Below are 144,179 nucleotides of genomic sequence, written 5' to 3'. Positions count from 1 at the left end.
TTTGCTTTCATTTATGTGAAGTCCTTTAAATGACCCTTGTATGTGAAAATGTGCTATTTAATATATGAAAAAATAAAATTGCCAAAAAGCGTTCTCTGGAGCGATTCCTTAGAACCACATTCAGTTTCCTAAAGAACCTTTTACTGGATGGCTCCTTAAAAATGCATCTTTCAAAAATCATTAAGCAAATATCAAGACCCTTTTTACAGTTTAAAAAAACCTACCCATTTAAAGAACTGTATTCTTTTACTTCTGCTCTTAAGAATGAGGGTTCTTTTACTGTGATGCCTTAGAAGAATCACTTACAGAACCTTTCAACGGACGCTTCTAGAAGAACCATTTTGTTTTAAAGTTTAAAGAACCTCCAAATCATGTAAAAGTTCTTAATTAATCAAAGGTTTTTTTGCCCTAAAACTGTACGTCTGAGCCAAGAACCATTTAGCAATCTTTATTTGTGTACTCATAGATGTGAAGGTGCTAAAAGAGGTTCTTTATGTAATTCTGTAGGAGAACTTCCCTGAAAAACTTTTCAGTGGATGGTTTTTAGAGAATTCTTTTTGGAAATGTGGAAAGTTTAAAAAACTTCCATGTAATGTCAAGTTTCTAAATGATATAGAACCTTTACAACATGTAAAGTCCCTCAAAACCTTTAAAAGATTCTTCACCATCACAAATTTCCTTCCAAATGTGTTTTTTTAAAGAACCAAAAATGGTTCTTCCTTTGCCTTGCTTCATGGACCCTGTGAGGGGGAAAAGTGAAGATTCTCTGATACAACACTGTTAATTAAGTATATTTTCCAGTTACTGTCTCCATCGCAGTTGTAACACATTTGCAAAGCAATTATTACTGATTCATAAATGCAGATTTTGGTGTCAGTATCATGGTGGATGTAGATCTTGACTGACAGGTGAATGGCATTTTCCAGTCAACACAGGACTTAAATATCATTGCTGTTCTGACACACTAAATCAATTGGCATCAGTAATTAATTCAGCCTTAATGCACAGTTTGGCGTGTTCTCTCTGGAACTCACAAAGAAACATAGCCAGCACATTTCTATCCAGCTGTAGTGTAAATATGATTCTGACAAGGCAGGTTTTCATCCTTCCTGAGCAATCTAGAGCACTAAAGGCTTTTGAGGTTATTGCAGAGTGTCAGAATTATATAATAATAATTGAAACATATTAACCTCATCTGATTGTCAGTAAGGGATTTAATTCAGACTTCAATACACTTTCCAAAATACCAAAAAGGGTTCTCTGGAGTGATGACATTGAACAACCATTTAGATAAAGAACCTTTGAATGGGTAATTCCACTGAGAGAATCGTATTTGTAAATAAGATAAGCGTAAAGAACCTCACGTAATGTAAAGGTTATATACTCCAAAACAAAGTGTTTTCTTATAACTGCATGTTCAACTCAAGAACCATTTAGTAACCTTTAGTAACCAATCAAAGATTGGAGTGTGAGTTTTTTGTCTTATGAAAGGTTAATTTAATTACTGACTCACTATAAAACTCATGGCTATAACATATTCTTGGACTTTTGAGAGATGAATCATGTTCAGCTTACCTTCCGTGCCCTTTCGTTGTGTTGCTAGTTTATTGGTAGTGAACCTGAAGGTCATATTGTGTTACTGACTGAGATGAATACACTTTGCTTGCTGAGTGTACTGTATGACTTTGAACATGTTCCACAGTATGTTGTTTATCAGTGGTTAAGGATCAGAGACATAAGATACCTGCAGTCTTGGCACTGAATGTGACAAAGGGGTTCCTTGGAGTGATGCCTTTGCAAAACCAGTATTGGTTTCTTTCAATTGAGCAGTTTCAAATAGATTTTTTTAAAGAACCATTTTTTATGGAACCACTATGGCTGTGTTTCTGAATACTGCTTATGGAGATCAGCTTTATTACAGTTTTCATGTTGTCATAACTTTTTTGTTTGTATGTAGTTTGTATTTTAGTTTTAGTTAGTCTTAAGGACAGGCCCAGATCATTAAGTTAGAGGCCCTTGGACACAAATATTTGGTAGGCCCATACCTGGCTACGTGTTTTGTTGGTCAGTGATTTTTTTTATGATATCACAGCAGGTTATATAAAGACAGAAAAAACAACTTAAAAACCTAAACCGTCAAGTATCATAGTCAAAGCATTCTGCCACAGTGCATGTGGAAATGTTTATATTTCATCCTATATTTGATTACAGTTCACAGATCACTGCCACCAAGGATGATGCAACATTTTTATAACTCGTGTGACATTTTTGGCTTTGGAAATGGACATTCTCTACTTTGTTGAAGTATCAGGTCTCACTTTTACAGACCCCACCAACACATCTTTTGAATGTCTGGAGCTTCAAACTCAAAGGACATTCACAGGAACATTAGCTCACTGCTAAAAAATCCTGAAAGCTTGACCCGAGGAAATGGTGGAACGGTTGTCAATAGCGGATGCATGACATCAAAGCAGTGAATGGAGGAAAAAATTAAGAATACATTTAGGAAAGACATGAAGAGCATCAGGATTATGATTGGCTATAAAACAATGACAAATTAATTTTTTTCTGCTGTTCTGCTAGTAAAGTTCCCACTGCTACTGGCACCAGGAGTGAAAACAGATGTTTAGATTTTCTCATGATTACTTGTTGGAGCCCCTACTGGCAGGGGTCCCAGGACAATTGGCAACAAAGTCTATTGGATGATCAGGGCCCATTTAAGAGTACACTAATAATTTTATTTTTGTTTTTATTAGTTTAAATTTTACTTTGAGTTTTTTGGAGTCCGATGAATGCTTTATTGGTAGGTATTTGATAAGGGTTAAATTTAGTAGACTGAGCTCAGCTCCACTCCAGCTTTCCAAAAAGATGGCCAAACACAGAAGTGATCCCCTTCTAAACTTTCACTCATGCACTGAAAACAATGAAAACTAAAGGTTTTTACTAGGGTTAGTTTTAGTAATAGTTTGAATTAACTACAATAACCCTGGTCGAGACCCACCGCCCTGCACAGTTTAAACTATTCCCTGCCCCAGCACACCTGATCCAGCTCCATAATCAGTTGAAGAGATGGAGCAGGTGTGTTGAATCAAAGAATAGCCAGGAGGAGACTTAAGAAACATTGTTCTATGCCAGCACTCCAAAGATCCCTAAAGAACCCTTCAGTGAATAGTTAAAAAAAATCAGATAAAACCACTTAAATAAAAGGTTCTTCAGTGAACCAAAAATAGTTTTTCTATGATATTACTCCAAAATCCCCAGAGAACATTTCAATGGATGGTTCTTTAAAAAAAGTGAAATCACTGAGTTTCACTTCTCCAAAAAACCATGCATGATAGCTAAGCAGTGATTGGAGGAGAAAATGAAGAGGACATTCATTCCTTCCTAACAAACATTGGTTCTTTTGATGGTTTCTCTAAAATATTATTTGAACTCAATTGAAAAGTTCTTTAGGACATGAAAAGCAGTTCTTCCATGACATAATTCCAAAAAACACAAAATAACATTTTAATGCCTGGTTCTTTAAAAAAAATAAACTGAAATCCATCAAATGAAAGGTTCTTTAGGGAGTAGTTTGCCTATGGTATCACTCCAAAGATGCCTAAAGAACATGTCAACTAAATAAAACTACTCTAATAAAAGGTTATTTAGGGCTCTAAAAGGGTTTCTTAAATCAGGTCCTGGAGGACCACTTCCCTGCACTTTTTAGTGCTTTTCCTGCTCCCAACACACTTAATCCAACTAATTAGCTTAGTAACAACTCATTATTGGGTTAAAGTGGCTGTGTTAAAGCAGGAAAAGCACTGGAATGTGCAGGGCAGTGGGCCTCCAAGACCAGGGTTGAGAAACACTGCTTTAAGGAACCTTCTATGCAGGCCCGGATCATCCCATGGGTTTTATGGGCACTAGGGGTGCCCAAAACAGGTAGCCAGGTAAGGACCCAGCAAACATTTGTGTCCAGTGTCCTATAACTTGTTGATCCAGGCATCACTCCAAAGATCCCTAAAGAACTTTTCAGAGATTGGGTTTTGAAACTAATTAACTGAAACCAATTGACCATTTGAAACCAACCAATTGAAAGCAATCAACTGAAAGGTTCTTTAGGGAACCAAAAATGGTTCTTTCATGGCATCACTATAAAAGATCTCTAACAAACCTTTCAATAGATGGCTCATTGAAAATCTGAAGCACTAACTACTTGTACGTTTTTGTGTTGGCAAATGAATAAAAAGTGAATAATTTGCACCGGATACTTAACCTCTTTGCTAATATTGTGTTCAAAGCTGTTTTTTTAATTAATTAAAGAAATGGTGCAATAATGTTTTAATATCCACACAGTTCTTTCTGGCTAAGATGAAGAGAATATCTTTTTCCCTTTGGATTAAAGGCCTCTAATAAAAGAAATAAGGATATAGGATGAAGATAGCATATCACAATTAACAGAAGGAAAATGACAAATGAATTATACGCCCCATGAAATGCACTAATATTAATAAAACCAGCTCATTAGACAGGACAGGCTGAGACACGACTGATTCCAGTGATAAACAGAAAAAGGATGAAAAGGATATAAGACAAAAGACATAAAAGCAGAAGGAGCCATACAACAGGCTGGGTGCAGGAGTCGTGTTTGGTGCTGGAGCAACAGGCTGAATCACATTTCCCTACCATCTCCCTAACACGAAGGACAATAAGCTTCACAAGCTTCAGCAAGCAGAGACAATGGCCACTTGACGCATGACATGAGTTCATTGTGTGATCTTCATTTGCAGTGGATCAGTGAACAGCAGAACGGGACGGCCTCTGCATCTCTATCTGCACACAAAATGTAAAAGATGTTGATTTGTGGCTTCAAATTCCTGACATGGAAACAACAGGACCCTGAAAGGCGTTTCAGGATAATTCGCCATTGCCATTCAAGTGCTGTCAAAGTGACAAAGCTCAAAATGCTCTACTGAACTATAAAGCAATCCTAGAGATGCTGGCCGCAATCAGAGAGCAGACTGTAAAAATTGCAGGCCCAAAAGTCCAGACGCAGATGATGAAATTCAGCTGAAACTATTTCAGTGTGTGGAACGAAATTAAAAACCAACTATGACAAAAAGATGCTTGGAGAATAATGGGAGGTTTAATCTTAAGTTTGCCAACAGACTTCTTGCTTCCACACATTTTCTACCATTACCAACTGCAGTGTCCATCAAAAGCCTTTTATCTGAGGTTTAGACTGTATCCAAGCTTTCGATATAAAGGCTTTGTTGCAATCTGTAGGAATAATCGTTAAAAAAAAACATTTATATTTAGGTTTAAGGAAAATCTTTGTTGATCTTTATTTCATGATCTGAATTACACTTAGCACTTTAATTGAAGTCTCTCTACATAGGGAATTCATAACAAATGCATAAGGACTGAATAGTGTTTTTTTTTAAACCAAAACCTGAGTATTTATGAAAAGCTTATGCCAGTAATTGCAAAATGATGTTAGATATTTTATGAAGTAAATGACTTTGTATTAACATGAGGACCCTTAAGCTATAGCGATGTACATTTGTTCCATTTGTAACATTGCTATAAAGCGTCATTGCCAAGTGATTGAACGTCTAAGGCCTTATAGAACACCATAAATACCACAGGGTGAAAAGTATGACAAAAGTATTATGACATTTAAATGAACTTAAGGATAAAAATGTATTATTGTATATGGTGTGTTGAACATTCTCATGAGCAATTTTAGTTTACCTCTTAAAATCCCAGACTTATTGCATATTAAGGCTTGTTATTCAGTAACAACAGGGACTTTAGTGCAAACTGGCTGAGCTGTTATTATTAGGTTATAGCAGTGTGTAAGAAAACATTGGGCCAACCTGTGGGCCCCGGCCATTTAAGGGGTTAAGGAGACCTGCGTAGCCATGTACATTAGTTTTAGTTGTGCATGTCTACAGTCACACAGGTCTCTTTAATAGAACAGTACTTTTGTACTTTTTTGTAGAAAAACTGATGTCCATAACTAGGCCCCTGCCTTAATGGTTCCATTAGTTGGGGAAATATTGCATTTTATTGCAGTTATGTTGTTTTTTTTTTTTAAGTTGTATTAACTCCACCCACCCTGTCTGCACTCCAGACTCTTTATTTTACTGTTGTGCTTTAGAGATACAAATTTGTTCCTTTCACCTCAGAAGAATGTATTTAAAGTCCATCATTGTTGTCTTTTTGAGGTTATATTTACATAGTTTGTATCTTGCTGAATGAAAAATGTACCCACACTGTACTTCTTCTTCTGACAGTGTAGGACTGTGTATTGGCATCTTGCAGACAACAATAAAAAGTTTTAATAGTGTTTCCTGCCTCTATCACTCAGAGCTGACGCACCAGTCTCTGACTCAGCACTACAGTGCTGCGGACACAAAGACCAACTAGCTACTCACAAAACACAAGAAGGTTATTATAATTATTATTATTCTTCAGAATGTGCTGTGTATGGTTCTACACACTTAAAAATGATGGTTCTTCAGAGGTTCTTTAGTAAAGAAAATGGTTCTATATAGAAACATGAACATTCAAAGAACCCTTCCCACGATTAAAGGGTTCTTTGCTTTGTGAAAGAGTTCTTTAGATTGATGCAGAATGTGCTGTAGATGGTTCCATGTAGAACCTTTTTGTAATTGGTTCTATATAGCACCAAAAAGGGTATTTCTATCATTACAAGCTTGACATCGTCACAACAGAAGAATTCTTTTTGGTGCTATATGGAACCTTTAAGGTTCTACATAAAACCATATACAGCTCATTCTCCATCAATCTGAAGAGCAATTTCACTCTGCAAAGAGCTATTTAAGCATGAAATGGTTCCATATAGAACTTATGGTTCTAAATAGATTCATTGCTTTTACTAAAAACCCTTGAAGAAACATTTTTTAAAGCGTGTAGTTTCGATTAGCTACAACAGCATAATCCAGGTTGTTTCGTTTTAAACTGGAAACTCAACGTTATGCAGCAGCTATAAACAGGTGTGGGACAGTTTCTCATTAGGCTGAATGGGATTTTTGCCAAGCTTGTTCAACCTCACAACAGAACCACAGGAAAAAAAAAATCTAATAAAACCAAATAACTTTAAAAGCCCCCTTCACCTGAATGCCATGCGTGAATTAAAGGAAAGGTCTGAAATTGGCTGTTTATTGCAGGATTGTTCCGTCCCTGGTCTCACCTCCGGGCAAAGTTCAGATTCAATTTCCAGCACTGCTGACATTTTGCAATAGCGCGGAGCATCTCCTCTCATTTCCTGCCTATTCAGGGCTCCGTGTTATGCTGGGCTCTTAGCAACTGCTCCTGAAAGCACTTCTAATTAATACACATCTAAATGGCCCCTGGACTTGTTTACTTGCAGTTAACTACCAAGAAAAAACATGCTTCAATAAAAGAGTGCCCTGTGGCACCTGTAGATGGAGAGAAGACTCATTTTTTCCCCCTATCTGCTCTTGCTGTGATATTTTTTCCGGTGTTGGTTCAGCATGCATTGTGCATCACTATGAAAAGTGGCATTGTTATACACTTTTTCACATTATGTAAAACAATGTAAACATGTCTTTAATGGCTTAGGGCTCAAGAACATTTCTTCAGACTATACCTCTTCTGTCTTCATTCAGTTAGCTGTGTTCTAGCACTGATGCTGAAAGCAACAGCCGAGTTTTGTTTCTTTATAAGTGCATTAACAAACCATATTAATTAATTCTTATCCCTGTCTTAACCAAAATCTCCATTAATACCCCAACTCTAATCTACTCCATGGTGAGATGGCCTGAAGTTTTGCTTGGATTTTCTGCCTCTTTTTGTTATATATTATAGACACTAATGGTAATTGTCTATTACATTATAGACAGTAATAGAGATCATGAAAGACTTTATATATAAACATTCTTATGAAATTCTTAGTTTTAAATAGAGTGCTAGCAAAACACTTTTCATTGACTGTTTTCAAAATTCTGAGAAAATCTCATCTCCCTATTGCTACCATTCTTGCAACCCTGGTTCTGGAGATGTGTCTTCCTGCAGATCTAGATCCAACCATAATCTGCCTCCCTGCTCCAGCTAATTAGCTTCTGAAAAAGTCCCTGATTGGCTGGATCAGATGCATTTTTGTTAAGTAAGGAAGTGGGCAGCATCTAGGTTGGAACTAAACTCTGCAGGGAAGGTAGATCTCCATTAGACCAATGTGACCAATGCTGTAGAAGAACCACTTTGACTCTCTAAAAAACCTTTTAGAGAACGATTCTTAGATTCTTTAGAGAAACACTTTAGTAAATGAAATGTGTGAACGTGAAGAACTGTTTTAAAGTTTAACCCTCTGGTGTCGACGAATGCACCCATGCATTAAATGATTATTTGTATTATTAAGTGACCCTTAATAGTCCCACAGTGGAGAATTTTCACCACCGGCAATCTAACCCATCCGTGTAGTGAAACACCGCATACACACTAGTGAAGACACACACTAGGGGGTAGTGAGCACACTTGCCCGGAGCGGTGGGCAGCCCTATCCGCAGCGCCTGGGGAGCAGTTGGGGGTTAGGTGCCTTGCTCAAGGGCATTTCAGTCATATGCTGTTGGCTCATGTACTGTTGCCTTCCGGTCGCAAGGCTGTTTCCCTAACCTCCAGCCCATGACTGCCCCCATGACTGGTGTTTCTCTGTCTTTACGATGATAAATATGATTCTAACATTTCCCTAATCTGTAGACTCTGCGTTTTCACCTTGTCACGAGATCGTACGTGACTCACATCCAGAGTTATGAGGCTATGAAGAGGGGCTGAGATACACATCATCTGTCTCTCACCAGGGTAATTAGTGGACTCTGTCTACACTGACCCATCACGGCAGAAGCTCTTCATTCTTTATTCAGTCAACAACTTACACACATGTGAAATGGTGTGCAAAGAGTTTACAGCTGCTGAAGGTGCTGTAGTGTTTTTGGAAAGTACAGATGAAGATAACGGAGCATCTTGATATGAAACATATGGGTATCATATTACATGCAAGTGCCTTTATAAGGGAATTTCAGAAGATATGCAAAAATGCAGAAAGTACCCATAGAAGGTTAAAGAACCTCAATTTAAATGTTACAGAACCTATTATGTGAATGTCCTTTAAGCCTTTGAAAGGTTCTTCACACTCATATAATCTCTTTTTCAAACAAAAATAAAAACAAAACAGAAGTATTTCTTCTATGGCACCATGCAAAGATGCCATAGAAACATTTGGTCACACCTTTTTTTAGAACCTTTGTTTAAACCAGAAAAAAACTATGTATGGCAGTTTCTCCATCATAAAGAAGAGCCATTTAACCATGCATTGAACCAAATTCTAATGGTTCCTTGAGTTGTCATGGTTCTATACATAAACTGTTACCTCTACTAAAGAACCTTGGAAAAACCCTTTTTCAAGGGTGCATATCTCATTTACAAGAGTTGTTCTTTAAAGAACCATCCACTGAAAGATTCTTTAGAGAACCAAAAGTAGTTCTTTAAAGAACCATCCACTCAACGGTTCTTTAGGGAACTCAAAGTGTGGTTATGGCATCGCTCCAAAGAACATATTTTGGATTCTGTTTGGCACCTTTATTTTTAAGAGAGAACTATTAAAGCATTATTCACACAACATAGAGCTGTTATTATTTACAGTGGTTGCTTACAGTGTTATGCATCATTTAAAATGTAATATTATTTCTACGGCTTATTGAATTAGGCCGTTCACGCCATTCTCTCTGCACGCAGTGTACTCTTTGAAACGCTTGAGCATTCAGTTATTGAATAATCTTCTTAATTGATCACCCATTTAATCGCTGCAAAAGACATGTTAAATCAAGTGAATAATTAAATCAATTTGGCAGCCCATTGTAGCCTGCAGGCGGTAATAAGGTTGACCTCCCAAATGATTCCTTCCAATGACTTACACTTTGAAGTCCCGCCCTGCCTCATCCTTTTAACTTTTATGGTAGGACCTCTCTCACACGCCTAACTGTCTCCACACAGAGGGCTACATGAATGTTTTAGCACATTTCATACCTCATACCTTGAACAATAGATTAAAAGATGAATTAAATGGAGCCCATATAAAGGAATGGTTCAGCAAAAAATCTAATTTATACCTTTTTTCCACTTACACAAGAATTAGTCAATTAGCCTAGACATATATAATATCCAAATTTTGCTTCTTTAATTTTGAGCTGGAGCTTTGAAGCTAATTTCGCCAACAAACACATGAGTTAATAGTCACACAAATCTTTTCAGAAAATACATGCTCAAAACTTCTCTCAACCCACTCATACCACATCCAGATCTTCGTTAAGGGTTGTGCAGACTTGTTGGTGTGGTTTAGTTCACAGTATGACTTTTGTGCTGAATTCTGACTCCCTCTCAGAATCCGACTCCCTTTCGTGTGCAGGCATATGGACTCTAGATTACATTTGCAATTTCTGTTGTTTCTGTTCTTAAGCATATATCTTTCATTGGGAAATTCAAGATTAACCGTTATTTTTAAAAAGAAACAATAAAAATCATGAACGCAACCTGTGCAGCCCATGTGCCTGTGTGAGAGGCGTGCACAGAGGCCAGCTATACTGTAAAGTTTTGTTTATTTTTATAGCTCACAGTGACACCATAATGAAGACCTGGATGAGGTTTGATTGGGCTGAGAGAAGTTTTGGGAATGTATTTACTAAAAAGATTTGAATGACTATTGACGTCTTGTGTTTGTTAGCAATGTTAGCCTCATAGCTCCAGTGCTAAACTAAAAAAGCAAACATATTCTGGCTGATCGACTGTTAGTGAAAGTGGATTGTGTAAATGCGATTTTTCAGTAAACCATTCCTTTAACATAGTAGTGTGGACAAATTTTGTGCGAGTTGCTTTTATTTAAATCAGACTTAAAAGAGTCCAAAAACTCAGTAGCAAAGGTTTGTAGCACAGATAAATCCATGAAAAAACAAAGTAAAACAGAACTAAACCAGAAACAAAACCTGCAATCAGTGAAACAGGCAACAGCAACAGGGTATAAAGACAATGCAAGGCAAAGGGACTGAGCAGACAGAGGGGTATAAATACACTGAGGGGAAACAAGAAACACCTGAGACTAATAAGAGGATGGGGCTACAAACTACATGCAGGTGGAACAGGTGACAAGGGGGCAGGACCAGGGAGGAGACAGACCAAAACAACGACAAAGGCACATATCACAAGGAAACAAAGACACATGGCAGACCTAAACAAAAAGACATGGCACTGGGAAACCAAGAAAAAGGCAAAAACAGAGAAAGGTCAGGACACAGAGTGAATGGATGTAACAATAGCTTTCTACCCCTAACAGGAATTAGTGTCTCTGTAGAGGTGGGTTTTTCCATTTTTCCCTTTTTACCAAGTTGTTGACCATGTTTTGACATTCATGGCCCAAAACAAAAGGCTTATCTCATGGTTCACCATAGCAACAGTAGATATGAAAGAGTACGTTAATGAATGGACATGGATAGGTCAAACGTCTCTTAGTAGGAAGACAGACAGTGAGGAAAGGGTATAGAACATAAGGTGAGAATGAACAGACGTGAACTAAAATCTGCTTGCATGGGAGATTAAGGGAGCACAAGCCCCAAATACACGCTGGATATCTCTGGCTAATTCATATGCTCAGCCGCACCCCAAGAAGTTCAAAACCACAAACCGCAGATAAACTGCAGGACCTTGGACAGCTCCTCGAGGGCAGAGGAGACGCACTAGAAGAGGATTGTCGATAGAGCAGCAGGATATGGTGAAAACAGTTGCTCTCTGTTGTCTTCTCAATGCATCTTCTTTTTCAAGAGTGGAATATAAAGCTGTTTATCCTTTTATGCTGCAGAACTGATATCATAATGCTTGTGGTGTTCACAGTAGGCTGTAGGCCTCTAAAGCCAGTCTACTAATTCTGTATGTTTGGAGTATTTCCATTGTAATGTCATTCTGATTTCACACTCTTGTGTGAAAAAAGTTGCTTATTGTCATTGAATACTTTGCAGCATCAGGAGAGGGTTGGAGAGCATTAACATTGGCCTGCTAATGCATTTTTTAATTAGCTGCCTATTGTCACTGGTGAAAGAAAGAACTGGATTCAAGCAAGTCAAAGCTCTGATTTAAATTTAAACAGAACTAAATGCAGGGTGTTTTATGTCTGGTGTGGGAGACTCATGTAGCAGTTGGTGCCATCGAGGTCTGTCATCTACAGGATGAGCACCAGATATATTGCTAAGTAACATCAAATCTGGATGAAATGTATAAGGTTACATTTAGTCAATGTAGCTGAGAACCATTGCTAACTCTAGATATATTCCCAAACAAGGTGGCATGTACTGTTGCTGCAAGAAGGCTGGCAGCTCTCCGTATCATACACAGGCCATTTATAACATTCATGTTTTAAAACAAAGTAAAACCATTATATGTTGTATGAATTTGCAAATCAAACAAAACAATGGACTGGCCACCCCAGAGTCCGGACCTCAACTTCACTGAATGTGTATGAGATTACTTGGAGTTTAACAAGAAGAAAATGCAACCAGTTGCTAAGATTGAACTTTTGAGGTGTGGAAAATATCTCTGCAGATTTCTTTGAAAAACTAAATGCAAGTCTACCGAAAGGAATAGAAGATGTAATAAAAAACAAAGAGTTTTATATTATATTTGATATTGTATTTAGTTTCATATTTATTACACTACTTTTCTGTGAAATATGTTTTCTGCTTTTTTTCCTTTCACTGAAAAATGAATGAATGAATTAATGGCTGTTTTGACTGAAAAAAAAATAATAATAATGCAATTAAAATTGCATCCAGATCTTCATCAAGGTTATGCAGATTTGTTGTTGTGGGCAGCCACTTTAGGCATAAGGTCTATATTCACAAACCACCTCAGGAGTAGGAGTGCTGAATGTGTATTTTTGATAGGATCTGATCCAAAATCGGTCCTGCTTTCTGAATACCAGCCCTGGTGTTGTCTGACGCGGCTGCCCATAGCGGTGAAGTTTTGTTCATTTTTGTATCTCACAGTAAATCATGCTGTGCTCTAAACCACACTGACTGGTCTGTTAATCCTTAATGAACACCTGGGTGTGGTTTGAGCAGGTTAAGAGATGTTTGGGAGATGTATTTTTACAGAAAAGATTTGGGCTGTTTGGGTGACTATTGAGTTCTAGGGTTTGTTAGCAAAATTAGCCATGTAGCTCCAGTTATAAATGAAAGAGGCAAAATTTGGACTTTAAACATGTCCTGGATTGACTACATCTAAGGTAAGTAGAAAACTGGGCAAATTAGATTTTTTCCCAAACTATTCCTTTAATGTTATAAGACTGCATTACAAGTATTTTGGAGCATTTCTATTGGTCCATGAATGAATGAAATGTTAACGTAACATAAAAAGCAGCTGAAATTTTCCAATGGTGTAAAAAACTAAGATCTGGAAGAATAAAGAGCTACAAGCTTTTGATATTATAGCAAGAATATGTTTATATCAATCATTAGCTAGTACACTGTTTCATATTCAAAGCGCGGCCCTGATGTTATTTGAAAACAAAAAAATCAGTTTGGTTCACAGATCGATGGTGGTTTATATGTCTGGGAAATTAATCATAGTGGCCAGTTTTGAAAGAGCAGCCGGTCTCTCTGGGCTCTGCTGGTGTTCTCTGTGACAGAATGAAGAATCAGGTTGTTGTTTATGGCTGTAAAGATGGAGCACCTCTGCTTAGCATAACAAATCCAATGCAAGCTGATAGGCCCTGGTTCATAATTACCCAAGGAGCCAATGCATTGGACACTCTGCTATTCAACAACACAATGCAGCTGGTTGTTTAATTCAGCCCTCAACATGAAGAACACGAGTGGGAGGTTGTAGCCGCCATGAAAATGAAGCAACCAGTATAGACATGCAGTCTTTAACATACTGTACATCAGAGATGAGTTGCCTAAACCTATACTCAAGAAAAAATGTTGTTATTTCAGTGAAATAATGAGTAAAAGTAAAAAAATAAGTACAAAAACAACTTAAGGAACAAAAGCACCAGGTTAAAAACTACTTAACTACTGAGTAACTTATAGAACTGTAACTTCTTAGTACATCTGACATCTATCAGGATAAGATCTAAAGTTTGTTAGCAGTTATTCTTCTCTTTTTGAAGCACTTTTGGCATAAAATAAAATGATAGACCTCAGAAATAAGAGGTGTGACTAATCACAAAGCGGTACAGTTGCTGCCACAGACAAAACATAGCTAAATGAATTTAAACCGGAAAACAAATGTTTATGACTACAGTGTAACTGAGTGAAAAGTAGATACATTTTCAAGGTATTTGAGACAAAGTGAAAGTATTATCATTTGAAGATATAGAAAGTACAAATCAGTCAAAATGTGTCAGATGTAGACACCCCTTCTAATTACTAAATTTATCTACATTAAGTTGCACCTATTGTTGAGACAGGCATTCAATTGCGCAAAACTACTTGTGCAATCTCCACAGAAAAGCACTGCCAACAGAACGGGACACCCTTGAGCTCACCTTGCCCAATTCAAAGTGTTATCTAGAGGGGTACAAAGCTCCCCAACACTGGGCTGTTGAGCAGTGGAATAGTGCTCTACAGAGTCAAGGAGAGCCCAAATATCTTTGGGATAAACTGGAGGAGTTTGTGATCCAGAATTAGTCATCCAACATCAGTACCTGACCTCACTAATCGCTTTTGTGACTGAATGCAATCAAATCCCCACAGCAGTGTTCCAACATCTAATGTAAAGCCTTCCAATATTTAGTGTAAAGAGCAGAGGCTGTTAATGAGTTGGAGTATGCTGTTGTAGGTAACTGAAACTAGGCAGTTTGGAAACAACAATGACAAATGCCACAGTGCTAATTTTAGCTTGATTACATAAAAAGCTAATCCAATCTATTCAAATAGTGAGACCTTTCACATGAATATAAAAAAGTCATTAGAAATGAATAACAGACTCTAGTAGTGTTCAGTAGCGCTCATAGACAAGGATAGAACAGTTGACTGGATAGACGCTGTTCTTTTGTTGTATATTAGAACTAAAGTTAGCAGGTACCTGTAGAGATAGACCTGCCTCTTTGCCCTCAGATGGTACAAGTGCCCTCTTGGTTGGTGTGAATAATAACTGTATTTAAAGTGCCTCTGTCATTCTTCAAGATCCATTTCAGTAAGAGGAGTCTCTGTCTTGCCTGGGGATAGAGTTTGTGGTTTGGCTTGGATTCTATGAGATTCATTGTTCTCGGGCACCTCCTCTGGTGCAGTATTGACCACATGTGGTTCTTCTCTGTAACTCCGTATTACCACAATACTGTCCCACCAAGAAAATGCCAATAATCTCTTTAAGAAAGCATCCCATTCTGTAATTCAAATAACAGTTTTTGTTTTTGTGAAAAACAGGGATTTATAGGCGACTCTGTGGAGCTCTTAAATAGAGTTGGAATTAAATGCTTGGCACGATTAACTATTGTGGTGAATAATGCCATGGCTTTGCATGGTGGCAACTGGGGTACAAATATATCCAAAGAGGCCTGAATGGTGGTAAATTTGCAATCTTAGTTTTGACAAGGCAAACAACATAGTCCTACTTGGTAGCATAGCATTTTAAACTGAAAACTAAATGGTATGTAGTGACACTAATCAAAGTGTGCTACATTTACTTGGGCCAGACAACTGTTATAATACAACCCCATTTCCAAAAAAGTTGGGACACTGTGCAAAATGTAAAGAAAAATGCAACGATGTGCAAATAATTTAAACACTATATATTAAAGACAACAAATCAAATGTTGAAACTGAGAAATTTTATTGTTTTTTTTTTTTAAATATAAGCTCATTTTGAATTTGATGCCAACAACACTTACCAAAAAAGTTGGGACGGGGGCAACAAAAGGCTGGCAAAGTTGTGTAATGCAAAAAAAACACCTGGTGGTTAATTGGCAACAGGTCAATAACATGATTGGGTATAAAAAGATCATTCCAGAGAGGCAGAGTCTTTCAGAAGTAAAGATAGGGAGGAGTTCACCACTCTGTGAAAGACTGCATGAGCAAATAGTGCAACAATTAAAATAAAATACTGCAGCAAGAATAATGTTTCTCAACATAAAATAGCAAATAACTTTTGTTTTTCTTCATCTACAGTACATAATAACATGAAAAGATTCAGAGAATCTGGAGAAATCTCTGCAAGGGACACGGCCAAAAACCAGTATTTGCTGGCCATGATCTTTGGGCCCACATGCAGCACTGCATTCTGTATGTCTATGATCTGACAAATCAACATTTAAAATTCTTTTTGGAAATTATGGACACTGCGTCCTCTGGGATAGAGACCACTCGGCTTGTTATCAGTGCACAGTTCAAAATCCAGTATTCGTGATGGTATAGGGGTGCATTAGTGCACATGACATGGGTTTTCAGTTTCATTTCATTTGTTGTCTTTGTAGTATTTTCCTTAAAAAATATGGTTTACATGATTTGCATATCATTGCATCCTATTTGCAATTACATTCTACACAGCATCCCAACTTTTTTGGAAATGGGGTTGTAGATCAGACGCAGTGTTCTTTTGTTATTTGCATGATGGCAAATTCATGATTTCCAGCATAGGTATTTTGGCTAGGTATACAACATAGGCTTGGTTGGTAGTAAACTGGAATGTAATTGTTATGTTGTGACTTTAAAAGTTAGCCACAGTTAGGTTAAATTAGGTTGAATGGGACATTTTTCATTTTTCTATGAAACTTGTCCAACCTGGCATTTTGTAATTTGAGGTAATATTAGCAGACTGGCAAATTTATCAATGTCTTTTCCACCCTGCTAATTTTTGACTAGGTAAATAAGTCCTGCTCAGTGTAGCATTTTAAACTTGAAACCAAGATATGATGCTAAATACAGTGTGTTACATTTTCTTCTGAAATAGGTTGAATGGGATTTTTGCCAAAGTTCTGCGAAGCTTGTCCAATGTGGCAACAGTTGCTACAAAAAAAGAACACATTGGTGGGCGGACCATGGATAAGTCAATTTACCTTGCTTGGAGAGAAAATTAGATAGCATCTCATTTGCCTCTACTTTGTTGAGGGGAATAATTTGTCTTTGCAAAGGCAATCTCTTTCAGCTTGAGCCTTATTAACAAACAGGTAGAGTAAAGCAGGCAGAGAGATCCATTCTGATCTCCATTTTGGAGCAGGCCAGCAAGGCAGGCCTCTAGGGATGAACCCACACAGATGTGCTCTATGCTCTATCCTGTTGTTTCGCACAGGGTAATTATTTAGACATTATTGGACGTGACAGGCAGAACAAACCACATGGAAGCTCCAGGTATCGAGAGGAGCAGGAAAACAGTCATGGATAAACCACGTGTGCAGAGGAAAAAATATGCTCATGGTGGAGTTTAAAGTCTCATTCTCCACTGAGAGCGACTATCATGCTCCCACGCTCCCAGGATGCTCTTTGACTGACATTTGAAAAGGGCACTGCCTAGTGATGAGACATCTATGTCATTTATTATTTTAGTAGCTGAGTTATTGAGGTTAATGCTGGTGGTAGACACTTGTGCTTTCCTTCCTCTCACCTCCAGTCATTCATCACTTGCGGTGGTTTATTCGTTTATTGGTTTATTTGGATCCCCGTTAGCTGTGACAGTGGTGATGGATGTGTGGTGGACATTCTCAAGCAGTGACACTTGTTTTCTATGATATCGAAACTAAATGGCTGATTATTTAGGGATGTACCGATATGGGGATTGTAGGCCAAATCCAATATCTGATATTTTTCATGTACATATCTGCCCATGCTGATATAGAAACATTTTTTTACATGTAGAAACTGGGACTACATTTACCTGGATTAGCACCACAGAGAAATACAACCCAACCCAAATTTTTGCTTGGTGTACTGTACATGAGTATGACTATTAGGGGCTTCATCCACATTGCTCTTGAATATTCTCCCCCGTTCCTGCTTATCTAGAACGTTCTCTACCTTTCACATTGTTCTAGTATGTTTTAGCTCATTCACATTGTTCAATAAATGGTCTCCCTATTTACACTGTTCTTAAATATTCTGCTCCTTTTATCTGTGCCAGAGTGCTCTTCCTTTTCATTATATTCTATAAAGTTCTCATCCACACCACTCTAGAATATTCTACTCAGTTTAAACCGTTCAAGAGTGTTCTCTCTCATTCACATTACTCTTAATATTAGTATCCATTTAGACAGTTCTAGAATGTTCTCCCCATTCAAGCTGCTCTAGAGTGTTCTCCTCCATTCACACTGCTCTACAATATTCTCTTACATTAAACTGTTCAAGAATGCTCCTCTCATCTACATGGTTCTAGAATGTTCTCCTTCATTCACACTGCTCTAAAATCCTCTGTTACATTAAAACTGTTAAAGAATGCTCCTCTCATTCTCATGGTTCTAGAATGTTCGCCCCACATCGCACTGCTCTAGAATGTTCTCCTCTACTGTAATAAAGTGTCATCCTAATTAATTGTTCTAGAATGATCCCCTCTAAACTCCTGCTCTAGAAATTTCCCCCATTTAACACTGCTCTAGAACATCCGTGTTCTCACTGTTCTACCATGTTCTGCTCTTTTCACACTGTTCTAGAATGTTTCCCCCATTTTTACTGTTCTAGCATGTTCTGCTCCCTTCACACTGTTCTAGAATGTACTCCTTTTTCTCACTGTTCCACCATGTTCTCTGCCTATTTTCATTGATTCATTTAGGTTATCTGTTCTTTTTCTAATCATTCTAAACAAATGTCAGCACTAGAATGTTGGTGTGTATGGGTGCTTGTCAAGTTGGTGTACTCTGGCCCAAAGAACTGAAGACTGTTGGGTTTTGGCCCAAAAGTATGGGGACACATATCCTAACTATTGCCCATGCCCTGTTGAATCACTCACTAAAGAGTTCCAAATTGCCTCTGGAAGCAAATCAGCAAAAGAAAAGGGCATTTGGAGCTTCACAAAATGGGTTTTCATGGCCGAGCAGCTACACATAAGGCTAAGATCAAATGCACAATGCCAATCAGAGGTTGAGTGGTGTAAAGTGCACTGCCACTGGACTCTGGAGCAGTAGAAATGCATTCTCTTGAGTGATGAATTACTTCTCTATCTGGCAGTCTAATGGATGAGTCTGGGTTTGGTGAATGCCAGGAGAACATTACCTGCCTGATTGTATTGTGGTAGCTGTAAAGTTTGGTGGAGGAGGGATAATGCTATGGGTTGTTTTTCAGGGGTTGGCCTAGGACCCTTAGTTCCAGTGAAGGGAAATCTTAATGCTTCAGCAGACCAGGACATTTTGGACAATTGTATGCTTCAATCTTTGTGGGAACAGTTTAGTGAAGGCCCTTTTCTGTTCCAGCATGACTGTGCCCTGGTGCACAAAGCAAGGTTCAGGCCCTCTCATCCAACAAAAGTGTCATGTCATAAAAGCTCCTGTGGGTGTAATGTGAACGTGTCCCATTACTTTTGTCCATATAGTGTATTTGGCTGACCCAGGGTCCTAATTATGGGACCACGTCACTTGTGTTCATATAATTGTATTCAAAACAAAAAGTGGTTGTGGGTCAATATAGATTAGTTTACACTGAGCATGTTTTAGAATAGGCCTTAATTCACAAAGGGGCTGATGTCCTCCAGTGACATATCTACTGCATATCCTTTTGACTCCAGCTCTAAGCTCTCATCATTTCACATTATGTTGGCATAAGTGGAATACCTGATCAATTCTTCTTCAAAGCTGCCTCAGGAAGCTGATACTGCTCTTGATAATGCAACAATTGGCTTATTGCCTCAAGAGTTAGGTTGTCAAGTCTCCTTTACAGATCAATTAAAGAATGCAATTTAATGTCCCACGCAGATTTTCCATGACACCCTTACTCTATTCATTGTGACTGCGTCAGTCAAGACCAGCACTAGGTTGATCAAGCACTTCCCAGCGTTCCTGACCTCCATTACTGATTTCTAATTATAGCCTCCTGATTGGGTAAAGGGGCTGTGCTAATGGAGGGGAGATGGGAGAAGATCACTTCTCCTGTGCTTTTGCACCATGGCAACAGATGCTATTTCTGTCAACATACAGTATTTCGATTTCACCTCAGCGCTTTCAAAAGAGTTGACTTTCAAAGAGTCACTATTCAAGTGAAAAGATAGAGAGTAGTGATATGTTGTCACGCAACAAATGAGCCTAGGCTGAATTTTCAAGGATGACACTGAGCAGGGAGTGCAATGAGTCCTTTTCCAGTCACCTATACACTCCTGAAAAAAGGTTCTTCAAGGGTTCTTTAGTAAAGACAATTCTATGTGGAACCATGAACCCATTTGCATGCTTATAGGGTTTTTTGCATGGTGAAATGGTTCTTCAGATTGATGAAGAATGTGTTATATATGGTTCTATATACCAAAAACAGTTCTGCTATGGTTACAATACTGAGCTTGTAACAATAGAAGAACGCTTTTTGGTGCTATATAGAGCCACTTTTAAAAAGGTACCATAAAGAACCATAAACAACAAGTTCTCCATTAATCTGAAGAATGATTTCACCATACAAGAACCATTTAAGCATGTAAATAGTAGTAAGAGAGTTCATCATTCTACATAGAACCATTGTCTTTACTACAGAACCCTTGAAGAACCATCTTTTTAAGAGTATACAAAACAAAAAGCCTGTTGCTTTAGCATGAATTGCAGAGTCTGTGAACAGTAATGAACCAGTCTTTCAGTTGGAGTAATCATCATGATCTCCTGCACTCTTAAAAATAAAGGGGTCAAATAGGGTTCTTGAGTGATGCCATACAAGAACCTATTTTGGTTCCCCTGTTGAACCTTCCTGTGGATGGTACTTTAAAGCACTGTTATTGCAAATGAGAAAAGAACCTTTTTAAAGTTTAAGCAATCATGAGATTTTAAGGTAACCGCCCTCCAACAATGTATATGTGCTGTGGATAGTAAGTATTGTAAATGTGTTATTTAAAAATAACGGTTCCTGAAGGGTTCTTGGATTGGACATATGGTTCTAGGTAAAAATCTTGGTTGGTGTGTAACCACTGGTATATGAGGAGGTTCTTGCAAATAACTGAGACAGTATAGAGGTTTGAAAACCGTCTGAACAAGGTTTGCAGTATTTTACACTACACACAAATAACTCAAATGAATAAAAGATAAAGGTGAAAAGATAAAGCAGAAAGAGATAAAGATACAAGCGTCTGAACAAATTCATTGGAATATATTGAAGTAGTGTGGATAAATGCTTATTTTGTTAGAAGTTAAAAGAAATAGCAACTTCAGATAACACTCCATTTAGTTTAAAATCCAAGAGTCCTAGTGTTTTTAATATGGCAGGTCTGGCAAACAGAAATGGCCTATTTGGCTACTTTCACAAGCTTAGTAAGCCAACAACTGTTCTTTTCTCATCAGTGCATAGACTGTGTTCACTACACGTGACCATGAGACTGAATTAGGCTCTCTTACAGCTATAAAAAAAAACCAAATATCTCCTTGAAACTTTTCATCAATAAACTAGGACTTCTTACACCATGTTATGTTACATTTAAATCATAATATTGTGTACAAAGCACAAGTTCTATGTAGTAAGATCTTACTGGTGGGCATTCAGTGTAAATAATAAAGGGACTCTACTTTGGAGGTCTTCATTCTTAAGGTGAACTGACCATATCTCATCGGTTTGAAATGTGTAATAAATAAGAGGCAACTTCACTGCATGTTGATTAGGTACTAATAAGCTAATGTGTAAAGTGTAAAACCATTATGAATTCTTCAAGCCTGAACTCCAAGCCAGCCATTATAACACCACCACAAGTTTTAATCTCAGATTATGTTTCATTGGGCAAGTGTCTGGCTGATTTATGACTAAAATTAATAAGGTACATGATCATTTATTTCCCATCTGGAAGCTCATAATTTCAGTTATTATGAGGTTAGGCTACTCCAGAGAACTCAGCTTGGTTCCTGAAGGGCTGGATTCCAGCAGTTTGGTGATTTTCCCGTTCTAACACATCTGATTCTGTTCATCTGATCAATGACTAGGTTTAGTAGAGCTGAAACCATCATACCATACTTCTGCTCTTAATATGTTGACTATATCAAAATGTGAACATGTATAAGTATGCCAGAATAGTACTTCAGAAGGATTACAGTGTCCAAGCCTTATTATTCATCAAACATTCATAAGTCAACTTTGGTGAAGTAAAGAAAATGGTTCTATATAAAACTTTCTTTAGAGAACATTCTTTAGATTAATGGAAAATGTGCTTTAATTGGTTCTAGATAGAACCTTTTTGAAGAGGGTTCAATATAGAACCTAAAAGGGTTCTTCTATTGTTATGATGTCAAGGTTGTAATACTAGAAGAACCCTTTTTGAAAAGGGTTCTATATAAAACCATATTCAACACATTCTTAATTAATCTGAAGAACTGTTTCACCATGCTAAGGACCCTTTAATCACGAAAAGGGCTCATTGAGTGCTCATGGTTCTATACTCTTTGCTAAAGAACTCTTGATCTTTTTTAAGTGTGTAGAAAAAGTCTGTGTGGAAACAAAGGACACTGTTCAATTCCATAACTCCATAGGTACAGAGGAGCTTCTGAGGCAATACTGTAAACTTAACAGGACATATGTGATTATCACAGTTCATGCTGTAATTGGCAACTTTTTAAACTACTCAGCACAAACATTGTGAGCAAGCAAGCTAAAACTAGATTTACCATAGTGTGCCTTTGTTTTATCTTCAAATGCTTCCAGTTCCATAAAGTCCTGCTGTGAGGCCGCTGTTCTTAATACAGGGCCTGCAGTAGGTGGATATGGACATACAAAGGTAGTTAACAGCATTGATGGACTCTTTGTGTTTCAATAGTGACATGAAAATGTGGGACAGCATTTTTAAAATGTTTTTAAATTAAAAATTTAACTCATGAAAGATCAAAATCTTTCAACATTAAAATAAATCAAAAAGATCTTTTACAAAACAACATTGAAAAAAGTGTATTATTTTCTCATAACTATATTATTAAGTATTATTTTCACAAGTAGAAATTTAGGTTAGGGCCTAGTACAGCTTCTTCCCAATAGAAAACACCCAATAAATGATGATTTTACATATACATTTAGTTTACTACTATCTCAATTAATACCTTGGGTTCAAATAGATTATTGTTTTTTGCATTAGTAGTTCATATAGCTAGACAATACATGCTTGCAAATATGCAGTTGCATGTGTGTGAATTTATTTAATTAAAATAACAAAACAATTAAAATGTTTGCTATTTAAGGTTCAAAGTTTAAAGACTGTAGCATGTCTACCTGTGATGTCTGAAACCTCCAAACTCACTTGAATTCTATATTAAATATGCAGGAGAACAGTGAACTACTGTGAATAAATGTGTAGTATTCAATCATTGATTTCAGGCTTAATACTGTTGTGTTAGAGCACAATTTCCAAACTCTGAAGTACAAATGCTGATTCAATTTCTTTCCCACATACTGAAACCCAGAGAGACCAAGAGGTAGTTTTATGGATTGTTATCTTGAGATCACGACTTAATTGTCTTGTGATCTCAAGGCAATTGGTTGTTTTTTCGAGATCACAACTTATCTTTAGATCACAGGACAAATACATTGTGATCTTGAGAAAACAACTTTTGTTATCTTGAGATCACAATTATTAAGTTGTGATCTCAAGATAACAACACAGAAAACTGTAACTACCTCATGGTCTGCCTGGACTAATTCTCTCGTTTTTTACTGTCAGCATATTAGCTTGACATAGACGTAAAATGTGTTCGTGATTTTTTTCACAGTTCGACTCTTTCATAAAAGCTGTCAGGCCGTCATTCCTCTGCCCGGCCCTCCGTCTCTGCATGTCTGTCATTCAGACTCCAATCCGCAGGAAAGCTTCCCACGTTTTACCGAGAGCAGCCGCACAGACACCAAGAGCGCTGAGGCGTTTTATTTTTTTTTCATGCCCGTTTTCCGGAAAACCCCGCCTCCTGCGCTATGATTGGGCATTAGTCCATACACTTTCTTCAACTATATTTATAAATATAAAACAGATGATGTTTAACACGCTTTGAAAATATTTTTCTATGCGTATATAAAATATACCATCGATATTTTTTTTTATGTGTAAATAACTGTGTGTGTGTGTGTGTGTGTGTGTGTGTGTGTGTGTGTGTGTGTGCGTATCTATATGTGCATATACATATATGCAAAACAGACCTCTGACAAACTAAAATTACTAAAATATATTATTGTGTGCAAACAATAATATATCAGAATTTCCATGTGAGGATTTCTGTTGGTCTAAGCAAGGGGTGCCCAACTCCGGTCCTGGAGGGCGGGTGTCTGGCACAGTTTGGTGATTTACCTGCTCAACCACAACTGATTACACTCATCTGTTAATTGTCAGGTTTTGTGGGTGATTTTAAATAGTGTTGGTCCAAAAATATGCCGGCCAAACTTTAGTCATCAAGGATCACGAATGTGTCAATCAGGGGTTTATGTGTTTTTCACATATTAGATAGTGTAAAATCACAAATTACAATATGTATCAAATTCATTACAACATGGTTATAGTTAAAAAAAATAAATTTAATATATTAGAAATCGTTGCCGAAATAGCCATAAAAGTGTATATTGTATGTGCAGCACAGAGTTGATTGAAGCTGAACTAACTAGCCAATCATTGCGCTAGACACGAACACTGCTAGCCAATCCGAGCGCAGGAGAGGCGGGGCTTCTATGAAAACGGGTATGGAATGGAACGAAAACTCAAGTCGTGCTCTGATTGGCTGCTCGCTCCTCGTCATTCCGGGCTGCAGGAGGATGAAGGGGCTGTAGTGTTCAGTGTGGAGGGAGCATATGCAGCCGGAGAGCCGAGAGAATTGATACTGAACAAACACACAAAAAGAGACGGTATGCAGGACAGAAACGCGGCTCTGACGACGCGGACTGTCTGAGGGAGCCGCTCGCTCAGCGCTGTCTCAGCCACGCTGTCTGTGTTGGGACTTGTGAGGGGGGGATGACAAGACGAAGACGAACGAGAGAGGAATTTTAATGACTGCATTCTGGGGGTTTAGTGAATGTGATTTCTTTAATGTTGACGCGGTTTTGGTGCAAGTTTGCGCGCCGCTGCCGGAGCCGGCTGCCTGAACGCTGACGGAGAGAACGGAAGACAGAATGATCTGTTGGCTCTGCTGACTTAATTTTTGTTCTTGGCTCTCTCTCCATCCACTCTGTCGTCCAGCCGCGCGCGCCGCTCCGTCTCTGTGTGTGTGTGGATGTGAGAGAGTGAGAGAATGTGTGAGGGAAGTTGAGGAGAACTCCTCCGTCATGTCTGTTTCTCTCTCTCCAGCCGGATCTGCTCGGCCTGCTGCTGCTGGTGGGCTGTGGGTTCTGGGGGTTGTGGAGCTCTGCGCGCGGCGGCTGCTGCTTCTTTTATGAGCGCCACCTCTGCTGAGATTTGGGCTGCTCGCCGTCTCGAGCCGACCAGTGCTGAAGTCCGTCTGTCTGTCTGTCCGTCCGTCCGCGCTGTTGAAGAAAGATCTGCCAGAGAGGAGCGCATCAGCTGGCGAGGTAAGCGCGAAGACCCCCAGCCCTCTAGCCCCAAGGCACCGAGAGCTTTGCGTGCAGGGAATGACAGTAACATCAGCTATACGTCGGCACAGTTTTGCATCGTTTGCAGCACTTGTTTTTGCACCATTTCTTCTGGCATGAGTGACAGAAACATCATTACACCCCAGTACTTTTTATTATAGCTAATAGTTGACGTTTCTGCACAGTTATGCATCATAAAGCCACAGTAATGTCAGTAGGTCTACACAGCTTTACATCTTTTGCATCACTTGTTTTTGCACACTTTCTGCTTTTTTGCACCATTTTTTGCATCTTTTTTTCATGAGTGACAGAAACACCTCTATTATGCCTAAATTGCTGATTATTTTTATTTGTCTTTGCAGCTTTTAAAGAATTGTAGAAAGATGAGTGATGTTTCTAGTTTTGTTTTTATATAATTTTTATTACTAACATTATGGTTTTATAGCTTTATGTGGAGTGTAGCTGATGTTTCTGCACAGTTTTGCATCAACATCAGCTAAACATCTGCACTGTGGTGCATCACTAATTTACAGAAATGTCAGTATGTCTACACAATTTTGCTTCTTTTACATCACTTATTTCTGCACACTTTCTGCAAATTTTGCACCATTTTGTTTTCAACCTTTTCTCTCATGAGTAGAAAACAAAATAGAAACATCTTTGTGATCCCTAAATACTTTTTTATTGATTTGCAGCTTTTTGTGTAATGTTTGAAATATGAGTGGCATCTGCAGTTTTTTTTTTTGCTGTTATGATTTTGCAGCTTTATGTGGAGTATAGCTAATGTTCCTTCACAGTTTTGCAGAAACAACAGCTATACATCTTTGCACCCTTTGTTTCTGCAGACTTTGTATTGCATCTGTTGCTTCTTTGAAGCTTTTTGTGGAGTGAGTGGCAGAAAACTCACTAATGCCTGCACATTTTTCTGCATTGTTTTTCTTACTTCATTGCTTGTGCTGCTTTTTGTGGAATGATTGAAATGTCAGTCCTGGCTGCACAGGACTTGTGCACCTTTTGCAGGCTTTTACTATTCAAATGATCATTTTGCAGCTTAATGCAGAGAGATGTCTACACAGTTTTGGTCAACGATACTCATAGAAACCAAACACATATTAAAGGCAAAGCATTCCTGTTACAAATATAAAAACTTATGCTTCTACATTCCTATTATAGAAATGAGACCATTTCTTATAGGCTGGATTTGTGCATTATATAGCCTGTCAGGTACTAGAGGACACTTTAAGAAACTTGTGTATTGCAGTTATTAGCTGATTTATAATAATGGATTCTGTCTAAATAAGCAAAGAGAAATACTGTAAATAGGCTCATTATATTACAGAAGTGATTTTTACAGGAAAAATGAATAAAAATATGGCTATGCAGTGGTCCCGTATGACCTAACTCACTGTTGTAGCATACTGTCCTGTATAACATAATGTCCCATAGTACCTGACCTCATGCTGTATTTGAAAGCAATCCTATATTAAATGTACAGCAAAGCATTCAGATGATATAGTCTACAGAACAAATATTCAGTGCCACACACGCTGCTTAAAGAGACAGAGTTAACAAATGATGCAATTACGGAAATTTGCAGTTCATCCTAAACATGTTCATTCATTGTTCAGCAATGTTTAATACAAGACATTCATTCATTGTTGTGTTGCTGCAGTAAATAAGGAAGTGAAAAAATGCAAATGGGTGGTAGAATATGTTTCAGGCAGGCTGTTCGTTTTGTAACGTATCTAGTTCTGCATACAGTGCCGATGCTCTAAAGACAACACAGAAGCACGTGGCGGCTTTAGCCCGAGGGATTTTGTCTTCTCGATTTTGACTAAATCCCTAAAATAACTATTGAACTGGCCAGATTTCAGAAATTGAAAGCCAATCTGATGGCTTTTGAAGGTGGGTCTCTGTGGTTGCTGTGCCACAGTTTACATATTTCAGCCAGACTGTAATGAGCATTGAGAGACAGCTTGCAGTTTCTTTGAAGTTCAAACTCAAACTGATCAGAACAGGGTCAAGTACTTATCATGAAGGGCTATAATTTTTTAATAGACCCTTATGATGCAGTTTAAGGGTGTTTATTCACATGGAAATTCTTTGAATATCATTGGCATGTCAGAACTTTCTTTAAACGCATCGCTGTACTCCTTTCGTTCTGTCTCTGAGAACGGAAACAGAAAGCTGCATGCTCTCTAAGGAGTTTATTTGTAGCTGAAGAATTTAATGAACGTCCTATTTTTCCGTGACCTTATTTCCGTCCTGAGGTTGTCATGTGCCCACTGAGCTATTTTTACATGACCTTTGATGATTGAATGGACTTATGTTTGGCTGTTAAGGTGAGATGTGCTAGCAGTTGTGCTTTTGGAGTAAATTGATGATGGTTTACCATGTTACTGTGGTAACAGCCCCAGGTGGTGGTAAAAACCACCAAATCTACCATTTGTTTCTGGTAGAAAAAAAACTATTTTTTGATTAATTGATTTATTTCATGCAAATAATAGACACTAGTATTCCCACATGAACATAACTGAACTTTTAAACATGTTGAGTGGTATGATGTCTCACATTAGTACCACATTTATTGCACCGAACATAGAAGAGTTTCGTTCTAAAAATGTAGCTGTTGAGCTGCACTGGTTGAATTGGTTCAGTGCTATAGGCAGATATCATGACTGTACAAAAAGCCATCTATACAATGTATGTTAAGTATATCCTCAGACCAGCGTCAGGTTTCACACATCAGACAAAACAGCACTGGGGAAAGGTCCTGCTGTGTCTCAGCTCTCGTAGGCTAAGCTAAGGAGCTACAGACACCAAGGCATTGGACAATAAAGTTTGACATCCACAATTCTGTTCTTTATTACCAGATTAGTGACAGTTTTGTGGCCAAATTAAAGATGATAGTGCACAACCACCACAACTCACTAAACTGTGCTGTTTGAAAAAGTAAGCTTCAACTCACACACTATCAATGTGTTTGCTTCTTTTACGAATGTCTATACATTACTGGACGAAGAAGTGTTTCATTAATATTATATGTATAATTATTATTATTATTATTATTATTATTAGCTCTGTCCTTCTGGTGATGCTTCCAGGATTCCAGGAGCATCTCTGATCATTTGTCTAGAAGCACCAGCAGATCATAATAATAATAATAATAATAATAATAGTAATAGTAACACCTTTTCTTCCAGTAATTTTGGGACCAACTGAAGTGGATGTGGGAGCAAAGTCATTGCATGTGAGTTGAAGCTTAGTCTTTGTCAAATTAAACGTAAAGCAAAGTATTAGAATTAAACATATTGGGATAAAACATATGTTTTATTTTTTCCAATATGTTAAAGTAAATAGAAACTGTGCACTAAAGTTCTCAGAAAAATGCTTGTTCTCTGTAGAGGATTTGTTAACTAATTTTCAGTTAGAAAATCAGCAAAACTAAATTTGACCAGGGCTATTCAAATTTCAGTATACAATTGTACTTTGAGTCTTTAGAATGAAATTTTTAGTTAGTTGTTTGGGCTTTAGCACTTATTAAGACTGTACAGACATCATTTGCTAATCGTTATCACCATATTTGCCTTCATGAAATTGGTATAGCAGAAGGCATCATAATGCAAATTAATCTTTAATTGTGACATCACAATTGCGTGTTGTGAACACATGACCAATCACGATCACACATGTTTCTGTGGGAGTTGAATCCAGTCATTCGCATGATCCAACAGATCTAAAGCTTCTGCACAGTGTTGTCGGACAGTCTCTGTTTAAGGTTATCTGCATAGCCATTAAGTTGCAGATGGGTATTGAATTTCTCGAGTAAGCCATACATGACCACACCCACAGGCTGCTCATATACACAGTGGACAGCTCTGTGTCCGAAGCCGCGGGATGTTGGTCGTAATTGCCTCAGCTGGATCAGCTGATGAAGCTGTTGTCGGGCTGGTTGTTGCAGGGACACTCCTCTTTTCTCCTGATGATGTTCTTTTGTGTGCTGTGTCGGGGTTTTTGCTCCAGCACCATATTCGCAGTGGTGCTGACTACACTCGGTCCTGACACTGTCCCATTATAGAGCCCTCAGTGGGACCACTTCATCCACTCTCAAACACACAAGCACAAAGGCATGTATTTTTTCCAGAATTTTCTCCGTTTCTAATTAGGGATCGACTCAGATTAGTAAAATGCTACTCAAAATTGGTTCTATTTAATTTGTTTTGCCTGCAACAAAAAAAAAATAGCCCAATACATGTCTCACTTGAACCTCAGAGCTACGGGACAGACTGGTGGGTTTTGTTACTCCAAGTAGGCAAGAACTGCTTAAATTGACAGGAAGGGGCCGTTGAACTGACATATTAAGTGACTAACCACAGACTGCTGCGTTTTTATGACTTGTAAGGGTAGGAGACTATTAAAACTGGGCTACAACAAAAACAAACGTGCATGAAACAAATTCCCGTTTCCAAATGCATGAGAATATCTTATTCACATAAGGTGTAATAATGCATCATTACCGCAATGCATTGTGATATCACAATGTAAAACTTTGAAAATGTGAATTGTAGCGATGCATGACCATGCAGTGTGGAGAATGGACATTCTGTTAACCTTTTCACAAGTAAGTTCTGACTGTCTCCAGCAGTCTGCACAGAGTTCTTTTAGCACGCACATAGCTGCTCTTCTAGAACGTGATTATCGTGCAGCATCGGCTTGGTCATCAGCAGAACGCTCTGAAGAATCAGTTACATGCAAACAAGATCACATCATGGATCTTGTGGTCCATTTTTTTATTATTTGTTTTTTTTTTTATAAAATGGTGACACTTTGGCCCAATTCCATATTTTTACCCTTGCCGCTTGAAATTGAGCTACAAGGGGCAGTGGTTGAAACCTGAAAAGAACATTACTTCATTAACAGGCTATTAGTGGTGCTCTGTAGGCAACTCTGCCAGTCTGCAGTGACAGCAGAGGAGGGTAAAGTTCAGTAACCTCACTGCTGGGCTTTAGTTACATTTAGGGAACCATTTGTCTTCAAAGAGGGGGGATGCACCTCTAATTCTTTGGTGCTATGAAGCTGAAGTCAGCTATTCACCAGCTTCTTGTTTGGATTTTCCTTTTCCACCTTAAATGGTGCAGCAGTTCTGATGCCTGAAGCATCAGAATGTGACTGCTGCAGCATTTAAAGTGGAACAGGAAATTTAGGTAGCTACTGAGACCTCAGCATGCTACTAGTGACTTTTTATGCTTGTTATGATGAAAAGGACCATAATACATCGAAACAACATTAAACTAAGATAATACAACAGTTATCACAATTTTTTAACAATAAAATTCTCACATTTGTGCGTTTCTTTGGTCACTTGTGCAGCCATCGTGCTGGTTTTTCTTTTTTTTCTCATAACACTCTGTTTGGAGTGTGCTTCCGAAAAACCTTCGTTTGGAGTACCATGTAGCCCTAACACTTTGCCCATGGACATGAATCACTGCATTCTGGAGATGATGACAGAAATGTTTTACTGATATTATGTGGTGACATGGGTGGGTTATCCTCTGTTAATATTACACACTTAGTGTGTTCTTCAGGGGTTCTTTAGTAAAAGCAATCGTTCTGTTTAGAACCCTGAGTTCTATCTAGAACCATTTTATGCTTAAATGGTTCTTTGCATGGTGAAATAGTTCTTCAGATAAAAGGAGAATGTGTTATATATGATTCTACATAGCACCAAAAAGCGTTCCTCTATTGTTATGATATCAAGAACGCTTTTTGGTGCTATCATTTTCAAAAAAGCTCCATATAGAATCATATGCAACATTTCACCATGCAGAGATCCATTTAAGCATACAATGGCTCTATATAGAGCTCGTGGTTTCTAAAGAACCCCTGAACAACCATCTTTTTTAAGTGTTCAACATTAACACAACTTACTTTTGAGTTTGAGGTAACGGCTCTTGTGGCCGTTTGCGTTAGGCTAACTGAGTTCAACTTTGCCTGCCGCATGCTGTGTGTCTGACACACACCACAGAGCACAAAATACCAACAGGACAAATTAGACAAGCTTTTTTCAAGCCAGAAGAGCCCACTGAGCAGCCTGACAAAGCGGAACATTTCCTGTGCACAGCTAATGAAGACTAAAGGCAGGTTTCACTTGCATTGATTATCACTAACATGTCTTACTGTGTTTTGGCTGCATATTTTTGGGATACACTGCATGTTATGAGAAGACAAATCAGCAGACAGATGTACTGAATAGGTTAAACATTCTAAACACAGTGTTTGAATCTCACCAGTAGGACTGTACTGTCCAGAGACCAGCCACGTCAGATCCCACTATTGGGACTGTACTTGCGAAAGAGGTAATGCAATTGCATTGTTTGAACAGTAAAGCTTTTAAACGGTCAGCACCACACTCCAACACACCTCCTGCCCCCTGCTCTTGTGCCGTTAGTAATGATTATTGTCATCATTTCTCTTCATTAGAATTTTGTTTGAAGTATCGTGAGAATACTGTATTGTGAACACATGAATTGTGGGCTGAGTGGATCGTTACACCCTTATTGCTTACTGACTGTTTCAAATAAAAAATCCCAGAATAACTTTTTTCAGCAACTGTACTTTTTCAACTATATCTTGCGCTGAAAGCTGTACTGAAAAGGAGTGTGCAGAGCAGAAGATCTTGTTACTGGTGACCAGCTAATATTTAGTTTGATAAACAAATGTTAAGATATTTTAATGCAAGCTATGGTTTATGTATTTTTAGGCAGCCACCAAATTTGTCATATGACAAAGAATAGGAAGCCCAGCTCTGTTTCTGTTATTAATTTGGTGTTGTGAAGGAAGCACAGCATAAATTTCATGCACCTTGCAGAATGTGAAAAAGTTGTTTCTTTTTTAGGTGTGAAACACCTCAAGAATGTGACTTGTTACTCACCCTCTCACTCACTCACTCACTCACTCCTCACAAGGGAGCTGTTAGCACTGAAGTATCATAACAGTGGTACTTTGCATCAGTAAATGTGTTAATGTGCACATGCTAATGTAAACATCTTACTCCAATGTTATAGATTGTATTGAGGATATTATCAGAGAAATTTGATAAAGAGACCTGGATTTTTGCGTAATGTTTTTTTCTCTCTGTAAATGCATACCCTTAATTTGATTTCTTTAGCTTTTCTATATCAGTGTACATGCACGAACAGAGCAAGATGAATAATAAACACTAAATGATAATTTTAACATTACAACTGCAAAATGACAACAAACAGAACCATATTATGTGCAGAGAAAGATGTGTAACCTCCCAAATAGTTACTTACCAGTGTTAAAAGAAAACTGCAGCAAGAACTTTGAATTTTGGTGTGATTCTTTAGTGATTTATTAGTGAGTTGCTAAGCAATGGTAGAGGTGCATGTCGTGTAAGTAGAAAGAAATGTGATTCTGGGTGACTCATGTAGACCCAGAGTTTCTCATTATCAGGTCACTGAAATGCTTGTAAATATGTGTTGCATGAATTATTGCCAAAATCAGATTTTCTGAGGTTATTTGATTATTTTATACATGTACCCGTACTTACTCACACTGTGTTCTTGTTTTTATTCAAATGTACTAGTTCCAGTGCCTGGCTGTCTGTTGAATTCTCTGGCGATGGGAATAAGAGAGGCTGTCTCTCTTTTATCTCAATGAGAATTTTGAATGGCGCATAGCTGAGTTGGGATACAAACCTCTAAACTCTAAGCAGTATGACATAGTTGTGTGCAAAAGTTTGAACACCCCTGGTCAAGTGATATGTTGTGTTGATTTTCTAAGCGAAAAAAGGTCACACATCCTCTACAGAGAACACACTATGGTACTTTCTGCTAATTGCATTGCACAATTTCTATTTATTTGCTGAGTTTAACATATTGGGAAAAAAAATTAAATATAAACATAAAATATAAAATGTACCATAACTTTGGCACAAGCCACATTGTGTGTGTGTTTTTACGCAATATATTAACAGCAAATAAACAGTAAGTCTGCATTAAAATGTGCAGATGTGTGTTCCCTGCAGAGAATGTGTTTTCATATTTTCACTCAGAAAATCAACAAAACGTAATTTGACCACTAGCGCCCAACCTTTTGTATGTGACTGTAGCTCTGCACTACTAACTGCTGTCTCAGTTCTGGTTGATAGATCAGTTTATCTGTTTAATCTGTGTGTTGACAGTTAATACCTTAACAATCCAGGTTTATTTCATACAAATTATTCAGTAACTACAGGGACTTCAATGCAAACTAATGGAGCTATTCTTAGGTTATAGAAGTCTGTAATATGGCTTGTTAAGAGGGTAAAGACAATAGAGGTCATCTTTATTTTCATTTGAGAAGAGCGTAATAAATGTTTACTGACAGTGTTGGATTTTGTTGCAAGTAGAAATAGAAATGTGAAAATGGTCTGCGTGATGTATTCATCACATTGATTCTATATTACTGATGAATTGTATTGTGTCATATGTAACATTTGAAATATTGAAAAGATTAGTTCTCTTGCAAATTGACATCACATCATACTATCACAAAGCCTGAGATTTAAACCGGTACTAAGCAGTTCACTGCTTTTACTGCATGTTCCCTCGCAAAAGAAGCAGGGCATGGTGGAAACGAAGAACGTCTGAAGTGTTTTGTGCTTTTCGAAACTTCTCTCCGCCCAAAGATTTCATCCTCAAGCCTTGAATGAGCTTTCCTTCACCTCATCTTTTCAAGCACTAGCTCATTAGCATCAACACTCCCTTCCTCTCCAACCAGCGTACACATTCCATTCGTCACTCGCTTTTTTTTCCTCCCTGCATTTCCCCCCCAGGATTCTTCCTTCCTTCCTCACTGTCAGTTTCTCAATGTGTTTACTTATCTCCTTGCTGCTGTGGATAAGACCTTGAATCTCCGTCACTGCAGAGCAGAAGATATAAGCAATAAAGGAAGCAATTGTATCTAAATAAATTCTGTGCAGGAGCAGTAGATGCAGGCATTTTAATCTCGCTGTGCCCCAACATGAGTCACGCAGCGGAGTGAGGAGTCAAGGTAAGACTCCGCGAGCATTCCAGTGCATGACTCAGTCTTATCAAAACACTTTACAAGAGCTTTGCTGCAAAACTCTCAAGGGTAGATATACGTTCTTTGGAGGTGGATTCCGTCTGTTTGAAGAAATCGCTTGACAGCGTTCCTCTGTGCTATCTGAGACCTATCAGCCAGGCCTTTCAGGGGCATGTTTATATAAGTTCTTATTCCAGCTAACATGCAATGAAATAAGCAAAGCTTCTTTCAAGTTTGTGTTCTTACTGAAGTCTTCTTAGTCAAGAAGATTAACACTCAATACAGTATACAGTTGCATATCGTCACTGTCTAAAGAAAACCATGCATCTCCATTTTTGTCAGTTTTTATTTTTCTACATCATTTCAATACACCAGCTGTCCTTTATGTTGTGTGAAAATTTCATGATGAATGGATCAACAGAAATGCTATAAAATCACCTCTGAAAAACCTCTTTGCATAAACTTACATTGAAAGGTAAGAGTGTTTTTGCCTTCTCCTATTAGTCTACTGTTTTTTTCTTTGGACATTGACGATATAGAGCTTAACACTTACTATTTGCTGTTTCATATGGATGCATAATGATATTGATTTCATATCCATAATGGCAGATGTTTACTGTAATATCAGAATTGGACAAATGTTTAGATTTCCAAACAGATATTTGATGAGGTATTTATCGTACTTTGGAAGAGCAGAATGTTCCAGTTTACTGTGCTAAAATATTTGCATTTTATTATTTTTGCTGCATTTGTAACCCTCTTTAAAATAAATTGTATATTCCTGCATAATTCTAATTCATAATTTCTTCCCAGTTTCTGTATTTTTAAAATGCTTATGTATTGGCATCGGTATCTGGATCGGCAGATGTGTACATGCAAAATATTGGAGATCAGCATCGGCCCACAATTCCCATATCAGTGCATCAGTGGTGTTTCTTGATGTTGTAAATCTGCCTTGTGCTCACATTAAACTTCTTCCCCACCATGTTCTCATATCTAAATCTTTGACAGACTGTAACTTCAGTCACTGGTTTATCTCCTTTATCTTTCCTCTGTATAATCTCAGTGGCTGTCTTTAATCTTCCTTGTCCAGCTGTATCATAAATCTACTGTCAGATATACCCCAGAGGAGGCTTGGTGCTCTTAGTGTTTCTTCTTCAGGCTTCCTCATGCTATCCTTTTGGGTCTTGGTTCCTCTGAGTGGTTCTTCCTCTTGCTTTTAAGGAGTTTTTGTGAGTTCTTGGTTTCACTCAGTGGTTCTTCCTCATGCTTTTAGGGAGTTTTTCTTTGTGAGTTCTTGGTTTCACTCAGTGGTTCTTCCTCATGCTTTTAGGGAGTTTTTCTTTGTGAGTTCTTGGTTCCTCTCAGTGGTTCTTCCTCAAGATTGTAGGATGTTTTTTTTGGAAATTCTTGGTTCCTTTTAGTAATGCTTCCTCATTCGTTTATGGATATGTCTTGGTTCCTCTGAGTGATTCTTCCGACCGCTTTTAGACAGTTTCCCCTTTGGAGTCTTGGTTCCCCTCATTGTCTCTTTCTCATACTCATGGGGACTTCATCTTTTTGAGTCTTGGTTCTGCTCTGTCTTTCTTCCTCATGCTCTTTCTTCCTCATGAATCTTGGTTCCTCTCAGTGTTGTTTAGACCCAGATTGAAAGATTTGGTCCTGACCAGTCAGTTCTAACCAGAAACACACAAAGGAAGTACCTTAAGGGAGCCATAGAGACAGCAATATGAAGCTTGTTCAGAAATTTGTCCTCCCCATTAGTCAGATGTAGTTTGATGTCAGGTTGCCATTGTGGGGTGCTGTCCAGTATCACAGATGTCATTTCTGAGTGAGTACTGTTACACCTGTTTGCAGGAATAACCTTCATTTTAGCTCATTTGCTCTCACTATGAGTTGAAGCCAGTTCCCATTGTAAGGAGTCATTTGTGTCACCAGTTATGCAGTAATGAAGGCTGATGCACATCTTTCTCTGAAGCTCATGGAGCCATTCACTGCATCTCTTAAACTACAAATTGAATTTTGTCAAGCAGCTCAGTCCACAAGAAGGAGAGTACTCACTTTCCACTCCATGCTATAGTGAGTTGATACTGTTGCAAATTGATTCTAGCAGTAGGCGTACACTCTAAAAAATAAAGGTTCCTATATGGACACAGGGTTCTAGATAAAACATTCAACTGCTATAGAATATACAATGGCTCCTTAGGTTGTAGAAGAGCCCTCCCATCCATTCTACCCAATGAAAACACAGCCAGTTGCACTGTCATGGACTCTAGACATGGTGGAAAGCAGTAATAGGACTTTGTATTATTGAAGTAGCAGCTCAGCAACTCATAGACATAGCTGTACTTCATATATTGATTTTTAAATGGCTGAGCTGGCTCAGAAGATTTCATAAGATTTGAATAAGAGGCTGTGGTGGCTTCAGGACCATGGACAGCATTTGTCAGTGGCATCATGCCTTGCCTTTCCAAGCTGTGTCCCATTCCAAACTCTTGTTTTCAACTAGGGCTCGACCAGTAAAATCTTGTGGCTCAAATTATTAAGGAGCAAAAAATATTATACCTGATAATATTGGCTGATATTGTGAAACATGAACTGTCAAATATGATTGTCATACTGATAAATCTGAGGGACCTCAGTATCGGCCGTGGTTATCAGCCAACAGATACGATGGCCTGGCCGTGTTCTCAAACTGAACATAATATCTCTCTTGGCGCTGTCATTAATATTGTTCAGAGTATTGCACATTTAGTACATTTTGTTAGAGTGAGTGGGCTTGACCATACAGAGGCTCTGCAGATGGTTACAGTTGGAGGAGAATGACCATCTGTTGTCCTCCCAGTTCAGTGTTTGTGGGCAGAGCTGTATTGATATGCTGAGTTGTGTTCACACTTTTTCGAGGAGAGGCCTCTCCATTTCACCTGGCTGTTAAAAATCTTCTAAAGAAGCATTTCATCACCTGGGGTCCATTGATCTGCCCAGTATTGAGCTGAGCCCAGCCAGACTCGGTTATGTGCCGCCTCCGCCACAGGCCTAATAACACACAATCTGCTTAGCTTTTATTTAGAGGCTTTCTGATCTGATTTCATCTCTTCTTTTCTTTCTCAAACTACTTTCATTGGTTTGTTTCTTTGTTTCATTGTTGCTTTCTTTCCTTTGTTTATTCTTTCTTTATTTGTCTTTCTCTCTTTATTTGTGGCATTTCTTTTGTTCTTTTCTGTATGTTTTTCTTTCTTAGCTTTTTTGAGAAGTTTTCTTATTTTATCTCTCCTTTTCTTTATTAAATTGCTCGTTTTTTTCTCTTTCATTCTCTCTTTCATTCTTAGCTTTTCTTTTCTCTTTTTTCTTTTTCTTTTATTAATACTCTATTTTTTCAGTTATTTCTTTGTTTTGGTAATAGTTTCTTTCCTTTTTCTTTTTTCAAATTTTCTTTCATTTTTTTTCTTTAGTTAATTCTTTCTCTTTCTTTCTGTCTTTCTTTCTATCTTTCATTCTTTCTTTGTTACCTTTCCTTTGTTTTTTTCCTTTCTGTCTTAGCATTTCTGAAAAGTTATCTGATTTGATCTTCTTTTTCTTTCTTAAATTGCTTTTAGTTTATCTTTCTTTCTTTCTTTTTCTTTCTTTCTTTCTTTCTTTCTTTGCCAATCTCTCTGCCTTTGCTCATTTTTCTCTCATCCTTGCTCCCGTTTTCTGCTGTTGGTCACATATCTCATGCTCATCTCCATAAACAGTGGTCTGCTGCTGCAGGGACAGTGGTGGGATTACATGTCTTATACACAGTAACATATCAAAGGCTTGACGTTGTGTAACACATCGAAATAGATTAGCACATAGCAGCCCAGCTCCCATAGACCATAACCTGAATCCATTTGTCAAACGCATGTCATGCTGAGGGTGTGGACTCTATTTTGTGGTGCATATATATGTGCGCATTATATATATGAAGATAAGGCGAAATGAGATGGGCCATTGGCTGGTTGGAAGCTCCAGATGCTTAATGTGCTAATTTTTTATTATGGATTCAAGTGGCGCTATGTGTCGTTTCCAAGTGCACCATTTGCATAAGTGGAATGAGTTTTAATGTGACGTTCCATAGCCCAGAGCGTATATCATAATGGCCCATTGCAGTGGCTGGATGCTCTGCATGTGACTGCGATGGGCTGAGCTCATCGATTCACCACCATTTGTTTTCTTCTCCTTTTATCATTCTGCTAAGCTTCACGGATTGGACAGGAAGCGATGAGTTCTGAGGTGTGTGCGCGTGTGTACACGCTGTCATGCTTCAATGCCACTGCATATTTGTGCTGTTGACAGACTGTACGCTATGATGGCTCTGCTGAGGCTTCTAGACCTCATTTATGGACACAGTGAATCTCTTTATTCTATAAAGAATGACTGACAGGTATCTCTAAAGAGCCTCCCAGAGGAGGGCTCCACTGAGATTACAACCCAGACAAATCACCGAGTGAGTCCAGCCCAGACGACACGCAGATAACTTGTTTTCACGTTCTGAACTTTGCAGTGGTTAATTCAGGTGGTTTTATTTCAGAATCTGTTCATCCCATTTACATTCTTGACTTCATTCTCCAGTGCGGTTATGATCTAGATATGTCAGTGAGTTTCTCTCTGTAATTTGATTCTGTTGTTTGGAACAGAAGAGCGAGGGGGCCTGTCAAACAGATGGCTGAAGGATTTGAAGTTTATTTGAATTTCAGTGGTGCTGATGTATTTCATTCATTATTTGTTCTGTGCTCATGTGGATTATGTGGTTGGGATTTAGTGCTACTTGCAGGGCTTACAGCTGTGAGTCTGGATAGAAACCTCAGTGCAGCTACACTATAAAAATAAAGGTTACTAATTGGTTCTTTTTTCAAAAGTAAGGTTCTCGGGGGAAAAAAAAACATTAATTGGTCTGAAATATTTACATTATATGGGTGTTCTTTAACCACTTCAAGACTCTTATTACATCCCCAAGATTATTATTTAGAGATACAACTATTTAATATTTTCATTTTGGAATATTCTATTGAAAATTATCTGGATGGTCTTTCATAATAGGAAAAGCTCACTTTCACTTTCCTTACCAAACATGTTATTAAAGGGCCCATATATGTATATACCATATACATATGTATATATGTATATATATATATATATATATATATATATATATATATATATATATATATATATACCCATATATGTATCAGTCATAATTCAGTTTTACAAAAACCATTAGCTCTTACAGTTAAACAGGCAGTTTTTCATTACTGTGCCTTTAAGAGTGATATATGTAAATGATCTCTATTCTGGATGGTTGCTCTGAATCGGGTCTCATTCAGAAATGAGTTCTGGTTGAAAACACTCCTTATAGCTGAAGTGTGAATTGGGGGAGCAAAGCTATGGTTTTTGTGACATCACAAAAACATTTAATTCTAAACAGGTTGGTTTTGAAGCTTAGTTTCCACATATTGTCTGTATGGACCGGGGAGTGAATGGGTCGTTTAGAAACTTTAATGCAAAAAATAGTCTAATTCTGTGTTTTGTCGAATTTCTAAGTGTAAACAAGTTACCACATCCCCTATAGAGAACTTACTAATATATGACGTTTTCCTCCAAATTTTTGTGCTCAATTTTTGTTTTTTGTCGTTTAACATATTGGAAAATAATAAAACATAATACATAAAATATGCTAACAGCAAATAAACAGAATTGTGTTGTTCATTGTGCATTAAAATATGCAGACGTTTATTCATTGTAGAGGATTTGTTAACCTGTTTTTATTCAGAAAATAGTAATGGAAAAGATACACTGATAAATAAATAAAAAGGTGCACTGATAAATAATTATTTTTATCAGCAAGTATCATAAATGCTATTCTGGGGGATTCTGCCCAATTTGGCAGGTGCTGTCTGAGTGTGTCAGTGATAAGCAGTGCAGGAGAAAAGAAGAGTCTTTTTAACCTTCGACTTAAAAATGAAAACAACTATTTTTTGTTAATTTTAGTTTTCCTGCTGTTTTGGACATGCACACTCTCATTTATTGTTAGACATAAAGTCAACAGAAAGCATTTAAGCCAGCTAAGGATCTGGAACAGTAGGAAACTTACTTTTGACGACACCTGGAGTTAAAGGGCCCATATCATGGAAAACCAAATTTAAGTGGAAACTAAACTGCAAAAACAGCCCATTTTGAATTCATTGTTTTGGTGATGTCATACATCCATCTATTCAGCCTACATCGGTTTAGCCCTTTCCACGTACACTGAAGTTAAGCAGCGTTTCAGCCTAGACTGCTTTATTGAATGGTGCACAATACAGTGCAGCCAGTCAGCTCTGTTGTATTTATATACATCACTCCTAAGGGCACAGTACCAAAACAGAATTTTGAAATTCTGAATGTGAAAAATGTTAATGTAAAAATGAATTATGAACTTTTATTTTGGTACAAAAATGGATCTCAGTGAAAACAGTAAAATACAAGAAATGTTGAAGTGACAGTATCCTTTAAGATGGACACATTTCAAATCAGATGGTTAGGAATCTTCTATATGCCTATAGCCAACAGCTGCATGCTACTGGTGACTAGACACATATTAATTTCCCCACGGAAGTGTGTGGTTTCATAAAATATAAAAGTGTTAATAATTCAAATTTGTTATACTTTTTTGGATATTTTAATGATCCGATTTATCAAATATTATAAAATATTTGCTGCAGCCCTATTATTATTATTCAGTGATTACATGCGAAAGAGTTATTGTTATTGTTATTGGAATGAGGAATATGAGTCTGGATATGCTGACTGTTCTGAGGGTTTAAACATTAAAGGATAAAAAGATTCTACACACATTCACAAAATATTTTGTAAGGAATCTTTTTGTGTTTTTCAAGGACTTCACAATCAATGCATAGTAGAAGTGTAGTTAACTTTCTTTGGAGGAGCAGGAGGAAAATGTAATCTTTGCCTTGCTTATGTCTTGCAAGATTCCTGCCCCACCCCATCTCTTCAAATTATCTTGCATTAGTTTTACACTGCTTTGATTTCTTTTACTTGTTCGTTCTCTTTGGCTTTGTTGGGTTACTGAGGCAACAATCTCATTCATGCTTTGGCCATTTTGTATGAATATCTGCTCTTGTTAACACTTCTGGCCTTGGAGGCTGGTTTTGGCTGAAATATTTTCATGCCAGCACTTGCATATCCATTTGTAATACGTAGTCATTTTTATCTTTTATCATTTTCAGTCATTTTCACCGTTGTTATTGCCTCCTGTCATGCTTTTAAAAGTCTTTCTGGTTTGAAGGGCCCTTGTAAATGTAAATGTATTCCTTCACTGAACCTCTCTACAGCATCCACGCGTGGTAGAAGAATACAGAGCCTTGTTGAATTTGCATCGAGGATTGTAATAGCTTAAATGATGGGGCATAAATGCATGAGGGTCAAAAGGGGGGACTTTGCTTTTTTTCTCTACTTCTCAACTTAACCATTGGGGTAAATTGAAGTCATTCCCCATTTAGTTTGCATTGATTCCCTGTAGTGACTGAATAATAAGCCTTTGTGTGAAATAAACCTGGAGTGTTAAGGGGTTAAGCAACCTTTTAAAAATACAGAAGAAGGTGGTCAAAATGAAAGGAAAAATATTATGAAATAACAGCATGACCACTAACGCATGCTTTACTTCAGCACATTACTTTGTTGTTGTCCTTCAGCAGTTTTGAACAATTTCTTTATTCTTTGAACAGAACAGTTCTTTTATTTTTTTGTGAGCTGAGGTCTTCTAGCGCAAAATACTGCTATACCTTCTTGGGTAATCCCACGTTTAAAGGGCCCATATCCAGTCATAATGAATTTGTACATGACTGTTTTACAACCTCTCTTTTTCCTTTAGTGTTAAACAGGCTATTTTTGTTACTGTACCTTTAAGACTGATATGGAAAATGATTTCTATTCTGATTTGCCATCATGAATTGTGCCTCATTCAAAAAGGAGTTTGAGCTGAAACATTCCGCATAACTTCACTGTGAGTGGGAGGGGCTGAACTGCAGTAGGCTGAATGGGTGTGGTTTTCACAAAATCACAAAAACAGTGAATTCACAATAGACTGTTTTTACAGCTTGGACTGTATGGACTGAGGAGGGAGTGGTACGTTTACCAGTAACTTTACCAGTGTTTAAATACTCCTATAACCCCTTGCATAGCCAGGGCCCACCAGCAAGCCCAAAGTTTTATTACACACTTCTGTAACCAAAGAATAGATCAACCAGTTTCCTTTGAAGTTACTGAATAATAAGCCTTAGTTTGTAATAAACACAGGATTTTAGGGGGTTCAACTCTTTGATTTAAAATAAACGATGAACTTTGAGAGCTAAATACTAGTCTATTTCTTTTTTTTGTGTATTTGTTTTGGGGGGTGGGGGTGTAGAGATATTTGTAGGACACAGTGTTATTTAAGGTGGTGGTTCTTTCTGTAGGGAATTGCAAATGCATCCCACAAAAAGACCTATTTTTGACAATAAATGATAAAATGATAGTGTGCCTGAGTAAAACAATGTTTGCAAAGTTGTTTGGTTTATTTATGGCCTTATTAGTCTACCAATGCTGTAAAGTTCATGTCTCCAGCATGAGGAAAAATGTGAGGAAAGCTACTCTAGTGTCTTACAAAGGGGTGTCATGGGAGAACCACCAGTTTAAAGAACTCGTAGGCAGGAATAGACTAAATGTGTTTAATCTGTGTTTTGGAAAAGTCCGTGGTAACTGTCCGTGGTAACTGTCCGATCATAGCTGCGAAACCATGACATCGTAACAACCCTAATATGTAAATGTGTTCTAGTGACATCACAAAAACAGTTCATTCAAAATGGGCTGTTTCTGAAGTTGGACTGGGAAGTGAAGGTTTACATACTCCAAACATCAAATTCAGTTTTCCATAATATGGGCCCTTTAATAACCCAGCAAGCCTGTTTTATTTCCTAACAAAGGTCTTCCACCAATGGCTGGTGATGCATGGGAGATAATTAGTTTGTGAAGTGGCCCATTTGCATTCATTATCAGGTTCAAGTTGTTTTTGATATGGGTAGTGACATGAACCTTTTCTTTCTTTCGTAAAACACTGATTTTATTATGCTACAGTTTGTTATTCAGGACGCAGCAGTACCCTAATCTCCCTCTTGCCAACAGGGTGTCTGTCAAAATGCGGTGGTCTCCTATAGCATGTTAATGAGGGCCTAAGTAAGATAATAGAAAATGAAACACGTTCTACGCCTCTAATCAATATGTTTTCTCTGGACAAGCGGGGCTCCATTTTCCCCCAGCAAAGCGTCAGAGTGCTCTCCTCAGCATAATTGGCTCCTCTTGATGATGAGAGAAGGGGGAAGGAGGAGGGGTGGAGAAAGGGGGCCAGAGACAGGGAAAGAGACAGAGGGAACTGCTTATGGAGAAGGGAACTGCTTATGGAGAAGATACTGAGAGGAAGCTCTTCACCTTTGAGCTTCTCATTCTGGCTGCCTGACAGGAACTGCACTCAGAAGCACAGGAAACATGTGGTCTTCCCTCATCTCTACTACGGGAGAGATTAATAGACTTCTCCAATTACCTCAGACAGTGGAGGTGTTGGATTGGAGCAAACGTGACAGGCTTAATACGCCGGTTAAGAAGACTCCACGGCACAGCATGGCCTAGTTATACAGTCTGAGCTGTTTCCATGTGGCCTTGTTTTTCCCTAATGTGAGTTTAGGAGCCCATTAACGGAAGGGGACGACAGACCAATGCTCTTAAGGATGTGAGCTGTTCTCTCCGTTCAAAGTGACTTTATAGAAGTCACATTAGATTTGGCTCCATTCATTGCTAATGAGGTCCTGCCTTTTTCATCAGCCGGAGTAGTGGTTCTCCATTAGCTTTTTCAATGCTTTCATGTAAGGATGTGTACAAGTTATCGCAAACTTGCTCAGCTGTTTCAAGAGTCAGTATTCAAATGCTGAAACCACTATTCAGGCATTCGTTATTAGCATCAGAGGAATTCAGGGAGACAATTCAGCACAGTTCAATGCAGGAATTCTGGAGGAATCAGTGAAATCTCAGATTTATGTTTTAGCAGAGCTGTGAAGTCGGGATGCACTATGACAAATCATATTGGTTATTATATATATGTGATCAAGACTGAGATATTGAAATATCTGTATAACTTCAGTATGAGTGGGAGGGGCTAAACTGCTGTAGGCTGAATGGATGGATATTTGTACATAAGCTAGTTTTCATGACGTCACAAACATGAATTGACAGTTTTCGCAGCTGAGTTTCATATATATGCACTATATGGACTAGGGAGTGTTTACATACTACATAAAAAAAATATTATAAACATACAACATAAAAACAAACAAAATCTAGGTTTCTTTTGGGGTTAGGAACTGTGGACACACAAACACACACACACATATATGTATGTATATATAAAATGCCTGTTGCCCTATACATTGTGTGTACATTTCATGATGAATGGACCAAAAGAAACCCAAACGACTGCTTTACTCAGCAGCTATGATGTTGAAGCTATGATGTTGAAGATAATCTGATGACTAGATAATCTTTTTCTCCCCATAATCCCCGCAACTCGTTTTGGGTTAGCCTATCTTCCTTCATGCCTTCACATCATCCTTTCTGCTTCTAACTTGCAAGCCATGTTGTTATCAGCTATCGCCGTGATACACCTTGGTCAGTTGAATTGCTGCCATTTCTGTCAGATCAAACAGATACAGCTGAAATGGCTTGTTCCCAAGCAGTCAAAGCTGAAAGTCTGAATGAAAGGGAACATAGCAGCGGCAGTAGCAACAGCAGCGGCAGCAGCGACTGCGTACTTGCCTGCGTTTTGTCAGCTGTCGCACTACATTGCCTGGGGCTGATGTCTAAATATGGATTCCCTCCCACTGGAGGTTAAGGGATGAAACCAACTGCTGCCCGCCTGAACTGCCATGCAGTGTGAGTCGCCTCGGCACACTTCAGCTCCCATTTGCAAGGCCGTAGACCCATGTGGCAACATTGTGGTAATAAGCTGTGAAGATGTCTCCTTCTTTTACAGCACTTCATCTATGGGGCGTAAGGCAATAATTATCTTCTCTCACTGGCTTGTCTCTGACTGAGGCACGTGACATGAGGTCAGGTATATGGATTTTTCCTCATCGGGGACCAGTGCGTGAAGTGGTTTGAGGAGATAACAGAGATGTGTGGCGTGCATTGCTTTGTTCATTGTCAGACCGTTATGTCAGCATTGCCACAGGATCAACGGCCAGGCTCCACCCTATTGTTGCCACGTCACCTTGGCTCCGCCCCTTGTCCTTTTCATTACTGTAGTGTTTATTCTGTAATCTTGCCTTTTAGTGTCATTCCAAAATGCTGTATATCCATTTGTAACAAGTTTGAGTATAACCAGTTTTTTCATATCAGGACAATTATTTTTATTTCTCTAATAAAGATGGTATTCATCATAATATAGCATTGATATTGCTTGTATGTGTGAAGGCCACTCCCAGCAATGCAGATCAAGAAAAAAACATTATTGAAAATGATAGACTTGTCACGATTAGTACACATTACATCACTTAATTGCAGTTATTTGAGATGATTGCAATTATTTAAACTGGAATCATTTTACCCAGTTGTTAGATTTCACAGTCATGTTAATGCTGCTTGTCTTGCTTATCATCATAGCCTGAAAATACAAAAAAATATAGTGTTCTTACATGTTTAGAAGGCAGCACTGAGTACTGTTTGTTAGCTGTGTAGCTTTTTTTTAGCATGTATGCTGGAAGAATTTGTATTTTTTGGCTTATATTTTCACTCTTGTGAAAAACATGTAGCTTTACTTGACTCTACGCTCGATTCTGTGTAACTATAGACATTTGTGTGGTGTTTGTGTTCAGACATTAGTGTGTGAATAGCTAGCAAGTTTGATGGCTAATCAGCCAATTTGGCCACTTTAGGCTTGTACTTTGATAGTTGCACGCAATGAACAGGAAAAGACAATTAAATCATTAATTACAATTATGTACATGGCAGACTGTCCAGCTAAAAATTCATGATCATGACATGCCTAGAAAGTGGGCTATAATGTAGTTTGGAAACCAAACCCTTCAATTATTTTCGGCACCCGTCTTGTTTAATCTGTTTAATGTTGTAGTCCAGACCATTAGGAACAATAGAGAGAGGCAAGACCGAGACCCGGACACACTGAGTCTGAGTCAAGACATGACTTTGTAGTAATCAAGTCTGAGTCAAGACCAAGACTTAGAGTGGGTGAGACGAAGTCAAGACCAAAAAAAGTAAAAAAGAAATGTGAAATTTGTGATGAAATATGTGAAAAAAATAGATTTTTATTAAATATTATACATACTATTAAGGGATGCACCACAGGTTTGGCCACCAAAACGTTTCCTTCTAAAATGGTCAAAAAATGAAGTTTATATGAAGAACATTAGACATGCATGTTGTACTTATTGTTCAAGTATCAAGAGAGGGCCTGATGCTCAGGAACTTCTCCACTACAGGTTTGATACCACTTGATATGCTAATCACTGTAAACAACAAAAGCAGAAATGAAAAGCCCCCCGATTGCATGCTAACAATCTCTAGCCACAGGTTTTGAAATGACAAAAAAACTTCACAAATGACAGTGTGAAAGTGCAAACTGCAAAAAATATGGAAAGTGTAAAAGAATTGATGGAATTCATTGCAGATGTTCTCTGTTGTCAAGCACACTAGGTTTTGTTAGTAATGGAAGAGTATTTTCTGTATTATCTTGTAGTTTTTATATTTAGTATGTTTATTCAAAAGCATAAATAAAACAGCAGATAAAAACAAAAGTTTCGGTTTTTGAAACACTAAATTAGTGACTTGCTTTTTATCCTGTTAGCCAATCTGTGGGCGCGTTTTATTTTAGACACAAAAATATTGATATTTGATGATGATATATTAATATTAGGGCTGATGTAGCAGCAATTTTTGACACAGTGATGTTTGTGAACTACTGCAATATTGAAAAGCGTTTATAGTTGTATGAGGCTACTGAAATTAAACTCTGGTTATTCTGCTGTATGAGGTGCATCATTGAACATAATACAGCACATTAACACCAACGCAAGCTTGTTTTATTCCAGAAGCCACGCAGCACAGCGGTAATGTGGACGATTTCTGATTCACTTTTTAAAGCTGGTAACACTGTGAGAGTGTATATTGTAGCTTTTAGTGACAAGCGGCACAGAACACTGAAATCAGTGCATGTGTTCCTTTTGTTGTAGTAGCTGCTTTAGGACAAAATAGTCTTTATTTTACACAGCTGCCCCCTCAGCTGGTCCAAGAAAAGTCTCCTTTACCTGGAGACCAAGACAAGGTCGAGTCAAAAGGATTCCTGAGACCAAGAAAATTTCACATTTAACGCATTTGGCAGCCACTTTGAAGAGATCTTCAGAAATACTGCTGGTGTATATTGGAACCCATTTTCAGATACATGTGCATGTAGTATTGATCTAACCGAACTGCTTGACAAAGCACTGTCTGTAAAGAGAACTACATCGTGATGAAAGTTTGCTGAAATGTTCTGAAGAAACTGTTCTGCAAAATTCAAGGTGATGTTATGCAAGTCTGTGTGGCTCATATCTCTGGAGAAAATCTGCTGGATGTACAGGAAACCTGTGCCCACACACCTCTCCGCTTCAGCATACTGAATGTTTGTTCCCTCCCTCTTATACTTTCCTTTCTCTCCTCCCTCTCTTCACACAGTGCCATGCACCCCCTGGCAAACAGCTGTTGCCCACGTAGAGGTCTCTCAGCCTCCTGATCGTGTCCTCTCCGGCCACAGAGGATGCTGGGAATTTGTCGTGGGCGCAGGAAGTTCCTGGCTGCGTCCCTCGCCCTGCTCTTCATCCCAGCCCTCACCTGGCTCTACCTGTCTGCTGCCAACTTCTCAGGTAGGGGGTCTGTAGTGGGCTGTCGGGGACGTGGTTGTGGCTGTACAGTGTTACCTGCCTTATTTATTGTTACAAGACATTACATCTCTCTCTCCCTCTCTCTCTCTCTTTTTCTCTGTGTCTGTCTGTCAATTGTTCTTTCTCTCTCTTTCTTTCTTTCTTTCTTTCTTTCTCTTTTCTTTCTTTCTCTTCCTCTCTTTTGCTCTCTATTTCTGTCTCTCTCTCTTTCCAGCAATTTTCCTTTTTCGTCTCTAGTATGTTTTTTTAGCACCATTTTATGTTATTATTTTAATATTCAGCTATGTCTCCATCCCTCCCTTTCTCTCTGCTGTTTATTTATTGTATACTCTTTTTTATTTGTTTACAAGATTCTCTCTCCCTCACTCTCGCTCTCTCTAACTCTCTCGGGTCATTTTTCTTTTCTGTCTGACTGAAGAATGGTCCACTCTTTCTAATATGCTCTTGTTAGCACTATTTGGTCGGCTTGACCTTTCTCATTCCTGTGCATTATTAGCTAAGTAAGACGAAAGCTGCATTTGCATAACTATGGCTTGACATAATTCTGTTTCTGAGTGACCCAGAAAAAAAGCCCCATTACACTCAAGAGTGACTCTGCAGTAGAGCGCTGCAGAACTTCACTTTGAGGAGTAAATGTATACGGCGCATTCTGCACATTCTTCTCTATGTAAAGCTATTCTTTTTGCAGTCAGCTTGGGACGTCTAGTTTTATAGCTTTGGTATAGATTACCTCATATCTCCAAAATGCTGAATGATGTGGAAAAAAATTCAAAATGGAATTATAAGGCTTTGATATGACAGCAGCAAAATACTTATCTATAGCTTGATTTGGATGAAATTAAATGTACATGTTGTCTTGGGTGGGTATTTTCCTCTTTTGAAGGTGCTACTCGGTTGTTTATTAGTTATTTTCATCAGGATCAGTTAAGTTGGTGTGTTTCTCTCTTCTCTCCTTAGAAAATTGCAGTCAGAATTACCTGCTGTTTTTAACTGAATTAAGTGGTTTGATCTAATTTTAGTCCCGCCCTTATGCATATCTGCATGATTTTCCAAGCAGGTGTCACCTTGTGTAGAGGAAAAAATGCTTTTTGACCGCTCCTACTCACCATGTTTAGTCTCCTTCATATTAAACACTTCACAAATCATGAAACGATGGATTGAGAGGTATCTCTCAACCATTTACTTGATCTTCATGGTAGAACTTTGTCTCCATCCTCTGCACACTTGGAGAGCATAAGAATGAGGAGATTGACTTTGTTGTATTAGCAAAAGTGAGATCCCACAGGTTAGTTAAAGAGGCAACTACAGGTATAAAGCATCCTTATATTCACAATATCATCGACTTTTATTTTTTTCTGATCGTATGACCATGTGTGATGCAAACAAACGGGTTCATAGAAAATACAACCTACTAGAAACTCCCTCGTCCTGGTGTGACTTATTGCTGTTCAGGGGCAAGAGTGTTATCACTAAAGAATAGCCCTGTCACAATTATTACGTAATTACCTGATCGCGATTATATGAGATTGTAATGAGACAGAATCAGTCAGACACTCGCGGATAAAAAGAGTAAAAGAAGCTTTACTGGTTATTATGTTATCCAGAGTCATCGTCAGAAAACAGGCAATGGTCAAATCGAATAAAGACAAAATACAAACATAGATAAACATAACAAACAAGATCAGGCAAACAAATAAATCCAGTAGGGTTGAGGCAAAAAGGCAAAGTCCAAAACAGAGTAGCAAAGTCAGAACCGGAATGGAATACAAACACTAGTAAAGGACCGCTCAGTAGCTCTAAACAGAAGCAATACCTCGCAAAGTCTAAAGCTCAAAGCCCGGGCTTATAAACTGTCCTGACTAGGTCACATGCTACATAGAGCAGGTGAACAGAATCCAGTGAGGCAGATTTCTGTTAGGTAGTGTGGTATGACGTCATGGTCATGTGCTCATTCAGAGGATTCTATTTTCCAGAGTGTCAGAGCCAAAGGGGTGTGCAACAGAGGTGACTGCATTTGTATATCATTGTTGTCAGAAGAAAACCTCAAATCTCCAAAATGGTAATTTTACAGGAAAAGAAAAGAACCAGACATTTTGTCTGGGAATTTTTTTTTGGGTTCATTCTTCATGAAATTTACACACAATGTAAAGGCCAACAGGCATTTTCAAAAATATGTCAAAACCTGAAAAACGACAAAAATGGAGATACGAGGTTTTCTTACAACAAACAGAATATCAGTTGGGTGCATTTTCATAGACACATTAATTGATATCATTTAAGTGCTGCCACACTTTTGTTAGCTATTAGGTATATCTTATTTTCACACTTAAGAGAAATAAAAGTTGTTTGACACATGATTCTGTGTAACGGTTGGCAAATGTGTAGTTCATAATTATTTGTAATAACAGCAACATAATAATAATAATAATAATAATAATAATATGAAGTTTCATTTATATAGCACATTTCTCAAGCCCAGTGGCACTTTACAAAAGTAACAAAATACACAATCAGCATTAAATAAAACAAACACTCCAACCTCCCCACCCCCACCCCCCTACACACACATGCACACACACACAAACACTTATACACACACATGGCCCAGCTGGCAGGGTGAAAACTCCCCAGATCTCCCCTATAATCACTTAGCCAGCCTGGAAAAAGTCCTTGGCTGTGGAGGGAAGGCCCCACAACTACAGTGTAGTGTCACACGGGCAGCTGTCCTGGGAAGCCTGTTGCCCAGAAAAGGTCCTTAGCGTTGGCTAGCATTGGTTGAATTGCTTAAGCAGCTTCGAAGCTGCAGTGTAGCGTCACTCAAGCAGACGAACACCACTAGGCCAGGCTGCCTCATACTGCATTGCAGTGTCACTCAAGTGGCAGAGAAGCCTCTAAACCATGGGTGAAAGCTACTCTTGGCCACTATCTTAGTGCGATGGCAAACTGCTCAGCCAGCGGGAAACATCAAAACATACTCACAAACAATAAAAATTAATAAAACTGATGTAAAGCAGTAGCTATATTGTGCCAGCATACTTACACTACAACCCAACCACACACACACACACAAACACACATACACACATAACAGCAATTAATTAAGTATTAAGTATTGCAGCTGATCATCAGCGAAAAATTTCCCAATTGTGACAGGCCTACTAAAGAGACGTATAAAAATTGCATTAGAGGTCCCCCCAATAACCTAATCCAATCCAAACAGGGCTTTGGACTGAAAAAGCTCTACATATATAGACACTGTCATGCGTTTCTGCTTGCAATGTAGTGCCACCAAGGATCCAGCATATGTTCTTCTATAATATAGCGCTGCCAAAGCGGCTGATTCCTGAAATGCACAGCACCACCTCTGTTGTCTTTGTTTCATGATGTGGAAAATGTAAGTTTGTAGGAAAGGAAAAAAAAGACTGCAGAAACATGATTATCACCTCGTCTTCAGTGACCCAGAAAATATGAAAAGGTTGTGGTAAGATGCGCCTGAAGTAACAGTTGAGGGGGAAAAACAACTACTCAAACACAGTGGTTTGAAAATAGATCATCCTCGCCCCCTGCACTGGAACACTTCCAGCAATTGTGCTGTGGAGATTTCCATACACCTCTGAATTATTTAACAGTAGCCACAGTTAAAGGAGTAATCTACTGGAACATGTGCCTTGAGAGGCATATATCATCCACCACATTAATAAGGCTAATAAACATGTGCACATTAGGTTCACTGCTGTATTTACACTGCTAGATTGATTTCAGGGGCCAATGTGTGAATCCCGTAGCTACAGCAAAATGGTTCTACATTAATATAAAGATTTAGAGGCACCTTAGAAGGTCTGGGCCATGTCACTTCATGTACACATTAAAATGACTAGTGTGTTGGAGTGCGTGGAGGACGTGCAAGTGGGCCAGAAAAAATACGCTAATCCACTTTAAGAAAGTAAGCCTTTCTTAAGCCTAGCAACATGCATTAAAGTGTGTGTGGTTTTACTGTGAGTTTGAAATGTAAAGTTCAACAAAAAAGCACAGAATTTGGACTGTAAGAAAGTGGTGACCCTGATTATTGATTAAACCCATGTTTCTCATGGTTTATACACCTTAAAAATACCTCTTCTTTTTATGATTTCTCACTCAAAGCTCAAGCATAGTGCAGACTAAACATTTAATCGATATCACATTTGTGCTTGTAAGTGGTAGAGAGATATTTTATTATTTGAATTTGACAAAAAGCTGTTGTTTGCTCAGCCTTGTTTTCCAGAAAGAAAAACAAGACTGTACCATAATTATTTTTTTTTAACAGAGAGAAAAAGTCAAAAGTGCTGACTTGAAGCTGTTGATGCAGAATATAAATCAAATGTAAATGTAGTTCTGTATGTAACTAACTATAATTAGGACTTTGACCACTTATAACTTTATCAATATGTATTGATAACAGCCATAAAATTGATGTGTAATTTATTATTTTTTTTTCCTATTCATTTTGTATGCATGAGCATTCTGTATACCAATCTATTATACGAAACTCCAGTTCTGGTTTCACTTTATTTACACATGCAGCAGTGAGAGGCCCTGTGAGTGAAAACCAGATGACTGCTGTCAGAATAAGAAGCTGTGTTTTTGTTCTTAGTTATAGTTTAATGTTTAATCATTTTGAGTTCTGTTTACACGGAGTCTATTTTTACCTATTCAACGCACTGAAACCTTCACATCAAGCCCAATGCATTTTATTTAACATTGGCTATGTATACATGCAAAGATTTTTGCCAATCTGATTGAATACATTCCGATTACAGATTTAGACTGAGGTGTTTATGTGCTCACTCTGCTCGACAATCACTTTCTGCTTCTGCCATGTTGAACGTTCTAAACTTTTGCTATGACTTGAACGCTCATGTGCAGAACGTACTTACACTTTCCGATTGGGAATGTAATCGGATACAAGCTTTTACATGACTATTATTCTTCTATTTAACGGATTATTTACAGGATTACCCACCTCGTTCAGTCAGATAGAAATTTAATTCCGAATGGCCTCAGTCAGACTGTTATCTATTATCTATACTATCTATTCCAATTGGAGTGTATACATGGACGTATTCTATTCCGATTGAGCTATCAGTCGGATTATTAATGGATTATTAGGCTGCATGTAAATGTGGCTACTGAGAGCTAGGGATGTGCATGTACTCAAGTACTCGGTTAACCGTTCAAGGTGCCAGTATTCACATACTGAAATCTCTATCTGGATATCCATCCCATTTCATCACAGTAAGACAGAGAAAGTATACAGATCAAAAGTTTAATGAAACACCACTTTTTAACAGGACTGTAAAATTTTATGGTTTTGCTCACTTGTGAGTGAGCGACATTCCGACACACGAGACAGTACAAGTACGAGACAGTACAAGTTCTTAAAAATGTGACTGAGAAGGCAGATGTAGACAGTGATTAACAGCCCATTCTGCTAACAAACATGACAGAATTTTCCACTGAAGTTTGAAGGACTGCCACAGCGTACAGGACCAGCCATTTAAATGATGAAAAACATCTGTTTTTATTAATAATTAATCATTTTATCCCAATTTGTCACTGTTTTAAACTGTTCATCCCAGTCCTGAAATGAATTATGTAATATATAGTTACATATAAATATTTACATTAGTAATAATCTGTATATCTGTATATAGCATAATTGCAGTAATACAGACAAAGGTTGACATAATGCTAAAAAAGTGGTTAGAGGTATATCACTCTTTTAAATTAATAGAAAATAACATAACTTTAGTAAGTTAGTAAGCTAATAATGTAATTTGCTGGAGCCAGAGGTGGATATGGTGCTAGTGCTTGTAGGCTTTATTAGGACCTTTTGAATCATTGTCAAAATGGGCAGAATAGTACAGGGACAGCAATCTAAGGAAACAACTGGAGAACAGTGTGAGTAGAAACACAGAGGAAATCTGGAACTGCTTCCTCAACCTTCATCCGAGTTCCTCTGCTTGCTCTCTCCAGTGAATACTCCTGGTCTCTCTCTGAACGCAGGAGCTTTCTTCTTCACTGCTTCCTCTATTTTGCTCATTGGATAGGAACCCCTTCTCCTGAGGCAGTTAAAGTAAGCTTGTGAATGGGCTTGTGCTATAGCTCAGATGCAGAGTAATCATACCAGCATTATACAGGGCTTCACAGCCTTTTTCCACATCTTTGACAAGTTAAAAAAAAAGGCTACTGCACTCCGGATACATTAGGCGAATGACAAGCAGCATTAAAAGAAAAAGAAAAAGAAAAAGCACTACTCAGCGTCTTACTATTACTGTACTTTATTAAACCCAGGCCCAGAGCACAAATCCATAGTAGGTGACATGACTTTAAATTTACTTTAAGATAAACAAGCACTGATGTTGGATCAAGGCCTGGTTTACAGTTGATGTTCCAATTTATCCCAAAGGTGTTCAGTGGGGTTGAGGTCAGGGCTCTGGGCAGGCCACTGGATTTCCTCCCCACCAAACTCATCAAACCATGTCTTGATGGACCTCGGTTTGTGCACTAGCCACAGTCATGCTGTAACAGGAAAGAGCCTTCCCCAGATTGTACCACAAAGACAGCCCCAGATCATTATCCCTCCTTTATCAAACTGTTGGCACTATGCGTTTCAGTAGATAGCGTTCTCTTGGCAGGTGCCAAAGCCAGATGTATGATTCATCATTCCAGAGAGCATGTGTCCACTGCTCCAGAGTCTGGTGCCAGGGTGCTGTACCCAACTCCAGCCTTTACTTGGCATTGCACATAGTGAACTTAGGCTTGTTTGCAGCTGCTCGGCCATGGAAACCCATTTTATAAAGCATCTAGATGCAATTTGGAACTGTGTAGTGAATGTTGCAACAGAGCATAGGCACTTTTTTTTGTCTTGCATGCTTCAACACTCAGCAGCCCCACTCTGTGAGCTGTTGCTCCTAGATGCTTCCATTTCACATTAGTAGTGCTTACAGTTGACTGGGACAGATCTAGAAGGCCACAAATTGGCAAAGGTTACATCCTGTGACAGCTCCACTTTTAAAGTCACTGAACTCTTCAGTATAAGTCGTTCTATGGCTATGTGCTTGCTTTAACACCCCTGTTAGCAATGGGCATGGCTGAAACACCCAAATTAGAAAGGCTGTCCACATTCTTAAATATCTCACACAGAGGGTTTACCGTGAGATCTTTACAGCAAAGCCTTTGATGATTCTTGGGTCATAAACCTGGGTCTCTCGTCATTAGCTTATTTTCACCCATAAGCTTTTCTTTTCTATTTGATTGCTTTTTAAATACATGCAGTCTGCAAAATTGGCCTTATCTTTGTGTCCACAGAGAAATTTGCCATCAAACAAATGGGATCAAGTGCATTTGTTGCAGATCTGGACCCCAATCTCAGTAGAGGTAGCTCTTTTGTGCCCGTTTAATTATTATAAGGGAAAGTGTAAAGTGGAGGTCATTGTTAAAAGAGAAATGTCACCTCAATTCTTAGGTCCACTGACACAAAATTGTACACAGAACTGATTAAAGTGGACTCCTCCATAGTTTATCCCCTGCCCCAGCAAAGGACAAGACAGGACAGCCGCCTGGTCAGACCGCGCCCATCTCTTTGTGCTTTGACACATAACTCAATTTATTTATGTCTTCACTGTCATGGTGTCCTGTTGCCCAGTCAGTTTACCCTCTGCCCGTGTGCCAAGAATGCAAAACAATTTTTCCTGCCCTTTTCAGAGACATTTTAATCTTGGCTCGGAGCCAGAATGAAATTGCGTTCCCGTTTGCGGAAGAGCCTCGACTGGACGTTGAAATAATATCGAAATAACAGTGAGGTAATGCCATGCCAAGGTCATGGCTCTTTCCCTCCTGTCCTTCAGTCATCACACTGGATAAATGCGTTAGAATGCAAATCGCCACTTATGGAATGGACCTGGAATGCACGGTGCTGCCCTGTGTGACTGCAACGGAATTTGCCATAGAATAAACATCTTAAAATGCATTTATTCCAGATCGGAGGTCTTCGCAAATGATTTGTGTGGCCATTGACAGATTATGAAGAGCCTTATGTGGTTCGCATTAATGTAGTTTGGAAGTGTGCTGCTATGTATGTATGTAATCAACAATGACTCAGAAGAGACATAAGCCTCACTTTTCCCACCTGGATAATCCCCACCGTCCACTATAAGTAATGCGAGTGTTGTTGAGGGATTAATCATGGCTGCTGTGTATTGAAAGCCAATCACCAGGCTCAGTGTGGACGTGTGAGGTGGGACAGCTTGTGAGATTCTCACAATTCCAGGTGACAGTATCAGTTTTAACTCTAGGCCCTACGAGCATTTGTGTTTATTTCTAGAAATAAACAAAAAACATGCAGTCCAGCTAGCTGTCCAGAGCTAAAGAAAATTTATTATGACCACACGGGCTGTTAAACCTGATGTGGCTGAGTTTAGCGTGTGCTATAAAGCAGTTCTGAGCAGCTTAAAAGCCTTCATCACTCCCCATGTTTAGCGACAAGAGTTCACCAATAAGATGTTTTCATTTTTTTAAGATGATGGTTAAAACAACGCTGTCCTGCGCTGCTCACTGCTGTACAGAGCCAGTTCAGGGTTGCCAGACTGAGTAGAATCAAGATTTAATGCAACTTGCTAGAAAATAATAATTTAACAGAGGTTTTTTTTTTTCATTACTTTGTAATATTTCAGTTAAGATGTAAGTACAATTTACGCAAAAGTGCAAAAGTAAAATTTAAATTTATCCAACAATAAGAATTTTTTTCTGTTCAATTATTAAAATGCAGAATGTCTTTTCCTTATGTTATAGAATATGTACACATTCAAAATAATAAAGTATATTGATAGAATATTTTAAAATATTTAATAGTTTCAGCCCTATCAATCTTGTCGTGCCTCTTATCAACCTCTTTTCATGCATTTTACACTGAGCATTATTCTTTCCATTCCATAAAAAAGTGCTTCCACGTGATTTCTCTGGCATCTCTAGTCTGTCTGCTTCAGTTGGGGTGTGGAAGGTGGTACAGTTTCTTGCACTCTGAGACAAACTGATATGGATGCCTGTCATGAATTTATAATGAATTCAAACAAAATAAGCTGTAATTAATTTATTTTTTAGCATTTACCATATATAAAACAGTAACCAGTCTAAAGACAATTGTAAAAGCACAATTTTTATAGCTTAAAAGAAGACAAACCTACTGAACAATAAATAGAGGAACAGATACTAATATAACAAACAAATACCTTATAATTAATAAGGTACCAAATACCTAATATTGATTAATTGGGCCAGCCTTAGTGACACCACATAATGAAGAGGGCATGACAGGTCATGACAGATTCCCAAAGGGGTGCCATCCCCCCTCAAATCGAGCCCTGTCAATAGGGCTCTAATTGCCATCCTAACATGTCATCTTGTTGAGTTATCTATGCCAGATCAAAGTATGTTCGAGAACATACTTCTCTATGATGAGACTCGAGCTCAGCATTCGTTCCTTCATTGATTACAGCCTCTAAAAGAGACAAAGGACACAGTCGCAAGGATCATTTAGCCAGAGCGCTGTTCCAAAGCAATTTACCGCCGCCTCTACTTTCCCTCTCATCACACGACCCCAGTTAGAATCCCCCTCTCTCTCTTTGTGATGTGAAATTAATTGTGCGCATCAAAAACAAACCAACAGTAATCTGTTTTTAATTGAAAGCGGGTGTCCGAGGCCGCAGGGGCAAGAGCTGTTCTGAATGAATCGTCCACTTTGTTGACTAAAGGGATTGTGGGTATTATGGGAACTATTTTAAAACCTTAACTGCCTTGATTATGGACTCACGAAAGTGGATTGTATATCACTAAAGAACTATCAAAATTCACTCACCCAGTAAAGAGACCTCTAGTTCATGCCCCCTGCCATGCTTCATTTGATGTTGTCTCTTATTTACCCACCTTGTACCCATAACTAAAAATAAGCAATGGAAATATATTTACATCTCATTTCGAAATGTGTTTATCTGGCATATGTTTGGCATATATTTGGCATATATATGTTAGGCATGACTGATATTTATGCAATATCAGGCTATATTGATGGCTTGCTGATTTATTGGTGTCAGAGATGAAACTATAACTAAAAACTAAACCTTTTTTTAATTAATTAACTCCTACTATTTTTGGATGCTGTATTGCTGAGATTTGAAAGCACAATCTCCTTGAAATAAGGGCTAAACTGTACACAGCTATGCCTATGTGGAACCCAACAGAGTCATATGTTACATTTATTGCTAAAAGAACTAATTAAAAATGAGCAAAATAAGAGCTAATAAACAGAAACAAAACTGTAAAGATTTCTGGTCCCCAGTACTACAATATGTATATTATTTCATACTGTGAGTTTCTGTTGTTTATTTGAGCTTAAGAAGACAATTGAGAATGGTGTACTAAGGATGTGTACTTTTTTACACTCAACAAAAATCAACAAAGCATGTCATTTGACCAGGGGTGCTTAAACTTCCGCATATAACTATATATATATATATATATATATATATATATATATATATATATCTATATATATATATATATATATATATACATCATATTTCAGTCACAAAGAATCCTCTTAACTTACTCTGTGTCTGCTTACATGCAGATTCTATTAGAAGTTCCCACCAGGAAAACAACAGAAATAGAGCGTTCCTTAGGCAGCCCCCAGTTTAAAGAATGGTAGATTAGGAGTTTATTGAAAATGTCCTTAGTGTAATGAATAGCTTTAGGCCCAGTATCCATATTCTTCCTTTTTTTCTTCTTTTTCGTAGTCTTTCCTCCCTCCCTGAAGAAGCCTTCATTGGGGAGTTAGTGCAAAGATGAGTGATGATGCCATAGAGTAAAGCTATCTATCCTCTGACCATGATCAATAAGTGCAATAACTGCTCACACACCCATTTACTTTCCTGCTGTATGAATGCACTTTGTGTATGTGGTGGTGCTGGTGTGTGTGTGTGTGTGTGTGTGTGTGTGTGTGTGTGTGTGAGTGTGTGAAAGTGGAAGATGAGAACATGTGTCCTCTGGCTTTATTTGCCATTGCAGTGCAACTAAAGTTTCCAGCGCTGTAGCGGAGGGCTATCAATGTGTTCCTCATCTGATCTTTGAATAATGGTGTACACCACTGTTTAAAAGTTTAGAATCACTACTTTTAACAATATATAAACAAATTTATTTGTAGGTTCACTTACATCCTATTATATATTGTAGACACCCCTTCTAATTATTGATTTCTGCTTTCTACTTTAAGGTGTGTTTATCGCTATATACTAGAGCTGAATGACTTGGGGAAAATATCTAACTGCAATTTTTTTTCTGACCAGTATCTATGTTCTGTAAGCTGAGGTCCAGGCTTGTTCGTTATTTTGTCCAAGCAAACCAGAATGTCCTCTTGCAAGACTGCCTATTGTTTGTGCATGCGTATGTAGACAGCACATCGGTGTTTGGTTGTTTCTGATTTAACTCATCTATAGGCAGTTCACAAGCCATTTCACACAAAAAAATTGCACTCTTTCAAATTGCAATATTGATATAAAAAGATTAATCTTTGAGCCTGAGCTGATACAGGTGTTCAAATGCCTACAATAATCAAATATAATACAATATATTCTCCATAGAAAAGCATTGCTAGTACAATGGGATCTTCCAGGGCAGCTGCACATGAGCCTAAGGTCACCATGCCCAGTGCCAAGCATCAGCTGGAGGATTATAAAGTCCCCCCCCAGCGGTGGAACTGCATTCTCTGCGATGGAGCTCCATTCAATACCGCCCAATACCTGACATCGTTAATGCTCTTGTGGCTGTATGCAATAAAATCCTCACAGCAATGTTCCAACATCTACTTTAAAGCCTTTTCATGAGAGTAGAGGCAGTTACACCAGTAAAAAGGGGGGCTAACTCCTGTTAAAACCCTTGATTTGATTGGACATTTTAGTGGAAAGTGATCCTAATATGAAGCCAGTATTCTGTAGCTTAATAGGTTTCAACTAATTTCAAATTTTTAGAAATTTTAGGTATGTTGAGAATTAACAACTCTACAGATGATTCCATAAAGCTATATAACATCTGAGAATCAATTTCTAATAAAATGAATATCCAGAATGCCTCACGTTTGAAAAGTGATGAGATCTTGAGGCACATAACCTGATAAAATCCTTTCTAAAAGCTTCCTGTTCTTCTAAGTTAACTTAAAATGTTGCATAAAACATCTATAAACACCTTCTGATTTGCAATACAGTCTACACTGTATATGTTATTATTAAATAAAACAACCATGGTTAAGGTAATTCTAAACTTATCAGCTGTAGTGTATACAAACCATCAATGCTTTTTTTAATGCCTGGTTTCTCTTACCTGTGTCATCAGTGAAGCCGCTGCCTCTGTCTCCGCTGGAGCCTCAGTCCTCCACACTGGTAGGTGGAGCTGGTGAGCGGCAGGCTCTGGAGCTCCGGGTTCGAGAGGTGGAGGAAGAGAACCGTGCGCTGAGGAGAGAGCTGAGCCAGCCGCCCAGAAACCCCACCCACACCAACCACCACGGCAACGGTCGCCATGGCAACCAGTCACACGCCCCAGTTGTTCGAGAGGGGTCAAGGCATGGCGAGGCTCCAAAAGGCGCCGCCACAGGCAACAGCTCCGACTGTGTTTCTCAGCCTGTGGTGGACAAGTGTGAGGTCAGTCTCATTTAACACTTTCACAACTAAATTCCTAAAGTGCTAGTTTCTGGAAATTACAGGCTTGCACTGTTGTGCCATGCAGTAACAATGTGAATTAGAAAGCATTAGGGAAAGTGGCCCGCCTGCATCTTTACACTACTGTAGTAAGCCTTCCAGCCTTCTTATAATTTCAGACACTATATATATATATATATATATATATATATATATATATATATACACTACATAGACATATATGTATATTAGGGGTGGAAATCTCTAGGCACCTCACAATTCGATTCGATTACGATTCAGAGAGCTGCGATGTGATTATAAAACGATTATCGATGCATCTTTTTTTTCTATATAGCGTTTATATTTTCTCACTGTGTGAGCTCAAGTTTCGAGTTCAAGTTTCAAGTTTATTTGTTATTTGCACAACATGTCAGGACATTTATGCATTGAAATGCTTGTGGTCAGACTCAGCTAATCACTCTACAGAAAGTAAATAAGTAAAAATAAAAATACAAGAAAAACCAACTGAAATATATTAAATATACACAAAATATACACAGAATATAGAGACAATATACATTTTAAAGTGACTAAGTGACTCTGTGTTATTGTTATTTAAAGTGACTTGGTACTTTTAAAGCAAAGTATTTGTAATGATCCATAATGAATTTACTTCCAATATCTTTTTTAATAAATCAAATGGAAGTGATGTGGCAACTGAACTAGAAGGCTCTCATTCAGTGCTCTCGTTTGGAGCACAAGAAGCTGCTGCTACTCATCTGCAATACAATGCGCAGTTACGGTGAAATAAGATCCAGTGGTGATGGACGTCCACGCAGCACATGTTACAGCTATTCTACCCGTTTTCTTTAGTGATTTTATAACTTCGGTTTTGGTCTCGTTGTAGAGACGGGGGGATCGCTGTGTCAGTAAAGTATCTTTGAGACAGGACGTGTGCAGCATAGCGTGAAAGCCTTGTTTCGCAAAAAAAGACTGAGAACCGCCGTGCAGACTGCAGGTCACATAGCAGCGATGCGTTATTCACATATATAAGCAGCGCAGTTGGTTTCCTGGTACGTTAAATCTGCAACGAGAGACTGTCAAACACTAAAAAATGCCGAAGCTGAAGTCGCTTCTCTTTCGAATTCTCCCGTTCCACCTTAAATGGTGCCGCATTTACATTCGGCGCCTCAGTTAGAATTTAAGGTGGAACCGGTAAATTCGAACAAGAAGCTGGAGAACAAGAAGCGACTTCAGCCTCGTAAAACAATCGAACGTTGAGAGACATTTAACTGATCAACTTCTGAGGAAAAGTTTTCTGGCGTAGATGGAAGGAAAGCGGCTGAAGCTGAGCTAAAGCTTAAAGCAGAGCGAAGTAAATCTGCGTTTTCGTTTATATTGTTTAGCCTATACTAAGACATTAACACATACTGGACATTAAATGTTGCGGCTCCCAAGGTGGTTTGATTTTTGTTGAAAGGACAAAATGGCTCTTCTTATCATTTGTGTTGTGACTCCTGATCTAACCTGGCTTTAACGCAGAGGGAGCCGGTCGGATTTCTCACTCATCCAGTTGTTTTTGTTATGTGCCGCCACAGACTGTCCGGGCGCTGCACTTTCCCACTTCCAAGTTCCTCCTTTTGCGTTCCTTCAACATTACGTTATAAATGAAATATTTAGAAAATCGAATTTTGACATTTGTGAATCAATTCAGAATCGTTCACGTCCGCATCGCGATACATCTAAGAATCGATTTTTTCCCGCACCCCAATGTATGTGTATATATATATATATATATATATATATAATATAATATATAATATATATATATATATCAGTATGCAAACAGTGTGTAGTAGACTGTTTTGACACACACACACAGCCAAAGAGTTTATTTCTTAGGCAGAGCCTTATTTTAGCCACAGCCCTGGCTTCTCGGAGCAAGAAGTGAGACTGCATCCCTGTCTCTTGTGGCCACATGGTGAGCAGTTAGATCCCATTGTGTTGAAGTAAATGTGTCTCAAAGTCTGAACATCAGTGTGGAACATTAAGAATTGTCACTGTTTCTGCAGTTAAGTAATCTTTTTTGTGTTTTAAAGAAAAATATTATAATTTTATGTGTGTACAACTGTTCAAACCTGTTTTAGCTAGTCATGTACTGGCTAGCGTTTTTGAGTTGCGCTCAAAGTTAGATAAAATTGTTACTAAACATAGATATAATTTGACTCAATTTGACTCAGTTATATCTGAGTTGCCAGTTTATTAAATACTAGGGATTCATGATGATATCAAGTCGCTATCACAAGATAGTTGCTTAACATTTTGTCAACCCCCCTACTACCCCACCCATCAATGGAAAGTTTACCAAGGGGCCTATGACAAATGACCAGATATTACTTGGGTGAGGGACTGTTCTCAGTACAGCAGTGACACCAACATGGTAGTGGCATGATATTGTGTGTTGTACTAGTATGAGTGTATCAGGCACAGCTGTGTTGCTGGAGTGTACTGGCAACACAATACAAATACAGTGATGTGTGAATGGAGTATTCAAGCAGAGTTGATAGTGAAATTCAAACCCAAAATCTCATCAAGATTTAAACAGAGGCTGAGCACTGTTCCCTTTAGTAGAGCTTTGCAGACTCAAATTGGTGCTTAGTGTTCAGAGACTTGCAATAATACAGTACTGCTTAAAGGAACTCCTCTGTCTGCTTTTAGATATGCTAGTTCAACTTAACGCATGAATCTCTCTCTTTCTCTCTGTCTGTCTCTTGTTCCTACTCTTCCTCTCTCCAGACGATTCATATGGCTATAGTGTGTGCAGGGTACAATGCCAGCAGAGATGTGGTGACGCTGGTGAAATCTGTCCTGTTCCACAGGTAAGATGTTTATTCCATTGTCATTACTGTCCTAAGGCATTCTAAATGTCCAATATGTAATGATTGTTGTTTAATGTCTGTTTATTGTATAATTGAGAGTGATTAAAATTGTTGGTATGAGGTTTACTGTGACAGAGGGAGACCAAGGAGTTTCCAGCACAGTCAGACAGTAATTTAGGCTTGAGAGAATGTGCACTATACTATCAACTAATCATGGCCATTGATGACTGACTGATAATATTGATAGTATGGGAGTAGCGAGACCTGCTTTCAAAAGCAAAAAAGGACTACTTTGCCATGCCACCAGCACACCTTTGGATTTGATATCTAGACCCTATAGACCCTATAGACCCTACCATTGTACATGTTGGAGGAGAAATGGAGAGTCATCAGACAGGCAATGGTTTTCCAATGTTCAGTTGTCCAGTTTGTATGAGCATGCACACACTGTAGAGTCAGATTCTTGTTCTTGGCTGAGTGAGTGGTCTCAATGTGGTGTTTTGCTGTTGTAGCCCATCCACCTCACATGTCAACATGTTGGGCATTCAGAGATGCTTTTCTGATTGCCACTGTTGTAAAGAACTTAATTGAGTTACCAAAGCCTTCCTGTCAGCACCGTGCAAGCATGTTTTCAGAAAGAAAAAGCGGTGAATACTGACTGAGAGACTACACCTTATTTACAAACTGCAAATTCTCTTTATCAGTATCTGTGGCTGTTTTGTTCAGTAAGCTCTTTCAGCTTGTCAGGTTAGGTGGTAATAGCACAGAGAAGCTGCTTCAACCATTCTTAGAAATGTGTAAGCTACCTTTGTTCTTGCTGTGTTTTGGTAGTTCTTGGTGTTGTTTGGTAGTTTTTGCTATAAGTTTAATAGACTGTGTGTTTACAGCCTTTCTGTCGTTTCTTGTTAAACCCTTAAAATCCCAGGCTTATGACTAAGGTTTAATATTCAGTAACTACAGCGACTTAAGTGAAAGCTGTTGGAGCTATATTTAGTTTATAGAAGTGTGTAATAGAACTTTGGGCCCACCGGCGGGCCCTGACCATTTAAGGGGTTAAAATAATAAAACTAGCTAAATCTTACCATTTGAAGTTAGCCTGTCGGGTAGTGTTACTGTAACTGTTCTTTACTGTTTTATTTATGATCTGTTATTGTAGCTTATCTTTTTTTGTTCGTATTAATTGTAACGTAACCACGACACCAATAGATGAAATCTATCAGCAATCTATGATTGTCAGTCGGCTTAAGCCTACAATGGCCTGTTCTATTCTATTCTATTCTATTCTATTCTATTCTATTCTATTCTATTCACCTATAGTACACTGTATAGGGCTCTTACAGAAGTTTCTCTGTTGCCCTGTTTAGGTTGCAGTATCCTGTGGTGTATTTTTAACCTCAACTGCAGTGGCATGAAGCCAAAAACAAAACTGGTGCCATGTCATCAGCTGTAGGCAACTTTAGTGTCTCTTCATTTTCTGCAAGATCAGCAACACACATGCACACACTCTCTCTCTCTCTCTCTCTCTCTCTCTCTTCCTCTCTCTCTCTATGCTGGCCTCGCTGTTGTCCTCTCCTTACAAATCTGAATATGCTTCTCTCACGACTGCAGACTGTTGCCTGGCAACGTAACCTCCATGAACTTCAGCTCTCATCCAATTTCTCCTCCTCTTCTCCCAAACAAAGTCCCACAGTGTAGAGAGAGAGAGAAAAGGAGAAAGAGAGAGGAAGAAAGAGGAACTGAGGGAGACACAGAGAGATAGAAACTGAGGCAGAGAGAGAAGGAAAGACAGAGGAAGAGACAGATAGAGGGGAGCATGAGAGATAAAGAGAGCAAGAAAGAGAGAGGGGATGAGAAAGAATGGAGAGGGGAAAAAGGGAAAGCGAGGGAGACAGATAGAAGGAAAGAGAGAGAAGGAAAGGCAGAGAAAGGAAACTTAACGAAAGGAGAAAAAATAGAGATGTGGAGAGGAAAGAAAGAGAGAGAAGTAGGTAGAGAGGTAAAGAGAGTGGAAGGAAAGAGAAAAAAAGATAGAGAGGAAGAGAGAGAGAGTGGACAGAGAGAGTAGGAGAGAGAAAAAGATGGAGAGAGAAAGAGGTAGAGAGTGAAGGGACAAATGGAGAGAGAAGGGACAGAGAGAGAAGGAGAAAAAGGAACAGAGAGAGAAGAGAGAAGGGACAGAAAGAGAAAGGAAATGAGAGAAGGAACAGAGAGAGAGAGAAAGAGAGTGGGAGAAGGGACAGAAAGAGAAAGAGCGAAAGAGAGAATGGATGGAGAGAAGTTGAAAAGGAACAGAGAGAGAAAAGAGAAGGAAAGAGGGAAAGAGAGAATGGACAGCGAGAGAGAGAGAGAGAGAGGAGGGACAGAGAACAAAAGATGGAAAGAGAAGTAACAAATGGCGAGAAGGAACGTACATAGAGATAGAGAGAGTGGGAAGGATAGAGAGAGGTAGGGATAGAGAGAGGGAGGGATGTGCACTCGGCTTGCTGTGTGATTTAAACTGTATGAAAACTGTATGAAAAAGTTTAAGCGCCCTGTCTGTGGCTGGCCTTTGTCATGTGAAGCAGCTTCATGCATGTGTGGTAAGGTTGTGTATGTGGCAAGGATGCGTGTGTGGTAAGGTTGCGTGTGTGGTAAGGTTGTGCATGTGCTAAGGTTGCGTGTGTGGTAAGGATGTGTATGTGCTAAGGTTGCGTGCATAGTAAGGTTGCGTATGTGGTAAGGATGCATGTGTGGTAAGGTTGTGTGTGTGGTAAGGTTGTGCACTGTTGCAGATGCCAAGCTTCCTAAAGATTCGAGAGACATCTGGAGATCATGATTTGAGATAAAATATTCAGTTTGAATCTGAAACCTTTGAGGAGGTTTTAACAAAGGCCATGTAGTCTTCAGATACTTCCTACCTCTGTGTTTCTGTGCCTGGTAAAACCTTGAGCTGCTTTGGAACTCTGAATACGTTTTCATTTCTTTTCATGCAGACTTTTTTTATTTATTTCCATCTAGCAGGTATGCATTTTCTGCCCATAAAAGTGCTGCACTCTGCTGTTATTTACATCTTCTGAATTTAAATGCTATGTATTAAAGACTGGTGGAAATAGGCCTGTCTGTCTGTTTGTTGTTTATCTGTTTCTCTCTCTCTCTCTCTCTCTCGTCCTGTATGCAGCCGGCGAGCATTTCTTTTCATGCTGATTGTTCTAGCACCCTTTCACAAATGATGAACCGTCATTATCCAATCATTTTTATGCAGTCCAATGATGATATAGAGGAGAACTCTAAAAAACTGACAGTCAACCAACTCTACTCTGAATGAGCCCTGCTGGAGAATTCCTTTAATTTGGATTGAATGATTGCACATTTGCAGTTCTTCAAACATGATCCAGTTTTCTCCTCTCTTCAAAGACTGGGAAGGGCTTTGATCTTTTCATTATCTAACCCTGTTTACCCTGTCTGCGTCATCTGGACAGCTCAACCAATGCTATATATGTCTTTAATTCAAATGACATTAAAGTGATAGTTGGGCCAATACAGCTTTCCTGGTAACATTTATTTGAAGATGAGGGCTTCATAACACATGCATAAGCCTTGAAAAATGTATTTATAAAACACTATTTTTATATATATGCCTGTGATTGCAAGATGACGTAAAGTTTTATGAAGCCATTAATATTGTATTGACTTAAAGCGGCCATAAGCATTAATAGCATGTGTGTAAAGCAGTATGTCTGCATTTCTAAACAGCTTATGACAGTAATCATAAAATGACATAGAATGTTTAATGAAGTAAATGACATAATGGGCCTTAAACTAAAGTGGTCCATGATCCATTATAACACTGTTATTAAGCATCATTTCAAAATAATGGAACTTAAAAGGCAAGATATCCGTCCTATGGAAGATCTCAGTGCCTATAAACTGTGTAACATAACTTGCACAGGCCATTTTGTATGTTTTAATATGTTAATTTTAGCAAATAAACAGTAATTGTGCATAGAAATATGCAGAATTGTGTTCTCTGAACAGAATGTTTTAACATATTTTCACATGGAAAATCAAGAAAACGTCTAAGTTGACCAGGGGCGCTCAAACCTTTGCAGATGACTGCATGTGTAAAAGACAACACACCTTTTTTGACCAAGAATGCGTTTTTTATCCATGCAACGTACTTCTGCAGTCTATTTCATTTTTAGAGATACCATAATGTCATACAGCATCAGAAACGACATAAGCAAGTCTATTTGAGATTCACCTCAACACAGTTTGTGATAAGTGTGTGGTGATTTAGGCCGAGGGGATTAAACCCATAATGTAACACCATTACTTACTATTTTGTTCAAGTTTGCATGGTGCTAATTTGTGAGGTATAAGCTTTTGTTAGCGTACTTGTTAGCAACATTAGCCTCGTAGCCCCGATGCAAAACAAAAGAAGCAAACTTTGCACACCAGACTTGTCTTGGCTAACCTGCTATATTTGGGGTAACTCAACTAACCATTTAGCTGCATATTTGATAAAAGGATAATTGACACTTTGACCTCTTCACTTAATTTGCAGTCGTGTGTTCCTTGTTCAGAAATCTGTTCACTCCTTCTGCTTATGAGTGGTGTATATTATAGTCTCCTCCCCCAGCCCCCCTCCATTAGCACAGTAAGCTGCAGGTATTGAGCTATTGAGTCAAGCCCTTCCAACCAAATGGAGCGTGTAAGACGGGTATGACATGACATAAACTGAGATTAGCCTCCAGTGTATAATTCCGCATAATGGGCTTACTTTCTCTGTCTGAAAATAATGCACTCACAGCAACATTTAGGCATAACAAAGGTGTGTAAGTCTTCCCTTGCATGCACTACAGAATCTAAAAATAATTCGGCCATAATGCCGTTTTTTGCTTGCCTAAGCTTTTTTTTTACTAGAACCCAAAAAAAGTGACTACAGTTTCCCATTTGTCAAATGGTTTAATTTGCCTATATTGGTTCCCTGTGGAACTCTACACTATGGATCTGTGGGTTTTGCTTAGCTTTTGGAGCGCTGTAATAGATGTGTGGTTTCTTACCACGAGTACCTGAACTTATCCTCTGCTTTGGAGGAAGTTGTAGTTTTTGTTCAGTTTGGGCCTCGCCACACGCACACTCCAATTGGCCAATTGAGCGGCTGCTGTCGAGTCCCAGTTGAGGTGCTTTTTGTTGTTGGCTGTGTTAGCGTGATGTGCAGTGAAAGCCTCCCTCTGGCAAAGCTGATGACCTCCTCCTTCTCGCTGCAGCTCTGAGACAGCATGGGTCCTGTTCTTTAGCCTAGAGCTACAGGATAATGACAGTAGCACCATTCTGCTGCCCCAATCGCAACCTGCCAAATCAGCAGCCAGCTTTCTGTCCAGGCCTTATGCACAGTGTGTGTGCCCTCAGTCCAGAAAATGGGCCTGTTTTAACATAACCATTCTCTCCTCTGTCCATTCAGGTCACGGTCCAGCATTGTCGTTGTGCTTCTGTGTTAGAAAAGGAATATTCAAGCGTATTTCAGCCTAATCTGTATCTGCCATGTGTGTATCGTATGCATGACATAATTTCTGAGAATTAATGCTTAAAATTATATAATAAATTTAGAATTTTGCAACATCACAGGGACCATACCCGAATAGGTTGCTTGTGCTTTTTAACCCGATCTGAGTGTTCATACAGTGTTCATTCAAACATAAGCCATTCCACTTATATAATATATAATGCTTGTACCTCCACCTTTACAGTCAGTGTACATTCTGTAGCCAAATGTCTTTGGACACTCCTCTTATGTCACCATCATTCAAGTATGCTAACAACACCTTAGCAACCACCTGCAATACCATAGCAATGGCCTAGCAACACCTAAGCAACAACCAACTATGGGAAAGCATAGCAATGGCTGAGCAACATGTTAGCAACCACCTTGGCTGCCATAGCAATGGCCTTGCAACACCTTAGCAACCACCTGCAATACCTTAGCAATGGCCTGGCAACACCTAAACAACCACCTGGGATAGCATAGCAATAGTCTAGCAACACCTTAGCAACCACCTGGGACAGCGTAGCAATGGTTTAGCAACATCTTAGCAACCACGTAAGATAGCATAGCAATGGTCTAGCAACATCTTAGCAACCACCTTGGCTACCATAGCAATGGTCTTGCAACACCTAAGCAACCATCTGGGACAGCATAGCAATGGCTGAGCAACAACTTAGCAACCACCTGGGATAGCATAGCAATGGCTGAGCAACAACTTAGCAACCACCTGGGATAGCATAGCAATGGCCTTACAACACCTTAGCAACCACCTGCAATACCATGGCAATGACCTAGCATCACCTAAGTGACCACTTGGGATAATATAGCAATGGCTTAGCAACACCTAATCAACCACCTGGCATAGCATAGCAATGGTCTAGCAGCACCTTAGCAACCACCTGGGACAGCATAGCAATGGCTTAGCAACACCTTGGCAACCACCTGGGATAGCATAGCAATGGCTGAGCAACACCTTAGAAACCACTTGGGATACTATATAAACAGCCTAACAACACCTTAACAACCACTTGGGATATGATAGCAACATCTTAGCAACCACCTAACAACCTCCAAGCAACGCCCTATCAACAAGCTGAAAAACCGTAGCAACTTCATAGTAACACCATAGCAACTACCTGGAATTACTATATAAACCCAATTAAGTATCAAAAACAAGAAACCGTGTCAAAAGATTGTCTGTGATATTAAACCATATGCTGTCTATACAGTAGACAGAGATTAAGTTGAGAAACAGTGGAATATTCCATTAAGCATATGCAGTAATGTAATAATTAGTGCTTATGGTAAATATGCTTTCACTTCTGAGACAGTTGGCTGACTCATAAGCACACATGGTCCATGTGCCTCACAAGTGTGTATAATTGCAGGAAAGTCAATTAACGTATAGCTGTTGTATGAAAGAGTGTATGTTGGCAGTCAGGGTGCATTTACAGACTCAGCTTAACATGTGTGCTGAATTCTCAAGGCTTTGTGCACCCTCACAGCGCTGTGACAGTCATGGCCATCCCTTCCCCTATAGCTTTAATTCAGTCTGGCAGCTGGGGGACATGTGTGCCACTCTCTTTGTTTAACATACAGCACTAGCATATTGTAGATGACACAGATGTATATGTCGTATTTTGTGGCCTTTTCTTTTGTGTTACCAGTTCAGAAAGCCACCAGGGTTTCTCAGTCAGGGGTTTTCTTATTGAGATATTCTGTTGAGCAGAAAATCTTAGTGTCTTTAAACACTGACCTGACTTGGCCCTTTTTACAGTGTATCCAGCAGAGCTGCAAACAGACTAATATTGTCTCCACACTGGGGTGTTCTTTCATCTCCTATAAACAAGGATCATTCAGGGCAAGCCGAATGAAATTCCTCCACCACTCTCTTTATTGTTTTCGTGCACTGTTTTTGTATCTGCTGTTTAAAAATACACTACATAGCACTGGAGGGAACTTTAAGTGAGACGGATTTTTAGTTCAGTCTCACCAGTTTTAGGTGCATGTATTAAAGAAACACTAGTGAAACTGGTGAAAGTGAATTAAAATCTCACTCAATTACAGTCAATAACAAAGACAAAACACAGACAAAAAAATCTTCCTGTACTTAGGAAAGAGCTGAAAACCAACTGACTCATAATTCACTTTTAATAGAGCCAGTGGGCAGTTGCTGAATTCTGTTGATATATGTTTTAAATGTATATACTATACACAAACAACCATAATATTGAAACTTCCTAAAAGGTCCTTGTACGTACACTCATTGTCCATTTGATCTGCTTGACTTACCTTATAGATGCACTCTGTAGTCCTACAATTACAGACTGTAGTCCATTTCTCTGCCTACTCTGTTAGCCCCCTTTTACTCTGTACTTCAGTGGTCAAAACCCCTGTGAGACCACCACAGAGCAGGTATTATTTGGGTGGTGGATCATTCTCAGCAGTGCAGTTACACTGACGTGGTGGTGTTGTGTTACTGTGTGTTGCGCTGGTAAGAAAACGACAGAGTACCCCTGTATGGTAATTGGAGCTGATAAAATGGACAATGAGTGCAGTAAACAAGGAGGTGGTTTTGAGGTTATGGCTGGTTTGTGTATAGTACAAATATGAAACTATACTTTTTCACTCTGTGCAGGTCTTTGTTTGAAGGGATAAAATGTTTCCAATTTTTAAACACTGGACTAAAGGTGTAGTTCAGCAATTGCTCATTGACTTCTGTTACAAATCTGCTTTGAGCAATTGGACTTTCTGTTTTCTTGTAAGTACAGGAAAATGTGTCCAAACTGTTTGTGGCAATCAGTCATACGGTGCAGATGCGGCAGATAGAGATGCTGGAATATTACTTTAATGAGAGGAGTCATGTATGGTTACAACACATGAAAATAAATGAATAAATAAATAAGAGAAAACCCATTTTAAACTAGTAGTGTCTGAGTTAGCACACTATTAATGTGTTAAATTAACAACACTCATTTTTAATGCTCTTAGCACTGCAAAAAGTAGTTTGGTGCCAAGTGAAATGATCTTAATTCTAGTTGATCTATCTTATATTTCTATATTATTATTATTATTTCTTATATTATTTTAAAATGGTTGTGCACTTAATATAAGAGCTAGCATCTAGATTTTTTTTACCTGTTTTAAATAATTTTGTCAAGAAAAATTATCTCACTATATTGGCAGATAATACTGCTGGTTTCAAGCACATTTCTTAAAACAAGCAAAATTATCTGCCAATATAGTGAGATAAATTTAAGTAATAAAATCACTTAAAGCAAGTCAAGAATGTTTGAAAAAAAGTTCATCTTAAAATAAGCTTACAACATCTCAACAGCAGAAATATTAGATTTATGGACTAGACTTAAGATAATTTGACTTGACAAGATACCATTTTTTGCAGTGCGCACATTTTCTTATTTTGATCTTTCAAACCACTCATAATTCCAGCCTAAATGATCTGAAGCCCAGCTGCTTGCATGCTGTAACTTAATCTCGCGGCTGTAGTCCTCTCATTTACATACGGCTTTTAAAGAGGAGTTTTATTGATGGCACTCTTGATAAAACTAAAGTTATTTCCAGCTACCGTCATGGTGAATTTGTTTATCTCTTACTTACATTGAGTCGAAAGTATAATTTGCAAGTAAAACACAGCAAATTTGTAAGCTGCGTTCACCTCATATTCATGTTCAGCCTGTGTTCACATTTTCATGTTCAGGTTCATGTTAACTCACTCATTCACATGATAAAAAATAATGTTATTTTATTAATGAAAGTAATAAATACATCCTGATGAAGCCCATTTTGTCCACTCATATACAGTCATGAAAAACCAGGAACAAACTTAAATATGACATTTTTTCTGCAAATTTCATTGCTCAATTTCTATTTACTTGCTGAGTTTAACATATTGGAAAAAAACAACAGATAAAATATTTAATGTGCCACAACTTTTGCAGTAAAATTATCTTCTATATAATTCTAGTTGATCTATCTAATATTTCTTATTTTCAGATGGTTGTGCACTTATTATAAGATTATCTAGCTTATTTCTAGATTTTTTTTACTAGTAAGTACTTCAAGTACTTTTATCAAGAACTGGCAGATAATTTTGCAAGCACATTTCTTAAAACAAGCAAAATTATCTGCCAATATAGTGAGATAAATGTACGTAATAAAATCACTTAAAACAAGTCAAAAATATTAGGAAAGAAGTTAAATGATCTTAAAATAAACTTACAACATCAGTGCACAAACTTTTGCATGCAAAACTAGCTAAAACAAAATGCACTGCTTTTCAAAAAAAAAAAAAATCTTTCTTCAGGGTCAAATTTAGGCAAATCGGACACATGCAATTAATCACAATTCATCTTACAAAACGATGTGATGAATCATGATTAATTGTTTTAATCATTTGGCAGCCCCTCTTTGACAGTCTAGCATGGTCTTACTTGTGCAATAGGATCAGGTAGACAGCAAGAGGAGAATCTTATCTTCAACAGCCTGAGGGTTAAGAGCCTTATTGCTCATCACACCGAGAGAAAACAAATAGAATGTCTACTGTTTACTTTCCTCTACTTCCATTCATATTTGAACAGAATGGGGGCTCAAGAGAGCTTTGTGTTTACTTTGGTGAAGTGGTAGTACACACTTATGTTTCCTCTCAGAGCGTGATCACCTTGTGCTCTGTGTGTGTGTGTGACAGGCGAAACCCTCTCCACTTCCACTTCATCACTGACTCGATCGCCCAGCAGATCCTGGCCTCCCTGTTCCGCACCTGGATGGTGCCGGCCGTCCGGGTGGATTTCTACGATGCTGACGAACTGAAGGTCAGTCCTGCTGCTGATCCTGGATCAGATTACACTTGCTGAGTGGTGGATTAAACCTGTGGTGTAACACTGTTTTCTGCCGTTTTCTTGTTATTTCTTTCCTGACCGTTGAATTTGTTGACTGGTCAGGCCTGAGGAAGTACTGCTTATGTTTTCAGCATCATGTGTTTTCAGCATATTCGCAGTCCTCTAATCAGTTGTATTTTCCATAAAGGATAGATCAGAACTTAAGTTTTGGGATAATTGTGGAAGTCCTAAAATAAAATTTTAAAATCTTGATGAGCAAAGTAGCTTCTCGCTAATGCGATAAGTGCAATAATACAGTGCAGAAATATGGTTCAAACATTTCCTGAATCTGTTGAGTTGCCCATTCGCTTCCGTCTTATCAAGAGATCATAATTGACTCCCGTCCTATGAAGGGAGGGGTTGAGATACACGTCATCTATGAAGAGGGGCTTAGATACACATCATCTGCCTCCCATTATAATGGGTAGATTCATGTGTCTGTCTGCATTTTGTGTGAAACTGACCAATGGACACTCAGGAAATCACTAAGGACTTAGAAATCATATTGGAAAACCTTTGTTCTTCATTCAGTCGACATCAGAAACACATGAAATACTGTGCAAAAAGTTTACAGCCACTGAAGTTGCTGCAGCAGTTTCTCATTATGGAGAGAGCTGAGATTATCCTGAACGTTTTGATATGAAACCTGTGATTGTCATGTCAAATCATGAGGATAGGCAAATTTAAGAAGATATGCAAAAATCGAGAAAGTGTCCTTAGACCGCAGAGGGTTCAGGACTAAGAAACATCTGAACTTTGCCAGAGAGCAGTGTAGAGCCTGCATCTTATGTTTTGGTCAGAGTTTCTTATCTGTTTCGTCCAAATAATGAAAAGACTACTGCAGCCGTCTAAAGGGTACCATATCAGAACTTTACAGGAAAGTGCTGATAAACATAAAGCTCAATGTCATTTTACAGTCTTCATATGTATATTTAATAGAGTAAAACTATCAACATTATTTAGTTTGCTATCTGCTAGCTAGCTCTTCACAAACTCGCTGTTTTCCAGCTAAATGTATGAGGTGAAATAAGTTGTAGGGGAATAACTTTCCACCAACTTTTTTAAAATGTCTACATAATTCAGATTGGTTTGCTGTGTAATGCTCCGTTCTAGAGAAACAAACTGTCAGAATTGTTCACAGTGGTGATGATAGGGTCCAGATATCCAAAGAGTTAAATGCTACTAAAATCTCCCTCATAGAAAATTTTTCAGTGAAATGAGTTGTAAATCTTTTTCTGCACCAGTGAAGAGAGTCAGGAGACTGGGTGCAGCAAGGACATTCTTCATTAAGCAGCATATTATAACATCAGTAATGGCCCAGTGTTTGAACAGTACTGTCCATCTGCACTTTCAGTCTTGAGAGATCTTCCTCAGTCATCATGCCACACCCCAGTCTGCAGACCCCTGTCTGTCACACTCTTGTCTGCAAATCCCAGTCTGAGGAGATCTTTAGGATGTCTGTTTGTATAGCATTGTTGATGCTACATAGCACACCTGTGTCTATGACCTTTGGTGACATGGAGCTGAGAATAACAGGAGCTGTGCCTTGATAGGCCTTGAAACTGGTTGTTTATTCTGGACCTAAGCAGTGTGGCACCATGCATTTGTCAGACTGTCATAAACTTAAAAATATGCAGACTCTTCAGCATACAATACTGGAAACAACAGATTACTGAATAAAGAACAGATTAAAGTAAGAACAAAAAATAAAAGAAAACAGAAAATTCCACAAATGGTTATGAATACGCTGCCTGATACCTGAGACATTGTTTTATGATGATTATTTTGGCGTAAAATGTAGTTTTTTCTTGGCAGAGAGGTACATGTAGGCTGTTGCAAGGCAAATAGTCCCCAAAGGAACCTTTTTTTTCAGATTTGCCACTATTTTACTATTATCAACATTGCATACAAAAACTCAGAAGAAGCGTTCACATAGATTCACATAGAACAAAATGGCCATATTTACATTGTAGACATCATGACTTGGTTTCTATCACATCCGTAGTAAACAAATATGAGTTTATAAGTTTCTCTATAATGCATCATTTCACATCAACCCGCTCTGAATAACTGTATTTATATGCCAACAATTAAATATACAGAAATAAAAATTCCTTTGGTATGTTTAAGATATAAGCGTAGTATTTTTCGACTGTTTTACAAATCACACCTTATAAATTTGAATATCAAGTTTGACTGAATGCCCAAGCCTACTTTCCATTGCTTTTTCCTTTTAGTCTGAGGTGTCGTGGATTCCCAACAAGCATTACTCTGGTATCTATGGCCTGATGAAGCTGGTCCTGACCAAGACGCTGCCTTCTGACCTACAGAAAGTCATCGTTCTGGATACTGACATCACCTTTGCCACGGACATCGCTGAGCTGTGGGCTGTGTTTCATAAATTCAAAGGTTTTTAACATTTATCTCATTATCTACATTTCAGGCATTCTACATCTGTTCTGTGTTTATTTTGAATGTATTTAAGGCTCTTCACAGAATGCAAAGGTTACTCATTATCCTGGCAAACCTTGTTGCTTTAGGCTATGTACTCTCTCTAAACGGTACATGCTTTGAATCAAAGATTCTTTTTTGTCTCTGGAATTATGAAGTTGCAGTAGATTTCATGGCAAGCAGTGCCACAAGGTTAAGCTCATTCATTGAGAAAACCATAGGGAGCATGGTGAGCCCTTCTTACAGTGGATCAGCCTGGCACTCCTTCAGTCATGAATCTTAAGCTTTTACCCCTTTGGCCATGTGCATGTAAAACTACACGGCACAGGATTCTATGAAATCATCTGCACTACAGCAGAGTAAAAACTGGCAAGCCTGAGTGGTAACAGACAAATTGGAAGACGTAGGAAAGAAAGGTGGGAGGACATGGGCGCAAAGAGATTTCTGGAGAGCACTGCATGGGACTGCAATTCCCGAGCAATGTAGATCTCTGGGGGTCTGGATAAGTCTTTATTACGGGGTCATTCCTGTGGGTACTGTTTCTTCTGCCCTTTTACTCACAGACAGAGCGGCAGGCTCTCCTGTGTGTATTCCTCTAGAGGAGCCATTATCACAATCAGTGGAGTTCCTCAGGGGCTCGTTTTAGGGACCATGCAGTTTTTTTTTCACATTCCAGCCCAATAATGTACTAATGAAACTGAAACCATGCCACAATGTAGAACACTGTAGAAAAGTGAATAGTTTACGTCCAATTTTGAAATCAAAGAGAGCGCATAAGCAGCATGGTGAAGTGAAATGGAAAGGTTTTCTTTTGACAAAGATGTTTAAAGCTGTTTTTCCTGGTAAGAGCACACTGCCTAATGACATCTAGTACAGGCCTCACCAAAAATATGTATCCACCACTCAAATATCTTGCTTTTGATCATGTATCAGAGAGTGGGTGATGTTCTCTGCGCTTGACTTGATCTAAATGTAGCTTTCATATCAGGAACAGGCAATACGATAACCGCAGGATAAAAGTCTTTAAAGAACATGATTGGTTTTAGCACACAGCTAAAATTAGGAGAAAACACTTGCAGTCTAACTGTCAAAACATATGTGGGTCTACATCATTCATTATGGGGACTCTCTCCAGCACACAGAACTTTATGCCTCATTAGAGAAAGACTAATGAGCTGGGTAAAAATTAGATAAACAACAAATACAGCAAAGTATATCCATAATGGGGCCACTGTGCATGACTCTTTAAGGACTGATTGGGACTGACATAACAAGCCATTACATTTAAACCCTAGGTTGACAAGCAGAGCCATGCATATTATAGTGCACTTTTTAACATTATGCTGCGTTTTTTGCAAGGGACTGTCTCTTTCGGCAGTCAGAATCGGAAAGCCAATCTAACTTTATATGAAACATGTCCCTTTGAGCCTATTCAGACAAAACCAACGCTCGCTTCTTTCTGCTTCCAACAGTAACTTCTCTGGCCTTGAAATGGCTAATTAACTTTCTCTGTTAGCTTCTCTGCTTATTGATCCCCAAATCAACGATGTATTCACTAGAGGTCTTGCCTCTCAGGCGAAAGCCAATACAGGCAATTTAGAGATTTATAAGGGTTACAAAACAGTAAAACTTTCCACGCGCCATTGACACTGGGTTACAGGCACTTTAAAACTGAAGCCATATTCAGCAACGCTGAGTGCCTGTTAGGAGCAGCTAGCTATTTATATCTGTATCTAGAAGGGTGACACACTGTATCACATGAATGTATTTATCAGCATCCAAGCATGGGGAGATTTCTATCAGTTTGCAGCTTTTTATGCAGATTATCTGCTGCTGCCGCACATTAACAATCATTGACAAGGTCATCAGAGACTTATGCTTGCATGCACACTCTCCCACATTCAGATACAGCTATTGCTGTTCCAGCTTCACCACTATTACTGAAAATTCCTCATTTGGATTCATATAGTCATGTTTGACTACAAGGAATAGGAAATAGGAATACATTTTTCAACCTAATCTCTATAAGTCAATGGGCAATTGCTGTAATCGTCCTTATATTTCTTCATAATTCAATCAATAAGGTGTAAACAAAGTCATTCTGAGTGATTTAATATGAAAAGAAACACACAGAGTCAGGATTGTTCACAGTGGCGGTGAAAGGAACCAGATGTCTGAATTGCTTAATGCCTCTAAAAGGTCCTTCGCTGAACATTATTACACAAAATGGCTACAAATACAGTGCATGATGTTTTATGGTAGTTTAGAGATAAGGTGTTGGCTTAAAATGCATTTTTAAATTCCGTTCATGGTGAAGAGGTACATGCAGGACATCGTAGGGAAAAGTAATACCCAAAGAAAACACATATTTTTCAGATTTACCACTGTTTTAGCATTAACAACATTTCATATAAAAGCTCAGAAGACGTGTAGGTTCAATGGTGGATTTGGGTAGTAAATAAGATGGGTTATATTTGCGTCATAGACAGTGTCACCCCTGGTTCCCATCAGACCACAGTAAAGAAATCAAAGTTAGTAAGTTTCTCTTTACTGAACAATTTCACATCAAAACAGTATAAACGATTGAATTTTGCAGAAATTTTTGAAAAACTCCCCTTTACCTCTAGGAATGTTGTCCTTACTGTTAACTGTATTCAATCAACTGTACTCAATCAAGATTAGTTTAAGAAGCAATCCACACATCTTTGCTACAAATGAGAATGTGAACTTTGTTTCCAGCCACTGCTGTTGGTAAACAATTCGGCCGAAGGCAGAGCAGGTGCAAATGTTACAGCTAACCTCAGGGTTAATTGTAAGAGACATGAGGGCTAGTTGTAACAGTCTTGAAAAAGTCTGGTAAATCGATTGACAATACAATTAATCCAGTACAGTTCTGTTTTGTTTGAACCAGATAAGCTTTCCAACCTAAATACATTTAAAACATTTTCATGAAAATAAATATGGATAGTGAGAGCAGGTTGAATGTGGCTCTTTTTTAAATACAGTGGAACAGCAAATATTAGCACAATAACATTGAAATATATTTTATTTACAACATCTGGAGTGCGTTTTGAATTGATATGGGGGACATTTCCTATTGTTTTTACCTTGGAAGGCTTAGTTATAACAAAGTGTTAAAACTAACCCCACCATGTGGAGGCTGCACTTTAGCCTATATCTAGTCCTCACTATGAGTTATTTATATGTTTCAAAATTGTGCTATATTGCACCCACCAATGGAGACATTAAAATAATACTCCCAATACTCGATTGTGTGTTCAAGTCACAGAGTTTTACAGTCTTCAGGATGAATCCCATGAAATAATTTTCTGATTTCTGTCAAAGTCACAGATGTTGCTATGGGAATACAAGAATGTGACTAAAAGCATGTTCTGCTTGAACCTGTTTAACTACATAAAATATCCATGTTACATTTGCCCCATGTTAGTTTGTGCCCCACTCTCCCATACTAAATAAATAATGACCCTGCCACATGAAAAGCTGAATAATACATATAAAAGAACATTCTTAGAAGACTCTCAGCCAGTGAGATATCCATTCCCTCTCTAATACCCATGCACACAGACACACACGCACAGCAGCAGCATATGGACATAGTAGTCTCGTTAACATATACATCAGATGGTGTTTAGCCAGTAAATGAGTCAGTCTTCCACATGTGGATGCAGAAAAATCTCTGGAAAGTCATATAATATAATAATTACAGATCTTTTCACCGTCAGCCACCAGCTTTGAAATCTGTACGTGGATTGCTGAAGTCTGCTACAGATCTTTGTAGCAGCTATGAATTTTTGATTTGCTCAGCAGATTTTCTGGCCCAGTGCCAATTACAGATGTACATCTGCACATGGATCTGAAAGAAAAACATGTTTTTAAAATGGAACTAGTTCATATGCTGTACTGCGTGGCCATGGATACTATATGTAGCCAGTTCCATTTTAAAAACATGGTTTTAAAATAGAACTAGTTCAGTTGATGTACAGCATAGTTATGGATATTATTTTTTTTCAAAGCCTGTAGCTACAGACACTCTTCTTCTGTTGTTTGGCTGTATTCTGTGTATTCCACACAACCAAGTATTTTTTTCCCACTGCTGATGTGCTGCTGCTTAAACTGTTGGAATGCATCTGTGCAGATTGGTACAGCAGACCGAACGGAACAAACAGGATTTTAATCAGTTCTTGTTTTCATTATCATTCAAATGAGTTGTTAGATGTTAGATTTTGACACTTCATTAAAGTCCTATTTAATGTGTTGTGGTTTTCAGCCTATTTTCTCTTTTGCCTGAAAAACCTAAAGCACCACTTTGGACCATTTGGCCAAAATGTTTGGGTGGCAGAAAGTTAAGTGTGTTCCTATTAGAAATATAGTCATTGGTTCCGATTCTTCCATGATTGTTGCCTCTCACTCTTGTTCTTACAGCTTGTGGAGGGCCTAAATAAAAATTGTCACTGAAAAGCTTATTTATTTTCCCAGTAAAGTATTTCAAAATCTTTGACTGCCTATTTAGTTTTTATTAATCAAGTCCATTTTAATTGTTCAGCCCTTTTTAAAATCTTTGATTACTTGATTAATCACCAAAATAATTAGTAGATTAGCAGTACAATGGTTACTAATATAATCAATAGCTAAAGCCCTGCATTGAACCTAAAGGCTCACTAAAGTCCAGTGAAGGGACCAGACTATGATCTGCTTCCAGTAATTCCAGTCAATCTGATTTAATTTGATGATTACTTTGTAAATTTATGTATCTACATATCTATGTACCTCTCTCTCAGGTCAGCAGGTGCTGGGGCTGGTGGAGAATCAGAGTGATTGGTATTTGGGGAATCTGTGGAAGAACCATCGGCCTTGGCCTGCTCTGGGCAGAGGCTTCAACACAGGTGAGTCAGTGATCAATAAAATACAGAAAGATGATATGAAAATGAAACTGTCACAGTGTTGTCAAATATGAGTAGAATAGAAACAGATGCTAAAGTGCTTCTGTAAGATTATGAGTTCATTTTAAATGACACCAATCAAACCAAACAGCTGAACCATTAAATACTTGCAATACAGTGCAAAAAGACTACCTTTCAGTTATTTGATTTTCTATCAAAATGGCTGTTATGTGGCAAATACAAGTTGTTACGTTTTCAGCATCAAAAAAGCAGAAAGGCAGAAAATTACACAGATGCCTCAACAATGACATAATTTTTCAGTATTTAGTGTCCACATTTCGCCTTTATTACAGCTTCCATTCTTTTCAGTTTTTCAAAGAAATCTGCAGGGATATATTTGTCCACACCTCCAAAGTTCAGTCTTAGAAGTTGGTTGTATTTTCTGCTTCCCACCATCCAAGTAATCCCAAACACATTCAGTGATGTTGAGCTCTGGACTCTGAGTGGTCAGTCTCTTGTTCTGAGAACACCAGCAGCTTCTTTGTTTGTTGCAAATGTTCTTCTTTTTGTCCATTTCCTTTTCTCAGTAAGGGCTTCTTGACAGCTACACATCCTTTCAAACTTATAGTGTTGAGTCTTCTCACAGTGGAAGGATGGACAGAAACACCTGTGGATTTTTTTTAAATGAATCAAGAGTAGAGCTTGATTTTCTCCTCTCTCTCAAAGATGAAAGCTTTATGTGCTGTTTATCTGATGGTGACAGTTTTGGTGGTCTACCAGGTCTTACACAGTTGTTAGCAGCCCCATTTTCTCTGTATCTATATATATTCTTTCAACTTATTTTGGAAACTCTTGTTTTTTCAGTTTTTTTCACTTTTTTTTAGTCTTTGACCTTTGCACAGAGCTGTCAGTGTCTTCAGAGCCTAACTTCTTATACTTTGCTCTTTTTTCCTACAATCTAATCCGGTTACCATCCAATAACTTCCAAGCATACAATGAACGCAAAACCCCTCACCTCATCTTCAGCTTATTCTCAGCTCCACAGTTCATCGGCACTTTAAAATCCTCGACTATGGCTCAATTCCATTTCACCCTTTGCCCCTGCCACTTGACCCTTACCCCTCTGTTTTGTGCGTTCACGTATAGGGGTAGGCTGTCCCGATTTTAGTTGAGACAGAGGGGTAGAGCGAAGTATTAAGGCTACATGGCCCTCCAAACAGAGGTTTTCAGAGGAACGCTCCAAATGGAGAAAAAAAGAAAAACAGTCAAGATGGCTGCACAAGCGACCAAAGAAACTCACACGTGAGAATTTTATCCGTTAAAAATTACGATAATCATTGTATTATCTTAGTTTAATGTCGTTTCAATGTATTATGGTCATTTTCTTCATAAGAAGCATAAAAAATTGCTAATAGTATGCTGATGTCTCAGTAGCTAGCTAAATTTCTCGTTCCACCTTAAATGGTGCAGCAGTTACATTCTGGTGCCTCAGGCATCAGGACTGCTGCGCCGTTTAAGGTGGAATGAGAAAATTCGAACAAGATGCTGGCAAAAGCTGACTTCAGCTTCATAGCACCAAAGAATTAGAGGTGGGCAATATTGAATAATTGTCACATCTGCCCTCTTTGAAAACATATCATTCCCTAAATGTAACTAAAGCCCAGCAGTGAGGTTACTGAACTTTACCGCTCCTCTGCTGTCACTGCAGACTGACAGGGTTGCCTACAGAGCACCGCTAGTAACCTGTTAATTAAGTAATGTTCTTTTTTATTTGAGGGTTGTCCCATTTCGTATGGGAAGATTTCAGCCACTACCCCTTTTAAGTTCCAAGGGGCAAGGTGACACTCAAACAAGGGGTAGGGGTAAAAATAAGAAATGGGATTGGGCCTCTGAGTTTCTCCCTCAGTACAGACTTCAGACTACAACCAGGGCATGAGATGCCGGTGGGGAGGTAAGGGGATGACGACCCCTGGTCAAAAGAATGACAGAAAGCACCTCTCTTTCAAAATGTCCATTCCCTTTTTGTTTTCTTTGGATTAATATAATTTCATTTAATTTGAGTTTTTTTTTAGAAGAGATAAAAAGTTAGTTACCCTGTCGAGAGGCACCAGTAAATGATCTAACATTTCATATAGTGAGTAACTACTGTAAGTACCTGCAATTAAATTTGTGTCTGGTGAGCTTATGGTTGTAGGAAAAACCTTTAATTGGTATAGAACCTTTACATCATGTGGAGGATCTTTAAGAAGGTTCTTTACATTCATGCATTCATTTACAAAAATGGTTCTTTAAAAAGTCCTCCAACAAAATATCCTTTAAGAACTAAAAGTGGTTCCTCTTAGATGTCTCTAACCCTTTTTTGGTCAATTTTTAGTTACATTTATGGTGCTGTTTGTGTGGGGGATGTGTGCACATTTGTGTGCGTGTTACAGGTGTGATTCTCCTGCTGTTGGATCGTTTGAGGAAGCTCAGATGGGAGCAGATGTGGAGACTGACAGCAGAGAGGGAGCTGATGAGCATGCTGTCAACATCACTAGCAGATCAGGTACAAACACACATACATACACACGCACAGTTGGGGCTGCTGAGCATATTCATGAGTACAACAGGTACAGCAGAGTCTCTTTCACACCCTCACGTCCAGTTCATGTGAAGTAAAATGTCAACATTTAGCGCACACTAATGAAGTGCGTACTAATTTAGCATACTAATTGTACTATCTATTAGATAAAACCAAGTAAATGACTTCTGTTTAAGACCTAAAGCCTCTGTTAGAAGCCTTTATTCTGTTTCCTGCTGTGATATTCCTGCTGTCTCCACAGTCTCATTGGATTACCGTTCACCAACACCCACATCATCACCCCTTTATCACTGCTTACATTATCTAGATTATAGCTGTTAATGCAGGCAATTAAATATGGAAAGTTCAGTGATGCTTTGTCTTTAGGAGGCCTTTTATTTTACAGCCGCCTTATATCGAACGAGACTGGTCCATTTCAGTCATGTTCACAGATGCCTTGGGTTGTTTGTATCTGATGTAATAGAATGTAAGGCTTGGTGTTGTGCTTTGCAGGATATCTTCAACGCTGTGATCAAACAGAACCCCTTCCTGGTTCACCAGCTGCCCTGCTTCTGGAACGTCCAGCTGTCTGATCACACCCGCTCCGAGAAGTGCTACAAAGATGTGTCCGACCTCAAGGTGAGCGGAAAGAGAGTGAAAGATGGAAAGGATGGTAGAAAATATGAGATATAAAAATGTTTGTGTGAAAAAGAGATTCACTCTGTTTTACTTTCTTGCTGTTACTGCTGTTCTATTCAGACAGAGTGACTTTAGTGTCTGACACTGCGTCTGTTCAAAATACACACCGAGCCAAAACAACAGCACTACACCACACAAAATGTGCAGTACAGTTAATAAACGCTATTCATAATGGAGGTCAATAGCGCACCGGTGTCGTTTTAAAGCTGCAGTGTTTTCACTGGTGTCCTAGGCAGGGGCCAATCAAAATAAATATGTAAATGAGGTCATACATATTAAACACCCAAGTTCCATTTGGCTGCCAAAGTAGAGACAATGAAAGAAACAGAGACAAAGAAATCCAAACTTTTCATAGAGCTACGAATTATATGGGAGGCAGTGCTGGCAAATAATAGTAAATTCTTTGAAGTAGTAAATTCTTTGAATTAACTATTACTGTAAAGATGCAGCAAAAATAAAACAATGGGAAAAAGATACAGGATTAAACTGCGGAATATATTAACTCTGCTGCAGAAAATTTAACCCAAACTGTTACCAACTGTAAAAAGTGAGACAGGAAGAAAAAAGAAATGTGAAAGGAAAAGGTTCTAGATATTAGTAGGAGTTTCAGCGCACAAACGTGACAAACCATTTAACTTTTAATCAAGAAACAGTTTCTTTATCAGAAAATGTTGTTGATACGAAAAAAAAATTACTTACAAAAAGTGGTAAGAATTCCACATGATTAAAAATTACATTGATATGCTGAAATGAATTACTATGTAAGCCACTATAGCTTCTATTTCCTATTTGTCTTGATCTCAGAATTCAATTTACACATGTGAAAATTAAAATTCCACTAGAAATTATTACATTTCGATCAGTAAAAAACAATTTACACCAGTAAGGAATGAAAAATGTCATTCCTAGTTGAAAAAAAGAGATTAAAAGCTAAAACTGCTTGCAGTAACCTCATTCGTGAGAATCTAGTTAGAATCATTCATATATGTAGGCAGAATCTCAACATGTCAAATTATTCTTCACTTATTTGGATTACAGGCCAAACCTACTTTCTATACACAGGTGGGGGATTTGCCAAACATTGAATTTGTTGCAGGAAGAAGAGGCTGTTTTAAGTACAGCAGAAGCTGAAAGTGTGAGAGAAATCTGTTAATATCTTCCTCTCTAACACCTACATTTGCTTTTGCAAAATTTTGTGGCAATCTGAAATCCTCCTCTGTACTCCTACAACAGCGGTTAGAAGGCCTGTCATGCTGCTCTGACTAAACACATTCAAAATGCACCTTTTAAAAATGTTGGTTATTCATGCGTTGATTACTTACATGTGTGATCACACATGTTTGGAGACATTGTAGAAAATATAATTTAATGCACATCATTTAATGCTTCTTACCAGGAAAATTACCACCAGAGAGGTTCAGGCGTTAGTATTCTAAAGAAAATCAAATTATGGAACCCAAAAGTTTGCCATGACAGGTTAGCACAACCCTTGAGACCCTTGAACCTATAGCACAGTTGTTGTAGCTTTAGTGTCAGCTAATAGTTCAGGAAAATGGGGAAAATACAATACATTTTGCATGTACAGTGTCCGTTTACTGTAAATTTCTGTAATGCTAAATCAGATTTGTGCATGAACCTGGACAGGGTGGTAGCGCAACTTCACACATGTGCCTAATTCTGCCTTACGATCACTATAGAGAGCATGTAATGCCGGTGAAACTCCAGTCAACAACTTTGTGTTTTTATTATGAAATTTAAGTTAATAATATTTTAAGGCAAAATACTAAAGGGTGGGAGGGGGTGCCCCTTGTCTGGAGGGACTTCTTACCCAAAGGCCTGACATTTTCACTTCAGAATAAAAAAATATACTCCTCTCTACACAACCTCCTCCATTATCACATAGTTTCAACATTTTTTCTTGTAAATACATCACTTTTACACAATGTCCAAGAATTAGATCAACTTACTCCAGTTTCCAGGGCAATAAATGGGGTGGTATCTCTACTAGGTGCTAACTTTAGCAGTGTAGGCTCCAAAAATGCAACATCAAACAATTTTGTCAGAAAACTCCTGACAGACTACTACAAACATATATCTTTGTTAAATGTTAAATTATGTTAAATGTAGAAGTCTGTGATGTTAAATCAAACTAATAGATTATAAGCCATTAAAGACAATATCAGTTAATTATAAAAAGCCAGAGAAGAACATAGTTGAGCCCTTTGTGAACAGTGACGTGTGGACCAGACTGACATTTAATTTCCATGGACTGACTCAGCCCCCTGTTCTTTACCAAATTCTAGTTAATTAAAGTGTGAAATTTTCCCTGTAGTACAGGGTCATCTCGGAGTTGAAGTGTTTTGCTTAAGGCACATGGAGGTTCTCTTTTGCCCTGTAGCTTTGACCAAAACTCACTTGCTTTGGTCCAACTAGGTCTGTGATTTAAATTTAAGCTACCAAATGATTAATTTGTTTCTGTCTGATTGGACAGGTGATCCACTGGAACTCTCCTAAGAAGCTGCGGGTGAAGAACAAGCATGTGGAGTTCTTCAGGAACCTTTATCTGACCTTCCTGGAATATGATGGGAACCTACTGAGGAGAGAGCTGTTTGGCTGCCCGAGCGAGACGGACCACAACAGCGAAAATGTAAGTATGCATATAATAAATAACAGGGAAAATGTAGGTACAGGTGTAGTAAATAAAAGTGAAAATGTAGATACACATATAATAAATAACAGTGAAAAAATGCAGCGTAGAACACAACAGTGAGAATGTCAGATTTAAGCACTTTCACATGTTGGAGAACTTTGAAGAATACTGGTTCTAAAAGCTTTGCTGTTCTATGCCCCATTGAAACCAATAGGAGTATATTTTTTTACCTTATCTTGCTTTCACCACATTTTGTGACTGTGACAGAAGAACCACCAAAAGTCATTTAAAACTGGGAAAAAAATCTTCTTTTGTGGAAAAACTTTGGACTAATCCTTCAATGCTGTGCAATGCCAAATATCATAACAATATTCAAATAGTTTTGAACATATTTGGGTAAAAACTCCCAGACAAGACTTAGTAAGCAGTTACTACCTCAGAATCCACAGTAGCTGCAATGGTGCCTGGCACAGTAGTGTACATGTAGGTCACGCAGCAGAAAGTCTTAACACAGTGCAGAGTCTCCAGCATGTGTCAGTTAATGCATTCTTTCATGCTGTCTGACTGATTTTTCTGATGTTTTCTCAGCTCCAGAAGACTCTGCTGGAGCTTGATGAAGACGACCCGTGTTATGAGTTCCGACGGGAGCGCTTCACCGTTCACCGCACACATCTATACTTCCTGCACTACGAGTACGAGCCCAGCGCCGACCAGACTGACGTCACCCTGGTGGCCCAGCTCTCTATGGACAGGTATGAGGAAACCGAAATCACTTAGTTTAGGTTTGTACTTTGAAAGCCTGAAGTCTTTAGTGTTGTACAATTCCAAAGGATATCTCTAATATTTCTGTTGTTCAGGTGATTAGCTTCCTATATAGGCCAAATAAAATTAAAGCTTTCAAAAAAGTTCCTGCTCACGAAGATTTTAATTGGAAAATGTAATGATATGCCCCATGGGTAGAGGTATAAACACAGTGATGAACACTCTCCACTTCGTTACTTTAGAGGTGGAGGAACTGTGACATTAGTTTTCTTCATTATTTGCTGATTTTGTCTTCATCTGATCTGAAAGCTGTCAAATAGAATCATTATTTTAGTACTAGATTAGGTTATGGGAATGTTAAGCCCAGCATTATTAGTATGCCTCAGGACTAAACAGCTCATGTTGCCATTCAGAAAGACATTTTATGAGGCTTTAAAATATTATTTGATTAATACCATAAATCACTTGTACATTTGCCTCATCCTGACAATAAGAAGCTATCAGGGAAGATTCATTTATTATCCTTTATGAGAGCTGAGAGAGGTTTATTATTATTTTCTTTTATTATCTGCCTCAGTTATTATAATAGACTTTTAAGGCTTGCCCATTCAATCGGAAATCTCTCTTGAAAACTCATTGGAAATCTCTTTGGAAAACTCCCTGGATTCTCCTGTATCCTTGAGGTTAAGACTGTGAAGGTCGTATTGATTTTTTGATGAGTAAGTAGACGTATTGCCTTTGACTTCAACTGTTCCAAGCATTCAGTGGCCTGATGAAAGCCTATGGTTGCTAATAAGCACCATTTCAATAGTATGTGGAAGGTTTTACTTCAGAGCCTTTGTTTGTTTGTTTGTTGTTTACAACAGGAAAGCAGAAACTTCTGACGGCTCCTATTGATAGCCCTCAGGACAACAAGTTAGGAAGGCAACACAGATTAAGCCTTGTTGCTTGAATAAACAGCTCGGCAGCAGAGTAGCTCATTTCCACTTTAACAGAAAGTGGTTTTGCTGTTTGTCTACTGCAGGCTGCAGATGCTGGAGGCCATCTGTAAACACTGGGAGGGTCCCATCAGTCTGGCTCTTTACCTGTCTGATGCTGAGGCCCAGCAGTTCTTGCGCTACGCTCAGGGCTCTGAGGTGCTCATGAGCAGGAGCAACGTGGGATACCACATCGTCTATAAGGAGGGCCAGTTCTACCCGGTTAACCTGCTGCGCAACGTCGCCATGAGGCAGGTCAACACCCCCTACATGTTCCTGTCTGACATCGACTTCTTACCCATGTACGGACTCTACGAGTACCTCAGGTAAGATTGCCCCCTACAGGAGTAGAATGGGATAGCAGGGAATAGTTAAATTACTAAGCATTGCAAAAAATAGCTGGGCGCCCTGAATGTTCTTAATGCTTCTTAGAAGAACTGAGGTTTTCCTAGAATTCCCAGAAATGATGCAGTATGTACATTACTGTGCAGAGTCCACCTTTCATTGATTTAATTTCGAGTCAACGTTTTTCATTTTTTAGGAGATATTTCTAAGGAAGTTAAATCAGCTGTAAATAATTGGAGTATCCAAAACTGGACTTTAAAAAAATAGTGAAAGACTCCTAACAACTGTGCAAGACCTGGTAGACCACCAAAACTCTCATAAGCGCATAAATATTACTTAAAACTTTCATCTTCAAGAGAGAGGAGAAAATCAAGCCCCCCTCTTGCTTCAAATCTGAAAAAATCCACGGGTGTTTCTGTCCATCTGTGGTGTGTGGAGAGTAAGGAGGCTGGATGTAAGTGCAAGTAAACTTTAATGAACAAAACAAACTAGTAGAAACACTGAGTTTGATACCGACTCACAAACTACAAGACTTTAAACCAAGAAACACATTGAGCAAACCAAATGTAGGGCAGGCGCAAGACATCTCAACACTGTGGATCTGAAAGGATGTGTATCTGTCAAGAAGCCATTAATGAGAAAAGGATATAGACAAAAAAGAAGAAAATCTGCTCAAATGTCTGAGATGTGCCGCAAGGTTTATGGACTAAGGAGTCTAACTTTTTAATTGAGATTATTTGGATTGTGAGAAGCAGAAATGCAACCAACTTCTAAGACTGAACTTTGGAGTTGTGGGAAAATATCCCTTCAGATTTCCTTAAAAAAATTCTGCTGAAAAGAATTTAACCTGTAATAAAGGCAAAAAGTGGACACACTAAGTACTGAAAAAATATTTTATATTAGCTTCTGTATAATTTTCTGTTAAATATATATTTTCTGGGGTTTTTGTCTTGACGCTGAAAAATTAATAACTTGTACTTAAAGACCATTTTGACTGGAAATTAAAAAAACAATTAAAGGTGATCTCTGACTTTTTCACAATACTGTAAATATTAGCATTGTCTTATTGCAACACAGATAGCTACAATATGCAAAAGAGCCCTCCAGCCAGTCAGTGTTTTTTATTCTGTGCTTTGAGCATCTCAACTAATCACATTTCCAGATGAGTGATTCTGTGGATGTTTTGATGAATCAAGGTTTTCATGTAATCCAACAAGTGTGAAAAAATGTTATCAAAACATTCCAGGCCAGTGTTTAACCATGTAACATTATTAAGTCACTAATCTGTTTTTGATATATTGCAAGGCACATTACAATCACAATATGTAGCAAAACAATTGCAGTGCTATTATTTCGTCCAAATTGCACAGCCCTACTTCATAATTAGTATCTGAACCACATATAATACCTGTTCTGCAGGAAGTCGGTGGTGCAGCTGGACATGGCTAACACTAAGAAGGCTCTGGTGGTGCCTGCGTTTGAAACGCTGCGTTACCGGCTGTCCTATCCCAAATCCAAGGCTGAGCTTCTGTCCCAGCTCGACATGGGGACACTATTCACCTTCAGGTAAACTGTAGGTTAAGGCATAGCTGTTGTGTTCGCAGGCATGAGTAAATGGACTTACTTGGGGTGGATAGTCCTTGAGGGTGCCGTAATGTCAGTTGTACTCTAGGACAGTGATTCCCAACCCGGTCCTGAGAGCCCCCTAGATGGTCCACATTTTTGCTCCAAGACATAGGGATGAAGGAAAATCTGGACCATCTGAGGGCCCTCAGGACCGAGTTGGGAACTACTGCCCTGGAGAACAGAAATCGACCCTGTTTCTGACAGTGCATGTAAACCTTAGTAACTTTAATTATTTGGCTAAATGGCATGAATTACCTTATCAGTTTGCCAGTAATTTTAGAGCTAGATAACGTGTTATGGTAAATATAACCATCCACACAGCGTGCATTAACCCTGCCATCTGTAGCCTGTATTGTGTTTTAGCTGATCCAATTCCATTCAGTCCCTTACAGAATGGTTAAATTGGCAGTTGCTTTGCCTAAAAAAGTTTACTAATGTGAATAATCTTAATTTTAGAATAAATAACCAAACACTTCATTGTTAAGTGAAAATGCTTCAGTTAAAAACACAGCTTCATTATATCAATGAGGACTTGCAATTGTAAGATTTATTTGACTGAGTTACAAATCATGACCAAGGAAGTTTGAACATCTCAACTGGTCATTTGCAGACTAGACCTGGACGATATTAAAAGCTTGTTTTTTGCTTGTAAACTGATGTAATGAAAAACTTAATTAAAACTAATTAAAATCACATAATATAAATTTAAGTAACTCAACACTCAACACTTTTGGTAACTATTTCACCTCTTGTTGTGAAAGTTGTAAATGCAAAGCACATTTGTGCGCTATTTCTTTTCTGTAAATGGCATAAAAGCAGCTTGAAAGCTAATAGCTCCCCCTAGCGGAGAAACTTCAGACTGCTAAATGGCTGCGAGTGAGGGTCTTCCAAAGAAACGTCCCTGTGATTTACATATAAAAAAACATGAGGTGTTTTCTCTCGCTATAGCGGATGCACTCTGGAATTTAGCTACAGATGTCTATGGGAAACAATGAGGTATTAGATTTTTATTTTCATAACTCCTCAGATTTTCCTCAGATGATATGTCATGCTTATGGGAAACCTGCTACAGAGACGGTGGAAAATTTGCTTCACCACAGCCTTATGTTTTATAAATGCTACTTCACAATCCACTGTTTTTACAGTTAAAGTGAATAAAACATTACATGAGCATAATATCATTTAGCAAGCTGTTTAAAATCAGTTACTCCTGTCTGGTTCTCTCTCAGTTCTCTTTCTCAGTATGGCGAACATCGCATTTGCATCATCGAGTTCCTTGTCAGTCATCACTGATATCTACATCGCCCTGTCACCCAGGCCAATTGCAAACTACTCAAATTCTTATTCTTGCTATCCAGACTTATCGGTTCATTTTGTCTTTTGGGACTCTTGTAAAGTCTAAGAATACTGTGAGATTATTGAATACAGAGAATACTGTGTATGGTGAATTTGTAACAGCTTGCAGTCTTGTATCTGGGGCAAGCCCTTATGAATGGCCAGGGCCCACTGCCAGGCCATTTTTATACACTTCTATAACCTAAGAATAGCTCAATCAGTTTGCACTGAAGTCCCTGTGGTTACTGAATAATAAGTCTTAGCATGTAATAAACCTGGGATCTTAAGGAGTTAAAAGCAGTCTCAGCAAACCATCTCAAACAAGAAGAAAGGTTAATTTATGATCTGTGGTTTTATGTGAAAGTAAGTGGACTCATTAATTGGTACTGGCTGAGTTGATTTTGCACATTTATGCTCTTATCTACATGCTTTTAAATGTAGTGAGCTTTAAAAGGACAAATGTGGCTTTAATCTCTGTATTAATGTCATTAGCATTCTACACCTTCTGACCTTTTGTAAATCAATTCCTCAGGTATCATGTATGGACAAAAGGCCACGCTCCGACTAACTTTGCGAAATGGCGAACAGCCACAACGCCATACAGAGTGCAGTGGGAGGCGGACTTTGAGCCGTATGTGATGGTGAGGAGGGACTGTCCTGAGTATGACCGCAGATTTGTGGGATTCGGCTGGAACAAAGTAGCCCACATTATGGAGCTGGACGCACAGGTAACCCATTTGACCTTTATGCTTCTTCATTGAGATAAGCCACAGAAACTTCGCTGAAGACCTAGAGCAGGGCTCAGACAGGGAATTAAAAAACTGAGCAGAAACAATATATGAATTTTTCCATTCTTGTGTTCAAACACCAGCATAATATTCTTAAACCAGTTATAACGAAAAAGAGTTATTGATTACACTTTTTACTTGACTTATCTCTTTAAGTGCCCATCTAGTCTGTGTCAGATAGCTAAGCTGTTTTTCTCGTTAGTGCAGCACAACAACCGTCAGGCTTGGTTATCTGTCTAAATCATGTTTCAAACATACGCCTTGCTTTTCATTTCGGCGCTCGTGTTAACAGGTCAGAGCTTTCACACAGCCTCCACAAGCAGAGTGGCGGTGCATCCCAGATGCAGCATAGAAGCCGTGCACCATTTAGAAAGTAGCCACGGTTCCTATTTTAAATGCCAGGCGGGAAAAAAGTAGGCCTACTGGGTGTGAAACAATCATCTAGTCACAAATCAGAAAGCTGACACAGATAAAAACATGCACCATACTCTGTTTTTATTGAGTAAAGACACTGATTTGACTGATATGGAAAAAGGATGACTATAGAACTTGCTTGCAAATGCTGTATGTGTGAATGGCCACTGCATGTAAGCTGTAGAAGCTGTAGAATGCTGCCACATCACTCAGATCACTTTATCATAAAGCAGTATTATGTCTAGAAAGCATTTATAGTAAGCTCAGTTTGCCTTCTGTGTCTTCTGTGAGCTGTGTAAAAGGTCAAAACAGACCAAGCTATAATGGAGAAGCTACAAACATCTTATATAATTGTACATTGAACATGAGATGTGATGTTGATCCAGAGAAATTTTGAAGGTCAGACTTGTGGGTTTCATTCAAAAACAGTAAATAATAGCTAAATAAGTGAACAAAACAAGCTTAATCAGAAAGGATTTATTACTTTCAGTTATATACAGTAACATTAGTTTCATTATGTGAGTGCTGGGTTCACATAAACTGACCATGAAAATCACATGATTTCCAGAGAGTAGATACAGTGTCCAATGTCCATCATTGATCCAGTGAGAGCAACAGTGGCTGCACATTCCAACCAATGAGTGTCTGTGTCACATGTACAGTCAATGGTTCCTATTCTTCCATGACTGTAGCTTCTCACTCTCACTCACATTCAGACAGCTGGTGGATTCTTGATACACTACATGATTAGAAATAAAGGTACCGTGCTGGTACACTTTTTGTTCAACAAGGTACAAGCAATGTAATTGTCCCCTCAAAGGTACAGCAGTGGTTTTAAGGTCCAATTGTGCACCTTAAATAAGTTTTTCCAGGTGAAAAGTATGTATTTGTACCTTTCATAACCCAATGTTTTAAAATAGAGCAATAAAATAAAAAGCCTGGAGACGAGACGGGGTGTGTCTCGTCAATACAGCTTAGAAAATATAATTTCAATGGATTATGGTACAGTTATGCTTCCTGACTAAAGTTGTACCCTTGACGGTACCGCCCCAGTGATAAGGGGGCACAGTTTTGTACCTTTTTTTCTGAGAGTGTAGAGGCTTTCAAGGGAAACTGTATCTTTCCACTTTGCTCTTGCTTTTGTTAGTTTGCTACACATTGATTTAGCCAAAGCTGTGAGCACTGTCCAGCGTGGTTTGCCAGAGGTGCTAAAACTATTGCTCTAAAAGCCATATAAAAGTTGGCAGCTGGGTTTCAGCCTGCACTACTGTGGACAGTTTGAAGGGTGAAATTAATAAAATGCGCTAATGCTGTTAAATATTAGTGCCATTAATAATTTATTGCATCAATGCACTACTAACTTGTCAGCTTTGACAGTCTTACATTTAACATCTTGAAAAAAACAAAAGCCTTCAAGTTATCCTTATTTTATCCTTATCCTTATATTATTTTAAAATGCAATCAAGACAAGTGATAGGTTCATTAAACCTTTAATACAATCAAATCGATCAAATCATTGTGACAACTCACTGCATTAATCATGCAGATGTAAAGGTGGCACTTTTCCCTAAACCTTCTAAGATTATTATTTCCTCTTACTTGAAGCAAAATTGGAATATTAGTGAACCTCTTTTTGTGCTATGTATACATATCCTGCATGAAACTAATAACTACGCTTTATTTCAACACTTCCACAACCTAGGAGGCTTCTGCACTAATTAAATGACACTGCTGCACATCTTGCATGCCAAATGGTCGTGAGAACATTGTGTGGGTTAATGGAGCGAACTGAAATGATTTATTTGATTCATTAAAATAGATCAAGAAATAATTAATGCGTTTTTTAACCTGCAGTGTTTAATACATTTCTTATTCTGGCCCACTTTGTTCACAAAACTGTAATTTATCCTCTTCTTGCTTATGTTTTATTTTCTTTACCTCGGCCAGCTGCTTTGAGCCCTGAGTATTGATCTCTGATCTGTATGCATTTGCATCACTAGGAAAAATTTATTAGATACACTTATAAAAACTAAATTTGGATCACACAGTATCTCGCTGTGTAGCAGTGTTTTTCTGCACCATTTACCTCAGGTTTTATCAGTGAGGAAACCTCAGGGCCGTCTAAGCCTTTCTAAGAAATATGTCAGTAATTTTTACTTCATTTTTATTTGATACAGTCTTCATGCTTCATGTGTATAAACTCTGCAAGTATTTTAGTTATGCGCTTATTTCGTTGTTAAGTTTTGGTTGGAAACAAAACAGGTAGGATTTTGAAATGCCCAGTGGATTTTTTTTCTTGTAATATATTGGTACATACATCCAAGCGAGCTTTCCCATTGGTTAGGCTTTCAGGAGCTGGACAGAAGGCCTCACATGCTAGATCAGGGGTGTCAAACTCAACCACTTAATGGACCATATTAAAAAATCTCAACAAATCCGTGGGCCAGAGAACACCTGTGTTTTTATTGCTATAACCCGAAATGACCGTTGTTTATTCAAAATACGCAAGAACTTCAACAGTAAAATACAGATATTTGTAGACCTTCAGAGATTACATACATACTTGAAATATTCAAAATTTAAATGTGCCCAGGAGCTCGGTCTTTTAAAACTACCTGTTTGCTTGAACTAGACACCTGGCACCCTTTCTTTGCTGCAAGTTCATTAATACTTGGGCTCAATTTCTGAGCTGCTGAGCTAATGTTAAGTATTTATTGTATATAATGTATGTATGTAACATAGTATACTGATTGAACTGCAGCTGAAACACAGCTAGTGTGTTTGGTGACATGACTGGTGTGGAATAGTGTAGAATTGTGTAGAATTGTATAGAACGGAGGTGTAACCACTGTCCCGTAGGTTGTTGTTGGGGGAGGAGAGTTGGAGTGCACATTATGATGCAGTGCATGCTGGGGACTGTAGTGCAGCGCATTGTGAAACAAGCTAATATCGATAGAAAATTAAAATACTTTTAATACAGATACGGCCAGCAGGCCTTGTGTTTGACACATGGGCACTTGACTAACCACCACCATAATTAGGGAGTGACAGTGGAATCAACCAATTATGTTTTGATTTCCAATGGGTGGGACATATTTTGTGAGAAAAAAAGGCCACTCTAGGCCTATTGAAAGTCCTGGATATGTCACTGAGAAAACGTGCTGTTGTCTGACCAAGTTCGCAATGGGGGCTAGAAAAAAAATACAAACTGGTTGTAATAGTCACCGTTCACCTTGTGGTTTTGTTAATTGGTATTGAGACATTTGAGATAATATTAGAACTTTCTGTCAGTTCGTCCGTTTATATGTCATAAAGTAACAGAGGTTCTAAACCAGCGCAGATAAATAGGAGTCATGAAAGGAATGTCTAAGAATTACAGCATACTGGTGCTTCATGAAAGTTGCATAGGAATAAACACAGATTGGAACTACGAACTGATCTACATCTGATTCTTAAAACTGTTGTAGTACAACAAAATGAGTGTTGATTTGAGCCGCAATTGGTCAGTCAACTTCTGCACCATGGAAACAAGCACGCACTCATAAGTCCAGTATTTACATGCCGTAAATACACCAACACACCAAATTAACTTTAATATACATATTATATACATGAAACATCCTAATTTATGCATGTATGAGCCAAAAGTAAATGACTCATGCCCAATTATTGTTATTATCCTTGATTTTTATGTTTTTATTAATATTGTTGATATTACTGATGATATTATTATTGATTTTCTGTTTTTTTTTAACATTATGCTCATGTATGTTCACTCTTGACCAAACCAAAGTTTGATTGTGCTAAAACGTCAAAGGTGAACCAGTCTGTTGTGTATAATAAGGGCTGATGTCACTTTGTTGACATGATTGCTTTTATTATGTATTAAGCTCACTTTCTTGTTTCCTTTTACAGGAATATGAGTTTGTGGTTCTGCCGAACGCCTACATGATCCACATGCCTCATGCGCCCAGCTTCGACATCACCAAGTTCCGCTCAAACGAACAGTACCGCGTTTGCCTCAAGACTCTGAAAGAGGAGTTTCAGCAGAACATGTCCCGACGCTACGGCTTCGCTGCACTTAAATACATGACCGCAGAGAACAACAGCTAGCAGCCTCTATTCTGCTGAAACTGAGCAGGCAAGATGGACAGCATTGCTTCCGAGTTAAAATAGTGATGGACACTAATGAGTGATGGACTCTATAAAGCTTCAGAACAGAGCGGCTGGTACGCTCCTGACAAAAGAGAATCTGCAGAGGGATGAGTGACTTTTTATGCACATAACTCCCTACACACCTCTGGCCAGATGGATTTACATGAGAGAGAGTTAATGGTTAATCCAGTAACCTGCTTTAAACCAGAAATTTGAGCCTCTGATATGTATACATTTTCTTTATTTTTTCTCTTTTTTGTCTCAGCACGAATTACTAATAGCAAAACAGCTTCAAAAAAAATCTTCGATATTGTTTTATTACTTTTAGGAGGTCATCTTTTAGCTTGTTTGGAAGGATTTATGTTTTCAGTGAAATATCTCCTTAATTTGTGCAGAAAATTAATCAGATTACAAAAATGAGGGTGTTAGAATGGGGATATTTACACTGGTATAAACCAAATCTGAATATATGAAATGGTAAAAAAAACTTTGAAATTGTCTATGTTCCAACCTTAAATGTAAAATGAGAGCGAATTACAGTCATAGAATCAGTTCAGCAGCCCAGCATCCAGCATCCAGTGCATCAGACAGCAAAAGTTTGAAAATAATCCAGATTAGGAACCTGAATTGGGCTGAATTGGATGAATCAGCTGTAGATACAGTAATCATTGTGGTAAAGTTAGTGTCATTACTTCACTCACAAAATGAAGAATGAAGGTGGCTTATATGTTCATACATAAAGTGGGTAGAAGAGCAACAAACTGTTTTTTTTTTTCTTTGTCTTTCACAGTGCAGATTATTCAGTATATTTGGATCTCTTCTCCTTGAAAATATCATGCTGTACTTTACTGTTATATATGGTGAAAATGACATTATGGCACTACATGAAGGGCTGCAAGCGGTTCCTTTGAGCCATGAAAAATTCCAGAATAATGATGTTAAAATGAATATGTTTATTTTGATAATAAAAAATGTCTGGAGAAGGTTTGTCACTGCCTTTGATCTTCAGGTGTGCCTGTGTACACTGCCACAGCGTACTGCACATTGTTGCTTTTATCTTTTTTTAATGCGTCATCTGCATGAGCAAGCGAGGCCTACACAGCAGTGTTCGTTTATAGTCTGATGTGTAAAAGGCTGAGTCATGTTCCATTTGGAGCAGCCAAATCTTCCACAGTCTGTGGCATAAATGGGTAAAGAGAAAAGACATCCACTCACTAGCTGTCACTGCTTCATTTAAGTAGACTCAAAATGACCCTCCATGAAAATATCACTCCTCCGACGCTCGGTCTCTAAATGCAAGAGCATTTATGTAGGGAAAAGTCCCATATAAGCTCATGTATCCCTGTAAGGCTTTTGTATTGTTAAATATTTTTTAAAATGCAAAAAATACTTGAATATGAATGATGAATTTCATCCAATAAACACACATAATCTGTGTGCCATTGCAAGTTTTGAGCAGATATAATTCATTTGATTTGAGATACACTATATGGCCCTGACCATCATACCTACTTGAGTTTGTTGGACATCCCATTCCAAGACCATGGTCATTAATACAGAGTTACCCCCACCGCCCCACCCTTTGCAGCTATAACAGCCTGTGCTTTTCTGGGAAGACTTTCCACAAGATTTTGGAGTCTGTGTGTGTGGAAATTTGAGCCCATTCAGAAAAGAGCATTTGTGAGGTCAGGCACTGATATTGGATGAGAAAGCCTGGCTCACAGTCAACGTTCCAGTTCATCCCAAAGGTGTTCAAACCATGTCTTGCTTTGTTTACAGGGGTGCAGCTGTGCTGGAACAGTCAAGAGCCTTCCCCAAACTGTTGACACAAAGTTGAAAGCATATAATTGTCTAAAATGTCTTAGTATGCTGCAGCCTTAACATGACCTTTCACTGGCACTAAGGGGCTCAAACCCTGAAAAACTGCCCCAGACCATTATCCCCCCTCCAACAAGCTTTATTGTTGGCACAATGCATTCCAGTAGGAAGCGTTTTCCTGACATGCGCTAAACGTAGATTCATCCATCAGACTGCCAGATAGTGACGCATTTTGCATGCTGATGTTGCTCCCAGAGACAGTTGGAACTCTGTAGTGCACACTACACGCTTCAGCACTTGGCATCCCCACACTGTGAGTTTGCTTGGTCTACCACTTTGTTGCTGAGCTGTTGTTGCTCCTAGATGCTTCCATTTCACAATAATAGCAGTTACAGTTGACAGGGGCAGATCTAGCAGGATAGAAATTTCACAAACTGACTTGTGTAAAAGGGTCATCCTATGACAGGGCCATGATTAAAATCACTGAGCTTTTCAGTATGACCCATTCTATTACCACTGTTTGTCTATGGAGGTTGCATGTGCTTGATTTTATACACCTGTTAGCAATGGGTGTGGCTAAAACACCTGTGCTCAAAAATTAAGAGGAGTGTCCTCATACTTTGAGCCATATAGTATGGTTCCCAGAATATGACCGACACACATGAATAAAACGTTCAGTAAAGCACAATGATGAACTAACTTATACAGAGATTGACATCTACGTGACCCAATTTTCCAGAAATATCTACAGCTTTGTAAAAATAAACAAAGGTGTGAGTGTATAACTATACAAATAAATGTGATTAGCAGACTGAGAGAATCTTAGTCAACTAAAAGCACTATGATTAGTCAACTAGTCAGCTTAGATGGAGCAGCCTGAGTTCAAATGTTCTGTTGTTCATAAAGGCATCAATTATTAAAATTGCTTATTTTTCTGAAATGAAAAATAAGTGGGCTTAAAAGGTGCAAGTGGCTCATTTAAAGCCCTGACCATATTTTCATTTTCATTTTCTGTACTACATTCAGTACGTTTTTTCAAATAAATCAAAATAAAGTTGCTTGAATATGTTAAAAGTGGCTAATCTTTATTTCATCGTAAGATAAATCCATATGAAAAATTATATTTACTTTTTATTGAGGTGAACTTACCGTGTGCTTTCCCCTACATTGAAACAAGGGTAAAATAAGGATTTAATACTCTTGATTCCAACTTCCAGTCTGAGGAAGCAGTTAGCTTGCTGGCTAACTAAATAGCCACTGTGTTCTATTCTACTTGGATCAGGCAAGCAAAGAAAGGGGAATTCAGTCACTATGTCTGACTGCTTCATTTTAGTAGACTCAAAACAGCCCTTTACAAAATGTCACCACTACAAAACTCAACTGTTATATCCAAGAAACCTTTTCCTAGAGTTCTCAATCAGCTCTTAACCCAGGGTGCATGAATCATGAAAATGGCCACAGCAACCACTTCCATTCCTTCTGCTGTGAATGTTTTTTGTGTAAGTGTTATTCAGTCAATCTGAGTTTGTTAAAGAAAGCTATTCGCTTTTCAGGCTGAATGGAGTTGATTGGACGGTCGTGTGGTCAGAGGGCTTTTATGCTCTGCATTTGTCACTTAAACCTTTAACTCGATGTTTTCTTTTCTTAATTTGATTCAATACATTTCATTCATCCTGAACATAGATATTATACTTGCATAGATATACAGTACAGTTCTAGAATCAATGTTGTCAATGATATAAAGCCAGTTACACTTTGGTGAAAATTATTATAATACACTCTCTTTAAAAAAGAGATTCTTCATGAGTTCTGTACAGAACCATGACACAAACTATTTAAATGCAGAAATTGTTCTTTGCATGGTTTAAAGAACCCTTTAAAGATGAAGAGCACCAAACAGAGTTCTGCTATTGTTACGTCAGAGAAACCTTTTTGGTACCATGTGAAAGCCTGTTGTCTAAAAGTATACAAGTCCTAGTAGGAAACTGTAAAACTGCCCAGGATGATGAACAGCACTGTAGATGTAAGTGACTGCATCACGTTTTAACAAAGGCCTTGTAGGCAGTACCAACTGTGACTCTTAAACCTCGGCCCTCTTACCCTCTTGACCACGTCTGAAAAACAGCCCAGCCTAGTTTGTGTCCCCTCCTAAAGTACTGCAAAAGTTAAGAAACAAAAATTAAGACGATAGTTTAGCCTTAAAATGCAACGAGCAAATAGCACAGAGACGATATCACCTGAACAAAATAGCTAATTTCTTAAGCAAAATGCAAATTCTCCTTACAAATAATTGCATCATCATAGAAGCTCTGTGTGCACTTCAGAGGAATATGGAGATGACGGGCCGGGGTTCACATCACAACAACACACATGCAGCCAAGTAGCCAGGAGTGACAGAAACATTAGCATCAGAAAAATGACCGGTAATTCCGCATAATGCCTGTTTTCCCAAATAAACTTTCACATTACACAAACAGTGTCAGTGGTGGCCAAAAGCCAGCAGATTTTAAATAACCTACCCTCTGATCAGGGCATTACTTGACGACTTGAAAACAAAGTCCATCCTCCTGTCCTTTTGGATGAAGTTGATGGCGGGGTCATGCAACTGATCATTTGCCTTTAAATTCATGAACAATCGCTTCTCAAGCATTCTGATGGTGATGGGCTGATTTGGGCAAACTTCTTAAATCACAAAATCCATCTGGCCCAAGACCCACTCTCCCCACCAAACAGCAAGCAGTCCCAGCAGTAGAGCTTTTGCTCCTTGGTGGATCCTGTCATCCAGGTGTATCATGATGTAATTGCTGGAATTGAAATGCCTTTTAAAGGCTTTTTTGCACGAAATTAAGCTTTGGTGTGGGTCATCATTTGCCGATTAACTCCAACTTTTCATTAAAAGTGAATCTAGAAAACGGTATGGATAATAATTTCACAGCAATGTTTTCTTGACTAGCGGTAACGTTACTCTCTAGCTTTTTCGCTAGCTTCATGTCCCTGGAGCGGGAGAATCTGTTCATTCAGCAGCCAACTTGGCAGTTATTTCCAGCCATACAAGACCAGACTCCTGTCTCTTTGAATGGGGAGAAACTAAAAAAATTAAAACTGAAGGCCGAATAACCATTTCTATAACATATTTGAAATCATAAAATCTGATAAATATCTCCTAAATGGTTTATGGAACTTGGCTCAAGTAACTCATAAAAATGTGTTTTTTTGTTTTTTTTCAGGCTGTTCTGGCTACTGCGCTTGTGTAGATCTCCACATCTGAGGGGGGCTTTCCCACTAGTGGCTTTACCAGCAAGCTGATTGGCTCTTTTTACTGAAGGGTGGAACTTTCTCTATAAACTGACACCATGTTCAGTGTTGGAAGCTTTCCCATTCATATCTTAACCACTGATCTGTCTCCTCCTCCTTGATAACATCTCTGCTTATTACATTTTTATAATATTTTCTAAATATTCTAATATTCTTTTACAATATTTAGAAGGTATTTCAAAAGTGACAATCACATCTCAAAGCAGATAGCTTGATTCCTGTCAATAGATAATTACAGTATGTTATCATTTAAATTCTTGTTATTGCCAAAATAATTGAACTATTGAATGTAACATCTAATTGACCCTTTTGAGTATTTAAATCTTCATTATATGAGCTGGTGTTGTGTATAACAAAATTATGCATATATGAAAGTGATTCTAAACTTGGTAATGTAAACTCACTCTACTGCACATATAATAAACTTATGAAGATATACAATCACTTGTAGCCCAGGTAATACTGTTAGTCTTGGACTGTAACTGCTGCATATGTCAGCTTGTATCACAGACTGCCTCTTCTGTCTTTTTTATCAAGATTCCCCCAGTGGCGTGTAGCTGTAAGATGCTTGCACATAATCCACAGTGAATGGTGATTTTTGTAATCCTCACAATCTCCAGACAGGCCTAGTGTAGTTTATGTTTCATTTATGGTCATTGTTTCTGTTATTTCTATCACAGCTGTTTAAAACAGCAGCTGTGGCTCTTATCAAATTCATCAAAATATTACAAAAACAATGTTTTGCAAAAGTCAGAGACCACCCTTTGTTTATTTAATTTCCAGTCAAAATGACCATCAAGTACAAGTCTTTTTTTCTCAGATATTTCTGCTTAGATTAGATGTAAGATAATCCACTTGCACTAAGAAGCAGAAAATCAAGTTCAATAAACTAAAACTAAAAGCAAACTGATTAAAAAGTAAAACCAGAAGGAGCTTCCTGAACAAAAAAACAAAAAAACAGAAAAAAAACAGGAATTTCAAAAACTGGAGCACAAAAGTGATTAAAAGATACAGAGAAAATAGGACTCATAACAACCATGCAAGACCTGGTAAACCACCAAAACTGTCACCATCAGATAAACATTACTTAAAACTTTGAGTAAGAGGAGGAAATCAAGCTCCACTCTTGCTTCAGATCTGAAAAAATCCACAGGTGTTTCTGTCCAGCCTTCCACTGTGAGAAGACAACTCAACACTATGAGTCTGAAAGCATGTGTAGCTGTCAGGAAGCTCTTACTGAGAAATGAAACAGACCAAAAAGAATTTACAAATCAAACAAAGGAGCTGCTGGTGTTGTCAGAACAATGGACTGACTAGTCCAGACCTCAACCTCACCATCACTGAAGGTGTTTGCAATAATTAAGATCATGAGAAACAGAAAATGCAGCCAACTTCTAAGACTGAACTTAGTGGGGTAGAAAAATATCTCAGATTTCTTTGAAAAACTGAAAGCAAGTCTCCCGAAAAGAACAGACACTGTAACCTATTTGTGCTTGAACTGTCCCTGTGATTGTTGTACTTTCAAATGGGGACATTTTCCCTAAATGTATACAACACCTGTATACATTTGTATTCTTTAATATGTGAGTATGTAAAATGGTGTATAACAATTTACTAGATCTTTTGTAAAAGAAAGGGGGTTTACACTGTGGCAGCTTTAGTTGCCAGTAGGCTTAAATCGGTTAATAAGGGCAAAGAGTGTACACACTAAATACAATCTTGTTCTGTGACCACACAATCAAATATTTACTCATCCCTTCCCTGTGATAAAATTACAATAATTCGCAGCCTCAAGTGGCTTGTTGCTTTTATAAAATGGCGGCTAACACGAAATATGATAAAATACACAATTTTTCAGAAAATGATTATTGAAAGCTATTATTATTAGTAATCAACAATAACATGTATTCCGCCAAGAAATGTAGGTCCTTTAGAGTATGGTATAGTTGCCAAGCAACCATGGGCCGCTGCATGAGGACAATGTTCGGTTACCCATCGCTGTATATTGTGGTCATTTCATGAGTTTTTTAAAAACTTTTTGTTGCATAAAAATGAACATATGATCACACAGCACTGTTTAATGCAAACATATTCACTTCGGTCACCAAATTACCAACGGGAGTCTTATTCAGCACCAATCCAGCAGCGCCCCTCTTCTCGTGCTGGGGCTGAATCTCAAATGGCTCCCTGCTCCCTACAGAGTGCACTACGTAGGAATTTAAATACTGGGTCCTGCACCCCAACAGAGCAAAATACAGCTAAGAAATAGTCATCTGGGACTCAGACAAATCTATACTCGACAAATGATGCACTATTTGGCTGTAGAGGCTAGAATCTCTAAACTTTCATAACTAGCACACAATTTAGGGAATACAGAGCTGTTTGGGATTCAGCCTGAGTTTGACGCTACTTCTGACTGAAACACAAACATTTGAAGGGTGTAATTCATTCAAGTGACATTTTTTAGACTTTTATACTGCTGTTTTACAGTTAATCATACCATAAGTACTTGAATTCAAGGCTGTGATCTTTTAACCTGTTTGCCAGCTGACCAGCCTGGTTCGAGTTAAGAACTAATTAAAAATGATATATTTTAATCCAAATTAGTGCATCTGTACAAAGCAAGATGAACATTTCAATACAAACATTACAAGGTTTACACAAATTAGTTGTACAACACCTGAAGACAGTTGCAATTTCAGTAAACTAAAAGTAAAATAAAAGCAAACTGATTAAAATTTCACAGCAGAAAGAGCTCCCAGAACTGAAATGAATGAATGAAATAAATGAAAATAGCAAAATGATAAATACGTAAAACTACACTATAAGCACAAAATTATTACAACCTTGGTTGACACTGAAGCTAAAAAGAACACTTGGATTAAACACAAAAATGACCTAAAACTGCTAGAAGAACTGAACAGACTGACTCGACTAGATAAGAACTGGAAAGTAATATTCAAATAATAAGTACATTAAAAACAAAGTTATTTTTAACCTGGGCAGATAACCAGATAAAGTCAATCTAAATACAAATACTCATCTTTAAACAAACAAGTGAGCAGAATATTTCAATTCCTGGCTTTTGGTCTTCTCATAGACCCTCTCTCACATTTGACTCCACCAACACTGGTTGAGAACTGTTCCTATGAGTGGTTCTCCAAGTCTTCAGTCTCGGTCCACTGGGCTGGATGATCTAGGATGCTCAGTTTGAAGTGATTGTGTTAGCTCAGATATGGAAATGTGCATTGAAGAGGAAATAGTTTAGGAGAAACTTGTAAAAAAATTCTTTTTTTTCTTTCTTGCAATACTACTTTGCCCATTTCCTCTTCGGCAATATTAAGTTGTGAGGTCTGACCACAGTCCAGAAAGGTACGATGGTACCTGAAGCCCTGAAATAGCATTTGTGTGATAAAGGCTGATAGCATGTAATGTAATGATCTTTAACTTTCTGTATAAATAAATTCTTATTAAATTGAAAACATCAACAATAAAAACATCTGATGTCCTAACATTTTATTTATCTATTGTTTTTTTGTTTGTTTGTTTTTTTGGTGGGGGATACATACAAATTCCAAATATAATGTCGGCAACAATTTTTTTTCAAAAAAGGACAGGAGTATGTTTACCACTCTATTAGCTTCTATCATTTTTTGAGGACTGAAGACACCAATTGATCCAGTTTTCAGAGCAGAACTTTGTGCCATTCTTTTGTTAGATAAGTCTTCAGCTGCACAACCATATGTAGTCTTCATTGTCATATTATGCGCTTCATAATGCTCCAAATGTTTGCAGTGGGAGACAGGTCTGGACTGCAGGCAGGCCAGTCTAGCACACACACTCTCTGATTACAAGATTTCCTGAATCTTTTGTCATAACTTTTTTAGGATTGAGGTTTGGTTGAAACAGGATTTCCTTCCAGCATTCTGTAAAGATTGTCTACATGCAACAGTTACAAAGATGGCGTAGGCGAGCAGGACATGGACTAGTTAGTTGAGCCTGAGAATCCTGCTTATTTAAAGACAATTAGACCAGACAGCAGTCCAGCATTTATATCAAACCAAAGAAAGAAAAGTTGCTAATGCTGTTGGGCCTCTGTGGTGACCTTGTGCACCTGCCAGTCATTTCTACTACTGTTTAGCCTGTAAGCTCTTATGGCCTTTCAAGCACTTAATCAAGGGTCATTTCATTTTTCTCTCCAAATATTCGATTGGTCTGATGCATGAATAGTTTCATCATGAAAACTGCCTCTGACCTCTAACAGACAATAATTCTTGTATGACAATATATTTATGTGTGTTTCTAGCATGTTATGAAAGAATATTTGACTAGGCATTGATTTCATGCTCTACATTGTGCAGTCGTTTCTTATTCTCGTGGAGATGGTCTTTATCCGCTGATTATGAACCACATGAGAGAACTTTCATTTTGTATGTAACCTTGTCACTCTTATGGTTGTATTTGATGCGTGAAATAGGAAATGAATTATTGGCTGGGCACCCATCCCTGCATCTTTTGTGAAATGAAAAGCGAGATGAGTTTGTCTTGAAAATCAATAGGATATTGCTGCAGATCTCTCCTCAGTGTGATGATGTCTGGATTTTCATTATCAGTTGTTTACAGTTAGACGCATGGCAAGATTTTCAATGGTCTTCACCTTAAAATGCACATTTCAGTTTGTGGCAAAGTTTTCAGCAGCTCTGACGTGGCTTTCGTTCTGCTTCTGAACCTCAGTGAATCATTAAAGAAGTTAATCAGTCCACTGGATCTTAGCTCGCTGCCCAGCCACTTTCAGTGAGCTTTGTAATGCAATGTGATTACAGTTGACATTACCAATCAAGCAGATGATTAGCTTTCAAAGCAGACATGAAATATATTTCAGATATGCTTCGGTTTAGCGCTGCAGACATTCACAGCTGCCTGATTGCTTTTTCTAGTGTTTCAGGGACACAGTCCAGTACATAGATTATAGAATGACTTATTTTCAGGCAGATTGATGGGAAAGTTCTGCATTTTGAGTCCACAGCTTACAATAGATTCATATAGCCTTCAAAGGCCTCCCTCAGTATAATGGTAACATTTGCAAATTACATTTTGTTGATTTTTTTAAGTGAAAATAAGCAACACATCCTCTACAGAGGCATTTTAATGCACAATCACTGTTTATTTGCTGAATTTAACATACTGGGAAAAATATAAAACATGAAATGTGGCCTGTGCAAAAGTTATGGCGCATAATATTTAGTGATTTTTGTCTCTGCAAAATGTTAAACTCAACAAATAAATATAAATTGTGTTCTAATGAATACCATACAGAAGTGTATTTCCTGTAGAAAAAAACTTCTCTAAGAAAACCAACAAAACATGTCATATGACCAAAGGCTTTCAAATTTTTTGCATACGACTGTACACATGTGAAAGGTTGTGTTGGGATAGTAGTGGGGGTAGTTTTTATGTCCTGTAATCAGGCTAACGTGGCAAATTCATCATTCTGATTCATGATATATCATTTCATCATTCCAACCTGCTTAGTTTCGATTAGGTACAGCTTGATAACATAGCATTTTAAACTGGAAACCTGACATTTTGTAGCAATTCTAAGATCATTATGTTGAGTCATGAATGGATTACAATGTTCCATTGGCTCCAGTGCCCGGGAGCCTCTACCTGCAAGGGGCCTCAGGGGCCTCAAACCACAAGGCTTTGAGGTAGATCAAATACTTGCGACAATGCACTGCAGATTTAAACATTTGATGATCAAATAGCTCTTGAATATGTACAAATAACTAAATAAAGTTAATGAAGAAATGTTGTCAGTTATTAGGTCTTTAATTTTTAAAATTATCTTTTAAATATATAAAAATAATAAGATTTCTTGGTTTGGCTTGAAAGAGAAAGAAAATAAATTATGCATTATTGTTTGAGTGTGTGGAGACTCCAAAGACTCCAAATAGACTCCAAGACTATGATCTCTCCCTAGAATGAGTGAGATTTTTGCCAACTTTTTGTAAAGCTTGTCCAAAGCTTGTAAAAGAATTCATCTGTAGGCAGATGTATGTATATGCTCCTTTCATTCAGTTTTATTTTAACACCAGAAAGTCCTGCTGGGTAGGTGGATTGGTGGGAAGTGCCCAAAATGTTGGGTGGGAGAATTCAGACAAATTGGAATGGATATCTGGAATGGAGTGGAATGCATATTTGAGATGGGAAGTTTATCTAAACAACTGTTACACCCAGCTTTGTGTACCACTACTTTGGTTTAAAAATAAGAAATGTCTGTAGAAAAAAAGGAAAGAATAATCTTACCTTCTTAATAATAATAATAATGATGATGATGATAATAATAATAATAATAATAAGAAGAAGAAGAAGAAGAAGAAGAACAACAACAACAACAATAATCTCAACAAAGATGAAAGGACCAATAAGAGTTTACTCCAAAAGACTGATCCTTATGCTGCGTTAATGCGTTTACATATTGGCTTTTGATGGCAACCAGATATGCCTTTGTTCTCAATGGACAGCAATGGCAATGGCAGCAGTCAGTGAAACATTTCGGTAAGAGTTCCCAAATTTTGCTGCTAAACACAAGGGTGACATAAACCAGTTGTTCTTATACAACACAATAAAAAAGGATTTGTTTGACATTAGCTCTCCTCAGATAACCATCCATAATCGTTTTAATGGCTGTGTTTTCAATGGTAGCTTTAGACTCCAACAGGTCAATGACTCTGAATGGAACCACACTGGATGCATTGCAGCACAGCACCATGTTGCACAGCATCATGTAGGATCACATAGCAGAGCGCTGCCATACTACAACGAATGTGTGGCAGAAAGAGCGAACTTTAAACATCAAGCTCAGTTTTACATTCTATTTGTAGACGTTGAATGAAGTAAACTTTATACATAATTTATTGCGCTCGACATACCTCTTCACAGACCTCTTCTTTTTCAAGCTGAAGGATAAAAGGTGAAAAAATGATTAGGCTAATGACATTAGCTGAGTTAACATACCATTAACATTTGTACGTTTAGCTAAAAAAATGCTCTGTGACTCTGTCAGCTTCGTGCTTCCTCACCATCATTGGCTTGAGGGATGTTTTGATGGATGTACGTGTTCTTCAGTAAAAAGTTTGAGTTTGAGTAGCATTAGTGTGTTTTACAAGGCTGCAACAGTATTCTAGCTTGCTAGCACAAAACAGCTGTCTCCAGCCCTCAGTATGACTATAACTCATGTCACCGTGATCAGATGCAACTCAAAAACGTGGGTAAATTATATTTAGGATGGTTTAATTTGCCCTCTGTCCCTTTATCAGTGTCTCTGGTGCTGTCTTGATGAAAATTAAATGAAGTCAAGTAATTGAATCGATCGACCCCAGTGGCAGGAATCAAGAGTCGGAGTCAACCTTCCATATATCTCTCTAACGTTCTCTTCCTCAATAACAACTTACATCAACATTGCAACTGACTACACAGTATGAGACGAGCCAGGCAGCTAAAGGGGCTAATGCTAGTGTGTTTTGCACTGTATGTACGTTGCGCCATCTGGCTTATTTGTGGCATACAGGTGAAACTAATACCTTAGGAGGAATTCCAACTGGTATAACACTCACTACCATTGCCATCCCTCCCAGTTATCTGTTATTGTACACAAAATGCAGAGACAAGTACATGTTTTGCAATGGAATTTTAATTTGGCCTCATATTCTACAGCCTCTCATAGAAAATGCTAATACAACTTCAAGATAATACAAGATAATGACTTCCATACAGCTCATCAGTTAATGAAGTTGAATCAGAAACATCTATAGAGGACAAACACTGAACCTTGCAGTGGGAGAATTTGAGAGGCTTGGGTTTTTGGAATCTTAGCTAATGAAAACCTTGGAGGATAGCTTAGTTGATGAAATAGCCTGAACTCAACCAAATCCGTTTTATATTATTTCCGTTTTGTTTTATTTACTTTCAGATTTTGTCAGTTCTTTAAAGCTCAGTTCAACCTGATGCAACCACTTAAATGCTAGAAAAGAATATGCAATGTAGAAGAGCCCTTGATCCACCTAGTGAGCCCTTCAGCGCTTGAACCCTCATGTTAGAAGATGAGTATCATAATCTCATCTTTGTGCATGTTGTCTTCATAGCTCTTCACACATTACAGACACGATCAAAGGTACCTCAGTGAGAGTATAAAGAGCTCATCACCTCCTCCCTTCACCTTCTATTGTTCCTTAAAGGTCACGGAGAGTTTTGCTGGGAATATTGCTAGAACAAGATGGGAGCTGAATATTGTGCTCACCCTATGTCTTTACTTTTCAGTCTTTTTACTTTAAAAGCTCTAAATCACTTGTCATAATTCAGAATCTGAGCACTGATGATGTATGATATCTAATACAATGTAGATTTAAATTTGATGAACTGGAAATGTTTTATTAAATATTTCAAGCCTTTTGCTTGACCAAGCTAGAATCTGGCAGAGTAACACCATCAGCTTCACTACCAAGTACAGGTTGTACAAGTTACTCACAGCTTCCAGTGGCAACCGGTGACAGTTAGAGCTAGGCCTTCAGTTCAAACCATAAATGTCAAAACTAGGCCAGAAAGGATGGGAAAAGAAGAGGTTTTGACAGGGCAGGTTTCTACTAGCACGCATATGGGATTCCAGCAATAAGTTAGCTCTTGGCTAAAAGCAACTCACATGATCTTTTTGTTCTAGGTTAAACATGAACAGTTGATGCTTGTAAAAACATCCCATGTTTTATTTGAAGTTTGCAACAGACATATTAACATATTGTTACTGTTCAAAGGAGAAAAAGTATCTCCAAAATGGTAAGTTTTATTAGATTTTAATGTAAGTTAATGTTAAGAGATTTTGTTCCAAACAATTTTGGAGCATTTCTATTGGTCTGTACATCATGAAGTTTTTACAAAATATAAAGGTCAGCTGCTGTGCTCAAATGATGTCGAAAATTAAAAATCACCAAAAATGAAGATGTTTTTCTTTGGACAGTAAACTTTACTGGGCAGTGACTCTTGCTATAAAGATGTGAAGAGTTATTTTCCATATCAAACAACTGACTGAAACCTGATTAGACTATGGCTTGTATTCACATTCAGTGACGAATCCAAGAGTTCCAGAAGGTGTAGAATGTTGTTTTCTCTTAAAAAAAATTGGTCCCACAATTTTCAATCAAAATGAGATTGGTTGATTATATTACTGGTTGATCTGACACATTAGGCCTTCAGTTTAGCTCCTGAACTCCTAACCACTGGAAGAACAAACCTCTCTAATCTACCTAGATACCACAGAGAAAAAAATGTCCTGATTAGAGAAATTTTCCTTCGGGCCTTTCAAGAATTTAACTCTTTTTTTTTTTAACCAAACCCTAAAAATGAAAACGAGTAATACTACACTACTTACAACAAGCATGATGATTCTCTTAGATAAAAATGAGCTATTTATTTGTATTTTTTATTTCATAGAAATCTTTTGGGCTTGAACATAACAGCAATATTTATAGAGTATGGTTGCCTCCATGGTGAGCCCCCCTTAAACCCCTTCTGGCAACAGGAAAGCAGCATAAGCTTGCCAAGTTTGGCCACATGACCCACCACGGCACACCATGCAAGACCATCCCTCAGGCTACCCTTAAGGGAGGAAGAACTAGTTGGTGAACATCAAAGAGTGGACAGACCTTTGCATGTCCGACCTGCTCACCACAGTGTAGCACAGATCAGAGTGATGCTCAACGATCAGTCAAAAGACTGAACTGGAGATTTTTTGGGATGAACTTTATCATTGAATGTTAGATTATATTCTGACAAAATTTGCTTTGAGGTCTTTGATGAAAAGATCACACACAAAAGAAGGGCTTTTTCAGGTTGCTCTGCAGTTTGACCCTTCAAACCAGTTCCTCAAAGCTGAAGTTGGCTTCCTATTTGCCAGCTTCTATTTGAATTTGCCATTCCACCTTAAATGTACAGGCGTTAGAATATAACTGCTGCACCATTTAGATACATAATTATATGTAACCCATAAAGGTTGATAAAACCAGCATATTAAAATCATATTATACATTTATCTGTAATGAACTTGGCTTTACATCATTGATTCTATGTTTTTGAACAATGCTGCAGTTTTACACCATAAAGTTTAGTAAATTTTGAACTGATTCAACAGTTTCTATGACCACAACTATCAAAAGATTGGCCTGTTATTCAATTTGTGAAAAAAAAAGCAATCAAAGTTTTAAGGTTTCTTTTTTGAATATGCTTTCAGCTATCAGAACTTTATTGTGCAGAACCTTTGAAAACAGGTATACCAGTTTTGCATGGCCTTATGCTTTTTTTCTTTCCCAGCACTTTGTGTGCTAAGTATTTAAATTAATTCCTGCCTCTCCTTTTTCTCTTCAAGTCAATGAAAGGAAGGAAAATTTCACTGCGCTTCATTGAACCTTCCATGATTGAGGAAGAATCATTCATGTCAAAATAAAGCACAAGCTAAAGGACTTAAGGCAGTGAAGGTAAAAGGTGGAGAGGGATTTAGGGCTATTGGTTATTTCATCTCACTCTCAGCAGATGACTTTCTGCAGCAGCGAAGCAACTAGTGTCTGAGGGGGACTCTATCTGACAGGACATTTATAAATCCTGACTTACGGAAGTTCTACAGCCCACAAAATGATTAAGAGAGGCAGTACAGTCTACTGCACTTATAAAACTGCACTAAAAAAACTGCACCAGAAAAAGTCTGTGTGAAACTCTAGTTCTCAACTGAGACAACCAAGCACTGCAGCACTCTCAGGTATTGGTTCTAACTCTGCACGATACCAGTTTAACGATTCAGTTCAACTCAATTCAACTCAGTTGTATTTGAACAGTCACTTTTACAACAAATGTTTTCCCAAAGCAGCTTTCCAGAAGTTCAAGTCTAGCCCCCAAGTGAACAAGCTGAACTAAACCAGATGAATTATGAGGAAGACACATAGAGACCCTGTTTACACTCCTAGGCAAAAAAATGGCCCAAGCCCAAAATATTAATGGTATTTATTGATATTTTTGGTCTGGTCAGAGTCCAGATTCAAACCTTATAGCGAATATTTGGTCTCATATTAAAAACAGACTCGCTCAGCAATGTTTTTCAACTGCTTGAAGCCATCAATGCTGCATAAAACAACGACTCTTCTTTCTGTAAAAGGTTGTTTGCAAATTTACACAAAACTTCAACATTTAAAAGAAATTGAAGGGAAAAGGTCTCCCATTTTAAGTGGCTTTATCTATTTGTTTAATAATTTGTTGTTAAGATCATTAAAAGCTTAATGTTTTGCCATTTTGGGCTTGGCTTGACCTGATTACTTTATGCATAATGAGTACCAGACTTATACATTAGCTACCATGCAGAAAAGTAAAAATAAAAAAAATAATAATAATAATACAAGTTTTCTTGTTTTTTATTTAGTGTTGTTTGTTTGTTTCTGTTTGCAAATGTTTGGGTGCCCCTGGTTAAATTTAATGTTTTGGTTAAGTTAAAATTTTTATCCTCTACACACTTCTGCACATTTTAGTGCACAATTATTGTTTATGTACTGAATTTAACATAAAACATGAAATGTGGTTTTGTCATTTTTTTTCTTGACATATTTTGTAAATGTCTGGTACTGTTTACACTGTGTCAAAATTTCATGACAAATGGACCAATAGAAATGGTGCAAAATCATTTCAAATAAAATTTTGTTACATTAACTTACATTGAACATCAAGGTGTTGTTCTGAGGGTAATTATATATAAATAATAACTTGTAAGGTCTAGGTATCATTCATGAAAACATTCAGGTATATAAATCTATAAATCTGTGCTTATATCTATACCAACAAAGTAATTGACCCTTTATACTGAAAGGTGTGGCATTTTTATTAAATCGCCATGTTGGTCATCATAAGCTTTTCCACTTATATCAGAAGTTTCCTCCTGTGATAAGGTCAGAGTTTCCTCCTCAGACAGTGTCTCTGGTGTGAGGCAGGTTTACAACTTCAGGAAACAGGTATTGCAGGGGATTGCAGTCATACAACTCATTACAAGTGAAGACAGAGGTTCAAAAGAGATATGATGGTAGACTGTTCATAAAAATCTTTTGAGTGATCAGGTGAGGCTTTTCATCACAGCAGGAGGCTGATCGGCACATGCAAATAGCTCCAAAGTGGTCGAGCAGTAGCTTGCAGACAATGCTGCCTCCACTGTGCAGTATTCAATAGTCTTGTCACGAAACAATGGTCTTGATTTCAGGTTCATGCTGGGAATCTACTAAAGAATGTTAACAACACAATGAGTAACAACAATTACTTTTGTTGCATATCTGTTGCTGTAGAACAACACATGAGCTCACCTGTCTGCTTATCATTCACCCCCATTCAGTTTTGGTTTTGATGTTACTTGATTCAGCTAGTTAAGATCTCACAAAGACACCCAACGGATGCCAGATGACTGTTTTCTGTTGCTTGGTAACTCCTAAGTGATGCTGATGGCATAATTGCTGCCCTGTGTTATTTCAGTTGAAAAAAGTGAAAAAAAAAATCCCTTTTTGCACTGATGAAGGCCAGGAAGGGAGGGAAGAACTTATCGTTGTTGTCATATCCAAACCTCACAACTCCATCAGTTACTTTTTTGGGTGGTTTGGTGGCTTTTGTGAGTTGTTTTGGCTTAAAAATAAAGGTGCCAAAAAGGAGAACAACCACTTTTAGCTCCCAATATATAGTCAAAGAGTGGTTACCATTTTTGTAAATAAGAACAGCCTCTACATAATATAAAGGTTCTACACCAGTTAATCTTTTTACAAGTTCTGACTCCAACAGTCTGCTCAGAGCGAGTTTAGCAGAACACTATGAGGAATCAGCCCACTAGTTACAGGATCAAACAAGATCATATCCTGTGGTAAATTTTCATCAGCCAGTTTATTTGCATGTTTTAAAGATGTGGTTATTCACTGGAACTAACAAATATAAACTATATTAAAATAACTTTAAATAATCTATTAAATAGAAGAATATTAACCATGTAAACGCCTGTATCCACATACATTCCCATTCGGAAAGTTTAAGTACACCCTGTGCATGTGTGTTCGCGTCATAGCGAAAGCAGAGTCAGGGCTGCAAAACACCAGAGGGCACCCGCAAGTGAGTCTTGAATGAATTGGGGGGTGAATGGAGTTCAATGGCTAAAAACAAAAAATTTCTAGTCACTTGCCCAGAATTTTCCATTAATTTTAAAAAGTAGAAGAATGTATTTTACTAAAAGAGCAAAGAAAACTAACCTGTACGTTTCTTTTTTTCTACAGCAAATGGGTTTTGGGCAGCAGGATGCTGACATTACTGCTACTAAGTGCTGATTGGTTGGCGAGCAGAACAGCTCATTGGCTGTTTGCGCTCACTGATGTTATGAATGTACATGAGGTGCTGTTTTAAACTCCTATAACTCGAGTAACTCTCCTCTCTACAAGTTCTGTGGTGAGAGTTTTCACCGTTCAAGATGGCCTGACATTGCAAACATTGCAAACATTAAAGTTAGCAATATTAGCAATATTTCATTATGGTTTTGTTTCATGTTTCAATGAAACAAAAGACGCGAAGACTGACAGGCTTAGTTGAAGGAACCATATGACCTGTGAAAGCATCTGACTGATTGCTTGACAATCTTGAAGAAACACCCAAAAAAACTAAGCATAAGTAAACATTTCAGGCCATTAGCTCTTTTGTTAGTGAGAATTCTCAACATTAAAAGTTTCAGGATGTGCTGCAATGTGATAATGAGCTCTGTGCTGTCAATCACAAAGTAAACTTCTACCACCAAGTGTGACTTGGAGGCTTTTCTTTTGCACTTAAGACTGCATTTTGAGACTGATTCATGGCACCTATGCTTAGGGCTCTGATAGGACAGCTTTTATTATGGCCTCCTCCGTGTCCCCTGAGATGGCTGCCTCTCTGCTGCAGTAAATCCCTGTGTTAGAGGGGCCAAGGCCTCTCTCTCTCTCTCTCTCTCTCTCTCTCTCTCTCTGTCTCTCTCCTTTCTATTACCTCTGAATCCTAATGTCCAGAGGAATAAATCATACCATCTCATATCTCCAGCTCCCAACGGCTTTCTCTGACTTATGACCATGTGACCCGCAGCCTCTGTCAGCCAGTGCAGGGCTGTGCTTACTGATGAACTGCTTCATAACATCCAGCTTCAGTGTGACTACAAATAGTGAGTGGCTCTTTCATCTGTGGGACAGCAGGACTCTTGATTTGACTTGAAAGCAATTTTTTTTGGGCCAGACGCTTTTCATATACATCCTTTGATGCACATAATTAGCAAAAATGAAAGCAAACCTCAAAAGAATAGTTACACCAAACTATGCTAACCACACTCTTAAAAAAATAAAGGTGCCGAAAAGGGTTCTTTAGAATTATGGCTTAAAACGAACCACTTTTGGTTCCCTGAAATCCTTTCAGTGGGTGTTGTCGGTAAAACTTTAAATGAAACTAATACATAATATTGACATAACCATTCCATAAACATGGCATGGAAGATGTCATATGCTGTCATGAGGTAACATGTTAGCATTACTGGTAATGGTCATGGCAGGGGGCATAATGTTTGGCAGCTTATGTCACACGCTGAGTTTTGCTAAATATACTCTAGTGAGCTGTAACGATATCAAACATTATGACAAATACTATGCGATAATAATAATATGTCAAAGTACTGGACATAATCTGTCATGACAACTCATGACAAAATATATTTGCTGTCCAAAGAAAAACAAGTACCTCCAAAACTGTAACTTTACAGGAGATGGCAGAAAGACTGTTAATTATCAATGTAGGTTAATGTAGAGATATTTTATACCAAGTGATTTTGGGGCATTTCTATTGCTCCATTCATCATAAAACTTTCACAAAGTGTAAAGCACAGCCGCCATGTTCAAATGATGAAGAAAATAAAAATTGACAAATATGGAGATGCATTTTTTTTACTTCCATGATATATTTATGGCATGGTTGCGTTAGGGTTCAAGCAAAGTGTTACCAAACCATCATTGTATCTTTTAGTAGCCATTGTTAACCATTTTTAAGCATGTGTGAGTGCTAATCAATGCTAATCATGTTGCATGTCATGTCAGTTGTTTAGTTGAACCATCCTCTCAAATTAACTTTTATGCTCTTAAAACTAAAGGTGCCAAAAAGGGTTCTGTAGAGTGATGCTATAGAAGAACCACCTTTAGTTCCCAAAAGAACCTTTCAGTGGATTTGAAGGAGATGTTTGAGATGTGTGAATGTAAAGAATCTTTCAAAGTTTGAATAGCCTCCATATAATGCAAAGGTTCAGCACCAATTATTTGACTTCCTATAACTGTACATCCAAGCCAGGAACCAGTTAGAAACTTTTTTTTTTTTAAGAATGCACTGATGTCATTTCTTTGTTGTTTGGTAGACTGTATAACTGAGTAAAAGGTATAGCACTGTGCAGAAGTCAGAGACCACCCTTCCTTTATTTAATTTCCAGGAAGAGATTAGATACAAGATAATCCACTTACATCCCATGTGTCAACACAAGGCTTGCAAGCCAAGTCAGACAGACAGTCCTATTCGGCCTGCGAAATTATTTTTATTTTCTATTCTTATTGGCCCGTTTCACCCTGAGATGCACTACAGTCCCCAGCATGCACTGCAATGTAGTGTGTATTCTGACCCCCTTTCCCCAACAACAATATGTGGGTCAGCGGTTACATAAAAAAAACAAACGCCATGTGTTTAATTTGAGCAAATAGGCTGTTAAAAAAAATACCTAAATGAATTTATTTTTATATAATGGCCCTTTTAGTGTTTGAGTTTGATACCCCTGACTTACATAAAGAAACAGAAAGTCAAAGAAAGACTGGAGTTCAAAAAAGAAACAAAGAAAATGGGACTCCTAACAACTGTGCAAGACCTGATAGACCACCAAAACTGCCACCATCAGTACTTAAAGCTTTCATGTTTGAGAGAGGAGAAAATCAAGCTCCACTCTTGCTGCTGGTAAAAGGTACTTTTGTTATAGACTCACCTGAACATCGTACGAGTGCTCGCACTGTCAGCTGAGATTCAGAGGGTGACAGCAGTGCAGCAGGGTGACCTTGCAGATCAGCAGGAGGATCTGAGACCTGCTGCGCCACAGATAGCTAGTTCCTTCTTGATTAATGGCAGGAGTAGGCAAGGGACTTAAACAAAGTCGACCTTGCACTTTTCCTTCTGACACCTGGCGGCTCTGTGAATGTAGTCTTTACACTACACTCACATCAACTGGAAAGGAGCACTTAGGCTTTAAGTAAGGTTAGTGTATATATTACTGTTGCCTTATTTTACCGAACATTCTTGGCCTAAGAGCTGGGACTATAACCAGAAGTGAGAATATACGTTGAAAAACACACTTCATAGCCACAAACTGAAAGTGGTGAACCCCCAGGGCCTTCTAACCCTCCACAGAAGACCTAGTGAATTATTCCATGTCTGGAACTTTTAGTTCATTTTAACTTAATAGAATCACTGCTGTATTTCAACACTGCAAGTATAGTAGTAATATTCTTAATTCATTGTTATATTTTGGTTGGAAACAAAAGGATAAAAATCTTGAAACGTCCAACAGAAAACTGTCCCCATTTGTCCTCACTGTATCCACACGCTTAAAAAAGATGGTTCTTCAAGGGTTCTTTAGTAAAGACAATTGTTCTACATAGAACCATAGATACTCAAAGAACTCTTTTCATGCTTGAATTGTTCTTTGCAAGGTGAAAATGTTTTTCAGAGTGATGATGAATGTGTTGTGTATGTTTCTATATAGCACCAAAAAGCGTTCTTCTATTGTCAAGCTTGTAACGACAGGCAAACCCTTTTGGAACCAATTTCAAAATTGTTCTATAGAGAACCATAAATAACAGTCTGATGAAAGTTTTTCACCACCAGAAACATTTAAGCATGCATAGGGTCATTTGAGTGTTCATGGTTCTATTTAGAACCATTGTCTTTATCCTTGAAGAACCATCTTTTTTAAGAGTGTAAGTATATCCAGCTAAGTTCTCCTAACTTGACACATCCTCTACAGAGAACACACATCTACACATTTTAATGCACAGTTACTGTTTATTTGCTGAATTTAACATATTGGAAAAAAGGAAAGCATAAACTGGGCCTGTACAAAAGTTATGGCACATTTTAAAATCGTATGGGTTGTTTTTCAATGTTAAAAGTGGCAAATAAATAGAAGTTGTGCTCTCCAAGTTGCAGAAAAAGCCATATTAAAATATAACCCCATTTCCAGAAAAGTTGCGATGCTGTGAAAAATGTAAATAAAAACCAAATGCAATGATATGCAAATCATTTAAACCCTGTATTTAATTGAAAATGATATTGAAACTGAGAAATTTGATTGTTTTTTGAAAAATATATGCCCATTTTGAATTTGATGCCAGCAACATGTTCCAAAGAAGTTGGGATAGGGGCAACAAAAGGCTGGTAAAGTTGTGTAATGCTTAAAAAACACCTGGGGTTAATTGGAAACAGGTCAATAACATGATTGGGTATAAAATGCGCATCCCAGAGAGGCTGAGTCTTTCAGAAGTAAAGATGAGGAGGGGTTCACCTCTCTGTAAAAGACTGCACAAGTAAATAGTGCAACAATTCAAGAATAATGTTTCGCCACATAAAATAGCAAAGAACTTTTGCTTTTCATCATCCATGGTACATAATAACATTAACAGATTCAGAGAATCTGGAGAAATCTCTGTATGCAAGGGACAAGGCCAAAAAACAGTATTTGCTGGCTGTGATCTTTGGGCCCTCAGATGGCACTGCATTAAAAACAGACATGATTCTGTAGTGAAAATCACTGAATGGGCCTCGTCGCTGCATCCACAAATGCAAGTTAAAACTCTTAAACACAAAGAAGAAACAATATATAAACAGGATCCAGAAATGCTGCCGCCTTCTCTGGGCCCGAGCTCATTTAAAATGGACTGAGGTGAAGTGGAAAAGTGTCCTGTGGTCCGACAAATCAACATTTGAAAGCGTGGCTCTGTATTAAAATCATATCAACAAAACATGCAATGACCAGGGGTGTTCAAACTTTTGCATACAACTGTACATCTCATATTTCCCTGCCTCAACACTTCACTGAATGTAATTGGAAATGCTTATAGTGGATACTTCCAAAATTGATGCAATTGAATCTCCACCATCAAATCAATACACGACAATGTACTGTTGCGTTACTCATTATCATTTGGCAATCTGGTAATGTTCCCCACAGCATACTTTCACCTAATCTAATGAGCTGTTCCAGTTATTGAATGTTGCTGCATTGACACCCTCAATTCATTTGTTACTGATAAATAATCAGCAATATCGAGCATCACAATATTACAGATGAACCTCGAGTCTAGCCTCAGATTGCTCTGCTTCTCTGATAGAGGCAACAGATGGTGAACAGTGGGGCGTGAAAGATGATCTGTTTGATTCAAACCAATAAGCCATAAAGTGATTCTCTCCAAACAAGGTCCTTTACAGACGACGGTCTTCGAGAGAGCTCACTGGAGAGGCTTGATATTCATACTAAATCAAGTGCATGGCAGGTGTCAGGACAATAGCAGCGAAGCAGAGGGAGAAAAAGAGAACAAGAAGGATTTTTTAGCCTCCTCCAAACCCACCCACTCACATTTCCAGAACAGGCTGTGAGCCTCACGTCCTTAGTGAGCATTTGAGTGATGGCAGGGGGGCGGCTAGCTGAGCACCCTGCTGCAGCACTCTTTAACTCGGCTGACTTTAACGTGTCTGTTTACAGTCTTCGGCTCAAGTTCAAAAGCTGTATGCTGAGTTCCGACGCTTAATGGATGCAATATGTGTTGATAATTCGGCATGTTCCTTCTCTTTCATGCATTCCACAAACACATTTCTTAGATGTTTTTTTAATGGTCTGTCCTTGATTACCTTAAAGAAGCATCACTCTCTCCATGAAAGAAGCCAGTCTTCACATGCACACATGCTTGCTTTAAGATGTTTGTCATCAACTTTTATCTGTCCTCGGTACAGCGTGTGGAACATTTTGCTAAACAGACTTGAAACCATAGAAATAGAGGGACTATCCATGGCAGGAAAGTGTGGAAGTCCTAAACATGTAGAATGCTGTAGAAGTTTCTGATTCTGTTGATCTATCCTTGCGTATGCTAGGTTGAACGAGCTTTTGAAAACATTGGCCATTTAACCTTAGCTCAGTTTATTTACAGTTTAAAATGTTACGCTTATAATCTGGACTATGTTGTTGTAGCTACTTGAAACTAAACAGGTTGAAGGCAAGACCAGGCAAGGCGAGTTTATTTGTAAAGCACTTTTCTTGGATGCTACAATAACAAAGCTTATGTCCTGAGATGTCCCCTTTACAAATACCTCAGAGAGGTATTTGAAAAGATAAAGATTTAATTAAAGTGCTACAAATAAAAGACAATAAAATACAAAATTAAATAAGGGATTAAAGGAATACAAATAGTGCTAAGATAAAGTGCAGTGCTACAAAAGGCACAAGAAAACAAGAACATTTTTAATCTGGATTTAAAGATGGCAGCATTTGGCACAAATCTACCCTCATCTGGGAGTTTGTTCCAGCAGTTGGCTGCATAATGACTGAATGCTGCCTTGCTCTGTTTGGTTCTGATTCTGAGCACTACTAACTGACCAGTCCCTAGTGATCAGAGAGGCCTCTGATCACTGGGACTGGATTAAGTTCCTATACTTTAAGCAGATCAGCAATTTCAGAGCTTCCTATACAATTAGAAGCAGTTCTGTAGTTAATTGGTAGCCACTGCAGTGACTTGAAGATTGGAGTGATGTCCTCAGATCTCTTAGTTCTCATAAATATTCTAGGAGCTGCGTTTTGAATAAGCTGTAGCTGTCCGATTGTGGTCCTCCGAAGGCCAGTAAAAAGACCACTGCAGTAGTCCAGCCAGCTGGAAATAAATGCATGAATTAGTTTTTATTGTGATATATGAAATTCAGATCTGAATCAATTGTTATGCCAAGATTTCTGACTTGATCTTTAGTCCTCAGAGATCTGGTGTCAAGCTGAGCACTGACTTCAAATACAACTCCATTTCCAAAAAAGTTGGGATGCTGTGCAAAATGTAAATAAAATTCAAATGTAAATAAAATTCAATGATGTGTAAATCATTGAAATCCTATGTTTAATTGAAAGCAGTACAAAAACAACATATCAAATATTAAAACAGAGAAATTTAATTGTTTTTTGAGAAATATAAGCCCATTTTAAAGTTGATGCTAGCAGCACATTTCAAAAGAGTTGGGACAGGGGCAACAACAGACAAAATACAAGGTAAGGTTGTGTAATGCTAAAAATATTAACCTAGTGGAATATCTAACAACTAATTACATTCATTGGCAACAGGTCAGTAACATGATTGGACATAAAAAAGACCATCCCAGAGAGTCTATCAGAAGTTAAGAGCTTGGGAATTTAATCATGTTTGGTACATATATTCAGAGAATCTGGAGAAATCTCTGTATGCAATGTATGAGACTGAAAAAACAATACTAGATGGCCATGATCTTCGAGCGCTCAGACGGCATTGCTTTAAAATATGGTCCTGCAGTGGAAATCACTGAATGGGCTTAGGAAAACTTCCAAAATCCACTGTCTGTGAACGCAGTTCATCGCTGCATCCACAAATGCAAGCTAAAACTGTCCCATGCCAAGAAGAAACCATATATAAACAGGAGCCAGAAATGCTGCAGTTTCTAAGGCAAAGTGAAAAAGTGTCCTGTGATCCAATAAATCAAAATTTTAAATTCTTTTTGGAAATCATAGACACCACATTCTCTGTGCTAAAGAAAAGAGGGATTATCCGGATTGTCATCAGCGCATAATTCAAAAGCCAGCATCTGTGATGGTATGGGGGTGCATTAGGGCGCATGACATAGGTGGCCTGCACATCTGTGCACCATTAATACTGAATGATATATACAGGTTTTGGAGCAACATATGCTGCCATCCAGATGACGTCTTTTTCAGGGAAGGCCTTGCTTAGATCCAGATCTGTCATCCACTGGAAACATTCAGCACATTTAAAAACAAAAAATATGACAAATGAAACCCCAACGAGTTGAGCAGCTGAAATCCTATATCAAGCAAGAATAGGAAAACAGTTTCAACATTTGATATTTTGTATTGGTACTGTTTTTAATTAAGTATAATTTTCACATCACTGTATTCTGTTTTTATTTTCATTTTGCACAGCATCCCAACTTTTTTGGAAGTGGGGTTGTATTCACTCCTTACTACCAAATACAATTAATTCTGGTAACAGCAACAAGACATTTACCACCATGCTAACATTAGCATGATTTTATGAGGAAAAATTATATCCAATCTGTCCTACCAGTGCCACCTTCCACATTCATATAAAAATAAGTGCCTTTTTAAATTAATAACATATTGGAAATGTAAATATTTCTAGATGTAAATGTAGATAACAAAAACTAACAAAAGTCAATTTCTATAATTTCCTCTTATATTGAATGGGATGTCCTGGCTAAAGTTGCTTTGAAAGAATTATGATTATCAAACACTAAAATAAACATAAATGTCATTGAAATAAAGGTATAATTATTTAGTTGTAATTTGATGTAATTTGATGTGTTGTTGTGAATGTATATTCTATTGTACATGAACAACAATAGCGTTAAAAAAAGGTATATCTATTTACATGCATTTAAACTTTTTTTCAGAAAACTTGTATTGACCATTAAATTCAACAATGCTTTGCCAGTAAAAATACTTTTTTCCATGTAGGCCAGTCTTGCTAACTATGATCAGGTCAGCTAGTCTCAGTATACCCACTAATTCAGATTAGACTGCCCCAGTGCTCTGTTTCCCACAAAAGTCAAGATAGCTGCATTCGAGACCAGCCTTCCCCTCGTGATTTGATTTGCTTCTGAAGAGAGTGCATACAACCTTCAGAAGATGGCATCCGGTGGGACATCTTACCACCTAAGAGAGCTGAGCAGCAAATCAGAATTTTAAATCACATCCCTGAGGAAGAGAAGAAACATCTGCCTTAAAGACCTGCTCCACTGCAGTGACTGCTGGACCATTCCACTGTGGAGCTAATAGCAATAATATCCAGGGCAGTTTAACAACACAATTAGACTAACCAACTGCTAAGAAGTACTTTTTAAAGACATTGTTTAGCCAAAAGATTTTACACAATATTCTCCTTACATCTAATACAGGTGCTCAGCCAGGTCGTGTCTGGTGTCTAACGTTTGCTTCTTTAGTTTTTCTGCTGGCAATACAAGCTAATGTTGCTAACAAGCAATGAAAGCTTATACCCCAAACCCCATGCAAAGTGCGTGCCTAAATGACGCATATGCCACCAATCAGAGTTAACAGTGTGTCAGCTACCTACATTCATCTCTCTCACGTAAAGTCACTGCTATCCCGCTGCTCCAATTCCCAGACAAAACTCCCAGCAAGTAAATTATTTAAGCTTTTCTAAATGTATCAGTGCTTGTTACAAAGGTTCCTGCTTCTTACTTGCATTAGCCACCTGTTGCAGTATCCTACTATAAGTGATTAACTTCATTTACAAGAACACAATAGCTAGCAGTTCACATTAATTGTAGGAATAAAATGATACAACAGCTTAGTATTGCATTAGTTAACCCCTCCCCCAGAATCGACACTCTGTAATTGCACATTACAGGCACGGCGCACAGTAATGCACATGATTTCCTCACCAGATATAAGCATGCCGACTCATAATGGTGGAGTGTGACCTCTGTTTCAGAGTTTCTCTGTTCAGTCTCACAGTTGGCTAGCCAGTTATAGGTCAGGGATATAACGTCAGTGCTGAGCTTCAAAATCTCAGACACAATATGCCTGTGATCTACCTGTCATAAGATGAAAGCCTTGGTTCTCCAACATTAGCTTCAAAATGTAATTATATCTATAAAATATTCAGAGATGGGCCGAGAAGAGTGAAGTGGTCTATTTTCTTGTGATGGGGAGGCTCATACACGTAGAGCTGAACTTAACACGCCACACAGTTCTGAGCAGGCAGCAGCTTGGAATTTTTGGCGCATTTATCTGCTATTAAATTGTATTCATTTATGCATACTTCCAAAATATAACACTGGTAAACCATATTGACAGGGGCTTTAATAATAAGTGTTCTGTGTATTATTGTTTTATTATTTTCTGTATTATGGTTATGCCCAGGACACTACTAAAAACAGCATAGCAGTATCTTTAAACTTTAACATTAATAAAGAATATGTTGATCTATGAATATGCATGGTTATGCAAACTGTAAACACCCACTTGCCTTCCTGTTTCTAAACCCTGCCCCTTCCACAACTACTCTACATGTCGTCTCTATGTTTTATGGGACAAAGCAGAGCAGAAACAAAGCTGTAACTTTAAGATTCTGTCTTTCTGTCGCTCAAGCACCAATCACTCAATTTAACTCGTTCAGATTTGAGTCTTTATCCTCTATACTTAAGAGCTTCAGTGAGCCGGAAGGAACTTGTGTGGTTGTGTGGATCTGTTTATACTTCCTCACTAAGCTAGCAATAGATTCTGGTGCTAACAAGCATAGCGATTGTAAAGTATTGTAGCATCCTGCTACTGGCTCAGTTGACTGTAGATGCATGGGAGGCATGGCCATGCAGAATGGCAGCATGGGTAGCTTAATGGCAGCAATAAGAGAGACTTAATTCTTATAAATAGTTATGTTATGGATCTTTTTCATTGCGTTTATGTATTATAGATGTATTAATGTGCTGTTTATGTGTTTATGTGTTACAGATGTGCTAATGTGCTGGGATATGGGGCCGGTTAGTGGCTCTGTGTGCTACCATCAGAGTGAGATGCATGGCTGTGGGTGACCTGCCCCACTGTCCCGGCCTGTGATGTACAATGTCGTGTTCAATAAATGGCACTCTCTGAAAGAGCTATGATTCCCATGTCTTCATCTCTGCCAAGTTGTCACTCTGGTGTCAGAAATGGGATCACCCCCAGCAGACTGTTAGGGAATAGTGAACCCAGTCTTTATTCTCTTTATTTGCTTCATTGAGCTGGAATGAACCTGTGTCATTGGGTAAAGCTATTAGCTACTAGTGTTAACAAGGACAGTAAATCAAAAGTAACTTAAGCTAACAGCTCCCCACACAAGTACAAAATTATACTGCACAGTCCAAACATTTTAAACAACTAAGCTGTGTTAGTGTAGGCATGTTCTGTAGCTGTAAGTACCTTCTCTGACAATACATTGTAATCTTCATATTAGCATTTTGTTTTACCATCGATGGTGATTTGTTCAAGCTTACTGATGATATACAGAACTAAGCTGCTACATATCACCCCACTAGTTTCTTTTTTTGATGTACTGAGAAAGTCTGTTTTCAATGGAAAGTTCTGAACTCGGTTACACATTTGACTCAAAGATTCTGTATAATCATAATAAGCCATTCAAGAGGAATCAACCCTTGAAAAATACACATTTTGAGTGCAAGGGGTCTTTTTTGGCCATTTGTGGTGTGAAGCAAGTATGTAAAAATGTAGGCATGTAGTTTCCATTACCTAAGCTCCCATTTCTTTTGTTAGCTACATTGGCCTTGCAGCTATAGTGCAAAACTAAAGAAGCAAACCTTGAACGTTAAACATGTTTGGTTGGATGTTTGCCTACATTTATTTGAAAGGGGCTAATACATTAATAATGTGGTCATTCAATTTTAAAGAAAATATAATAAAGAAGCCTGAGGTCAAACATTTACAATCTTTCCTCCAAGATATGAACTGATAATTCAAGACTTCTGTGAGCTGAAGTCTCACCATGAAATCTCTGCTTCTACAGCTCTCTGAGGGAATAACAGACTCACCCTCAGCGGCTCTTCACAGCTAATAAAGTTTGGATGACTTTAACCTCTGGGACTCAGACAGTCAACAGCACCTCTCACAATACCCTTCCATTTACTAACCCAGTACTTCAACAAAACATTTACAGTTTAAAACACATTGATAGATTCCACCAGGGCATCTTGGGCAACCTTGTAACACTGTTAAATAACAGGAATAATTCACATATTTCCCAACACACCCTTTGGTCCTAAATTATATTTGCAAACAAAAGGCAAATAACAATTTACAGTTTCAACTCATCACTCTTTGGAGGTTTTGCCAAATGAAAGCTTTTGATGAGATGCTCTCTAAGGCTGTCCTTGGAGATTCAGAGGAAGTGAAATTCAATAGAGCATTGCTATTGCAAAGTAAGCCGCACAGTTCATTAAAAGCATCTCAGTTTGGCAGTGATTCCAAATCCAATGTAGTCTTAGCATAGACCTGTGGAGATAATCACCAAATAAACACTGATAATACTTATTGATTGAGCTGCAGTCAAGGGTAAATCCGCTTTTTGAACATTTGTGCAGAAATTCTTAATATCAGACACATTACACTATTTCAAGCAGAAGAGGTCAGAGGTCTACATTTCTTATCATCTCCAGAGCAATGATAAAGGAATTGGGACAGTATGTGAACTGCAAATACAAACAGAAAGCAGTGAACAATATGAAAAAATATTTCAATGAAAACAGTACAAACACAAGATATTTAATGTTTTACCAGCGTATTCATTTCATTGTTTTTGTGAATATACTCTCATTCTGAAATTGATGCCTACTGTACATTCCACAAAAGTTAGGCTAGGGGAACATCTTAAACAGGTTATGGGGGCTCCCAAGTGGCGTAACCATCTAAGCATCTAACTCTATCAACAGGAAATCATAAGCTTGATCTCTGGTGATACTACAGCCATCTGTAACCACTAGCCTCGCCCTCTCTGGGCCGGTAGGATGGCCCTCCCCTCAGCACAATGCTAGCCAAAGCAGGCAATAAATTGAGTCAAATTAACACATTAATAAACTACTTTAGATTAGATTAGTTTAGATTCAACTTTATTGTCATTGTGCACACTACAGGTACAGAGCCAATGAAATGCAGCTAGCATCTAACTAGAAGTGCAAAATACAGTGTTATTTACATATAAACTGCAGAAGGACGGTAGAGTGGCAAATAATATAGATATGCAAGTGTAAATATACATATATACAGAGTGAAAAAGTGAAAATGTTATCATAAGATAATGATTAATTGACATATTACTTAATCATTTAGTAATGCTTGTAAATTATGTAAAATCTAAAATATTAGTTTCTATTTCTATTATTAGCTAGTGATTAATTGTGACATTACTTAATCGCTTAGTACTGCTCATCATGCCCTAAAGCACCATTTATAGATATACTCTTATTGTAAAGTGTGACCAAACATTTCAGATTTTCATATAAGTTTTCATGGACAGTTCTTAAGATGCAATGCTGTAACTCAGTATTCATAATGGTTACATGTGTTGACCACCTGAGGGACAAATGTGAATGTAGATATAATAAAGTTATGTGTTATCAAGTACAGTTGACTAAAAGAACTTTCTTTGCCATCCTTAACCTTAATTCTTGCAATATGCAATATGATCTTGCTTACAATAGGATATTGGATCTCACTTTATTTGGATATTCCACTACAGTGCCCTATATTCCACTACAGTGCCCTATATTCCACTACAGTGCCCTGTAGATTATCTACAGATGCTCAGATTGCTAACAAACAATCTGTTGAAACTCAGTTGATTCTAAACAGTGGTGGGATTAGGGTTAGGATAAGAGGCAGACAGAGTTAAACAAAATAAGTGTCACATTAGTATATATTTTATTTAATGTAACTTGAAAGTAAATTAAATATCTACAAAGCATCTAAAGTGGACTACCTGAATAAAGTGTTACCAGATATTGATTTACAATTTCTCCTTACTTTTTACTATCTTACTTTTTTATGTAGGTATTAAATGATGTACACTTCTATGCATTTCTATCCAAATGCAATTTATCTCATAAATAGAAAAGAAACACTTGGTTGCCTATATCAAATCTAATTCAAGTAATGAAAGCCAAAAAGTGGCCTGTAACTGGTTGTGTTTTGGCATTTTAATTCTTTAAACAGAAGGTTTATTATTCAGTTATTAATTTGATTTGTATTGTTCACTAACTACTTTAAATTATTTGTAGGCTACTATGAAACTAATATGTACTTTGTGCAGTTATAAGAGTGAAGTACTGAACCACATACATATCCTTGCAGTTTGAGGGATTAAAACAGTGGCATAACTGGCAGTGCAGGCAAATCAATCACACTGGGGCCTGTAGCACGGGGGTTCTTTGGTAACTGAGCCCACTAATGCCTTTTTGAACCACTGATATCATTATAGGTATTTTACGCCCATGATTTATGAGCAACTACAATAAATTCATAATATACTGTAGTACCAGAGACCACCATTCATTTATTTAATTTCTGGTCAAAACAGCCACAAGTACTTCAAGTAATTCATATTTCAGCATCACCAGAAAAATCAGGAAATCATACATTTAACAGAAAATTACACAGAAGCATCAATTAAATAAAATATTATTTTTTCAGTATTTAGTTTGTCCAAACTTTGCCTTTATTACAGCTTTCATCCCTTTTGAGAGATTTGCTTCTAGTTTAAACAAATCTGCAGGGATATTTTACCACACCTCTGAAGCTCAGTCTTAGAAGTTGGTTGCATTTTCTGCTTCTCACAATCCAAGTAATCTTAAACACACTCAGCGATGTTGAGGTCTGGGCATTGGGGTGGTCAGTCCATTGTTCTGAGATCTCCAGCAGAGACTTGTCTTCTCACAGTGGAAGTATAGACAGAAACACCTGTGGATTTTTTCAGAGCTGAAGCAAGAGTGAAGCTTGATTTTCTCCTTTCTCTAAAAGACGAAAGCTTTATGTGCTGTTTATCTGATGGTGACAGTTTTGGTGGGCTACCAGGTCGAGAGTCCCATTTTCTTTATAACTTCTAATAATTTTTTGAGCTCCAGTTTTGGAAGCTCAATTTTACTTTAACTTTTTCCTTCCTTTCTGTTTATGCAAGTGGATCGTGTTATATCTAATCTCCTCAGAAATATCTACTGAGAAATTATTAACTTAACCTTAATGGCCATGAAATTATGAAAGCATGTAAATTAAGGGTGGTCTTTGACTTTTGCACAGTACTGTATGTCAATCTCTGGCCTGCGTAGAGTATCAACTTGGTTGACTTTGCAATAGTGACTAAACAAGCAAAATGCATTTTGCGTGTCTTGCATGAATGTTTTTCTTTAATTAGTTCAGGGTCTTGTTCATAAAAGAGGCCCATTAATGATTATTTTAAACATCTTTTTTTACACATAAGATCAGAGCTAAACTACTGGATTGAAATGCTGTTTAACTTGCAAAGCTTTCTGTCTTTGTTTTGCTTGGTTTCATTTTTTTGTTGAAGTTATTGTTGTACACCCTATTATTACCTTATTGTATTGCTGTAATAGAAGAAAGTTGCTAGATGTGATAGCAGCATCTGTGGCAGCTTCTGAGAATAAATGAAAGAATGGTGTTTGTTTATTTATTTATTTATTTATTGTTTAATAATGACAGGTATTTTAGTATTGAAAATGACAAGGAATAGTCTGATGCCGTATAGAATTTACAGTGATACACTAATTTGCAGTGTTCTTCAGTTTCCCTCGATCTTATGAGGAGTTAACAGGAAAATGCTTTAACCAAACCTAAACACTCTGGGCCTCTGAATCAGGTGTTGTTGTGATTCAGACTGTGAAATGCAAGCTGGTTTCACGTTTTTGTGTTGAGGATGCAGCTAAATAAAGACAGATGAAGGTGGGCTGGGTGTGTGTATCACCTCATTACTCTGATTCCTCACACATTATTCCACTGTCACTTTCATACTGAAAAATCAGATGGTGCAGCTCTTACCTTGGAGTTCCACATCTCTACCATTTATCACCACCAAATTTCTTCTCCCTGGCAAATGATCATGATTATGATGAGGAAGGCCAAACTTCTTAGATTTCATACAAACAAAGCACAAAAAATTACAATTGCTAAGTCTGCCACTGTAGCCCTCCACTTAACCATCCTTATTGTTTTCTCTTTTTAGATTCCCACAAACTTGCAATAATAAGATGCTTTTCTTTTATGCCCTTAAATTCCCAGGCTCGTAAAACCCAAGGCTTAATATTGAGTAATTACATGGGCTGCAATGCAAACTGGCTGACTTATTCCAAAGGTAGTAAATGTATAATAGAAGTTTGGCTAATTAACTGGTTAACAAAATATTGGTAACAATATGTTTTCAAATAAATATATTGTTTTGAATATACACAAAATACTTTTCTGTGCAAAAGTCAATCCTTTTCATTTGCCGACAATAATTCAGTTATTCATCTTTTAAAATCTGCAGGAAACATATATTTAACAGAAAAACACACATGACCTCCAAAGTTTCCACAACACCTCCAAAGTTCAGTCTTAGAAGTTGGTTGAGTTTTCTACTTTTTACAATTCTAATGATCCCAAACACATTTGCATAATGTGGATATGTACATGTCAGTGTTCTATCCCCTGTATACCCTGCATCTCATTTATCTACCTCAGACTCACAAATTACATACATGAAAATGTGTAAAACTGTATATATCATAGATGTTCATTTCATAACATAAATACTGTGCATAACTATACATTGGAAATAGTGGTGTATATTAATGTGTATATTGTGTATATGTGTATATATTTAGAGTCTAATGCGTATATATATTTCTTCTTTCTTATATTTTTTGTGTTTAAGTTCTATAAGGTGGGCTAGGCACCTAAGATTTTCGCTCACATTCGCACCTGTGTAAATGTGATAATGTAACAATTAAGGTAAATTGATTTGATTTGATTTGATTTGATTTTAAGGTCTGGACTTTGGGGTGCTCAATCCATTTCTCTGAGAACAACAGTAGCATCTCTGATTAAATTACACTCTGATTAAATTACAATTTTTGTCTATTTCCTTTTCTCAGTAAGTGCTTCTTCACAGCTATCACATCCTTTCAGACGCATAGTGTTGAGTTGTCTTCTCAGATCTGAAGCAAGAGTGGAGCTTGATTTTCTCCTCTCTCTCAAAGATGAAAGCTCTCAGTACTGTTTATGTTATTGTGACAGTTTGGTGGTCTACTAGGCATGAAAGGTGGTCTCTGATTTTTTTATAGTACTCAATATATATTGTTTCTAGTGTCCCTTCCAGTACACAAGTAGTGGCAAATAAGGCATACAAGCATACAAGCAAAACAGTAGAAGTCATATGAACAAAACCCAGCTCAGTTAATTAGAAAATGCTAGACTCTTAAAGTAGCCTTAAAACCAGTTATTAATGGCATTTGAAGCAATTCTCTTCTGTACAGAAATACTGTAATCTCTGAGTCATCCCACCAGTACTATGGAAACAAAGAGCAGCTAGCTGTCAATCTCCACTCTTACAATACAGCTCAGAGCACAATGTATGGTTCTCCCAAGCTCATGCTGAGGCAGTTACAAATGGAAAAAGTCAAGGGAATCTGTCAACATGAAGAATCTGTGGTAAACTAAAAAGACAGAGCCAAAAACTCTATTTCTGAACTGAGCACAGTATTCTGACACAGCCTTAACTGAAATGTGGTGGCGTGTATCAAGAATGGAAGATGAGGTATTGTGGCAACCAAATCCCATTGCAATTCACTTTATCCTGGTTTGTTGTTGTTTAGCCATTCATTTGACTTAATAGACATGAATAAGCAGTTTGATCCAGCACAAGAGGCTTTAAAAAGCATGCTATTATGACAACTTTTTTCATTTATTATAAAGCAAAATATGAAGGAGGAAGGAGAAGGTGGAGGAGAACAAAAGGAGAAATAAAAGAGAAGCTAAAAGTAAAGCTAAAGAAGAACTACAGAAGAGTTGAAGAGAAACTAAAGGAAAAGCTAAAGTGGAACTAAAGGAGAAGCTGAAGGAAAACTAAAGGAAAACTGAAGGATGACTATGGGGAACTAACGGAGAAGCTGAAGAAAAACTAAAGGAAAACTGAAGGATGATTAAAGGAGAACTAAAGGAGAAGCTGAGGGAGAAATTAAGGAGAACTAAATGAGAACTAAATAAGAACTAAAACAGTAGCTGAAGGAGAATTGAAGAAGAACTAAAGGAGAATTAAAAACAAACTAAAGAAGAACTAAAGGAGAAGGTCACCCAGCATAAAAATATTTTTGGTCAGACAAATTAAACATCCTTTTGGCTGCATTAATCTGTACTTTCTTGAATGCTCTTTCTGTTTATGTCCTGCGTGTTCACTTTCTCACAAATGTGGGCTTTGTGGACCACTACCTTAAAACATGATTAAAACATGGTTTAAGATGTTTAAGTGAAATTTGTACCCAATCTCAGCCCCAACACATATTTGGAAAATGACAGCATTCCAGTCCCATCAGGTTTGGACAAATATTTTAAGATCTAGTCTAGATGTCTGTCTGGCTGGTGCATTTAGGCAGTTAGCTAATTCTGAAAGCACTGCTGGACAGTGCTGTTCAACTGGTAATTTCATGATAACCCAAGGGGTACAAGGCCAGTTGTACTTTCATTGACCTCTGGCACAGTTTCAAGCTGTCATCTGATTCCATACAAATGGACAATAGATGCAGAATAAAGGAAAGTGGCCTTGGTGGTGATGACCGCACTGACTGTGGACATGCTGACATTAAATGGCAACATGAATTCACACAAAGGGTACTATTCTCAGACATGTGTTAAACTCAATTTTGGACTAAATTGCAGTGACAGTGTTGTTTCACCATTAAATGTCCTATTTAGTCTGGGCTTTAATCTGTGTCTGGGGAAACTGGCCCATAGTGTTCAGAGGTTTCTTCCTATTACAGACATTAATGATTTTCCCCAGAAACTTACTGAAATAGTCAGGTACTTTGCCTTGTACTTCAACTATTGCAACACTGGCATCTGGGAACAGTCAAACAACTCTACTGCAATGGCAGGCTTGACTTAGGAAAGTTCAAAAGGTTACAAAGAATGCTTCAATGCATCAAACAGATCAGAGGGATGTATTGCTTTTAAAGTCAACCTGAAATCAAATTTGACCTTTTTCAATATGTTAGTGCATGTTAATGTATGGTTGCCAAGCTACATGTTTTTAATATTTTATGCATTAATATAGAGTTCATTTGAGGTTTGCAGTCATAAGTGTTACATATTAAAGAAATAAGCCAAGAGAGGCCATGCATTACAGTGATTATATACGTGCTAATTGGTAGGCAAGACACAAGGCCCATTGTAATGCATGTGGGAGATGCGTTGTAAAATCATTGTATGTACAGTCTCAAGTGGCTTCTTACTTTCATAAAATTGCAACAACATGCAATATGATAACATAAACAAATAAACAATATTTTTTATATTACCAATAATAATCATAATAAACAATTCCTCCACCAAGAAATGCAATTTGTTTAGAGTATGCTATTGCTGCCAAGCAACTATGGACTGCTGAATATGGACAAGAACTTTCAGTTTTCCACCATTACAGTAGCTTTTTACATTTTTTGGTCATACAGTGTACTTTTCTAGTGCTTCTAATGATGTCCTGCATTGTGTTAGAATCAAGCTAACATGCCACATATAATTATTTTCCCACACTGCCTTTAATACCATTTATGGCAGGTCTACCAAAAATATAGAAATTTGAAGTGAATGCTGAATACTGTTGGAAGAGCCTGTTAGCTATAACTAGCTTTATTATTCAGTTATAACTGACAGTTATTACAGATGCCAGTCAGCTTATTAAAGAAAAAGGCAAAATGTGCAGTGTAACATCTAACCCTGCCTTAGCAAAAGAAATCCATACATTTCTAATAAACAGTAGCTCTGCTGTATAGCCAGCACAGGAAGTGGCTGCACATAGCTTGGTGCAATATGGCCTCTCCTAGACAGCTCCTAGACATATCGGTTAACGCCTTTAAAGAGTTCAAATTGAAGCCTTTGAAAGACATAAAGCAAACAAGGCTAAAGCTGTGTGTTTGTCTCTGTTCTGGAGGAGATCGCAGGAGCAGCCCCTGGGGAGTGAGCTGGGCAGATGGGTTCTCCTGCTTTCTCATGGTGCCCTACACAGGATAATCGTTTAGACATTATTGGATGCGACAGACTGAGCAAAGCACCGAGATGCTACTGAGAGTACACATGGAACAAACTGGAGGCTCAACAGTGTAGAAATCATGCGCTTCTGTCTTATGCAATGTGTTTTGTATCTGCATTTTTTTTTACATTTGATAATGCCAGCTGCCCTTTACATTGTGTGAACACTTCATCATGAATGGACAGAAAGAAATAGTCCACAATGACTTGATATATGAACATACATTAAAAACCCATATCTCATCAAGCCTCTTTACTGAAAGAGTCACTATAAACATGCTACAAGGTAAAATATATGCTAATATATCTGTCACTGGCTTCAAATGTCTTATTTACGCTTTAAATATCTGTGTTTTATCTAGAACAGCCAAAAATTGTTTATGTGTTTCAAAGACAGCTTAGTGCTAACAAATCCCATTGGGAGGCTACCAGAAATTAGCATTATTGTAAAGATGGGGTTTTTACTCTTGGTTTGACTGAATTTTGACAATTGTGGCTTGGATTAAAGGACTTGCTCTAATATTCATGGTTCACCCCTGTTTTCTTATAATGTCATAATTCATTTTTACATGATCATTTCCCAACCTTTAGCTTTTTATCTTTATCTTTTCACATTGCCAGGCTGAAGAGGCATAATTCAGATTTTTTGCTCTAGTGTGACACAGATCTGATGTTTTCAAACCTGTATGAACATGCAAATCTGATCTTTTCAAATCAGATCTGAGCCACTTTGGCTACATTCACATTACAAGCCTCATTTCTCAAAGCAGATTTTTTGCTCAGGTCTAATTTATCTAACATGATGGTTCACACTTGTTTAGGTAAGTGACTCAAATCTGCCATTAATGTTAATGAACCGTTCTCAGTAAGGTCGCATGGCCACAAATCAGATACATATCCGATCTAGGACTACAAATGAAAGTGGCTCGGATTTGAAAAGATCAGATTGTGTGTTCACACAGATCTGAAAACATCAGATCTGAGTCACATTAGGGCAAAAAAAGGGATTTTTGCCACTTCAACCTAGTAATGTGAAAGTAGCCTTTCACGAATGCTTGTTCTTCTGGTTATTTCGTTCATTCATGACATACATGGTTCATTCACTTGATATCAGTGATTAGGATTTGTGCTTAAGGATCGGACACAGGTTGGTTCACATTAGTGACAGATTTATTTCACTTACCTACACAAATATGAACCATCAATTTAGAAAAATCAGATCTGAGCAAAAATGGGAATTGAGCAAAGAGGCTTGCAAACAGGCTGATGCTGGTACTGTGCTTTTAAGACTGATATATGCAAGAGATCTTTGTTTTAATTGGCTGCTCTGTATGATGCTTTATTCAAAAAGCAGCCCAGGCTGAAGCTTCATCATCCAATACCTGGTTTGGCCAAGTAAAGCTTCATTATGTTATATCAAGTGCACTGCTGATGCACTTGCCAGGAGATGGCTGGGGTTGTTCAGGAGATATCTGGAACAAAATTTTGTTTATTAGACTAGCTCACAAGATATTTATATATATATATTTGGAAATAAGAAACTTGTATTCATTTTTACTGTATTTATGTCTATTTGCATATTTTTAATAATATATGGTGTTTTACTGGTAAAAACACACTAATTGCCAATATAAGTGATTTTGGAGATTAGGTGCCTAAGATGTTTACACAACACTATATGAAAGCTATGTTGGATTTTATGACATCACAAATACAGTGAATTCAAAATGGGCTGATTTTGCAGCTCATTCATATGTATATTCAATATGGACTGTATGGACTGAACGGTATGTTTTATAACATGAAAACTGATTTTTTAAAAGTTTTTCAGTATCCAGGCCCTTTAAAATTGAGAACTTTTTTGTCTCTATAAAGTTACCATTTAGAGATGCAAGGGTTTATTAGAAGAGCAGCAGTTTGTTTCATTTTGATTGCCTTCATATGTGCCTTACATTTAAAGTTAAGATGCAAAGTTATTGAAGTGTAGTTCCCTCATTTTGCTACACTGAAACATCATTTATCAGATTGTTTTAGATTAGGGCTGAAAGTAAACTCTGCTGGCTGATGTATCTCTGGTGCTGTGATTGGATAGCACTGCTTTATCCTTTAACAGGGAAAAAAGAAGCCCTTTTAAACAGGGCTGGAGAAGACTAAATTAAAATAACAGGCTGGTTTACCTGAGGGACAGTAGCTACAATCAACTTGATATTGAAGAACAGTCTTTCTAAAGAACAATCCACAGCAATTGTTATATATGCCAATATTTTTTAATTGATTAAATTTGCATTAGGGACAAATACCTGTAGAATAGATAAATGTAGAGTGGCAGGATGGCACTGAGAGTCATTTATCATTGGTGACATGAGCAGTGGAATCACTTTCAGCATTGGAGTCTGAGGAACAAGACGATCCAGAAAGTAACTGTAGCAAGTTCCTATTTCAACAGCTAGAAGATAAACAGATCACATTGATGGATGAGAGAGTGGGAGTTGGAGAAAGAGAGAGAGAGAATAGGTCGAAAGAGAAGTGTGTGTGTCTTTTTGGAGGACACAGCGAAGCTGAAACTTAAATTTCAAGAAAAGCACTGCTGGCAAACTCATAAAACGGAGAGTTCTGGTGCTAAAATCTGATTGGTAGAGTCACATTCAGAGCTGTTGCAAAATCTTTGATACACACATTTAAGACCACATTTACGCATATATTGGATGGGAGCTTCTGCAGTAACTTACTATTTATTTCCCCAGGCAGTTGTGTGTGGCAAAATTCTACATTGTTGATAGTGAAATTACAAAAAATATTGTTAATGTGGTCACTAATCTACAGGAGCTTGCCAGTGTGAGGAAACACTGAAGACAATACCAATAAACTACACAGAAGTACAAAATATTTGGTCAAAATATATGATTAAAACTATGTTGCCCCTTGAAGTAGCTTTAATGTAGCTTTAATGTAGTTAGTTAGCCTGGCTATAGCTTAACCCTTGTGTGGTGTTCAGATCTGTGAGACCCATTTTCAATGTTTACCAAAAGAGAAAATGATTTATTATTATTTCAACATTAGATTCCTTGGTCTTTGCTCATTTTCAATGAAGAACATATAAAATAAGACATTTTCAATGACTTCACACTGTTCACCCCCCATACACTTATATTATACATGTGGTGTTGGGGTGAACCTACGGGGAATAAAAGTGTGGATATGATGTGTCCCTTTATTCTGTTCTCCTCCTACATGGCCTGCTGTTAGTGTGTGTGTGTGTATGTGTGTGTGTGTGTCTGTGTGTGTATGTGTTTGTATTTGTGTGCGTGTATGTAAGGGTGGACAGCATGGCCAGGCTGCTGACTGGCTACAGCTGCTAAAGGAAAACCCTACACTGGCCACTTGTGACATTTAAAATATCTGATATTTTTACATAAATTGTTATGGCTGTATTAATTAAAACAATAATCCACCAGACCCACTGAGTAACAAAAACATGAACACCACACAAAGGTTAACTACCTTTAATCAAGAATAACTTGGAGCCTAAAAAGCTACTCTGTCAAAGAAGGCTCCCCAACACTGTTTATAAAACAATACTTAGATATTCAAGAAGAGCTTATGCCAGTAATGACAAGATTACACAAGATATTTTATTAATAAATGGTATTGACATAAAAAAAAAACCCAATGTATGCACACAAGACAAAAAAATCATTGACTTCACAAAATCTGGCTTCAATTTCTCATAAGATAAAATGTTGTATAAAGCCTTTCCATTCTAGTACACAGTAGCTATGAAAGAACACAGAGCATGAATATGTCAATCATACACTCTTCCAAAAAAATGTTTGAGGAAATCTGTCAGTCAAAAACCCTAAAACATCTATTGAATATTTGCATATAAGAATTATCTGATGATTGTCTGCTTTGTTTTACGCATATTTTGAGAACACACAGTATGACTGAAAGTGTGTAGACACCTGCTAATCTAATGTTTCTTCTTAAATCAATGACATTAATGGGGAGTTTGTCTCAGCTTCGCTGCACAGCCTGCAGTTTTCAGGAAAAGTTTTACAGTGGACAGTGGAACATTGCAAGGACCACCCCAATAACTGCTACATATTAAGATCATCATTTTAAGCACAGCTGAGCTCTGTTGACTGGCACAGAGGTTCCCAACTTTTTTGAAAAATGTAGATTTGGGTTCATGACTCCCTCCCTCTCAACTGACCCTGAAAGACAGTAAGTTTCCTCACGTTTCTCAGTGTGGGCGAGGAAGACTTACGAACACCAAGATTGGCTCTGCAATCCACTTCTTTCATAAATATGATGTGCTGTATTGCTAGCTCTGCTGCTAGCACAATCGACACTAGGAGTTGGTAACATTATCATGCACAATGGTGACCAAACGAAAGGAAAAATGTGGCATCGTTGACCATAAATGAGACAGATTTTCTGGACACATCGTAGCATTGTCAGTTAATAATTACATAATGCTGGCACGTGCAAAACATAGCAGTTAGCTTGATAGGGATGCTTCTTCAAATTTAGAGCACCAACTTTTTTGCCACAGCTCAGCTCAGTGCATGCGTTAGTCATCTTGTTTTAAGACATTGATTTGAGAATGCAAAATCATTGGTCTAGGAAATGATCATTCTCAAAAAAATTATATTCAAATATCCTTTTTACATCAACCATCCCACTATCCCCCAAATTTACTGTGAATGTCCATATGTTTACTAATGACCTGCAGGTCAAAGATGAGTCTTACTGGCACACAACAAATATGTCCTCTTAAACTAGCTGCAAGCTATTTGTCCAATCAAATATAATGTATTCTGAATCAATTTTTAAAATAAAAAATGGCTAAATAGACACTTTTTCTGAAGCATCTGAATGAACAATTGCCTACAACTCTTAATGATACAACTGAATATTGCTTGGAAGTGCCTTGTGGGAGAGCATGAGCTGAGGGGTCATGGTGGACCCATTTTGCTAAGGCTGAACATTGCTGTGAGGATTTGATTGTATTCAACAACAAGAGCATTACTGAGGTCAGCTCTGATGGATTATTAGTTCTGCATCACTCCAACTCACCTAAGAGGTATTGGATGGAGCTCCATCACTACATAGAATGCAGTTATACTGCTTCACAGCCCAATGCTGGGGGGCTTCATACCCCTGTAGCCAACACTTGGCATTGGACGTGGTGACCAGGCTCATGTGCAGCTGCTCTTGAGCATCTCATTCTATAGAACTGCTTTTCTATGAAGATTATACAAGCTATGTGCATCAAACTGAACACCTTTGTCACCAGTGAGTGCAGCTTAAAATATCTGATTTAGACACTGTTGTAACCAGAAACTTTAAAACTCTTCTTTGCCATTTTTGCCTGATAAAAGGCTTTAAATCTGTTAGATTTATGGCTCTATTTGTGGAATTCCAGACCTTATTATTTACCCTCATTCCTTTAGCAATCATTTAGTAGTTACTGAATAATAAGGGTTAATATGGGAGTTAATGACGTTTAAGGGGTTAAATGTAGCCATAGCCGGAAGCAAGGTCGAGCTAGTATCCTGAAGTACACAAAAGGAGCTGTGATTCAGTGTTGCTTTCACTAGAGCCCTGAAGGCATCTCAGAATAGAGCGCCAGTGGGGTTGTGTGTTGTGCTGTGGCGTTCTGGAGGTGAGAGTAGGAAACGTTTCGTTGGAAAGCTGACTGTTTCATCCATTCTGTGTCCCTGCGAGAGTTGCATGCATTTAAGGAGTGGACTCTCTCTCTCTCTCTGTCTCTCTCTCTCTCTCTCTCTCTCACTCTCTCTCTCTCTCTCTCTCTCTCTCTTTCTCTGCAAAGCTACAAGCTGTCTTTTTCTCAGGGTTGTAGATATTTATAGAGGTGACATTAAACCTTCAGATTAGTGCCTCAGTTAGTTTAACCAATCTCAGCCTTTCAGTGGTCAGGAAATTGATTGAAGAACATTTATGTTCCTCAAGGCACGCACCGCAATACCACACTGGACTGACTGCTAATTGGAAATCACTGGCCAGCCACTGGGCATGATAACTTACATTACTGTTGAAAAGTTTGAAGAGCTTCTCAGAGTAGAAAAAAAAGACCTGTTACTCATTATCTCTTCAGTATTGTACATCATTGCTTCATATCAAAAACCTCATATTTTTCTTTGCTTGTTTCTATTTTCTAGAACAATTGACAGATGATGAATGGACCAAAAGAAATAGTCCAAATTTATTTAGAAAGAAATTACTTGTTACATGAATGTGCAATAAAGTAAAAAAAAATTTTCCTGTAAAAATTACCATTTTGGAGTACAGTAACATCACATTATATGTATATATCAGGCTACGTAGCAGAATAAGGTGTTTATTTCATTGTCATTGCAAAGATGTTCACCAAAGCAAAGTCCAAAAGTTCAGTTGTTCAGCCAATAACAATTCAGCAAATCCTTTTCTATTCCAGGTCAGGATAAAGTCACCAAGCACTACTACTTGGCCAATAAGTGCACTGGTATGTGAACTAGAATTGTGTGTTGATTGATATTTTTAAATTATTACTTTTGCTAATGTAGCATAAGCTAGTTAGGAAGCAAGTGTTATTAGCATTTATGTTAACATTCACATACGCTTTTTGAGTAACACTTAATTTGAGTGGTCCTTTGTAGATGATTAATAAACTCTTAACAGATTATCAGCAACACATCAACAACATATCAGTGAAGTAGCAGTAGTGAAACATCTGAATACATTTAAGTAAATATCCTGTAGATGTTCTGTCGATACGTTATTTACATTAAGACCCATGTTATTCCCCTACACAAGAAGTCGAGGCATCAGATCTAAACAATTATTGATTTCGAAGCAGTCATGCTTGTTTTTAAAATTTTTGAATCTTTAGTGAAAACTCAACTCAAATAATTTATTTATTAAAATTCTGTTAACCATTAATCTGGCTTAAAAACAACACCATTTCTGCTACCACACTTCTTTTAAATGGTCTTGTAATGGCCTTGGACAGACAGAAGCACTGTGCTGCACTTTTTATCAATCTATCAAAGCTTTTGATACTGTTGACCACTCACTTCTTTTAAATAGCCTACAACCAATTGGTTTTGATAAAAATGCAATAAACTGGGCCCAAAACTGCTTCTCAGATAGGCATCAATGTGTAGCACTGGGTAACTACAAATCCGATTTCATGCCTGTCAGTGAAGGAGTCCCGCAAGGTTTAGTAACTGGTCCTATTTTATTTAGTTTATATATTAATGATCTTGCTGCCTCTGCCTTTGCTTGACTGCAAAGTGCATGTGTATGCAGATTACCCTGTTCTGCATCGTTCAACTGAGAGGATCTGTATTGAGTCCCAGAATATAAGTAACCTCATAAAATGGTTCTATATAGCACCAAAAAGGGTTCTTTTATTATTAAAAGCTTGACATCGTAACAATAGAAGAACTC

General features: G+C 38.0%; 1 protein-coding gene across 1 annotated transcript; it reads left to right on the top strand.

The window, feature by feature from the left end:
• The first annotated feature begins 24,912 nt into the window (after positions 1-24,912).
• Positions 24,913-99,373, top strand: LOC118812410 (LARGE xylosyl- and glucuronyltransferase 1-like). The gene is made up of 15 exons (XM_036577416.1): positions 24,913-25,634; positions 48,498-48,685; positions 61,124-61,428; positions 64,222-64,304; positions 74,534-74,657; positions 76,961-77,132; positions 81,974-82,078; positions 84,508-84,620; positions 85,149-85,274; positions 87,826-87,981; positions 88,573-88,736; positions 89,771-90,049; positions 91,488-91,634; positions 93,562-93,757; positions 98,147-99,373. The coding sequence occupies exons 2-15, from the start codon at positions 48,580-48,582 to the stop codon at positions 98,342-98,344; spliced, it is 2,274 nt and encodes a 757-aa protein (XP_036433309.1). The 5' UTR covers positions 24,913-25,634; positions 48,498-48,579; the 3' UTR covers positions 98,345-99,373.
• The last annotated feature ends 44,806 nt before the right edge of the window (positions 99,374-144,179 follow it).

This window comes from Colossoma macropomum, unplaced genomic scaffold (genome assembly GCF_904425465.1).
Source record: "Colossoma macropomum unplaced genomic scaffold, Colossoma_macropomum, whole genome shotgun sequence".
Lineage (NCBI taxonomy): Eukaryota > Metazoa > Chordata > Actinopteri > Characiformes > Serrasalmidae > Colossoma > Colossoma macropomum.
Note: the sequence above shows the minus strand (reverse complement) of the source record. Positions and strands in the feature narration are given on the sequence as shown.

Coding starts and splice junctions, on each gene's coding strand:
- LOC118812410 (XM_036577416.1), top strand. CDS start 48,580: ATGCTGGGAATTTGTCGTGGGCGCAGGAAGTTCCTGGCTGCGTCCCTC. Junction 77,133..81,973: donor TGTGTTTCATAAATTCAAAG/GTTTTTAACATT, acceptor CCTCTCTCTCAG/GTCAGCAGGTGCTGGGGCTG. Junction 88,737..89,770: donor GCCCAGCTCTCTATGGACAG/GTATGAGGAAAC, acceptor TGTCTACTGCAG/GCTGCAGATGCTGGAGGCCA.